At 42.6% G+C, this 144179-nt stretch overlaps 4 protein-coding genes and 1 long non-coding RNA gene across 13 annotated transcripts; 2 read left to right on the top strand and 3 right to left on the bottom strand.

Moving 5' to 3' along the window:
• Positions 1–37239: 37239 nt before the first annotated feature.
• On the bottom strand, positions 37240–62208 carry NOMO2 (NODAL modulator 2). The gene is made up of 31 exons (XM_041401723.1): positions 62039–62208; positions 61702–61791; positions 60436–60481; positions 59904–60004; positions 59674–59780; positions 59409–59481; positions 58738–58890; positions 57916–58053; positions 57304–57393; positions 56589–56694; positions 56037–56187; positions 54528–54705; positions 54165–54306; positions 53187–53318; positions 52252–52388; positions 51931–52018; positions 51445–51508; positions 50567–50662; positions 48284–48493; positions 47923–48005; positions 46773–46932; positions 46522–46648; positions 45793–45906; positions 45019–45146; positions 44274–44415; positions 43378–43461; positions 42368–42478; positions 40924–41025; positions 40588–40707; positions 39933–40025; positions 37240–39167 (listed from the first exon to the last, which is right to left on the bottom strand). The coding sequence occupies exons 1-31, from the start codon at positions 62168–62170 to the stop codon at positions 39036–39038; spliced, it is 3630 nt and encodes a 1209-aa protein (XP_041257657.1). The 5' UTR covers positions 62171–62208; the 3' UTR covers positions 37240–39035.
• Positions 62209–62706: 498 nt separating this feature from the next.
• On the top strand, positions 62707–84554 carry LOC121334643 (ATP-binding cassette sub-family C member 6-like). The gene is made up of 31 exons (XM_041401962.1): positions 62707–62838; positions 63344–63520; positions 63862–63987; positions 64607–64744; positions 64993–65118; positions 65694–65755; positions 66549–66680; positions 66999–67205; positions 68058–68235; positions 68663–68824; positions 70316–70408; positions 70801–71004; positions 71352–71498; positions 72200–72287; positions 72586–72655; positions 73292–73418; positions 73886–74062; positions 74518–74685; positions 75699–75885; positions 76281–76344; positions 76812–76929; positions 77520–77727; positions 78432–78742; positions 79422–79621; positions 79728–79854; positions 80411–80512; positions 81247–81393; positions 81843–82001; positions 82234–82400; positions 82866–83060; positions 83595–84554. The coding sequence occupies exons 1-31, from the start codon at positions 62785–62787 to the stop codon at positions 83701–83703; spliced, it is 4530 nt and encodes a 1509-aa protein (XP_041257896.1). The 5' UTR covers positions 62707–62784; the 3' UTR covers positions 83704–84554.
• LOC121334645 lies at positions 69981–84603 on the bottom strand. Its single transcript, XR_005952467.1, has 3 exons — positions 84548–84603; positions 72668–72790; positions 69981–70170 (listed from the first exon to the last, which is right to left on the bottom strand). It is a non-coding gene; the product is annotated as an uncharacterized LOC121334645 (long non-coding RNA).
• A 2232-nt stretch (positions 84604–86835) lies between these two features.
• Positions 86836–133757, bottom strand: ABCC1 (ATP binding cassette subfamily C member 1). 3 transcript variants are annotated; one of them, XM_041401328.1, is made up of 32 exons: positions 133620–133757; positions 122706–122882; positions 121843–121968; positions 120487–120624; positions 119223–119348; positions 116323–116384; positions 115367–115498; positions 114027–114254; positions 113198–113375; positions 112321–112482; positions 111561–111653; positions 110534–110737; positions 108027–108173; positions 107576–107663; positions 107066–107135; positions 106100–106226; positions 104818–104994; positions 103666–103833; positions 103136–103313; positions 101478–101522; positions 99577–99661; positions 98539–98677; positions 97415–97622; positions 96236–96546; positions 95178–95377; positions 94564–94690; positions 94093–94194; positions 92959–93105; positions 91807–91965; positions 90259–90425; positions 89489–89683; positions 86836–88344 (listed from the first exon to the last, which is right to left on the bottom strand). In XM_041401328.1, exons 1-32 carry the CDS (start codon positions 133665–133667, stop codon positions 88236–88238), a joined length of 4623 nt encoding a protein of 1540 aa, XP_041257262.1. In that variant the 5' UTR covers positions 133668–133757; the 3' UTR covers positions 86836–88235. The 3 variants fall into 3 exon arrangements, with proteins under 3 accessions (XP_041257262.1, XP_041257263.1, XP_041257265.1); XM_041401329.1 differs by having other exon boundaries at positions 98539–98650; XM_041401331.1 differs by lacking the exon at positions 101478–101522 and having other exon boundaries at positions 98539–98650.
• A 2760-nt stretch (positions 133758–136517) lies between these two features.
• Positions 136518–141259, top strand: CEP20 (centrosomal protein 20). Of its 7 annotated transcripts, none has more exons than XM_041401875.1 (5): positions 136518–136841; positions 137305–137502; positions 138104–138188; positions 139044–139183; positions 140831–141259. In XM_041401875.1, the coding sequence occupies exons 1-5, from the start codon at positions 136814–136816 to the stop codon at positions 140905–140907; spliced, it is 528 nt and encodes a 175-aa protein (XP_041257809.1). In that variant the 5' UTR covers positions 136518–136813; the 3' UTR covers positions 140908–141259. The 7 variants fall into 7 exon arrangements, 4 of the variants coding, with proteins under 4 accessions (XP_041257809.1, XP_041257808.1, XP_041257810.1 ...); XM_041401874.1 differs by having other exon boundaries at positions 139041–139183; XM_041401876.1 differs by lacking the exon at positions 140831–141259 and adding an exon at positions 139349–140822 and having other exon boundaries at positions 139041–139233.
• The last annotated feature ends 2920 nt before the right edge of the window (positions 141260–144179 follow it).

Below are 144179 nucleotides of genomic sequence, written 5' to 3'. Positions count from 1 at the left end.
CATCACTTATTTTTGGTTTAAGTTTATTTTAGGTTTATTTTTGGTGTGTGGAGCCACATCAGTTTGGAGTCTGAAGTGTTGGGTAACGTTTGACAGTCCCTCCTCATCATTTCAGCCAAATCTTAGTCCCTTAGTTATGTGCAGCTTCTCACCTGCAGCCCTGAATCCCCAGCAGCAGGTGGGAGTGCTGGCATCCGTGAGCTGCCCAGAGACACAAAACCTCTGCAGATCCCTGGAGGAAATGCCTTGTGGGATGAGCTCCTCAAGGCAACCCAGTCCTGCAGAGGAACCATAACCCCTCTCACAGCTCTAGCACCATTAATGCATCTCCAGTCCTCTCTATTATCTGGAGCCTACATCCTACTTTAATTTTTTTATTTTAACCTCAAAATGTTTCTCCTTTCCTCCTTCCTTCAAATATGTCAAAAAAGGTGGAAGCCTTTTGGGGTATATATAAAGACTGAGAAAGTCCTTTTTTTCACAGCTGGAAAAGTGTTATAAATGCTTTTGGTTCCTGACCACTTCAAATATCAGATTAGTCCTATCTACTGAAATTATCATTGCAGTGCTACAAAGTTTAAAAAATCCCAGTTCTGTGTTTATTCATCTTCAACATATGCCAGAAGCTCAGGTCCAAGCTACCTTGCGCAAAGTTAACACTTTTCAGCTGGAGATTCCACACATACTTGGTCCAAAATCCCTGCTCTATTTCACACACCACACCACACAAATGTTCATCTGCATGACAAGCACCAATCCATAAAATCTTTATTGCCTGTCACACAGTGTCCTTTGATGTTCAGGCAAAGCCATTTACCTTTTCTTCTCACAACAGCAGGCTGTGCTTGCCAGCATGAGCATCTACATCACACCTGACAATAAATGGGAGCCACTCCTGGGAAATCCAATGATCTAATTGAAACAAGCAGGCTGTCTTGAACAGCATTTATTATTCATTGTGGCTCCATTAATACTGCATGACACAGAAGTGATCACATTGAAAAGGTTACTGCCAGAGGAGTAAGGAATCTCTTTGTCAGTACAGGAAGGTCAACATCTCAGACTAGGACTGAGCAGGCATTTATACACAGCATGGTGAAAAATGACAGAGCTGGAGACAGACCCACCACCAGAGATTCACTCTGAATTATTCAGCAATCCCTTTGTTCTTCTCCACGGAACCTGACAATAGTTTGCATATTTTTAAATTGCCCTGATAAGGCCATGAGAAATGTTCTACTGACAAAAGTGCAGAATACAAATTTGTGCTGGATTTACTTAACTGCCCACAATAGATCATCTTGGCATACTTTTCCCCTTAAGCAACCAAATGGAGGGAAAAAAAGCAAGCAGTGTTTCACTTCCAAGTGTGTGTCAGACAAATGTTTTGTTTCAAGATAAAACATGAGGCATAAGAGAAAAGGACAGCCCTAGCAGGAAACCTTTTTCATATGTGCAAATGCATGTATTAAAAAAAAATTAAAATCAAAGGAATTTCATTTCTTACATTAATTCTTACAATTATTAAGAGATGACAACACACCCTAACAAAGAGTGGATGAAACTGTTTAAGAGGGGGAGATGAGAGTCTGGAAGAAGGGTAACTATACTTTCCTTCCCCAAACTCCAACTTAATTTTGAGGTCGCTACACAACCTCCAAATTAATTTTGAGGTCGCTACACAAAATGCTTCCTTCCAGACAGGGCGTGACACAGGATGTGAAGGATCTTTGCTGGGAGCATGGCAGCTCACACTCCTTTCCAGCAGCCAGGATCACCGCAGGAGGAAGCCCACATGGCTTGAAGGGGTGGGTTTCAGCAGGCTGATGTTCCCTCTGGCCTCTCCCCACATTCCAGTTTCCCAAAGCTGTCCTCAGGTGAGCAGGCACCTCCTGCACGGACTGCACAAGGCAGATCCAAGCTGGAACTCTCTGCTTTCACCCTTACCAAATTTGTGGAAATGTTGTCACTGGTGCATTCACTGTAATTCCCAGGAAAGATCAAGTTCCCTAGATTAACCTGTGAAAGCAGGGAGTAGATGAGGGGAACCTAACATCCTTGAAAGGGATAACACCTAATCGACTAAATTTCTGATAATTAATTAAAATGTTACCAGTTCTCTAATTGAAAAATGTTGAAGATATTCCCTAGAACCTTCCATTATTTTTTTCCCATTATATTAATCATTAAAGGATACTTGCTCCAGATTACCCCTTTCCAACACAATCTTCCTGTTAGAGAAAGCCAGGAATGCTGGCAAGGTCAAATGCCCAGCTAAACCCCAGTGAGGGCAGGCAACCAGTGATTAGAGTGCTTGGTAAGGTTTAGAAAATGTCAAACTGATAAATGATGGCTTTCCAGGTTTAAGGCAGAGCACAGGCAGTGCAGCACACAAGTCAATAGCTCCCCATGAATAATGTATTTGCCTTGTGAGGTGGTCCACGTGCAGCCTTAGTTCTCTCCCACCTCACAGGAATTAACTTAAGCAAACAAGATTTAGGTAGGCTCAATTTATACAAAATATAGAAGGAAGATGGTTTATCTTCTTCAGGTGATAGATGTTCCATAATACCTCAATCCTCTCCTTTTTTTTTTTTCTTTTGTGAATTACAAAGATTTTATTGCTTGTTATTAATAGTGGCTTTAAATATACACTTAATATCAGTGTATTCAACTCCTTCTCAGATGCATAGAATCCATCACAACACGAATTCATAATCACCAGAACAGTGAGAAAATATTTCTCACAATATATGTGAAAGTTATATATGCATAAGTTATTTCTGTAGATGGTGTGGTGCAGGAGCTGCCTGTGATTTGTCTCTTAATTGATGCCTTTGGAGATCAGGGAGAGGGGAAGAGCTCTGAAGTGTGTTCCATCACACCCAGGAGACAGCTGGCATCACTGATATCTCTTTCCTGCTTCATCATTTTGTCTGATCAATACGAATGCTCCCACACTGGCAGCACTACAGGCACGAGGTATTTCACTGACACAGGAGTCACAGCAGGCAGAACAGGTCTACAGCACAGTTTAGGGCACGCTGCACATGCCCTAAACTGTTTGCTTGTGATGGAGCATCCACCTGCAGAGATGCAGCCAGTATGGCATGGAAAGTGAGATCCAAGGGAGGAGCGCTGGGGGACAGGAGCCCTGGAGGAGCCAGAGGCTGATGCCACTCTCACCTCCTTGGAAAGGAAATTAGGCAGCCTGGCAATGAGAAGGTGCCTGCTGCAAAATAACATTTAACACTGATATTTTCCTGAGGCAGAGATTGCAAATAATTAATATCAGCCTATGCACAAAGGCAAGGAAGAGCACAGGGCCTGATGGCAAACAGAGGCTGCCCAGGGCAGAGCTGGGCTGGGAGCTCACCTGGGAGCTCTTGTGTGGCCAAGCTAATCATGAACTTCAGCATCTTGCTACAGTAGAGCCTTTTTATTCTTTATCTGGCATTCCCTGCTTGGATGAACATAACTAGGCTCTGTCTTCCAAGCACGTTATTGCCCATCTTCATTGTTTTAAAATAATCCTTACCCACAGAGAGATTATTTCAATGAGTCAGATATTAATAAACAGAAAGAAGTGACAAGCAGTGTTTGCTAATGGCACATCTCCAGTCACAATAGGGGTTCAACCCTTGCTGGCACCTGCAGCTGTTAAACCATATCCATTAAAGAAAAACACAACTAAAGATCAGGAAACCAGATGAAGATTCATACTGACTAAACAAGTTGCACTACCTATAAATTTTCTCAAAAATTGGTAATACTTCTGCTACAAGGTGCACAGGAATGGGAAATATTTCCTCAACCAACATGCCATTTTGAATTTACAAAAAGCAGAATGTAGATACACACTTTTACATCACCAGGGTCACCCACTGACAGCCTGCCTGTCTGGGTGTTGGGCATCTGCTCTGGTTTAGCAGTTTGGCCATCTCTAAAGCCAAGGCCTGCAGCATGAACATTTCCCCCTGAACTGGAGACTGGAAACAGCAGCTCATGGACCAGCCTGTGTGGTGCTGAAGGAAGGATAAGCACCAGCAACTTGATTGCCATGGGCAGCTCCAAAGGAGTTCAGGCCTTCGGTTCACTGCCATTCCAAATTAAAACATCAGACTGCTATTTCAAGGAACTGTGGATGCAGCTTTACAGAACCAATATTAATACAATGAACTAAAAAGAAAAAAAAAAAAAAAACCCAGAGTTATTTGTTTCCTTTTCCAAACTTTAGGGAAATAGGTCTTCCAGCTGTGCTCTGTGTACTGAATGTGCTTGTTCAGCAATGGTTTAATGGGCAAACCTGTACAAACTTTTGAACTGTGATTATGGTGGTACATTAAGGTTTTCAGACACTGGTGGAGTTTATGGTCCCTGCACATGTCACATAATATATGGCTTGTCTTACACACACAAAGCACACACCATAACTGCAGACACTTGCCCGTGGGACAGACTGCTTTATGCCTTAATATGCTTATGGTTGTAATAAAATTTATTTTAGGAGAAAGCAGTAAAACAAAATTTAGAGTAGAATAATGGGATAATTATGCTCTAAAACCAAATGGGCTTTCTTTATGTCACCATTTCATAAAGTCAAAACAATTTATTATAGCAGTACCTCAATAACCTCACTACCTATTGGTCAGGTGCCACTTCCATTATAAATTCTGCTTTTCAAGACCTTCATAGAGCACAGCAATTCCAGCTTGTATTAAACTAAACTTGCCATATCGACAAGTTATCAGCACAAATGCAGTTCTCCACACCTCAAATGGCTAAAATCCATTTTTAGGATCAGGATATATTTGGGGAGAGGGAGTCTGGGGAAGAAGGTTTGCTTCCAGGAACACAAGTGAACAATAAGATAATATTAGCTGCAGAAATAGCACAGCCTTCTCCAGGTTCTCAGTGTTCCTGGCATTGCAGGGATAAGGAATGGAACAGATCCTTAGGCTGGTTAAAATAAAGCCATGGAGCCAAAAGTAGGGGCAGTGGGGCAGAAAGAGGAAGCCCAGTTATTTATGTACTAGGAATAATGCTGTGCCATCTATTTTACAGCTTAGACAGGAAGCCCTGAATTTCCCATATGTGCAAAATTTTAATTCACTAGAAGTTGAGGAATTGAGAGCAGTTTCTTAAGCAAAAGAGGAGACAAATGAAGCAGAAAAAAAGAATACTTAAAAGCACCAATAGGCTCTCAGCTCTATATCAGAATCCTCATATAAACAGTAATCTCATAAAAATTAATAACAGACATTTTTTCAAGAGAAAGTTAGGAGCATTCTGTAACACTTAGCATGCAAATGAGACAGTAGTAACACATGCATTCAGGCTGAACACTTGATAAGTTCCAAGTTTTTGAAATGAGTCCTACAGAAACAGATGCTGTCATTTCTCATTCCTCCAATTGTTCCTTGCTCCTTATTCCTTTAGGAGCAGCTGGAGGTTCAGAGTTAGCTCTGGGATGCCTCCCTCAGCACAATCTTTCCCTCTGCTCCTCTCCTTTGGGTAGAACCCAGAGTGCCCCACTGTGGGAGCCCCACACTGGCCCTGCCCAGGGGAAGGTGCTCTGGTGGCTGCAGAAGGGCCAGCCAGGCTCCAGCCACAGCTGAGCTGCACATCTGAGAGCCAGAAACAATCCTACAGCTGATGCCTGGAGAAGGCTGACTTAGAACAGAGAGTACAAAGAGCTAAAGAACGAAGCTGGGATTTATTAAGATGCCTCAAATAGATCCACCTTGGGCAGCACACCCCAAAATAGCCACAAAATGGACAAGAGGTCTCTCACTTTTATAAGTTCTGGTCCATTTGCATATTGGAGTTAATTGTCCAATTACAACTTTAGCCCATGAAGTCTCATCCTTGTTTTCTCTCTTCAGTCCATTTTGCTTGTGCTCTTGGGCCTGAGATTTGGATCACTTGTCCTTGGTCCCCAGCTAGAGAAGGAGTTTTTTTTGTCTCCCTACTCTGTGAAGAGAGCTTACTATCACCTAATATGAAGCCTAGGCTTGCATGCTAAAGCAGAATAGAATGTGAAAAATATAAAAGCTAAACCTGAGGCATCACAGTCAGGGGAAGAACCCCTTCCCAGGGTCCAGCAACAAAGCAAATCTTTCAGGCAAGAGTCTTCATGATTCCATTTCAGCAAAACAATTTGCAAGTCTGTTCCACATATTATCTGTAACCTTGCACATGCTTCCTTTGTGTCTGGCTATTAAAACTGAGTTGGCACTCAGCACCTCCAGTATTAATCAGAAATCAGCAGCACTGTCCTGCTGGAGACGTTCTACAGAGAATGGCACTACAGGGTCATCTAGAAAATCACTACTCCCTTCCCCATACTGTGACAAGGCTGCAGGGCAGTCCACACAGTCTAAACTTCCACATTAATTCTGAAGCTTTCCAATTTACCACTTCTTCACATCAAATATAGATTAGTTTCTTTAATTGCCCTGTATAAATTCATAGCTGAAATGTTTGACTTGCCCAGAACAAATTGTCTGTCAGGAAGATGTTTTGCAGCCAAGCAGATAGCTTAATTGGGTATTTAACTTAACTGCAGGCTTTGTTTCTTCATATTTCAAGTCTTATTCCTTGGTGTTTGCTGAATTATGCATTCTGAATGCATATCTCGATTGTCTGGCTTTGAGTGTTCTGTTATTCTTTGAAAATAAACATGTTTCACTATTAGCTTCTAGCTCCCTGCCATTCCTACATGATTTTCCCATATTCCAAAAATCCCATGACAGGCAGGTCCCTCCAGGACATGAAACACCAAGCAACTCTGCTGTCCCAGTTAGCATTTCGAGAATTACAATCTGGAAGTATTTGTTTGCAGATGAGAAACCTCCCTGGCAATGAAGCAGGGCACATCTGGATGGAGCACAGATTTGCAGAGGTCTATCAAGTGCAGGCTGACGCAGCTGACAGAAGAGGATACTACCCAAAATTCTGTGGTTCCAGACTTCCTACGTCAAGAACGTTTATTTATGGCCACAAACTTCCCTCCAGAGCTCAGTGGGTGCATCAGCTCTGCTCACCCAACCCCACAGAGCCAGAACCACTGCATGCCTCCAAACACAGCCAAGCCCAGGGAACAGCAGAGGCAGCCAATATTTCACCCTGGTTCTCTGACTTCCCCATGGAGCTTTCTCCAGGAAAAGCAAATTGCCATTTCAGATCCCAGCCTCCTTTTGCCTCTGCTGCTCTCAGGGTCACGAGAGTGCAGTTTGCTGGCAAATTACTGACCACTCCCAGTCCACACACGACCCACCCAAGCTGCCCAGCTCACACTCAGTGGCCCCAGCTAGGAGGAACCTCTGGAAGGTCTTTGCTCCCACCAGATCCTTACCATTCTCCTGGTGAAGTTTTTCATATTTTTTGTGTAATGATAAGCACATAAGAGAAAACAGAACATATACTCAAAATTTATATCCCGTAGCATATGGCAAATTGGATCAAGAGCTTAGCAAAGTGAATAAATTATATAGATTGGGATGCTTCTGATTTTATCATCAACTTTGTCTTTGGGAATCTGTTCTCTTTGAAAGCTGCACAACTTTTGCTGATAGTGGCCTCCCCTGCTCCTGCTTATCACAGTGCATGATTCCATTGTCTAATTGACTGGATTTTTGATAATTTTTCAACATCACTTATTCAGATATTATTGATTTTCAATTGAATCTAACTGCATGACACTCAGAACCCACAGGTAAGAAGCTTTATATTCTGTAAGAGGTCAAAACAATAATGTTGGAAATCCAGCAGGAGTCAGAAAACCCACTTCCATAAGTCCTGTATGCACTTGTAAATACATAATACTTTTAGTGCCCCAAGTAAAACCAACCAGCTGACAAAGGTTCTCAGAATGCCACCCCAGCATTAGATCTCACACCTGGATTTACAGTCAAAGCTACTCTGGTTCTGCCTAGGACAGTCTCCTGAAATCCATTCAGGAGTTGAAAGCCATTTGCTGTGCTGATTTTTTCATTTTTATACCTTATTATTAGTAATGACAGGATAACCTTCATGACTCTTTCATAATTTGCTTTTAAACAAGTTCTACTTCATATTTTTCTTTTACTTCAGTACATGACAGAACTTGGCCTTTTTGAAGAAGTTCATTGCAATGCAATTTCTAATCTCTTCAGGGTGGAATACAGATTTCTGAGAATGTAAATCAATGTGGAATGAAACAAATCTTCTCTACAGAACAGGGTGCACAAGAGGAGCTGAATGTTCAGTTTAAGTATGAAGGCAACTTAAATTTAGCTGTAAAGCTGTGTTGCATCCTGCTTTGATAAAAGGCTTGCACTGCACACAATACCTCACTCAAAATGCCCATGTAGTTGGAAGAAGAGCAGCAATGGTCTTATCAGTTCAAAAGCATCTGATGAAGGGAACCAGTCTTTTGACTATGTTATGATAAAAATTAATAATGAACACCTACTGAAACCAAGACAGAGAACATTATAGAGAGTAGATGGTGAATGACACTATATATATATACACAAACAGAGCTGAGATGTTGTTTTTCAAATAGTTAATGAATAATTAATGGTTCACTTGATGAAATGAATTTGCTTATTTTCATAATTTCCATACTGTCAAACCCTTTGCACCCACATCAAAAAAAGGGACAGGAGAAGGAGAAGAAAATGGCAATTTGTTTGAAAGCCTGCTTCATTAATATTCAAGATCATCCATTTTATAGCAGCCATTTACAAATCAAACATTCAGTGTGTGCCATTTTGCATACCAACGATATTATAATATGAACAACATCAAATTTCAATTACAAGCACATGAAGCCAGAATCAGCTCTCAAGCAAGAGTAGGATAGATGAACAAGAATGCTCTAAATTCTTAGTGTAGAACTTGATAGAACTTTAGAGCTTTCTCTCTGCTCAAAGAAAATGATTCCTTTGTCCCACAGGCCAACCTGAAGAATGTATTTGGTTTCCATAAATGGATCTGATGCTTTTCCACTGTACACCACTTTTATATCAAATTAAAGGAAGCAAACTAACAGAAAATGAGCTCAGCCGCCTGGCAAAGGTTTTTGCTCATGTTCTCCCACATACCCTTCACAGATACAGCCCTACCTACTTCAGCAATAAAATAAGACTACATGAAAACATTTATAAGACCTATTTCTATAAAATCCTAACATTCAATATTGGACACAAATGCCAACCCGTAGAAAAGCTGATAAATGGTATTATTACATAATTTCAGCAGACAGGCTCCCGAGCATATCCTGTCTCTCAATCTGGCCACAGAGATACCCATCACAAGTGTTTTGTAGAAATGTTGGCAATTAGTAAACAAAGAATCATCAGAATAAGATAAGCCTAAGTACTGGTAGCTCTTCATTTAGTTTAACCTATCTTCCAGCATTGACAGTATTTGTTAGTGAACCAGTAGAGACACAGAAACATTCTTAGATAGGAGAGTAAGACCAAAGACCTCTCTAAATTCATGTAAGAAAACACAGAGCTTTGCACATTGTAAATAGAAGTGAGCTTTCCCTCCCAGCAAGGTTCTGCCAGAGTTTGGTAGGAGTTTCAAGTCAGTTATATTCTTCAAAGTCATCCAATCTACCTGGTCACATAGGGAGCCTTCTTTCCATGTGGGTTTTGCCCAAAATGCACATGGCAGCAGCAACATTACAATTACAAATAATTAATGTGCTGCAGTGATCAGTAAACTTGCTAAGTATCCATTGATTTTCCATCCAGTCTCTGCCATTAATGAAGTAAACTGAAACCAGAATGAGCAAAGGAAGTTATTAATTCTGGTAGCAAACCAGTCACAGCTGGGAAGAAGCTTGGTGCCTCTGTTTGCAGCTTTGCCCACGTGTCCCTCCTCAGGACTGCTTTAATACATGCATACAAAACTACACAGAGCAATCCATCACTACAGAGTAAAACACATCAGTTTCTGACCTGGGCCTTCAGGAACTGACTCTGTTCATGCACTTGAGGATCCACATTCACACCCACAACCAGGCAGGACAAGGCTGCAGCCAAATGAACCTGAAGAATCAGGAGCTCTGGATACAGCAGTAAGTTTAGTGCCTACAATGTTTACAGAAGAGGATGGATTAAAACTTGCACTCTGTTGGTAAAAGGCAAAAGGAATCTCAGTGGCCTTTGTGGCACAAAGGTGTAGCTGGGATCTGTGTTTATGTAGGTACCAGCAGCTTCTGAAAGGTTTGGTGTGGGCAAGAGGCTTTGTAATACCAGTGATGCACAAAAGAATTGACTCACACAGCATTTACAGACCAGGAGCAGCAGGACAGAAATGCTAGCAGGTAAATCAGAGGGTTATTAGGAGAAAAAAAACCCTAAAACATTATTATAAATACCTTCTAACCCAAACACTTGATTGCTGGCAGGAGGGAGATGCCTGGCTATCACAACAAAGGATTTTGCTGTAGATGCTCAGCAGAGCCACCCACAGAGGCCACTGAACAGGAGCAAACTGATGAGCTGGAAGAGCAAAAGGGCAAACCAGATCTGAGCCACAGAGAGCAGGCACCCAGCTGGGAAGGCTGAGGGATCAAAGGTGCAATTAAAAGTCTGCAGACAGGAATAGAAATATTGACCAGCAAAGTTACACAGCTCCAAATGTAGAACAGCAGGAAACTCCACAGAGGGTGGGAGATGCATTAAGGTCAACCCAGGCAGGATTTCAATCAAGAGGAACAAGGTAACACCTGGTCAGAGGCTGAGAGGGGATGGAAATGAATCTCTGAATGCTGCAGAAAGAGGAAAATTCTGGTCCAAACTGGACAAATATAACAGAGCAGATAGGTACTGCAGACATTCTGCATCAGTAGACTTGGCTAACCCTGGGTAAACATTTTTATTAGATCAACACCTGATTGCTATTTACTACTTCAGGTAAAGATCAGAACATTATGAGAAAGGTAAAGACAGGTTTATTCACTCAACAAGCCCTGCTGACCTGGAGAGCACGTGGCCATTATTTGTGTACCTGAGCCTGGTGTGGGTTAGCTCCCATTCCACTAAAAAAAGAGCTGCCAACTGATTTTTGTTACCATTAGCAGAACTCATGTTTTATTAAAATCCCTCCCAGAAAAGTTATTTAGTCCTGTTTCAGCAATACAAGTGAAAAAAATATAGTAATGCCCTGGTTTTTTAGCTCCTCTGATGCCTCTTTTATGGATACAGATGTATTTTCCTTTCCATCTAATGTGGATTTACTTGACTCTGGTTTCAGCTCCCTTTCCACACTCAGTTACAAACGTGTATCTCTCCACTAATTTCCAGAGCTTTTTGAACACCCAGTATTTTACCCCCATGAATGCCTTGTAATCAAGCAACTTTCCAACCTTGTTTTTATACACTAAGAGGATTGAATTCGTATGTTTTTCACTTGAAGACACATTCTGAAACCTCTGAAGCATTTTACGATTTTTTCCCAAACCCTAGAATTTTGCATGTTCCATTTAAAAAGTTTCCAGGACTATCTGTAACAGATGTTTGCCTCTTGTTCCCCAAATTTCTGCTCTGGCCCAGAGTGCCACACGTTCCTGTTGCTCTGGAACACACTTGGGATTGTCCAGGACATTCCCCTTCCAAGAGTCCCTACTGGACTTTTTTCCCCCAATATTTCAACACTTCATTCAACATCTCTCACAGCTCATGTCTTAGACTGCACTGCATGTGACAAAAATCAGGCTTTATTTACACAACTCAAGCAATCACCCAAACAATATTAAAACTTTAAGTTACTTTGTAATCACTGAATAAACGTCAATCCTGGAACACCTCCCACACAACTCTGGACCAAGCAAATGATGTCCTGTTGGCATCTGCCTTGGAGAATTCTCAGTTTGCCCATTCTTACCCATGTGCTTCAGAATCTTGAATTCACTGTGGCTTCCCACATCAGGTATCTTTAAACAGTTTAGGGAAGTTAAATTAATGCAATCATATCCAAATTTACAATCTCAGGAGAAAACTCTAGGCTTGCCTAGGTTTTTTTCCAACAAAGCCATGTAGATGGACTTTCATTAAATCCCTCTACTTATAGAACTGATATTTCTCAAGAGCTTTTAGGTTTTATGGATCCTTATTAAAAGTGACACACATTTCAAAAATTTTGCTTACAACTGCTTCTTTCCTAGAAACAAAAATTGTTGCTTGTACCACCCACCACTGAAGGACTCTCCCCCTTTGCTTCTATTTTCCCTTCCACATTGTCCCTTAAATATTTTTAACAGTTTTTTCAACCTTTAATTTACATTTATCAGCTTGAATCTGCTGTACCTAAGAACATTCAGATCTTATCTGTAGTTCCAATAACAAAATCTGAGAGTGAACCTATAAGGGCAAATGTTTCTGGAAGAATAGAAATTTCCTTCTTCAACAAAGTTCACTTACAATAGTTTCTTCTTCGGCCATGCAAGCCCTTTCTAGGCTTCTCCACAGGCTGAAACATGAGGAGCTTTTCTTGCTGCATGAGTCACTTCCCTACACCAGCATAAAAACCTCTGATGTTACTCAGGATGTTCCTTATAATTATCTGGAGATGCAGGTCTGCATGAATAATGTATGTATTGGGCTGGTAACAGAACCAAAATGTATTAGAAATTCATTTGACTCATGCAAAAAGTAAAATGTTAAGGTTTATTAAAGGAATACAAATGTAAATTCCCTTTTCAGATCAACCTCTGAAGGATTTTTGAGGACCAGAAGTTTAAGAACAGCCTGATTGCAAATACCCATTTGAAAAGTTTAACAATCAACATTCCTGAAAAGTTTTCTGCCACTTATGGAATACTGGATTATGCCTGAAAAAGATGCAACCCAAGTTTAAGAGATGTGTCTCCTCAAAAATTTCAGCTAATTCCTTCTCCAGAAAAAAAAAATCTCCCAGTCCTAATTGCACACAGATCTGCTTGAGTCCCTGTTTTTAAATGTCAGGGCAGAGCTAAAAGGTGAAATAGCTTTATAAATAAAAAAGATGTGGCTCCCAGGGTGGCAGGAGCTGTGGGCTCTGGCCTGGGCAGGTGTCCTGGGGGATGGATGGGCAGAAGAGATCCCACCCTTCTCCAGCCTGGAACAGCCCTGCAAGTTCTCAGTCCTCATGCACTTTCACAAAACAAGATGAAGCTGAATCATGTGCCGGACCAGAATGTTTACACAGAGCATTAAAATCATTTCCAGCTACAGAGACACCCAGTAAAACTCTGCCTGTGCACCCACAATAAAAATCCCCCCACTATTGACAGCTTCACCTAATCCCACACAAATCTGGTTATCAGCAGAGCCTTCGCTGGTACCCTGCTTCAGTCCATGCAATTTTCATTTTGGATATCTGGATTTTCTAAGGTGTCTGTTAAGAAAAATGCTTAGGACAACAGTTAGCTTTCAAAGCATATTTAACCAGACAGGGCAGCTGCATTTCCATCCTGTAAAGAATTAAGTCCCCAGTGGTAAAACCCAGTTCAAATTTCATGAGCAGAAATTATTTAATTTTTTACAAATGGGAGGGAACTATGAAAATGCACTACTTTAGGTCACCAGGTGTACTTCAGGGATGAGACCTGAAACTCTGCCTCCTTCTGCAGCTTCAGTATTAATGCACCAAAACTGCCCATGAAACAGTCTTGATATTCTCTTTAGATCTTAAGTGCACTTTTATTTATAAATAAAATAAATTATAACACATAAAATTTAAGAGATGTGGTTCATTACACAGGAGAATAGTTAAATCTGACTAGGCTCCTATGAGCTTCATAGAAGCCAGGATAAAATCTTCTTGGAATAAAAATAAATAACAGAGCAAATTAGATTTCCTGGTGTTTTATCTAATTAACCCACCTCTCAACTCAAATTTGATAGCTTTTTAATTACCAGTAAATCTCATCCATGCAATTAGGGGCTTTTCTGCTCATATTTTTTCTTTAAAGTTTACTATTATTTCAGTGGGGTCTTTGGGTGTGTGGGGTTATTGTTTGGCTGCTTTTTAAAAGAGGGTCTGGCTTATTTACCTTCATGGGCAAAATATTGAAAACAATAACAATATCCCTGCTTAAAGGTATTACTGTCTGAGAACAGCTAGATCAGACTAATTTCTAATGCTCTGTCCTGGTATAAAAGAACAGCATAGAAATCTTCCAGGTTAGCTATTGACCAACCTTGCTGTAATGCAGAGGATTTTTAATAAAGCTTTCATTGGGATGAATTACAGAACATCACTGTTGGATATTTTGTAAGGAATTGTAAAAGCAAACACAACATTTTTCACTTACTTCCAATATTTATGCCAGAGATTTGAAATAGTACATTTAAAGTGACCAAAATTTAATTTTAAAAAGAAAAAAAAAAAAGTCACAAAGCTGTTTGAATATGATCTATACCATCTACCTCTAAACACTCAGATTCCAAAACACTGGTCTGTTGAACTGATGTCTTGCCAACACAAATCACAATACTATTTTTGGTTATTTATGAACAAAGGGGGATTACAAAGCTAGTACTTTTAGCAGCCTTCATTCATTTTTAAGCATCTCACTCTCGCAAGGAAATTGTATTTTGCCAACAGAAACATAACTCACAATGCTGTCCTCCAAATCAACTGCCACTCTGCTTGGTTTACAATGCTTCAACCAAAAGCTAAAAAATAGAACTTCAAAATTGAAATTTAAATAGTATAGGGGGTTTTCTTGGTCAGCCAAGAATGTTTCCCAACATGAATTCCCCAGTATTTACACATCCATATTTCTGCAAATACAGTTTATACCTCACTTACAATATACAGCCATATCTGTCAAAGTCAATCCAACACAGAATCATACATCTTGAGCTTTCCTAACAACACAGCCATAAATCACAAATTCTGCAGACAAATTAAATTTATTAAGCAGTTTATGCTGCTCTCAAGGAGCTCCCTGTACAACCACCTCTGTCCTACATGGCAAAGCACATTAACTGCTATGGGTAGAGCACATTTATTGGGTAACCCAAACATCACACAAAGATCTCACGTGGTTTTTTTTCATTTAGAGAAAAGAGTATTAAACTGCTTTTCCACAAAAGAAAAAAGAATCATAAATAAGTGTGAAAACAAGTAATTGCTTGAGGCATTTAAGTGCCACTGAATAATGCCATTTGATGGCTGAATACCCTCTGAGGTGCCACTGCACAGACAGCACAGCTGTCCCCTGGCCACACTGCACATCCTGCTCCTCCGAGCCAGCTGCAAGGTGCCCCAGGAATGCTGAGCATCTGACATTTCTTACTGCTTGTCTCAGTCCAGACTGCACCCAGAGCAAGGCTGGGATTTTACCCTCAGGGAGGGACTGCAGGGGATGGTGCAAGGGGAGTGTTCAGACTTCCAGTTCCTCAATCTCCATCCAGGACAATCATGAGGCAGTGCTAGAAGGCTAAGCATTATTTATTCTAAATATCTCCTGGAAAGAGACACAGCCTTTGAAGTGTAATTAAAAAAAAAAGTTTCTTAAAACAGGCACAATTTAATATAACCTCAAGATTTCTTCTAATGTCAAAAATTTAGAAGGAGGCATCATTTATCAGTCTGGAGGCTGGGAAACTTCACTGCAGGTGCATTTATCCTGGCAGTATCTCTGATATCTTACAATTCACCTCTTGAAGGGCTAGAGTTATTCTATACACATAAGCACTTGCCAGTAAGATCTGACATCAAAATTAAAATGCAGTTGTGTAAGTGTAAACAACATCTCAGAGTCAAAAAACAGATGGGGTAGATGTTAGTTCAAGAGCTATACAAAAAGGCAAGGAGAGCTTAAACAGGGAGAGACTGACATCAAAAAAATCACTTTAACTACATTCCTACTTTACCTTAGGAGGCATTTTGACATGATTATGTAAAATAATCAGGTTTTCCTGGGAAACCATCCCAGCAGATTACAGCAATATGCTCCATCTGATCTCCCCATCTTTTCCAGGCATTTATATGTCAGCCTCCAGAGAGCCATGAGGTGGCAGCAAGATAGAAATGCAGACATTTCATATATTTTCATAAACTGATTGTAGGCAAAGATTAATCCAATCATTTACAGTCACCAAAGTCTGACACTGCAGAGTCTGCATCAGTGGCTGCAATTTGGATGCACAGTTTTTCCATTTGAGCAAAACCTTCACAAAACCTTAGGTGCCCCTGCCCATGGCAGGGCTTTGGAGCAAGATGTTCTCTGAGCATCACCTTCCAACCCAGATCTTTCCAGAACTCTTCAGCTGTCTCCCACTTCAAGCCAAATCATTCAGATGGGTCTTACATATTCCCTCCCAACTCCCTTCCTCCTGCTCAAACCTCTGAGCCTCTGACATCTGCCACATCTCAGAGTCACTGCCAGCCCCAGACACAGCTGAAAGGCAGGAGATTAGAGAAGCTGAGTTTCTCTGAGAGGAAGGGTTTAAATTCTTTAAGAGAACAAGAACAGGCAGGTTCTGCTGGATTACAATTCCCTGTAACAGTGACTGGTTTGAGCCAGGCAGTTTCAGTTGCTGATACAGCAACACTAATAACTCCAATCAGACCTCATATCCTCAGGGACTCCACAAAATTTGTGAGGAAGAGGGACAAAAGCCCAAGTAGGATGGTGTGTGCAGGGTCAGGGTATATGCACAGTGTGCATCATGTAGCAGTACAGGTTACAAAACCTGATCCTCTCAGATCACACCCATGATAACCTACTTCCAGAAGGGCTTCATGAAATTATACAGAGCAGAGTTCTTAATCAATGCTAAGGGCACAAATGCCACAAAACTGATGCTTGAATTGTGCACACTGAAATCACTGAATGTCATCTGAGCCTCAGTCAAAAATCTGAGAAAAGGAGAAGAATTAGTTGGTGTGCATTCTGTACGATTCACCCAGGCTTAGATTGCTCAATATCTTCACTCTGAAACTCTCATATATGAGATTTACCATCAGGCTCCTCCACATTTAAAAGACTCCACCAGTGCCTTTGTAGCAGTTGTCTCACTAGAATTATACAGAATTTTGCAATATCTCTGCTGAACAGGAATAACATTTGTGTTCATACTCTGCAATAATTCATTTGTCATAAAAATCAATAGAAATTTTCAGAAAGGGCATTTTGTGCTCTGTATGTGCTAATATGACATTCACCAGGCCAAATTAATTCTCCAAGCAACAGCTGGCATCCTGGAGTTCTGATTCAAAACAAGAGCCCAGTCTAGTTCTCTCCTCCCCCACCATCTGCATTAAGGGAGATCCCACCCTTGGTGAGGTGCAGGAGACAGCAAAGAAGTTGTGACAGCTCCACTGTGGATTTGCCATCTCTGTCTCAGTGATCACTCTCAGTGATCACTCTCATTCCTGAGTAAGAGACACAAAGTTTGTCTCCTGTGGTTCACTCCCCACCCTCCTTTCCTTGCACTGCCCCTCCCAGTTCCCAGTTTCAACACTTGGGCTGTTATGTCCACAATCCCATTCCATTTCCATGCTGAAATCTCCATCCTGGATAAAACCTCAGCCACCCATCAGGGGTTCCAGGAGTCCCATCCACTGATGGGGTCTAAGAGCAGAAAAAAGGCTTTGATTTGGTGAATGCAACAGTTAAGAGAACGGGTTTATCAGACCAAATGGCCTCAGGTCTTCAGGAGAAACATCTTGGCTTCAGAGCCTGGCCTTCTGCCAGTGGGCTTTGGCAAGGGAAAAACCTGAACTCAGAAGATCTGTAGGTTTCTGCTCTGTCAGAGCTGAAAACAAATACCTTCCAAAAGGCCCAAAGGATGCATTGCCAAGTTAGTGATCACTTGCAGGGCTCTGCTAAGGATTTTTCAATAAAAGCACAATAAAGAGCACAAGTGAGCCCTGAACCAATACCTTTTACATCTCCTTTCCAAACCATCCTGCCCCTTCCATGGGCCATGTCCTGTCCCATTGTCAGCCCTCAGAGGGTGCCCACCCCAGCGGGGTCTCTGGCTGGTGCCCAGGCTGTGCCCAGGCTCCAGGCAGGACCAGCTGGCAGCTCCTGCTGCCCAGGACAGGTCAGCAGCTGGGTTTTCTCCAAAAGCACAAGGAGAGTGGCAGCTCCCCCCAGCCAGCCCTGGGCTGCTCTGTCTGCAGCCACCATCAGGTTTGGAGCTGCCAGGGACCCCAGCAATCCCTTTCACCTCCAGTGCCCTACAGAGCAGCTCCAGGAAAAATAAACCCTCAAAAGCAGCAAACAGCCCCTAGCAGCAGCATTTGTTGCAGATCATCCCTGCTCTGCTTCCCATCTCCAAATGGACCTGGCCTTCTCTGGGAATTCTCCTTCCTACACTCCAAAATCACGAGCACTGCCTTAGAGGATCTGAGGTACAGACAGACCTGAAGTGAGGCTCAGAGATCCCCTCTGCCAGGGGAGTGTGCCAAAGCCTCAGCCAGGTGCCCCCAGAGCAGGTTCCTTGGGTGGCCAGAGAGAATAACCTCCTCCAGGCAGTCTGTCCTCAGCCACCAGAGCAGTGCAGGGACACCAGGGACAGCCAGAGCAGTGCAGGGACACCAGGGACACCAGTGTCCCCAGCCAGAGCAGTGCAGGGACACCAGGGACAGTAGGGACAGCCAGAGCAGTGCTGGGACACCAGGGACACCAGTGTCCCCAGCCAGAGCAGTGCAGGGACACCAGGGACAGTAGGGACAGCCAGAGCAGTGCTGGGACACCAGGGCCTGCCCAGCCAGGCAGCAAGGGACAGGGAAGAGCCCTGAAAGCAGAGCTCAAGGAACAAGAACATCATTCCATCCCTCCAAAAGGCAGAAACCCCTTTGTAATCCTGGTGCTTCCAGCTGACCATGGCTTACTGAAAAAGCACAAGGATTTTGATCCCAAGCTACATCATTGTTAGAAAAAGAGAAGGGCTTTGGTTTAGTGTTGAAAAGCTTTTAGAGACTGAACATACATTTCATCTGAACAGTATCTGCTCCATCAGGCACAGTTCTGGACAGGTTAATGCCAGCCTGTCACACTTTTCAATGAGCAGCGTCCTTATCTTGTCCATATAATTCAACTATTGTACATAAAAAGCAGTGAGGAAAAACCCTGGAAGACAGAAGAATGTTAAAATAAAAGAATTAAAATGCATTCCAGTCAAGAATGCAAGTGCTCAAAAAATGACACACTACTGCACAGCAAAGCTGTATGAGCAAATTGAGAATTTTGGTTCACTGACAGGACAAAAAACCCCAGCTTTTGCTAACAGCAGAGGGTTACTTTGCCCTTCTCTAAATAAAGGCAGACCCAAGCCCACTGCCCAGTCACAGGTGCCTGTTGCTCTGTCTCACAGCTCATGTAGGAGCACAAGCATCTCACAATTTACTGCAGCTGTGGATACACACTGAGGACAAAGTACATCCATACTTTGCAGGCCTTCTGAAGAGACCTAAGGCTTTGAAATACATTTTTCTTTAAAATGTCTTTATTTAGTGTAAAGAAAATGTTATTGTCAGATTGGGGGGTGGAAGGCAAATTTAATAAATAAAACTCAGATGTCAAAGCTAATCTGTTATTCTAAATTTTAAATGTGACATTTTGGAAATTACTAACTTCAAACATATATTATTTAATTTCAGGATTAGTTTAGAGGTTTTCTCTTCCATAACTTTGGAAGTGTATGGCAGAGCAGGTATTTCACACAGAACCCACCCTGCATCTTTCCTAAGATACTATAAATAAAAGACTCCAAAACATCTCTACTCCAGTGATTTTGTCTTTTCCATCACAAATTGCCTGCAGTGTTATTAAAAAAAATAATCTATCACACAAGAAAACCTAAGTGGAGCTCATGTGTTCTATCAGCACTCCCACCTCCCAGGAACAAATTCTATTTTCAATAACATTAATTACTTTTCTTAACAGTCCTCCTCTTCTGCATTCACAGCTCCCATTTTAAGCCATTGTATAAACTTCTGCCAGGGTAACCCGTTTGAGACAGATTAACACAATAAAAGTATTGTAAATTGATTGGTTTATGATTGATGAAGGATCAGAGCATTGCTGGCAGTCAATAAGTGGAAGAAATCTAATTATTTGATATGCTTCCAGTTAAAACTGTGAATTGTCTGTGTTCATACAGTGGTCTGGGACTCTTCTTCCTCAGTAAAATGCTCAGATTTTTTGGTGGGGGTGTAATTGCCCTGCATCTGACCCCTCACAGCAGCAGCATCTCCCACCCTGGCACTGGGATGGCAGCTGGCTCCTGCCCCACCTCTGCTCAGAGCTCTGCTGCACCTGGGGTCTGTGTGTCCTCTGGTATAAGGGGAAATTCCATGCACTGGGATGGCAGCTGGCTCCTGCCCCACCTCTGCTCAGAGCTCTGCTGCTGATTCCAAGGCACCTGGGGTCTGTGTGTCCTCTGGGACTAGGGGAAATTCCATTAATTTCTGGAATACAGCTGTTTTCCGAGCTCCAGCCCTGCTCTTCAGCACAGAGGCTCAGTAGTGAACCCCCCTCCCAAAATGAGGTTGCTGTGACAGGGAGCCAGGATTTGGGGGAGCAGCCATGTTTCAGCTCAGGTCTGTCCCTGACTGACACAGTGCTGCCACACAGAGGAAAAACTACATGAGTAGACAAAAAATAATAATAATAATATGAAAAGCCATGATCTAAGAATCTTAGCTATTTTTCCCCACTGAAATATCCAAATTGTTCTTTTCCTTCACTCCAGTTTCACACAAATCCAGAGCAGTCAGGAATTTCAGGATACAGAACAACAGAACCTTCCCCCACAATGGTGAGTGGGTGGCCAGAATGGGGTAAGATGACCCTGCCTACATTGCCCAGTAAAGACCAGGAGCCTTTGAGGAGCCAGGAGGGTTTTTTATTCTCAACTCCACCAATGAGTACCCTAAAAAGAAATCATGCCCCTTTTTCACTTGATAATCCCATGTGTTGAGAGTGACACTGCAACAATCAATTAATTAGGAAGATCTTATCTCTCCCTGGCTTTACACACTGAATAGTTACTAATGACTTCTTTTAAATCTCATAAGAGATTTAACTGGGAACAGTGAATAGTTAATCCATACCTTTTAAAGGCCCCCATAAAAACTACAATGCAATCCATAGGGACTATTTATATGCTAAGAGAATAGTTTGACATCTAAATGCACTAAAGATGAGAAAAGAGAATATTAATGCTTATTTTACAAGTGTCAAGCTATCTTTCTAGCTTTTTGAACAAAGAAGAAATTGGTAGATCTGAAGACTGAGCCAACCTGGTCTATTTATTTAATAGGAAGAATATCCATTCTTTATCAAACTTCTGCACAGAAACAACTTTGTCATCACCACATACCAATGGATTTTTTTTTTTTTTTTTTTTGCAGAATTAGCCTACTAGCTCCAGAAAACTACCCAGCTTCCCCATCATGGCAAGCAACTAAAAGGGTAACTAAGCACATTACAAGCCATCAGCAAAGCTCTCCTTCCACACAATCCCATGTCCAGAGACACTGAACACATTTTGTTGAGTCCCCTTTTGCACCATCCCATAGGCAGCAGCAGGCAATGGATTTAAGGCTGCACAGCAAGGAGAGGCTGTACTATACTCATCATTATATCTCATTATATCATGTTTCTTGCTCTTATTGACAGACTTGGGTGCCTTACTCCATTTTGTGGGCAATATAATTTCCAACTGAAGACAGCAAAAGCCTTCAGATTTAATAAAAAACCTCCAGATATGAGGTATTGATGTATACTTCCAGCTCTAATTCAGTAGATTAGCAAGGGTGTTATTCTCATTTCCATATGCATTCTTTGTAATGTGCTCCAAGTACAGTTATACAAACTGCTTCATATTTCTAAATTAAGTACAACGAGCCCCTTGTGGCTAGAGACATTTGTTATTCTAAGTATTTTAGGTTGTTAGCTAATTTCATTTAGATTACTATGCACTGCTTCTCACCCTTAATATTCTTCATTGAGAAGCCAGCACTTGGGGTATCAGCCAAGGAGCTCCTCCCATCAGTGTTTTGCCAGGAGCCCCCTGCACTACAGAAATCAACTCCTTCAACTCTTCTGCTCTACAGAACTTGTGGTAATAAACATTTGTCACTAAAAAGGTGACTGGGGAAATCACACCTTATTAGCAAAGCAAGCTTCTTGCTCTGCACTGAAAAAAGCATCATGTCTAATTATGAATTTTACAGGAACTGTGTGATACAGTAATTGGGATGAATTTGAAGTGCCTTCAGCAAGCTCTGTTTAAAGAAAATTAAGACGGTCAAAAGTAATATTCATTATATTTAGCCATTAGTAAATATTTTCAACTAATATAGCTATGGGAAAAAAACCAATTCCTAGAAGAAACATTTCTGTGTTTTCTGTAATTATTGAAAATCAAAATATATTTGGTAGGAAGCAAAGTAATTATTTGCTTGCACTGGCAATCTTTGCAGCTATGCAGGGTTAGGTTTTCCCCCAGTTAATGAAATATTGCTTCAGGAACCAAACTCATTGCTCATTTCTTTTCTCCACTCCTATTCACTCCACAGATTAACAAGCCATTATTCTAGAACCAAAACATTATTCTATCAGTGTGCAGCTCTTACACTTACTGAAATGATAAACAGGCATTTGTAGAGCTGCACACTTTCAAAGCATTTATTGCTAATAACGGCTTGAAATTCGCTGCTCCTGCATCAACAACCAAGAAGGACAAAAGCGCCACCAGGAAGGCTCCAGCTGCCAACAGGCTCCAGTGTTCACTACTCTGACTTAGCCCCTACTGTTTTCATTCAAGAAAAGAAGAAAGCCCACAGCAAAATTAATTCCCACAAGCTAAATTGATTTGGATTTTTTTAAAATTGGCCCATCTAGTCTGTATATTAGATGCAATATAAAGTAGCTACAGCATCTTGTGATAACACCACATACAACAAACAGCATCATCATAAACCTAAGCCTTTCTTTATCTCTGATGTGATTTGTACATTTTGTCCTTGCAATTGTAAATTGCCTTCTTTGCCCCTTGGTTTTTTTCTTTGCAACTCTTATCACTGGGAGGTCATCACATTGTTATCATCCAGCACTCAGAGCATGCCAGGTTGCTGATAACGCCCTCAGTGAAGCTTCCATCTCTCCATCTCAGGACTGGGGGGCAGAGGGGGGCTAGCAAAGGAATTGTGCCATTTGAACACAGAATTCCGTGGCAGCCTGGCTTGTATGCCACAGCATCTCAGCCTTGAGCTCAGGTATTTACTGCACCAGGACTGCAGCCCCAGAGAATCACAGCTTTCAGCAGGTGCTAAGAATCCTTTCTTTCCATCACACAAATTTTAATCAGGCATGTTACTGGAACACCAAATCTGGCTAAAAACAACCTGAGGCAAATCTCCCGGATGGGATTTCCAGGGGCTCCACAGAGTCAGCACTCACCTTCACACAGGATTTGGTTTTATTAGAAAACACTGGCCTCCCACCCCAGCTCCAAATCCATACTGAAATAAATGGGCAGGAGATCTTTCTCCTTTTTAATGTCTTTATTAAAGAGATTCAGCTCAGGTGGGGAGAAATCGACGGGTCGCGCCCACGCTGCCGCTGCTCCCAGGAGTGACATGGAGGAGGAGGATGAGGATGAAGCAGCTCTGTCCGCTGGTCTGCAGGCAGAGCTGGGGACTGCGTCCTCATGGGAGATTAGCAGATTCCTGCTTTTCGGTCCAACTCTTCGGGTCCCCTCCCTAGTGAACATCCTTTGAGGTCAGGGTGAGAAGCAAAAAGGATCCAAGCAGGCACTGGACTACGCGCCCATCCTTAGACATCACCTAGGTCCCCTAGTTCTATGTTGGCTGGTTGTTTTTAGGGGTTTTCCTGGAAAACTGGAAGATTTGGAGCAATGCATTTCTCATCTGCATACGAGCTCTGAGGCCACTCCCATTCTCCTGGTGCTGCCGTGTCCAGGTGTCGCTCCCTGGCAAGCACCAGGGGGACAATGGCTAATCACCAACCATTAACGGGCAATTGAAGAAGAACTCTTAACAATGAAGCTAATAACTCTGCAACCTTAAACAAAAATAGATAACTTTTATTCATAACACACACCTGCACTCAAAAGCTCCCCAGGGATGGTTTCTGTGCTGCCATCCCTTCACAGCAGCTCCTTCTGAGTGGAGTGCTTGCAGGCTGAGCTGCAGGCTGGAAAACTGGAGCTCAGCTTTATTCCTGAGGCTTAGCTTATCTCTGTTGTGAAGGAAATGATGGAGCCTGAGAGTGCTAAATATGCTAGGAAAACATGTACCCAAATAATTATAATAAGTCATTAATAAGGATTAAACATTAATAAAATTACTTGCAGAGGGTTCAGTCAATTGCTGGTATCTTTCATGTTAATTAATACTTGGCACTGTATAAATACTCAGAACATGCTTTATTACATTTGCACAAGACAGCTTCCAGAGCAATTTTAGGTACCTGCTAATGAGCAATAATTGTCTGAGCAAAGCATTGGACTGAGCTGAAATCCAAAGCTTTGTTCCAGAATTAAAGAGCTGCCCATGATTCCCAATAGAGTCTTTCAGTGCAACCCATACCTGGTACAGATTGTCAGGGTTCTCAAGATACAAGAGCTCTGCCATACACGTGCCTTTTTTTTTTTTTTTTTTTTTTTTTAGCTTTTTGTTGTTGTTTTTTGGGGGGTTTTTAGGACAATATCCTGTTGATATATCCATACACAGAAACACATCTGTGCTCTGTGTATGGATATATCAATCTCTCTGGTCCACCTTTTCCACTCACCAGAAAGAGACAGGCTTCATTCATTTTTCAAGATCTAAATAAAAATTTGTGCCTTCTCTCCAGACTAAATGCTGAAATGAGTTTGTCTAGTTTGTCTGGCATCCTCATCTCTCCATGACCACCACAGCAGTCCCCATTTCAGCACAAATCCTTTCCAGAAGGGACAACTGGGGCCTATTTAGCTTCAGTCTGGCTGTGTGGAATAATTCATTTGGACAGTTGGTAATGCTACTCTCTAGAATGCCAGCCAAACACTCTCAGAGACAGGAGGAAAGGCCTTCAGCCCAGACTAAAACACAGATTTCTTCCCTGCTGTGCACTTCAGGTTCTCCTTCAAACAGCAATTGGGCACCTGCAGTGGGCTCATGGGGAAATGTTGTCCCTGCTGTGTCTCCAGATCTCCCTATCACTGGGGAACACTGCCTGCTTCTGTACATAAAAATCATTGAGTATTTAGTATTTCATCTGTTTTTCTCTCAGTTACACCGCAGATCACCTACCACTTTACCAGGCTGAAACAAATTGCTGAAGTCACTCAATAAATGGGAGAGGGGCAACACCCACTCCACCCCCTTAAAGGGAAAAGGTGTTGGCTGCAGCAATAAGATTTCTGAAAGAAACTTGATACACAGACTCATTTTTCTTTTCCCACTACAAATGTAATGGTAAAACTTCGGTCAGGTGGGCCTTAGAGGCCAGTCAGGATGCTCCTGCAGCTTTATTTCTGCAAACACTAAAACATCCTTCATGCTGTAAGAAAACAACCATTCCTTGATAAGTAGGAAAAAACCTCACAGCTTTTCCATATCCCCCCTAGATCATCAGCATTTTTTCTGGTCCTGCTGAGCTCAAATGATGACAGCACTAGACAGGTTATCATCACACTGTCAGAGATTCTTCAAGCTGCCAGCTGCTGCCACTTCAGCCTGGTTTTCAATAACCACAGCTCACCCTGCTGCCTGCCAAAGCCTCCCATTGCTGGAACAGCCCCTGCCAGCTGGCAGGATTCCCTCAGGGAGGAGAAAGGCTTTGCTAATGTCTGCTTCTCCCCTCCCCAAGAGGAAGTGTCGCTCAGTGAAAGGTCCCTGTCAGCCTGCAGTGGCTGGCAGGTTACTTGCATTCCTCTTGAGAGCACATTTTGTTAATATGTGCTTCTAACTTCTAAAAGCCCACAGTCAAAAAAGCTTAACAGCAGCTCTCTCCAAGCAGAAGGACAACTTAAGGTTAACTGCTTCCTTAATGTGCAATAATAAAATAGATTTACATAGACAAAGTCCTTGGATTTTAAGCAGCATTTCCTTCTAGGATAGCTCCACCTGGAAGGAGACATGACCTTGTTCAAGCACCCTGTGAACTAACAGCACAGGAAACCTTTCAGGGACAAAGTTCCCCAGGTTCAGCTCACTGAAGGAGCTTGCTCCCTGCAGCAAGGAGGAAGAGCAAACATTTTGTTCCAGGGTTTTGCTCAGTAATTAATAGGTTTGCTGGGCAAGCACAGAAAACCTGGCTGGGACCAGATTACACTGGTGCAGCCCACAAGGGAATAATGGAAGGAAAAACACCACAAACTTGCAGCAAGCAGGACAGCCCAGCTTATAGAAACAAGGATGTGGGTTACCCAGGAACACAAATACTCACCAGGCAAAGCAATGCCTGAGGTAAATGTTTGCAGATGGGAAGGATGCACTGGATGCTGCAGAATAAATGTCAGCATAAAACAGGAATTCCCCAACCAATTTAAATATTCTTAGCAATAAAAGCATAGTGTTAAGAATAGGTTAAGGAAAATATCACACAAATATATAAATAGCTCTATTTGCCAAGCTATTTATGCCTTAACAGGTATGTACAATGTACAGGGGGTTGGCAGCACTTCTCCCCTAGGACAACAGGAGACACATCCCAGGCATCTCGTGGGAAGCAGCAGCCCCCACACCATGGGGAAGTGTAAACCTGAGGAAAACGTGCTTGGGGATGTCCTGTGGAGGGCTAAGAGCTGGACTCTGTGTTCCCTGTGGGTCCCCTCCAGCTCAGAATGTTCTGTGTTTTCATGAGAGAGAAAAGCTCACACACCCTGGAGCTTGCTGCCTCTCCCAGCTGTTGGTCCAGTGAGAGATGTCCCCTCTCCCTCCACCCCTCACATGAAGCAGACCAGGCTGCCATCCTGCTCTGTGGGTCCCACTCTGACCCCACCCTGCTGCCCCCCTCCAGCACCCCCTGAGCTGGTGCCCACACCCTGTGTGTGACACTGGGACATTCACAAAGCACCCTCCAAGGGCTTTAGATTAAACAATTAATTATTACAGTCATTAAGATCCCACTTCAAGATTTATCTTCTTCCCATGTCACCGTTAAACAAATTGGATGTTAGTTTCCAGTTATTCATTCTGCAGAGGCAAATCCATCAGTGAACTAATACAGTAATTTTGCACATTAGCTCTGCTCCTGCAAGACAGATTTATAATTTTTTCCCCAGTTTTCACAGAGAGGGGCTGCTCAGCCATGCAGAGGCACTGCTGCCCAGGCCCTGCCAGGGAAAGCAGACCCACACCAGCAGCACAGTGGTTTGTGAGAGCACATCCTCACCAGCCAGCTGAAAATAAAATTGACCTAGAGCCACAAGGTCAAAACCAGGCAGCTCTGAAGGAGTTCTCACACTCTGAGCCAGAGGAGAATAGGTCTTAGTAAAACCTGATCTATACAGCAGGTGGAAGTTCCACCCCATCCTCAAAATGGTTCAAACATTATTTGCCTGGAAGGGAAAACAGCACAGGAAGGGAACACAGCAGACAGAAGTGAAGGTGCCAATTCAGGTTATGTGGGAGAGCAAAAAGATAAGCAAAGATCTTTTTTAAAACCCATGTCCCTATTCTAAACTCTTGATGAACCTGCCTCCCTGTTTTCAAGCCAAGTCTTTACTTCCAGAAGAGGAGGAAATCACCACCAGCTGGCAGTTCTGAACCCTTTTACTGTTTGTTTCCATTATTTAAAAGGATGCATTCCAGTAATTCTGCTTTATTTCTGGTTGCACTATTTGCCTCTGTTAAAAAGTGCAAGAGTAAGAGAAATTCTAACAGCTCTGAAAAAAAATTAAAAGCCACATTTGTCATCCTGTAAAGGTTCAGAGCTTCCAGTCAACATCCAGAGTAATGACGTCTTGGTATCTCACTCCTTTAAAAGTTCTCCAGCAGAATCAGGGAGGGGAGAGCCAGGGGCCTCCCAGGTCAATGCTCCCCCTGAGCTGATGTTGTACCCAAGGGACTCCACTCTTCAACAGAAAGAGAATTCTATCTCCATTAGGATGAATTTTCAGACTAAAGGATGTGCCTAATTTTAATTTGCTATGCATAGATAATTGAGTTTATACTGAAATTGCTGTCATTTTATGTTTATCATATTCAGATCTGATGAGCCACTTGAGGAGTAGGAATTACTCCTCTCAGGTTTGATTTATTTATGATATCTTTTCTCCTTACTACAAAGGAAAGTGAAAAATCTTTGGCCCATGCCCAGGACACACACTGAGTCTGTTTTATGTGTGACATACCAGGAAATCACATTTGTACATCTCACTTCCAGTGCTGTCTGCAGAGGTGTTACACTGCTGCTGCATTGGATGCCTTAAACACGAATTCAGTGATGCACCTTTGGTTTTGCCTCCAAATTAACCCATTCTCTGGCTCTTCACTTTAGCTCATTACCTGATCTACTGCTTTTCATCCTTCTGCTCTGCACACATCAACACCCTCAGAAGTCTGCACAGCAGCAATGTGTGCTCCAGCACAGTCACACTCCAACATCCCACAGCTCTTCTGCTGCTTCAGGAAGGATCAGATATGTTTTAATACTTCAGTTCCCATTGTATCAGCAAGGCTTTACTCTCCTTCCTTGCAAGCATCCAACCCCAAATATCCTGCTTGGCTCACACCTTCTCAGACTGCAGTCCTGAGAGGGAACATGGGCGCAATAAGGATTATCCAAAGGAAAAGCAGAGACAAAAGTTGCTCTACATCACACATGACACACAGGAGATGATCTTCCTTTTAGATCACAGCAGGTCAAGATGAAATATTAACTTTCATTTCAAAGTTACATTTTAATTCTTGTGTGCTGCCTGGGATCCATCTATGATTATATCCTACTAAGAGCCCTCTAAACTACCAAGTAAACCTAGTTTTGTTTTCTGCTCTGGGGCATGTATTTTTGGGGTGCCTATTAAAACACCTCTTATGTTTTGAGACCAAAAGAGGAAGGAGGTAGAAGGCAGAACACCTGAGAGATGTCACTAAAAATCCTCAAGTTATTGCATATCAATTTTGAATAGCAATATTTACAAAGGTCTAGGGAGTACCAGGTTATACATACTGCAGAAAACATACTGAGTTTTGGGAATGGCAGTACGGCTCAATGCAAATTAAGAGCCACTTGTTAGTACTTCCTGCTGGAGGGCATATGTCATCACCACATGGCAACTCATGGAAGTGTGAAATAGGATCATTATCCACTCCTGCCCCCCATTCTGAAATAATGATAATGAAAACAATCTATTCCTCAGTCCTCCCAGGAGTAGAAAGACTTGGAGAAGAACAAGAATATTAAAATAAAATAAAATATCAGGGGAGAAAAGCGATTTTTCAAACTCCAAAGCAGTCTAGAAGCTCAAACACCTCCTTTGCAAGTGCATTTTCAGTTTAGCAATAATGAGATCCCCAGCCAGAAGCAGCAGTGGTCAGAGCAGCTCTCATTTACAGCACCTGAGAGCCCAGGCTGAGCAGAGGAGCCCTCAGAAGACATTTGCACTGAGCCAGTTTCCCAGGATCACAAAGCCCAGGGCTTTGCTGCAGGCTCTTCCTTGCTTTCCAGCAGACCCCCAGGCAGACACAGCACACTCCTGGAACAGGACATGCAAGTCTGTAACTCACTGTCCACAGCAGGCAGAACCAACACCAGCGAGCACCATCCCAGAGCCTGCAGCAGCTGGAACCCACACAGGAGCACTGAGGCTCAGGGCTATCCCAAAAAAAGTGAGCAAGCTCCTCGTGGGAGTACTTACCTGGCTGTGCAGGAGAAAGGTTTGTAGGTTGTCTCCTCACTGCAAACTCAGTTTGCACTGCAGCCTTCCAGGGTGAAACCTTCCTTCAGGAGACACAAGTGGAAAACATCTCATCTCACAAAATTTAGCATCTTGTCTGCAAGGGGGATTTTTGTTCACAGCTTCATGTTCCTGGGCGTTTAAGCATAGTCTCCTGCCATAATGGGGGAACTTGTCAGCACCACTTTCTGCAGGGATTTTGGTCATAGCTGGGTCACTCCACAGCTGTAAACCTTAAACACTTCTCATCAACCCTTCTCCTGCAGGCTCCTCTCACCAGGTAACCCTTGTATCCCAGCCCCAGGACTTCATCCCACAAACCAGCCAGGCTGGGACCCTCCTGCTCAAAGCTCAACAGTCCAGCAAAGCTGCTACTGCCAGCATAAATTTAAGCTGCAAAGCCATGAAAATCAGGTTATTTTAAGAGTGAGGGAGAGGAGGGTACAGGTGATGGCTCTCTGGGATGTTAATCAATAATCAGGGACACTTTCCTGCAGCAGGGAGGGTGTACTGTCCTTGCAGTGCCTCCCCAGGAGCCACGAGCACCCACACTCAGGAACAGCCTGGCAGGTGCTTACAAGTTCTGAGCTGCAATAAATCTGTCTGGCCACTGATTTCTTTCCCTGGTTAAGACATCCTCGTGGCCCCAGCTAGTTGGCCCGTTCAGAGATTTGGGTTTTGCTGGTCCCACGCCCAGGTGCAAGCAGTGCCTGGGATTATTGTCACCTGCAGAAGGTGTTACTGCTGTCAGCTGAGGGGAGGCTCACAGGCACCTGACTGCAGAGTGCCTGAGCTCCCCAGAACTGCTCCCTTCAGTGCTGGCAGCTTTTAGCAGGGTGCTTTGAGTTTGCCATCCTCAGTTTATTTATTTACGTTTTTCTGTGCTGAGTTAAATGCTGCAGCAGCTGATTCACAGCCCAGATCTCCTATCTTTATGTTTAAAACACCTTCTTGAGATGCTGAGATCCCTTCACCCAGTCTAGCAGGGAGGAGTGACTGGAATCTGAATTATGTCCTACCCTCCAAGTGAGGGCTTCAAGTGACAAAGGTGACACTGAATGTAAAGGAGTGGAAAAGATTTCAAGGAAAAACTGAGAAAGGTCTCGTTTATGTCCTAAGCTAAAATGTGGAGAAAAAAAAAGTGCTAAGCTTCCAACCACTATAGAGATGTGGAAAATTCCAGGGGTGGGGCAGCCACAGCTTCTCTGAGCAGCCTGTGCCAGGGCCTCACCAATATCACAGGGAAAAGGGTTTTTTTCCTAATATTCTATCTAAATCTCCCCTTTGTCTGTTTAAAGTCATTCCTTGGCCTGTTACTACATGCCCCTGCCAAAAGTCTCTTTCCAGGATCCTTTTAGCCCCCTTAGGCACTAGAAAATGCTACAAGGTCAGCCCAGAGCCTTCTCTTCTCCAGGCTGAGCCCCTCCAGCCCTCTCATCCTGTCCCCAAAAGAGAGGTGCTCCAGCCCTGGCATCAGCCCAGTGGCTTCCTCTGACTCATTTCAACAGATCCCTGTCTTTCTTGTTTATTTTAGATTTTTTTAATGTTACCAAAGGAAATGAAATAGCCATAAAAATCAATTTAAATAATTTAGATCAGCAATTTACAGATTTTTCTTATTAAATTGAAACTTCTTGTTCCTTTTTTAACATTGTAGTATTAAATTTACTGTAGAAGATATAATCAAAATAAAAATTATATATAAGAAAAATAACTCAATATGTCTATTTCTAATATTTTAAAATGCGTTTTGATTGAAATCAACACTTCTTTATTAATTTAATTCATCACCATTTTTTGGGTTATTATTCCCAGTGCTAACCAGAGTACTCAGCTTCTGTAGGAAAAAATGCGATTACGTGCAATAAAGTCACCAAGTATTTTCATCTGGAATATAAATGGAAGTAACCTTTCCAAACAGAATATATTAACATATGCCAGAGAATCCATTGGTTATTCTGAGACTTCTTTCTCTCAGTCTTTAATCACTAATGCTATCATTTTAAAGTCAGTTTTACAAATGACAAAAGGGCCAATAACTCTCCTGAGAATGTGGGATTTTTCTCAATCCCGACAAGGTCTCACAACTGAGTTATGTCCTTGTAATTAATTTTTAAGCAGAAATGTTGTCCCATTCCCTAAAATGATAAACAAAGCTGACTCTTCAGAATTCTATTAAGCTCCTTGCAAATGAAATAATCCTCATCTGAGAAGTACAAATATGCAGATGGCCTATTATGTCTTGTTCTTTCAAGCAGAAGGAACCAGAAACTAACAAATATCCCCAGGCAAGGTTTGCAAGACCCTGAAGAAAATGGAGAAGCACATCTGTTGCTCTTGTGGTGCGAACAAAACTGATCCAACACACCTAAAAAGGGGTCATGGGGGGGAAGAGGAAACTGAGAAAGTTGTCAGGTGCTCAGGAGCTGTATTGCCACAGTGTCTTAAGGACCAAATCTCTCTGTTCTATCTTCAGTCAACAAAGCTCATGCTCCTGGCTTTAGGAGAAGATGCAAAAGTAAGGATTTCAGTGCTAGGAATGCTTTCTGTCAGTGCTTTTTTCCAAGGAGCACCACGCTGTCTCCTTGAAGGCGCCTGGCTTTAGGAGAAGATGCAAAAGTAAGGATTTCAGTGCTAGGAATGCTTTCTGTCAGTGCTCTTTTCCAAGGAGCGCTGTCTCCTTGAAAGCACCTGCAGAGCCTTGGTCCAGCAGGAGCCTGGAGCTGTGGAGGAGAGCATCCTCTGGCAGGGCTGGGCACTGCAGCATCCAGGGAGCTGCTCTGGGACTTCTCTGCCTCTTGGCTGCACCACACAGGTGGGCACACCTCAATTCTCCATCACCTTCCTGTGTCCGATCCCTTTAGAAAGTGGGGCCTTTGGACTTTAAGCAGGGATATTTCATTACAGAAATAAACCAGGCTTCTACAAGGGGGCATTTGATCCTCAGCATGGCTTTCAGAAAGCCTCCACATTCAGCTGGTAAATAAAAATCACAATTTGGAATGATGTCCATGCCATTAGCACTTTAAAAAAATCCCAAATTTCTAGTATGTCCTTGAAAAGCAGATTAAATTTTTCCTTGCTCTTTTGAAGACCTTTTCCTAAAAACTGGTGATGCAAGTTTGGAAGCTGAGATTTTTTCATACCTTAAAGCTGTGGAATAAGTGGATGTGAGGGATTTTTGAGGCCAGAAGCATGTGTGAAACCACATTGTGGATGCCAGCCATGCACTGACATTTATTCTAACAACTGGAGAAAATATTACAGCAAATAAGATCAATAAGACCAATAAGACACAAGGAATTAGATTTTCCTTGGTTTTGTTAGGCAAAGAATTACTCTAAAAGCAGGTCTGGGTTATAACTACCAGAAATAGAGCCAGAATTTGGATACCTAAGAGACAGCAACTGAAACTATTTTTTTTTAAAGTACATGAACCAAGAGAGATCAGAAAGGTTCTGCAGGACTGTAATATTTAATTGCATAATATAATAAGCACTGCTGTTGGTTATTTCTATGGAATTGAATTCTTTGATTTGACACTGTAGCAGCTCTGTGCTTCCCTCCCATCCACAGTACAGATGAAATTTGATTTGGAACAGAAATCTGTATGTTGCTATAGGCAACATATATAGGCAGAGGTATTATTTCCTTTATAAAAATTAATGAATGCAAAAATCACAGACAGCATCCCGTACCAGAAAGAACACAGGCTCATTGACCTAGCATTAAGCTCAAGGCAGGGCTTTATGGATGGAGTTTTTTGCTAATTATTTTCATGGAGAAAGGAAACCTTGCACAGCAAAATGAGGAATAAAAGCTAAATAGCCAAATATGGCTGTGCCCCACGTTTTATCAAATTTAAACAGCTTCCTTTCAGCCTTTATTTAAATGACTGAAAACTGTAACAAAGAAGCCTTGTAGCTGTGTAGGCCATCTTTTCTTTACTGAAAAGCTGCTTTTTTCAGTATTTTGCACTTTTTGCAGTACAAGATCAGTCTGCATCTCTAAAGTGCGACAGAAACATACCTAAAGACTGAAAATAGATTTGTACACAAAGTCCAAATCTGAGCCTGGACCTGCACAACAAACATTTTGTGAAGCATAGTTTGTCTTCAGGGAGATGCTGCTTTGCAGCCTGGTAATGGGTATTGGAGTACCCACTGCCCCAGTGGTGATGGAGGCAGAAAAAGCAACAGCTCATTTGTGAAATAGTCATTTATTCCATATATTTAAGACACAGCAAGGAGAGCTGGTGCCAGATTTCAAGGAACAGAAGCAACAGAGCAACCCCACTGAGCCTTCCCAAGAATTACAGCACGTAGAGCTGGAGTGTGGAACAGAAGGGAAGCTCCATTTCTGATTTTAAATGCTTAACAAAATTTGCATCCACTTTCCATGTTTATTATAACACAGTAATCTTTTCTCTCTGCAAATAAGGAGCTTCACTCCTGCAGTGACAGAGAGGGCTGGTTTGGATGGGCTGGGAAGGGCAGGTGCTGGTTAAATGTTGTCAGGACTGTGTGTGGAGCAGGAGCCAACACACTCAGGCCCCTTTTGGACTTAATGAACTCTGGAGTTTGTCTGCACCGAGGAATTGTCCATGTCTGTCACACATCACACTGAGAAATGGGGAGAGGAGGGTCTGGGAGCAGAGCCTCTGGTAGGCAGTGGAGCACATGAACAAGCAGAAGGCTTGGAGTGGTAATTTTTTGTTTTAACACAACCCTACACGCAAAAATAGTTGGACTCATTGTGTTGAGAGCTGTGAATAAACTGATCTTACTCATGGGGATTTAATTATTCTGGTATTGACAAAAATGAGAATTAAAGGAGAAATCAACCTGCCGACTTCCACAGGCAGTAAAAAACAAGTTTATCTTTCACTGTGTATTGAGCTGGTAGCTATGATAAATTCAATAATGGTCTGTGGGTGTTTAGTGCTTTATGATAACACATCATTTGGCTTCAAGCAACCACTGTCTTAGGCTATGAAGCTAACAAATAAGACTTCAGACAGCATTACATTGCTAAGCTCAAATATTCCCAGAAAGATGGTGGAAGAGGAGGGGGGAGAACAAGGAAGAAGTGATATTTAAAGCAAACAGAGTAAATAATGCAATCAGGTTGATCCCAGCAACAGCAAAGCTGAAAGTGATAATGGAAGTTACTGGAGTAAAGCAACAACATATCAAATATAGACAGAAAGCAATTACAAAAGGTATAATAGAAAATTGAAAGGACAAGCTAACTGATGTAAAAAGCTCACAAAAGCTCTGTAAACATTCAAGGGGGAAAAGTTGCTAATAATAATCCATGAAGGCTCAGGGAATACTAATCAGCCTTGAGCTGTTCTTCATTTGTACAAGGACATATGGGCCCATTCCAGGTTTAAATAAATGACTGAATGACAGAGATTAAACTCATTGAGGTTCTTTTCAAAGTGAAAAGAAAAAAAAAAAAAAGAGTGAGAATTCTGGCATCAGTCAATAATGTACCAGAAATAGATTTACTGGAGTTTTAGAGATTTTCTAAAGCCACTAATCTATTGCAAGAAAACCTGACTTACCACACATAAAGTGAACCCACCACTGGCTGTGATGTGGGCCAATGCTGTTGTGCTCAGCTCAGGAAATTTGCTGCCTTTCAGGCCTTTTCTACATCACTCATTGTACTGCAATACCTTTGCAAGAAGCCCAATTTAAATTATTTTCAAATTGGACAAAAACAGAACTACAGATGCTGTACAAAGCAAGGAATACTGAATAGTAGGAAAATTAGACACCAGTCATCTCAGGGTTCAATTCCACACTCAGCTTCAGCTTTCCTGGACCAGCCAGTTACTCAGATTTCTGGCAGGATTTCTAAAGCCATCTCACCTTCAAAGCCTCACTGCTTAGTCCACATTTCCTCAGCACAGGGGCTACTCATTATTTAATAGAATTGCTAATTCTACAATTGCACTTCCAGTGTCTGAGGAACAGAAGTCACATGAAGATGAACAGCAGCAGGAAGCAAATTGCTGTCTCAGATGGACAATGCTGAAGGCCCACTGGTTTGCCTATTTATTTTCCCAGTATGGACATTTTCTGATACAAAGGAAAATACAAAAGGGTAAAACCACAGCACTGAAGTGCCATGTCTGAGAATGGCCTGTTTGCTAAAATTTCATCTCTTTCTCTCCTTGGTGGTTAGAGAAGCTGGCAATGTTCATATTCTGCTGAGTAAAAAGTAACTTGGTAGGAGGTGGGAACCTCAGACACTTTATCAGCACATAAAGAAGCAACACAGATTTGAGAGATTTCCTCCTGAAATTCTGCCCTCAGTGGGAAGGGAAGCACTGAGCTCTCTATGGTAAGTATTTGTTTTCTTGCTTTTAAAGCACGTTTGGTTTTTTTAATTGCTGTATCTTTAACACTGGTGGTGCTCATGCTAATCAAAAGCACTTGTTCTTGGAGTGTGATAGACATCTAATAAAGAAATATAGAAATTAAGCTGAACCATCTATAAAGAAATGTAAAACTCAATATTAATGATCCATTTCAATCTTAAACAATAGAGTTTTGTGCATCACTGATGAATCAGCCAAATATATGTAATATTCATTGTTACTTTTGACAGAAAAAATAAGTAACATGCAATCTCTGTCCACAGGGCCTTTCTCTCATTTCCCACAGAATTCAGCCATTTGCCCATATTTAGCTCAACAAGCAAATTAATTAATCTTTTTTCACTACTGTGCCTGCAAAAAAGAATAACACTGAGTCTTGAAAGATTCTCAGTAAATCAACATACTGTGTTAGTCCCAGCCTGCATTTATTCTTTGCATTCACATAAATTAATGAAAGATGCAACAAGCATCTTTAATGGTGTTTTCAATAATTTGGACAGGGCCAGTCCTGAAGCCTTAAGAGCACAAACTGGACCCTTGATATGCAGAGAGTGAAGGGCATTGCAGCCAGCAGAGAGCAGGAGGCAGTGCTGACCCCAATCCCCCCTTTCTGCAGCGAGTGCTGCTGCCCAAAGCAGATCCTCTGTGCTCCGGAGCTCTGCTCAGCTGTGCAGGGGCTGTGCTGAGGGGGCACTGCAGAGGTGCCAGGTACAGCCCCTGCACCCCCCAGCGTCCGTACAAACCCCCTGGCACAGACCTGTCTGTCTGTCCTGCTTCATGCTCCTGGCTCTGGGCATTGCAGAGAACACACTCATTTTCTGCTTGGGCCTGTGTATCTGATTATTGGTTTCTATAAAGAATTGAAGATACTGATTCCTTGGCATTTAGCTCTGCTTTAGAAAATTATCTCATGCTTCAGTTTTCTCTGTTTTCTCAGAGTACAACTTCTCTGCCAACTGAGGAACTTCAAGAGACAGTTTTTGTAGGAATTCACACTTCAACAGCAGAAAAAACCTCAAAACATGGGACTCATAGTCACAAGTGTGATGCAGAAGGCAAAGAAAAGACAATTTTAAGAAGAGACACTGGGCAAATTCTACATTTAGAAGGAAACATTAAATTAGTAAGAATTTTCACTTTTTTTTTTTTTATTAACAGCAGTTCCAATGTTTAAGTTCAATCATCAGTCAGTCTCACAGTTCAGAGATCAGAATACCTGGAACTCCTTTGAGGCACATGGATATGTGCATTTCTTCCTCATACATTCCCCAAAGTAGCAATAACTTTCTTAACATTCACCAGCTCAAAATAAAAATGTACTGAAAATGTACAATTTATTATAAGTCTTAGAACACCTTGTCTTTTCCCCATATATTTCATCACAGCAATATGAAATTCAAAGTCTTTAAGTAGAACATGGTAATTTATTAGAGCTTCATGTCAAGCTCTATACATAATGCTTTTTCAACATTATACATTCTTGTTATGGTCCTGATAAATTTCCCTCTGACAGACAGAATCATCACCGAATAGTTTTAATTATTTAGGCCCAAACTTTTACAAAGTGCAAAAAAACCAGCATAAAACCTTCAGCATCCAAATTTCTAAGAATGGTGGGGCTTGTAAGCTTAAACATTTAAATGTAAGGGGACTTCTATTTCAAGTACTGTAGAAGAGAAACATTGCCACTTACTGGCAGTACCAATGTCTTTGCAATATTTGTAGGCATTTATGTGCATCTTCAAATGCTCTGTTAACCTTTATAGTATTTGTCAATAAAAAGCCCCATTAACATTTAAACTGTGTATGTCCAACTACCTACTTCAAGCAGGAATCAAAAGAGAACCTGTAAGAAACAGGTTCTACATTATTGGGACTGTACACATTGGAGATTTCAAAAAAACTCACATTCCTCACAGTTAAAATACCTAAAAGGTAAAAAAAGATTAAAAAAAAAATCAATCATTAATTGGGAAAAAGGCTGAGCATGGCCTGAGCAGGAGACGTGACCACCATGGGTGAATGGTAACATGGAGAACACAGTACAGCTCTGGAAAGAGTAGTGCAGCCATCTGGAGCCACCTCAGGAACACTGGAGGTCTAAAGTGATCACACTGGAGAGGAAACTGAAACACTGTTTTTGCAGTAGGAACATCAGAACTTACCTGATATTAACAACTAACCTTACCTGACATGGAGAATTTGTCTTCATTGGGCAAAAACTTAAAGATAACATAATCACTGGACAAGAACTGAAATCAGACAGACTCTTCAATCAACCTGCTGAACTGGAAGTGACAATGACATAAGTCACCAGTCCACTATGTTCTCTAAAATTCTGTTTCAAGCAACACTGATTTAGTAGAATCCCTGTGTGCTGCTTCTGTAGAGTGGGTATTTCAAAAGGTAAGGAAAAATCATTCCAAAATCTAGAGACTGAAACTGAAATCAAATATTATCGATTACCACTGCTTTTATAAATCATTAATAAGGACAGCATGACCTGTTCCAATGAAAAGAAAAAAAAAAACATTAATTGTCTTCAAGTATGAGAGATGCACTGACAGTGACAGCAGAGGCATTCATTTAATCACTTTACAACAGGGAAATCTATAGACTCCATAGAAAATTTACAACCAAAATGGAGCTAATGTGACAAATGGTGCTCATGTAGCAAAACCAGAAAATGTCAAGTCTGCAAATTCAACAAAGATGTGTTTTATTGGCTTTGCCTCCTCAGGCTCCAGTTTGGCAGAGCACCACTTCAGCCAGTCCTTCCTTTCAGCTCACGTCCGTCTCGTCTTCTGTTTCTTCGTTTGTCTCTTTGCATCCTCTGGGCCCCCCGTGTCAGAGCCTGCCTGCCCAAGAGCACGGACCCCTTGCAGCCGAGTTGTCAGCTGCAGCAGTAAAGGAATAAGCTGGGGAAACAAAAAAAAGGAAGCAAGTTGTGGTTACAATGGCATGTAAGGGCTGAATGGTATGGCTCTCTAGACACGTAGCCCTTACCAGATTCTATTTGCACATCTACAAAGACATCAAAATATGGCAGCAAATCTTGGGGAGGAATCAAACCAAACTCCTGGGAATTTCTGATACTCAGAACCTAATTGATTCCTTGAGAGGAAATCAAACTGCACAAACAAATTTAATTTCTCTTTTTGGTAAAACAGAAATCCAGTCATATCAGAAAAATCTAGAAGAGCACAGCTTGATAACAAAGACAGAGGGGGTTGTATAGCAGGTGTTTGTATTCCTATTGAGAGCTTTTGAACTAGGGAGGGTATAAAGCTAAAGAGACCAGACCTGAAGACTTGCAAGACTTTTTCCAGTCTGATTGTGCCTGAAGCCAACAAAACAACTATTTTCATTCCTGTTATCACTGAGTCTGTTATCTGAATTTAAATGATGCTGTATTGTTTTTTTCTCAGAGCAATCAAATGAGGAACGAAAATTCAGCCACAGCACAGGCACTCACCTTCACATTAAGCTTGTTTAAAGAAAGGTAACTGTCCAAAAACATGGCTACATTTGTCCACAATGGCTACATTGTGGCTTTTCTAATATCACATAAGGGGACTGTGAGTGCACCTCTGTGTGGATAACAAACCCCCCTGAGCGCAGTGCAATGCACCCACTGACAGGACAGTAATATTTGGGCAGGAGCAGAAGCAGCCCTGACCCACCTTATCGTGGTTGTAACCAGCCAGCAGCAGGAGCAGCGTCAGCGGTAACGCGATGTAAGACCCCTGGGCAATGTCTTGTTCAGGCAGCTTTCTCTGGAAACAGTGCAGATCATGGATTTTATTTTTTTTAAGTTGACTGTGAAATCCCTCAGCTCTAAGAAATATCAGCAATAGGATCATGAGGCACATCCAAGCCTTCTTATTTCACTCCTTTCCAAGTGCTGCTCTAGGATTTACTTTACTTCCCACTTCAAAGCCACCCTCTGGATCAGTCACTCATGTATTACCCCTTCCTGAGGTGTGCTGCTTTGTAAAGCCAATTCATTGATGGTCAGTCTCCACTGACAGTCAGCCTGGTGTGCTTTGGTTTACTTGTCCCATGCTGCCCACACCTCTGTGACCCCACTACAGCAGCCATGCCAGCAGAGAACCTTTCAGGCACATCTGCACCCTTAATTTCCTACTGCTGCTTCATGTCCTTCTCCCATTCCACTGGCAACTGAACACACAGCAAACCTAAATTAATGCTACTCATAAATGTCTTTATATTTACACTAACAGAAAGCTTGGCCAAGAGCACAAAATACATGCAGGTTATAAGACCAAATACTGCTCCCAGGGTGAGCACTGGAACATGAAAACCTTTAGTACTCACAGTGGGACTGAAGACCAGTGTAATGTGTTTATGATATCCAATGGCAGTGAAAGAAACTTGAGGCAGAGTGTAGTCATACTGTGATTTAGACAATGTAGAATCCAGGAGCACCACGTAATTCTGTGGGTAAAAAATACACTCAGGCTACAGCATCAGGAGCAGTCCAAAACAAAATCACATTTAGAGGCACAGGTCAGTTAAACAGGCTTCAAATCTTCCAAGACACTGGTTAGTGCAGCATGAATACAGCTCTGCAGGCACCCCACAAATTACACTTCAGTGTCCTTAGGGAAAAAAATAAAGTGAGCTAAGCTAATTTTCCAGCAATATTCTTACCTCTCCATCTCGGAGTAGTGGTGGGAAATGAAAAAACAGGGATAGGCCTAAGTTGACTGTATGAATTGGGTTGTCAAGATTTTCACTTTTGTAGAGCTTCACCTGTAAGAGAAGGAAGAAGCACAAACAAGACATTTCCAAGCCTGCACCACAATAGATATTTCAGACATCCCACATTTTCAGGGATAAAAGCACTTCAAATTTCATCATGTGTTTTTATAAAGAGAAAGTTTTCAAGTAAGAACACCTGGAAATATTCTAATCTGGGATGTGAAAAGTCACAAAAGAGTCTTTTTAAAGAACTTGAAATAATTTAGGAATGGCTGCTGACATTTTCACATACCTGATGTATGAAAAGCAGTCTGTGCTGTGGAGCACAAAACTGCTCTCACTTGTGTCTGGACCCAGTCTTAGCTCAACTTTCAGAGACAAGAAGTCTGCACTGGAGGCCAGGGTGACAACATGCACCCATCAACAGCTCATATGCAGTACATGCAACACAAGACCCCACCTAATATGAGGAAGGCACAGGCTTGGATAACTTCCATATAATCAAATTTTAACATCAATTCCAATTGGCTTTGGCTGAACTGCAAGGGTTTACATTTCCCCAGTAAGATGGGACACAAGCTCAGGGCCTCTTCAGTAAGGTGACACATTTTCCCTTCACACCTGCTCTGAGTGTTGGATCCTTTGGATGTCTCCCAAAAAACCCAACAGCTTAGCAAAGAGATCTTGGCAGGTAAGATGCATAACAAACTAGTGTGAAAGAAATCCAAGCACTGCTTTTATATTGGTAGGTAACATTTTATGAAGCTTTTAAACCTGGGAAATGATACTGTAACTCCTACCCCACTAACACCTCTTGCAGACACTTCCAGCATTTTTTCCCTAAGCCAAAAAGATCAGCGGTGTTAGCAAGCTTTTTCAGACTGCAGTACAGTGTTCTGAATTTTGAAAATTTCAGTTTTCCTATTTGTCTCATACTGTCTATTATAATGTACTTTAAAATTCACATGTCCTGTGGTATCACTGCATTCACATGGTATCTTCAGGTTTTGACATACAGGTCAAAAATTTCAGGTGTTTCAGGAATTAATGCAGCTCTCTGATACAAAGGACTCATTTCACCCTTGCTGTTTTGATGCCCCTACAGACAGAGCAGCCCGAATCAGGGAAGGATATTCCAAAATGTACAGGCCAACCAGAGAAGGTATTTCTTAAAAATATTCCCATGAAAAATGGAAACATTAAAGCAAAACATCAGGAACATTGCAATCTTCATTCTATCTGGAATTCAAATTCACCTTCATTAAACTATTAGTTCTAATTTGAATTAAATGTGTGCTCTGGCTACTGAACATTCCCAGTGACCCTGCAGAAAAAAAATCATTGTGAAAGTAGTAACAAATACACTTGACAAAGATGAAAGGCTTGAACTTACACATAATGTGGAGAGATATTCAGAGGCTGTAATTACATTTCCACTTAAATCAAATTGATTAATTTGCCGGAATGCTATAATATTAACGTCATCAATGTCACTGTTCCCAACCTGCAATGGAAAACACACTCAGGTTTTTACCAACAAAGAAACAGTTAACAAAGGACAGCAACACAACTGTTAACAACACAAACACTGCTGATCATTTTAAATAAAAAGTGGATTTTGTTCTATACTAACAACATGGAAGCTCGAAAGCTTTCCCACTGCAAGTCCCTGCTCTCAGAGTGCACAGCTTGCAATTGCAGACTGGGGCATTATCAGCATGAGGCTCATGACATTAAGCTAAACTAAGAATGGAAGTCTCAGAAGCACACACTATTCTGGAAAAGGCTGAGGTACATCCACAGGACTGCCTGATCTCAGAACACAGGTCTCAGTGTTTTGCATCTGTGCTGAGAAATGCACAGAGATGTTTATACAGTTGATTAATGTGGAATATTCAACAAGATTCCACCAGTTTTCAGTGAGAAGTTATTACTACACTTTATAAAGATAAAAGTGCTATTCTAAATTATAATTTCACCTACATCAAGACTGCATGATTTGGACTCAATAAAACATAACAATATCTCTCTGTCCATACCTAAATATAACTGTAGGACAATATGACAATTTATGACAACCTCAAGGTACCACTGCTTTGCTCCACATCACAAAGAAATGTTGAAAGGTATTCCATACATTTATTCTCTTGTTTCTGGATGCACAGTTTTCATGACTGTCAAAGAATCCTTTTCACTTGTTTACTGTTTGGGCTTTATCTCACTTCAGTTTTGAGCTATGGTGCTGACACACAATATGGGGCCTGCTTTTAGGGAGCTAACTTGCTGAAAAGCATTTGTCTAAACAGAATGCCTTCACTACATTGCTGCTGACAGAACAGACAGAACGCCTAGAGAGACCCATTTCATATTTAAGTGATGCTACAAAAAAAGAAAAAAAATTACCTCAATTGCTCGATGCTGTGGCAAAGCTCTTTCAATATGATCATTGCCTTCAGCTTTGAGTTGGACATGATACACACAGCCAGGCTGAAAGCAACACTCAGATGATAAATCCCAACACTGAATAATACATACTTTAATTTTAGAGAGCAGTAAAGAGAATTTTCTAACACTCCATTTAAGATACACCATCCAAACAGATTTAACTCTATGCAGTTAAAGTTTTCCTTATCTCAAATAGAAAATTCAGCTCAATAACACTATTAGGAGTGTTTACTGTCAGAAAATAAGAAAAGGCTATATAGAACTTTCATTAGTTTGTTGCATTGCAGTGTAAAATCATCTGCTGTGATGAAGGAAATCACAGGATTAAAACCTGACCAAACATTGCCTTTTACTTCAGGAAATTGTTGATTCCTTCCATAATGGTGCCATAAATTCAGCTTCCCCATTCCCTGAAGAACAGCTTACTTCACATACATGCTGTGCAACCAACATCACACACGCCCCCAAGGTCCTGCTAAAAACAGGCTGTTGGTATCTTCACAGGGGAAACTAAACACTTCCCCAAATTATTCTGCCTATGAAATTTCCCTGCTGGTCATTCAGGCAGTGACATGGGGATTCTGTCGTGTCACACCAACTGCTCAGTGTTTGTGGAGGCCAGCACAGCATGCTGCCAGCAAGTTCACAGGCTTACACCACAAGCTTCTCTTCCCCTTTTATCAGGCTCAATGTTCCCTACTTGACAGTGTTTCTTCACACAGAGAGACTCAGGAGAGTCTGAGTCAGCAAACACAATGGGAAAACAGAAACCAGTGGCTACTGAACAGAACCCATTTCACTGCTCCACTGTCACACTGACAGACAAGGAAATGACAGAGCCTCCTACTCCTTACCCGAAGGCCACGGAGCCTGAATTTGCCCTCGTCATCAGTTATTGTGTCCTCTCCATAGATGCTGCAATCCTTCTGTCCCACAGCTTCCACTGAGACTCCCTGCTCAGGCTCTCCATTTAAAGAGGAAACTGTGCCGTAACAGCTGGAGGTATAAAGAGAACAGTTGCTACAGATATGCAGATGCTGTTTTAATGCATTTTTAAAAGACATTTTATTGTTATAATTGACAGGAAAAGTACTTAATGTATTTACCATAGCATGAAGAAGAAAAGGGGTATTTATAATGTGTGTGCAAAACAGTTTAAATCATCCAAATTTGCTGCAGTTCACAACACAACTTTTAAGAATCCAAGTTTCCTAGACTTCATCAACAGCAGTTCTTTCTTACCCCTGAGGGTAAGGAAAGCAAGGATCCTGAAGTCAGATATCTGAATTGGCCTACCATACCAAGAACAGTCCTCTCCTCTCTCACTGGAGGCAGCACAAACAACTTCAGTGCCACTGAGACAGTGCTTTCACAGCCATTGCTCTTCCTCTAGCTCTGCCATCTGGGCTTAGCTATATATCCACAACCACGAAAAAAGGCCAAAAAAAGTGTTTATATACAGCATAATTAAGTTAAATTGAGACTTGGAAAGCGTCCTCCAAACCTGCAAGAACAGAGGTGTGCTGGGAGGAAACACATTTGGCACAACACATCCTGATACAGTCCATAGCATTTTCCATGGATTCCAGCTCCACTGACCTGTAAGCTGTTCTGTAACCAGTTATCTGGATTTTGAGATTTTGTCCTTCCTGCACTTCAATCATTTGTGATGATGGTTCAAACCGAAATTCTTTCATCATGGGTTTAAAGTAATATTGCCCTGGGCTCTACAAAGAGGCACAAAACAAGCTGTTTACTCACAGTGATGCAATAACTCACCAACTCCAAACAAATATGCTTTGCAAGAGCTCTCTGGAGAGCTGAAGTCCTCTGTTCCAACCACAGGTTAAACCTGACACAAAATGTGAGCAGTGAAAAACAAGGAGCACATTGGACAATAAACTGATGGAATTTCACCTGGTGACAAAGTGTTAAGAGAGAAACTACAGCCCTAAAACCTTACCACAAGACCTCAAGGACAGGAGAGTGACCACAAAAGAAGGATGTCTGCAAAGAAACTATTCAAGCATTTCTACACACATATAGATCAATAACGTAATTAGATTTCCTTCCCCCTAAAGACTCTCCAATGATTATCAACAAATTGGCTTGTTTCATGTTTACAGACTGCAAATTAGTAACTGAGATCAATCAACATCATCTCTGACCTGCTGGGGAGAAACCTCTTGCCATGTTAGATTTCACATCTTTCACTTGCTAAGATTTTAAGTGTTGTTTATTCTCAGGGATCTGCATCTCTCATGGCAGGTTAGGATTTCAAAGGACACCTGCCACTCAGGAGAGACCTTTTGGGGAGGGGAAAGTAACACAGCCCCACACACAGCCACGCTCCGAAGAATCATTTCAACTTACCAGATTGGAAAATGTCAGCATGCCATCGTCCTGTGTGAGGAGGTTGGACCGAAACACCCCTCCACTGAGAGACAAGAGAACTCCAGCAAGAGCCTGGTCATCCTCTGATTTGATCTGTTTTTGAAAAACCAGGAATTTTAAGTGTAAGTGAGGGTTTCTTTATGGAGAATGGTTCAGTTGAAAAGCCCCTTGCAGAGTGCACAGATGGGCTGGCTCTGAGCACTCAGCTGTGAGCAGAACTAACCACATCTGTACTGCCTCACCTGCCAGACCACAGGGCTGCAAGCCCCTGCTCCCAAGCCCTGGGCAGTCACAGCCCATGGCACATACCATGTGCCACCAAGCAGCCATTCTCTACCACTCCACAGAACACACAGGGAGGCCAGAACAAAGCACCCCAAAAACTGGAACCAAGCACTAGCTGGACCAGACTAGACCTACACCTTGAGGGATAACTCATTAAAACAGGGTGGTCTGACTCTACAAAAGCAAATAAAGTCAGTCTTTTGGACTCTATAAACCTTGCAAAGTATCTTATGCATGGCAAGTCATGGTCTACAACTGAGCTCATCCACTGAGATTTGTTTCCTCATGACAAAAATTATTATCCAAATAATAATAAATTATCCCAAAATCCTACATCCATTTATCTTGGGAAGACAAAAAATTAACTTGTTGCCTGTCCAGCTCCAACTATTCATTTAGAACCCAAAATGTTCAGAACATTACCTCAAATGTCACCCCAGCAAGGGCAAAAGCTTTGAAGTCTCCAACTGTTCCCTCTACTGCAGTCAAAACAAAACCTTCCTTCTGAGCAGTGATTGTGTATTCCAAGTCACTGTGGAGTGGCCCAACACTTCAAATAAAAGGAGAACAGAACTTGTTTCAGAAAGAACACTTGCATATCACATACACATTGTCAAGTAACCACTGTATTTTAACTAAAGAATCCAAAGGTTCAAAACCAATTTGTTCATTACCTGTAAGTGCCTTTGTCATCAGTGAAAACTGTGATAAGTGCAGAAGTTGCTCCCTTCTCACTAATGACAATCTCAACACCTTCCAATTCAGGATGAATTCGCCCTTCCAGAAATAAGCCTGCTTTTCCATGAATCTCTATCAGCTTCCCAGGACAACTCTCTTGGTCATTGTGAAGGGGATTTTAAATAAAAGACAAAAAAAAAGGTCAAAAATACACTTGACACTCTGGCTTATAACAGAAGTTTATGTACTTCCAAAGTGGCCTTCTAGCTTAGAACAAGAGATCAATCCACATACTTTCATGGCCTCTCAACACATCTTACAACATCTGAACAGTACCAAAATGAGTAACTACATTTCAAAGCCATAAGCACATCCCCAAAAAAACTTTATAGATTTCTGAAATGGTTGGAGGTCTCAGTGAGTTACACACACTGCAGCCACATGGAGACAATGGCAATGAAACATCCTTCTAGGCAGATTACACAGCTTTGACCACATTTTTTGAGTTCAAATTCAGGTCAGCATTTGTCATGTTCAATGACATTAAGCAAAATTTTATTTCTCTCCCTCAAATGCATTTAGAACGTGCAAACAGAGTCACATGAAAAGAGGCACTTGAGATTTCCTTGTGATTTCAAACAAAATATGTTCACTTAAGAACCTGAGGACATGATGGACACTGATCTGACAAGCAGCATCAATAAGTGATGATAACCCTGACAATTCTGAAATTTATCTTTTTTGTGAATATTTTTATTACTGTAATCTAGTGGTGGGGGGGGAAACTTTAAGAGAAACTTGAATTTGGTAAGAAATTCAAAATAGAAACCTTGTTTTTGCACAACTCTTTTTCTACGGGACAGTACTATGAACAATTCTGAGAATCTGGTGTAATACCCAGAACCCTGGCCTTCCTCTTCTGCTAGATGGTTTTTCAGCACTTGGAAGAATATTCTGCTGATAAAAACTGTACTTGCATATTCTATCAAATAACTTCCAAATTCCAGAATTAAACTGGCCCAAAGAAATAGCTGCAACTGAAACTTCCCTAACATTACTTTTTGAGTTATTCATATGTTTATGTACATAGATACATTTCAATCACAAAAATCCAATCCTTTCAAACAATAAATTATTAATACTTACCTCCACTAACAACTGCTTCCACATAAGGTGGGTAGAAGAGCAGCTCTTTTGATGATGGTGTTACAGTAATTCTCTCTCCAGACCTGTAAAACACAACATATAATCAGAAGAAAATTGAATTAGCAGCTCTCACGTAGAGCAGAGTGTAAGAATGCATCCAAATACTCTAAGAGAAAAGTATTAACAACAGTATAAGGAAAATTCTTACTATGTGCTACTAAGTTTTCTTGTATCTCAGAGTCACCAAAGGCACCCAGCCAGCAGCTCAGTCCTACCTGGAATTGTATCATTATCCTGTGACAGAAACACCACATAACAGTACAAAGAACACACCTTGTCCATTACTGGACCTTAGTATTACCTTGCCCAGTATGAAAATTCATACAAGAATGGTCCTTGGAGCTCCTCCACCATTTCTTGCACTGGTGGCTTTGTTCCTTCCTCCTCCTGCCCCTTCTTTTCTCTCTCCTGCCGGCGGCTCTCGATTTCTGCCAGCTGCTGCTCCCGACGGAGCTCCTGAACAGACTGCAGGGGCCCCAGAACTAAGGCAGGTTCACTGTCAATGGATGACCTGAAAATATGGAGAAAAACAGAATCATCTCCTTTCCTATAAAGAGAAAAGTGCTTGTTGTATCTGTTAATTACTGCCTTTACACCACCACAGACAAATCCTAGGGTATTTTTTAAACCCATCCCTCTTTAACTGTCCTGTTTATTCTGGTAAGAGAACAGGAGCAATAAAATTTTAGGCAAAAGGATCAGTCTAACAAAGACCTAAACTAAAAGAGAAAGGCTGGAATGTCAAACCTGAAAACAAGCTTAATACAGAAAGTACAAAATAAATAAAAAGACTGCTAAGCTTGCTTTTTTTTTCAGAACTAGGAACTTTTGTCTCAGAACCTACCTCTCAGGAGCAGAGAATACAAGGAGAAAATACTTTCTATCACACATAAATACTTCCAAGAGCCAGAAATTCCCAGGAAAAGCTCTGAGTTCTCACCTATCTGCCCTATTCATTTGAACTACCCAGCTATCTTGTCACTGTCCACTGAACAGATTACCAAATACATTCAACTAAATTCTTAGAATCAGCACAGAAGAATCAGCACAGAACAACGCATTTTATTTCACTCTCTCTGATCTTGCATCCTCTCTTCTCTAGCATTTTCTTCTAGACACCAATCATCCTTTGTATCTTATCATCTGTCTTCTCTAACAGTCTGAATTCTCAGTGAGGACTGAACTGAAATGATCACAATCACTTTTCCAACAGCCACTTTAGATACCAGGATAGTTCTGTCTCCTGCTTCAGCCTTCGCCTATGTTCCAGTTTGTCTTTTTTTAGGAGACATAGTTACTATTGCTCTAGCACACTAAGTTTCATCAAGGCTTTATATTCTTTCTCTGTAGTCCAGACACAATACAGAAACATGTAATTTTTTTTTTGTCTGAAAGCCTATTAAAAATTTGTACAGGCACACACAGTCTCAAGGTACTCATAATACATTACTACAGTCTTATTTTTAAAACATACCAAGCCATTATCAAGAACTTACGAGAATCAGCTTTACTTTTGATTAAGGGTGTTTGGGGTTTTTTGTTAACTCAAAGTTAATGGGTCACAGCCATGGATCTGGTACACAGACTTGTAAAAACAAATGGCTTGCTTTTAAACCCAGAGCTGTTCCCTTTATGTTGATGGCACTTCACAAACTGGACTTCAGCTGAAAAGCTTGAGGCAGGATTGATCAGAGATACCTGTGGCAACTAAACTGCCTTCAAAGCACTGGCCAATAGTCTCCAAAAAGCCAACAAGCTGAAAAGGTCAATACAATATTCACCTCCTCACTGAGCTGTTTTTAAAATCCTAATGTCTCTCTGCTGTCTCAGTGTCTCCTTTCCAGCTGCTGGAGATGCCCAGCAGTTGCTGTGATAGGGTCATTAATCTTGGAGAACTCGAGGCAATGCTCTGCAGGTAATGTTCTCTGAAAAGATGTTTTCTGCACTCAAAAAAGTTAGAGAACCCACAGCCTAGAACAAGTAGACACCAGCAGAGTATCAATAAAACACTCATCATTATCAGACACTTTCAGGCAGATTTGGTACCTCATACAATTAAAGCTGTTCACAAATCAGTGCTCCCTAGCGAGCTGTCTGTTCAGCTAAACATAAATTGGTGCATTAGTGTGCAATCACTCTGCATGTTTTTCCTTTTATAACCCTCCTCACACCAGTTACAATGCTCTAAAGCAGCAGATTCTCATTATGAGGAAAGAAAAAAGGGAAAAAAATATATGCCAGTGCCTTAAAGAGCTCAGACCTAAGCTAAAAGAACACCCTCTGAATTCTGAAACATCAGTTCATTAAAGTATATAAAAACTCAGAAAATCATTCCTTTTTACCAAGACACAAAAGCAGGGAGGGGCAATGTTCAAATGATGAGAAAATGCTCAAAATGAGGCTGGATTTATCTCTCTCCAAAAAAGTCAAAGCACATCTTAGCATTAAAAACCTCTTGCAGCCTAGGCTAGGATGCCATTCCCTTAGAAAGCAGCCACTGCAGCACTAAAACTGGAATAAAGCTTTATGACAGAAATGTCTTTTTCTTCCACTTTTTATAGCCTCACAATTTCTTTGTCCTTACTTAATGGTAACAGTCACATCCATCAGTTTATCAGTCACAATCGTGCCAAGGACATGGTGGCGAACTGCAGTGAGCGTCAGGATACTGGGAGAGGACCTGCAAATCAAAGGAACAAAGACATGAATTCAAGGTCCCCTTCCCAAATAAACAAATCTTATTTAGCAGAGTCTGTGCTCTCACCCCTGAGATTGAAATGCTTTATAAAAGATGATACAGAAATCACACAGCAAAGCTGTAGTGCTGGGATGGTCATCTCTTGGCAAGGGACCATTTCCTAACTCAAGCCCCAAAGCAATTCCTTCCTTTGAGCCTTCTGCTTCCTCTCAAGCTAAAGCTGATTTGATTGATTTCATATGTCAAAGTGTCATTAAACACATCACCAGACCATAATCTATAAATAACTAATAAACTTGCCTGACCAAGGAAGATCAGGACTGCTTACTTGTGGTAAGGGTGAACATTTATTCAGCTTGCAAAAAATGGGGTGAGCAGAATCCCACCACCAGAGGGTCATGGCACCAGTGACATGCAAAAGTGCAAGGGCCTCTTAGCAATCTTACTGTTCTATCTTTTGCCTTTCAGCTCTCAGAAGTGACCAACAGTTTTCACTGAAATAACTCTTCTCTGTTACAAAGCAAACCCAACACTAAACAGACAGAAAGGTGACAAAAACACCCATCTAAAACAACTAAAGCATCTTTAAACCCTCTCATTAGATGATTTATTACTTTTAAGATAGGAAGGGCAAGAGAACACATGTGATACACCTTGCCTGAGCTTCCCTCTACGCATCCTGTCCTGCTGAAAGCAAGCAGGAGAAGGAAGCTTTATGGAGAATCATGCTGTAGGTGTAAGGTGAGGAACAGTCACGCTCTTACGTGTCATAGGTGTAATACTCGTGCTCAAACTGGTGGCAGGAGCGTGGGGTCACCTCATACACACCTACAAACAGCAAGGCAAAGAACCACCACTGAAAAAGGCAATTTTTAGAGCAGAGGTATAAAAACAACTACAAAATTTGACTGTATATCTGCTGCCTTTAACACAGAAACCTTCTAATGTGTCTGACAAACAAAACCTATATGAATGACATTACTTTAACATGACCTTCATTCATCAAAGATTAAATACTTTCATCACCAAGAAAAAAAAAAAGGTAACATTTTATTTCTGGAATCTAGATTTGGTGAAGGACTAAATAGGAGAAGAAATGGAGAAATCTAAAAACTTGGAACAGATAATTTATATACAGATGTAATTAAAACAATGCCTTTCAGAAACAACAACAAAATTTTTTTTAGTTCCCAGCAGTATTAGCTAAATGGTTATTTTTCATTTTTAAACTAGTATTTTTAAGCTTTTACCTGGCTTTGAAAGACAGAATCTATTAACTCCTTTGGACAGGTTATAAACACCAACATTCTCTGGTCCATTTCCATCCTGATAAAATTCCTGTGAAGCCACAGCACAATTCACTATTAACAACTACCAAACAACAAAATGAAAACAGTATTTTCCTGAAGATACATCAATGTTATCTCTTTTGTATCACATAACATCACAAGACCATTTTATCAAACTTAAAATACCCTCCAGAGACAGGAGAAAGCCTTGATTCCAAGCATAACCCAGCCTGCCTTCAGAAGGTCATTAAAAACATACAAGAACATTTGTTTCCTACGTACCAGTGTGATTGCATGAGAAAGAGAACACCTCAGCATATATCCAGTCTGCCTGAATTCTACTCCTGACACATCTTCCTCCAAGACTTCCAATTCCAAAGACTTATTCTTCCAGCACCAGTCTTCATGTACAATGCTTACTAGAATATACACCACACAAAGCATTTTAGTAATACAAAACTGAGTAAATAAGGGCAGGTTTTTTAATATGAGAAGTTTGTGTCTCTCCAGCTCCCCTGGCAATAATCTGCAAAGGTAAATACACGACAATGCCTGTAGTAACAGACCTGGCTCTCAGCACTGCAGCATCACCAGGAACCCAACACATCTATCAGGAAAGCTGTGCTATGAAAACAAATAATGCAGTCTGGCCACCCTGGAAGGCTCCTCAATGGGCACTACCATTGTGACAGGCAAAGCAGCCTAGAGGACATCACAACCTAACCTGGTGGAAAAATGTTCCCACTCCTGCACAAAGAGTGCAATCTATATACTCCTTCTACACCTTTCCCTGGAAAACAATTTATTTCCACAGGCCAAGGCAGGCTGACCAAAATACATGTTGTTCTTAGGAGCAGCACTCTGGAAGCAGAACTAGAGTGTGTCCCTGTCCTTAGGCTTGGGACAAGCTAGTTCATGTTAAAGCCCACTTTCCCCTAAAACTCAGGGGAGCAGTAACCTTTGGGCTGACACAGGGTTAAACATCCAACATTACACATGTTAAAGCCCACTTTCCCCTAAAACTCAGGGGAGCAGTAACCTTTGGGGTTAAACATCCAACATTATGAAAACCTGTTGTAAGATATTTTTCCAGATTCTCTCAAGTTTCACAACTATGTTGGGCATGCTGCAAAAGGTATCCATGATAACAGAAGCGCTCAGATTAGGTCACGAATTGAGCTACCAAGGTGCCCCCCAAGCAGTTGCCCTGCTCCTACCTTTGTACTTGCCCGGGAGCACCCCCTCGAAGGTGAAGGGCACCGAGTCCCGGCTGCCGGCCAGCTGCAGGCTGCGCTTCTCCCCCTGGCGGCTCACGGCCTGCAGTGTCACCGTCAGGTCACCACACGCGTCTGGGAGGGAACACAGCACGTCAGGCTGCACCCCAAAACAGCCACACCTCGGGGTACTAACGCTGAAATGCTAACCCCCGCCCAGCACAGGATGTTTCCAGTTAACACTTGTTTCTTAGGCACATCTCACGGGTTTTTGCATTCTGCGGGACTTTGAGACTGTAAATCGTATTCTTTTATCTAATGGCAAGAAAAAACCTGAGATCAACATTAAATCCCTGGGTTCACCTCACTCTGCAGAGACTTAAGAGCTGAGTAAACACCTGAGAGGCAGAACACAAAGTGCAGGGAGGATTCAGAGAGGAAAAAGGAAGGGTAAAAATGACAAAAATCAGGCTCCAATCATCACCTGCTAAAATCAGTGGGTAATCAAGGAAAATAGCACGAGAGAGGAACCTTAGACTAAAATAAAGACAAAAAGCTTATGAAAAAGAACAGAGCTTAAAAGCTTCTGCCAACAGCTTGAGCATCTATCCTACAGTTTTTACATGCACTGCTTTTTTCCCTTTTTTTTTTTGGTTAACTTCTTTTTCACCTCCAGTACTTCTCTGCCTGATGTACAGTATCCTAAGCAGCAGTCAGAACCACTTCCTTCCAGAATCCACTCATCTTCTGAAGAAGGAAGGCTTGCTTATCCCTAGCAAGTATTAAAAGGAGCTACATAACTTTACTCCAAACTTAGTAGGCCACAACATCTCCCAAGAAGAGCTGCTTTTTCCATGTGCTGCAAGTTACATTTACTTATCTGCTGATGGGACTAACCAGTATCTTGATGTCAACAACACTCACACATGCAGTGCTGAAGTTCTCCATTCCATTGCCATTTCATTTTCACAATGGACTTACCTAAACAAGAGATCTTCCCTGAGACAGATGCCAAAAACTGAGAGAAGGTCACATCCATCACTGGTCTATCAGTAACAGTGACAGGGAACATTTTGGGTTTCAAAGCCAACCCTGCTCTGGTCTCAGACTCTGGAATAATTACCTGTAGAGTAAATGACATCAAGGCATCACCACCTTTCAGACACCAGTCCAAAAACGCACACTCTGCTGTCTTCAATGCATTTATCAGAAATTTAAAAATTGAAATCTACTGTAAATCCCAGGCAAAGCAAAACCAGCCTCTCCAACATGCTTTCCAAAATTTCAAAATCTTCTAAAACACCATGACAGTCCTACAATAAATAAATGAAAGCTCATTCTTACCTGAACATTGTATGTACCCGATTTTGCCTTGAAACAAAATGCTCCATGAGAGTCAGTTTCTGTGGTAACCAGTGATGCTTTGTCTTTGTCTTCAGGTATCATGGTTACCTTGTATTTACTGATCTGTTTGACTGTGTCAGGGAATCGAGTAACTGAGATGCGGCCACACACACTGAACCTGTTAAACAAAGCCAGTCATCAGAACAAGTATCTTAATTTGACAAAGATCATAAAAAAAACCCCTTGTTTTAGAACTTCCTTAAAAGTAAACCTCACCATATTGAGGTAATAACACCTGAACTGGAAAGGATTTCTCCTGAAAGACAGATTTGCAAGCAACTTGCTTCACTCCTCCCTGCCACCAAGCCAATTATTTCAACCTTTTTCCTTTTTTTTTTTTTTTTTTTTTTTTTTTTTTTTTTTTTTTTTTTTTTTTTTTTTTTTTTTTTTTTTTTTTTTTGCTAAACAGGCAAGGGATTTAGGATTTTATGCTAGGGAGGCAATGGATTTCTCCCCTCAGGCATCAAAAATTTTAAATATGATAGGTAATCCACTGGAACACAACCTTGGTACACCTACACTTGTAAAAGCACAAGCCCTCAGGTTTTAAATAGTTTCAAACGTTTTGCGTCAAAAATTTTAAATATGATAGGTAATCCACTGGAACACACCTACACTTGTGAAAGCACAAGATGACAAATTAGAAGCTGGTAAGTTTTGTTTATTGCCTCCAACAGCACAACATATTTAGTTACTGAATAAATTGTACCCCATCATTTAGCAGCACACAGGGTTTTTCTAATTGGCTGGCTAAGTGTGTACAAGCTGACAGGTGTTTGACTCAATAAATTCCAAGTTTTCACTTCTCCAGAACACTGCCACTATTTCCTCCTCTGAAGTCCTGGACACAGAACCATGGCCTTTCCATCTTCCTCAGCTCACGCTGTATCTCTCACCACTGCACAGCCTCAGACTCACAGTCAAGGCATCAAACAAGAAAAAAGACAATTCAGGTAAGGCCACAATGACCTTGAGCATGAGCAGTAAAATGCAGAGGTTTGGTACAACACTGCACCAGACAGCTGTGTGACTCCAGGTACCCACCTCTTGCACCTTCTGTGCAAGAGTGAAGTGGTAGAAAGCTTCTCTGTTGCTTTCTTGGTTCACATACCATTCTAAAATTCTTAATTTACCCATGCCTTAGTGTCTTCATTTGCAAGAGAGAGCTTATTAAGAGGATGCTCTAAACTTGAATTATTACTGAGCAAAATACTGTGCACAAAACATGCACTCATGCTGCTCTATTTACCTTTAATTTCTTCAGCAACATTTAGCTCCTGACAACACAAGTCTGGGCATAGCATGGGAAAGGATCACCCATTTTCACTGCTCTATTTACCTTTAATTTCTTCAGCAACATTTAGCTCCTGACAACACAAGTCTGGGCATAGCAGGGGAAAGCCTCATTCACACATCAAATTGCACTTTCATCCTGACACCAGTCCTTACCCTGTTGCAATGATGTTTGCCAGCTGAGGTGTATTTGGTGCAATCTTCACAGTAATAGTATCAAAAAACAGGTGCTCTTTCTTGGCATGAATTGTGTATGTACCTGTTGTTATGTTCTCAAGGCGGAAAGAGCCATCAGCTTTTGTCTTCACTGTAACAAGTAACAAGAGTTAAAAACCAGAGCATATGTTAACCTTATGTGTCAACAGATCCAGAGGACATGCACTGCTTTAGGCTATTGTGAATTCATATTACACAACAAATAGTTTTATGCTTTTTTACTACACGAACCTTCATTTCTGTATTTCCAAGTACAATCTGGCATATGGTTGACAGCAATTAAGAAATTTTCAACTGCCAAACAAATGAATATTTAATGCTGTCATCTAAACCAGAAAATGCAAAATTTATCAACTGCATGAAATCCACTTTAATATTTCAAATAAATTGCAACAAAAGCAGTGTATTGTCTTGAAGGATTAATTCCACATCATAGTACTTGAATTTCATAAAGGTTTCCCAGTAGCAACAAACATCAAGAGCACTGCATACCTTTAATCTGATTGTTCAGAGTCACAGTGGCATCAGCAACTCCTTCTCCTTCAGGACCATTCAACACCCTGCCTGTGACAGAGAAACCCATCACATGGAAAACAGGCTGAAATGGGAAAAAATTAACATCAGTCTTTACTCAGGAAATGCAAACACACACCTACAGCAATCAATACCGTTTTCTCCCCCCACACGTATAAAGGAAACTTATTTACAGTTCTGGGAAAAAAAGTGTACCAGGACAATCACTGTGAAAGTACAAACTGATCTCCAGGCAAACTGTTTCCCTAAGTACAAAACACACATTCTCAATTTATCTGCACTGGTACAGCTCAGAGGACCACAGTCACAGATCACAATGCCATTACACAAGGCACTCTGCAAACCAGAAAAACCTACAGGGCCTTCTCCAGAGATGTGACAATCTCAACAAGGAAATATAGGCAACCTGGAAGAATACTGCCTGTTTGCAACACAGACATGAAAGTGAACATAGCAGACAGCTCTGCCCTATTTTGTTTCTTCCTAGTAAAAGGGACTGAAGTACAGAAACACAGCACAGTACTAGAAACTGTCTTCTACCTGCTGTACATAAAAAATGCCTTCAACTTCTTACAAAGAAGATTTTCCACAATTCAGCTGCTTTCTGCTAAAATCAGTTAGGTTTTTACACGAATGAGTGGCACAAAAGAATTATTCCCTCTGCAGGCCTTACCTCAATCTGTAAACTGTCATGCTCTACAAGGAAGTCCAATCTGGATGGAGCAACATCAAATGTGATTCTCTCTCCCCTGTAGAAAGGTATCTGAAAGAAGACACAGGGCTTTGACTCCTAAGCTGTGATGACAGAATGGTTTTCCTCTACCATTTTTTCATGTTCTTACTGACATCAGACACCTCTACCAAGGGTCAAATGAGCTGCAAACCTCCTGGAAAAAATTACTCAGAGGCATGGAGACACAAATATGGGCAATATTTCAAGACTGATGGAAACCATGAAATTATCAGAAAATATGGAAAAGTAACCCCCTAGTCAGAATACAGCATACTTGGATGTGCAAGAGCTTACAGGCAGGAGACTCTATGATTGCTAGAAGGATTAAAGGAAGAAGAAGCCAGAATCCCATTTGTAGAGCACAGACTGAGAATGCAGGACCATCACTCCAGGCAGTGCACAGAGAACATGCTCCCATGACATCCAGATAAAGAGAATGGGAAAAAAAGGAAACAGCTTAAAGGAGAGGAGGTGGCAATAGCATACTCTGGTTTAGAAAATGAAAGTTAACAACCCACTCAATAGAAAAGCAACGAATTTCTAGTCACTTACCACAGTGTATTTCCCACTTGGCAGAGAAAGAAAGCTGAAAGATCCATCTTCTTTTGATACAACATTGCACAAATAGGATAAAGACTCATCTCTTGATTGGAACCCATCCACAGGAGAAATACTGCAGCCCACAACATCCTGTAGTAATAAATGCAATAAAACTTTTTGTCTCAAAGAAGAACACAGAAAGTAATTGTTGGGGAAGAGGGATACAGGAGGGTTCAAAATACACAACTGTGAATGACTGATGGGAAGTATAAAACCATTTTAGAGGCAAAATTTGATGACATGGCTTAAAATTCATGTACAGGTAAAACAGGGAAAAACAGCAAATAATCAACTTTATGGTAACAAGAACAGAACACTGGGAAATTAACATCCCCAAAACTGTACCACGTGTCTTAAGTGACTTCAGTTCTGTGGACAGGGTTAACATTGCAGAACAGAGCTCAGCTCTACATGACCAAATGTTTCACACTCATTTCTTAATGCATTTGTAAGGTGGCAATAGAAGCTGTGGAACTTTGTCTTCCCATCAAAAGGGCAAAGAGTAATAAAGATGTCATGCTGAAGACAAATTACAGCCACTGTACAATGAATTATGAAATAATTCCATGGAGGTCATGTTGGATTACAAGGGCCTTGTCAGAGAAAAAAAAAAAAAGAAATCACTCAAAAGAATCAAACACAAAAATATAGTTTAAGGGATTGTACAAGCCAGTAAAGGACAGATGAGTATCAGGGCAATATGAATCTAGAAACTATGTGGTTCTTCTTATTTATAGCCATACTCATATTGAAAAGGTACTGATCAACCATTACCTCTTTAGAGACTGAAGAAGAGAAAAGGAGAAACATGACCCCTTTCATGGGTTCTCCATCACTCCTCACAGACCCAGAGACGTTGTAGCCTGCAACAATCAGGGGGCTGGCAGCATAAGCATTGGAACTTGTCACCCGCACCACTGTCTTCGACTGAAACACAGAAACAAACATTTTCATCAAAAGCAGGTCTCATTTACAGCACCTAAAAACAATCAGAGACTGCACATGCAACAACAGGAACAGAAGTCAGAACAGCAGAAGAACTCAAAGAGGTTCTCCTGGCTACTCAAGACACTAAGACACTAAAGCAAAGATACTTTCTAGAACATTATCTTTCCTGCTTCACTGATATAGGAAATGGTCAGGATATCAGAGCTCCTCAAAAAACAAGCAGTCTGGGAGGGAAGGATTTGAGCTGCAATATTCTGGCAAAACGTATGAGATAGAAGAAGGAAAGCAAAAGCTCATTTTGTCCTTCCCTGGCTGGCTTCACTATCTCCAAACTGGGTCTACACAAGGCAGTTTCTTGACTACCTGAATTAGATGTAGAAAAACTCCAGTAACCCTGTCCACCCACAAAGCCCCTTCTTCACACTAACTGATCCAGACAATGTCTAGCAGATCCATCCTCTCTAACCAGGCAAACCAGAACTTCTGTAGTTTCTAACCTCTTTCAACATCCAGGTAGGATGTGTTGCAAAGATTTCATATTCGCCAGGAAGCACTTTAAAGAAAGCAAACCTGCAAGACAAGAATGGGATTATGTCTCTTCAGAAACAGCCACAAACATCTGTTCACAGAAAAACAATTCAGACTCTATTCACATATTAGAAAAAATACTTCAGAACTCTTACAGTCCCAGTCAGTATGGCAGAATTGAAAGGATCTTGTGCAAATGAACAGATGAATTAAGTATGCACCACCCACACTCACTTTCCTCCAGGTTGTGTAATAGTTGCTTGTATGTTTATGTCACTGCCAGCATTTCTCAGTACAACCTGAACTCCAGCAGGACCTAATGTCTGACCTTTGCTGAGAACCTGTCAAAATAAAACGAAACAGAAGTACAAATGAATGAAAATAACATGTAGAGCTGAATTTGAATGTTTTTATGAAGGTTGAATTAGCATAAGGTGGAATAAATAAAGATAAAGGAGTCTAACCTTTCCGTTCACAGAAAATCCTGTGAACACAAAGTTAATATCACCTCCCTTTGTGCAAATGTCATTAATGCCATCCACATGGATGTCTACACTGGTTGGTTCTGGAAGAGAAGAACGACGAAACAGCATGATAGTGAGAAAGCAACCACAAAGAAACTCTGCTTCAGCTTTCACAACTGCCACAGAAATGTATTCATTCAAGCATGGCAAGCATTGCTCTGGAAGCCTTTCTTCAGCAAAGGTAAAGAATCCCCAAATCCTGATTCTGAAAATCCTCTTTCCCTCCTCCCACTGCAGCCATTTTTGTCAAAAGGCCACATTCCTTCAAATCAGTTCAAGGGTTACTTTGTCAGTTGTCTACCACCCAGCTTTACTTTCCCCTGGTACAGTAAGTACATGTCAGTTATTAAACCTTACAGTATGGTTTATAGGTTTGGAGAAGTGCTCCATTTTCCCTGCCAGCTGCAAGTTAGAGATAAGTCCCACACTGCAGATACAGTGTCCTATTGTAAGAAGACATACAACCACTTACCAAAACTCCACCCTAGGGGAGGCTCAATTTTAAGAATGAAATCCCCCTAAAAAATAAAAAGCAATAACTGTCTTCATTGATCTAAATTTAATTTAGCTAACAAATGAGAAAGAAAGTCAGAACACAAGCACCATGCAGAGAGGAACACAAGACTCAAGTGCATCAATATCCACCATTCTCCTTTCCTCCTGCTTATGACTCTCTGTTCAAAGCAGCAGCCGTATCTACCTAGACAGGCTGGCATGCTGGGCTCACATCCAGCCAAGAGCAGAAATTAAGTATCACCGTGTTTATCCTGCTTCCAGCACAAACCTGGCTCACACTCAAGCAGCTCAGTGCTAGAAAGTGTTCAAATCTACCTCCACCTGCCCCAACAGATGGGCTCTAAATCAGCACTTGTTATTTCCACTGGGTCATACGCGACCATTCTGCCCAAACATGGGATAACAGAGTTCCCATCCCTTTAAAAGCTCTGATCCAAAAGGGTATTAACCAATACAGGGATCCTCTTTGTATCAGAGAGCATCACATGTGTTCTGCCACACACATGCTGAAGTTCATCCCTGGAAAGGCTCAAAGGCCTAAGAATGAAATCACCAGGATCAGAAAGCACGTTACATTCTTACACTGGGAAGGGAAGGAATTTTTTGGTGGCTAGACTAGATGACTTTTAAAGGTGCCTTCCAAACCAAACCATTTTGTGTTTCTACTTCTGAACCCTAAGTTAACTAGCTCCATAAAAGAGCAAAACACCTTGACCATCTAAGAGTAGCTTGATTGAATTTAATTTGAATGTAAACACCTTTCCAGTCTAAGCAGACATCAAATTACTGATACATTCTGAGTTTCCTGGATCATTATTTCCATAAAACATTTTTAATATCTGCAATTAACCATTCAGGTTATTTTCAACTCAGTCATACCAAAACACCTCCTCATATATATTTATTTCCATTTCTATAGGTAAAAAATTTGAAAGCTTTATCTGTACTCTGTAGGAGCCTGCACTTTTTTTGCAGTATTTGTACAGCTACAACACAGCTGCTGGCAGGAATTCGGGCTCCCAATGCTGCAGTCATTCCAATAAACAACACTGCAGCCACAGTTGGCTGGCTTTTCTCTTCATAATTAGCACTGGGAAACGAAGTCGTTGTTTTACAAAAAGAAACAGTTGAAACTTTGATTCTAAGTGATGTCCTGATTCAAATGTTTCATGGGTGGGTGTTGCAGGGACAACAGGGGACAGCGCAGGTATTTGTGCCTTACCTTGTCATAGAGGGGAATCATGAAATACCCATTGTTCGGAGCACAGTCTGTCTGGTATTTCAGAGTACCATGTTTTGTATATAACTTAATCTAAAAGAAACAAACACAACAGACACAAAGATATTTTTTAAAAATACGAGGAGCGCTGAAAGCAGACACTTTCTAGCCCAGTGCTGTAACACAGCAGCAGCAGTCGTGCCAGGAGCCGGCAGGACACGGTTCATGGCAAGCAGGCTGCAGAGTGCCAGGCTGAAGGAGAGCCGCAGCTCCACCGCCACCTGTGACCGCGGCCCGGGCTCGGCACGCCCCGCAGGCAGCCGGGGCCGGCGGCGCCCACCTCGATCAGGGAGTAGTTGATCTCCACGTCGGACTTGACGAAGCCACCGCAGCCCACGACGATGTCCTCGGAGCCCCGCGCTAGGGCGCAGCACAGCGCGCAGAGCAGCGCGGCCGCCGCCCGGGGCCGCATCCCCTCACCGCCGCCACCGCCCGCAGCCTGCGCTGCCGGAAGGGCCGGGCCGGGCCGCCACAGCGTCTCCTGCCGGCCCGGAGCCCCGGCCCCGGCACCGCCCCGGCCCCATCCCGGTGATGCCTCCAACCGGGATTATCCGTCCCCAGCTGCTCCTTCGCACCTTTTGTAGGCGTAGCTGGTGCCAGGTCAATTCGACAAAATAAATTATTTTCAATAAAGAACTTTGTGTTTCAAGCACTGCGTAAAGATATATGTGATTTGTATAAATATGCATCAGGTAGGTGGAGAATATGTCTTAGGTGGGCGTGTTCATGTAAATTTTACTGTGTTAAAAAATATCGGTGTTACCCCCTTGGCGTGCTGAATTTGTGGAAAGAATGAACATAATCCTTTCTAAAATACACTCTGTGTCTGTGCTTAGAGAGCTCCTATAAGCGGCAATCCCGGGGGCTCCGGGAGCGCGCTGCTGCTGCTGCCGTGGCCGGACTTTGGCCGCAGCGGGACGGGGCCCAGCGCGGCCGGACGGGGCTCTGGGCAGCCGGCGGGACCGGAGCTCTGCCCAGCCAGGAAACGCCGCCGGGCACCGGCCGAGGGTCCCGGGCGGAGCGCCCATGGGTGCGGGCACTGCGCTGTGCTGGCCCCGGGACGGCCCCGCCGCGCCCCGGGTGAGTGAGCGGTGAGGGGATGAGGGGACGAGGGGATGAAGGGAAGAGGGGATGAGGGGATGAAGGGACGAGGGGATGAGGGGATGAAGGAATGAGGCCGCGGCACCGGGCGGCCCTCGAGCCCCGCGGGGCCGGAGCGGGTGCGGCACTGAGGAGAGGGCCGACACTCCGCCATGAAGGCAGCCGTGTTTCCCTCAGGGGCGGCTGCGGAGCGGACTTTGCCTCCCCGGAACGGTGTTCGCCCCGCCGCCGAACAGACCGCTCAGCTACAGTAAATGTGCTCAGCTGTGAGTGAGGACCCAGCCCGGACCCACTACAGAGATACCTTTGAAAGGGCTCTAGTGAGTCCATCAGTCCGCACTCGGCGTGGGTTTCCGTCCCCAAGGCTGATAAACTCCCCTAACAGTTTGCGAGTCATTATCTCCTTCCTCTTTCTGTCATGGGATTCCTGTCCCCAGCCTTGTTCTGCATCATGTCCTTCACTTCTGCATTGTTTCTGTTTCAGGACTGGAACCAGACATGGCATACAAACATCCCAGGAGTGACCTGGTGCTTCGATAGCTCCATCATTGCCTGGATCCCTTGCGCCTATCTTTGGATCTGTTTTCCTTTCTATTACTGGTACCTTCGACACAGAAACAAAGGCTACATCAGGATGTCCCACATCTTCAAAGCCAAAATGGTAAGGGTAAAGCACAGGGTTTGGTCCTAAATTATCTCAACTTTGATGCAGAGCTTAACTTTCCTGAATTATTAATTCTTTCCTGATGATCCATCTCTGCGGGTTTTTTTTAATATTTACTGGTTCAGGTCAGTATAAATCAAGTAAAGTAAAGGAAGATATGTCGTAAGATCTTCTCTGCATTTCCATTTGATTCCCTGACACTTCCCATAACATTCTCTGTCCCAGACTTCATCTTCCACCCCTCCAGTCTTACTGCCCAGGCAGCTTGGATCATTCAATTTGGTAAATTTTCCCAGCATTTCAGTTCATTCCAGTGTGTGTTTTCTGTCTCTACCCAGGTCCTTGGATTCATCCTGGTAATATTGTGTTTTTCTAATGTCTTCTTCATGGTGTGGGAGAAAAGCCAAGGAATCCCACGGCCTCCAGCACTCTTCATTAGCCCTGCTCTGGTGGGAATCACAATGGTAATTCCTCCCTTGATTGTCTGCAGATGGCCAGGCTTAGCCCTCCTGGGACAGAGCTTGTATTTCCCATGGTTCTTGCTGTCTCTGAGCACAAATTTGGCTGATGGGGAGTAGAAGGCTGGGGATGCATGTGCATTTGTACACATCAGGGGGTTGGAGCTGGGGCAGACCCTGTGGGCAGAGCACACCTGGCAGGAGCTGAGGTTTCAGTAAGGTTTAGAAAGAGGTCTCACAACAATGAGACAAGATTTCATTTCTCAGAACCACAGTATGGGATTTAATATGGTTTAGAATGAAATGTGAGTTCTGTTCAATAAATCAGTGCCCATTCTCCCCTTCTGTCATTGCACCTTTGTAGCCTCAGTCCTTCCTGAGGTTGAGCCTGTTGGCCCAATTGTAATTTTATGACTTGCCTTCTCTGTAGACATTCTTGAGTGCAAAATTGCACACAAAGCTTTTCAGTGTTAGCCTCTTAGGAGCAATACTGCAACTCTGAACATCTTGAAATGTTTGGGCAAGAAGCTAACTGATTTTTCTCTATTGTAGTCATTAATTTGATAGCAATGTTTGGCATTCCATTACCAGGTATTCATTTGGACAAATTTATACGTCCTCACAGGTTCTTGCCTTGTTCCTTACCCAAGCAGAAAGAATGAAGGGTATCCAGTCTTCAGGGGTCCTACTGATTTACTGGCTGCTCTCATTTGTGGCTGCACTTGTGATCTTTAGTTCCAAAATTCAGCATGCCCTGGAAAGAGTAAGTGAGATCACATACCTTTAATGTGCAGACTACAAAGTCTCTAAACAACAGGGCTGGTTTTGCCTTACTGACTGCAAGGGGGAGAATCAAATTCCTCTTTTAAAATATGTGATGAGAAAAATGGTTCATGACACTTTATGTTTGTGGTGGATGTTTATTTGCAGAGGTAGAGCACGAGAAGCTCTTTCTCTGCTGGTTAAACATGAAGGTTCTCACCTTATTTTCACCAGTATTCTGTTCCTTAGGGCTTCCTGCAAGACCATTTCCACCATGTTACAACTTACCTTTACACTGGCCTGGTGCTAGGAGAACTTGTGTTATTCTGCTTAGTTGATCACCCTCCCTTCTTCTCTAAAGCTGACAACAGTCCTGTAAGTATAAGGTAGCTTTTTCTAATGCTTTGCTTCGTTGCTGAAACAGGATTTTAAATGTATGGGGATGCACAGACACATGATTATCTGGGTGATGTAAGATGCATCATTCTGTAAAAAAGCTGACAGTTTTAAAAGGTAACTGGCAGAATTTGGGATAACAGTGCTCTGTCCCTCTGTGTAAGCTTTTCAAAACTAAAAGCCTATCCATACTCATGTGTCTTGTCACTGAAACCAGTGGTTAGAGCTTCTATTGCTTCCCCTAGTGCTGCTCTCCTGTGCTGCACTACTCTGTTGGTGAGATGAATATGGAAAAGCTCTGTGCTTAAGAAAATAAATGTTTTTGGGTATGAACAATTATATTTTTTGTTCTTCCATCTGAGACATTATGCGAAGTCAAATTCCTAAAAATCTTCCATTTGAGGCTCAATGCACTTACTCTGGTTCAATGAATGGGGAGGGGGATAACTCTGATTGCTTTTCCTAGGGAAGCACAGAAGGGAACTATATTCATCTGACACATGCCCCTTCTTCCTTTACTATGTAAATATCACACGTGTTTTCTCTCCCATCAGAATCAGTGCCCAGAAGCCAGCAGCTCTTTTCTTTCCAAAATCACATACTGGTGGTTCTCTGGGTAAGAAAACAGAAGATGTGTTTTTGCTACAATAGCAGAAAAAAACAGCAGCATCAGAGATCAGAGAGGGTGTAGGTGGCAGCCAGTGGGAAATAGCCCTGAGTTAGCTTATGGAATTAAGATTTAAATTATTTCTTTAAATTATTTCTCTTGTGAGGTATTCCCACAAGATCAAATTATAAAAATTTAATTTACTTTTCTCAAAATACATTAAAATGCAAATTTGTGATTCTAGATAATTCTCTTCTGCCTCCCAACTACCCCTCCAGTGCCCTCCCAATCTTGAAATAGATCTCATCAATCTCAAAAGATGATTGTACACCAAGCACAGCTCTCTCTGCCTGCCAGACCTTGCTGTCACAACTGCAGGGAAAGGGGAAAAGAGTGAACAGGGCATAGGCCCAGTGTGCTGCTGAGCATTCAGAAGTAAAACAATTACATTCCTTAATATCCACTGTGATCAGGTCTCATCTGCCTTTCAGGAGGCCCAGAGAAATTTAAACTGAACTGTCTACTCCACTACCCAAGACTCTCAGTATGGACTAGAAGTTAGGGCTGACTTCCAGATCCCCATTTTGCTGACAGAAGATAGCCTAGGGATTCAAAGCAAAGCTGCTGTTCCTGACATTCGTGTTTGTTGTGGGACAGGACAGTCCTGAGTGGTGTTGGGATGTCAGTGCTGTGTGCTCTCTGTGCTGCACTGCCTTGATGCTCCTGTGTTCTGAAAGAGTCACACACAGTCTGTCAGCACAGATCCTGCTGTGCTCCCCTGACTGCAGTCTGTGTCCTGCAGGCTTCTCTGGAAGGGCTCTCAGCAGGCCTTGAGGGTGGATGACTTGTGGCCAGTGAGGAAGCAGGACTCCTCTGAAGAAATTGTTGCCTGGGCAGAAAGAGAGTGGAAGAAGTGTCGCAACAGAACCCAGAAGTGAGTATTTGATCTGGAGAGCACATCATGGGCTCAGCTGGGCAGTTCTAGATGATCTAAGCAAATACACTCACAGGTACTGCTGTGTGAGTCCCTTTGTGCAAAATCTGATTTGAAGTGTTAAAATCTGCTGGAGAACATCCTTCCACTCCTGGAAGCACAGACCTAACTTACTGTGAGAGCGGTCAGTTTTTGATGAGCTTTTAATACTGGACATGGTATGAGACCCAGTGTGAGATATTTAGTGATTTTTCGAAGATACAAAATTCCCAAGATTTCTCCAGTTGTAGGTAACTTTCTCATTGTTTCTTCCTTCAGGAAAATGGAGTCTGCTACATTTAAAAAGGGTCAGAAAACTGAAACAGCAGAAGCTGAAGAGACAGAGGCTCTACTACAATCAAAGCACAGTCAGATCGGGCCCTTACTGAGAATGTTTTGGAGCATGTTTGGAACTTACTTCCTTCTCAGCACTGTCTGCTTAGTTATCTGTGATGTCTTCTTGTTCTCCACCCCGAAGGTACTGAGGTATGTGCACATTTAAGATGTATTTCTGTCCCATGTACATGATTGCTGTGTGCATGAGCTCAGAGATGTGTATGTCAGCACCTGCAGACATACAAACAATGACCTTTTGAAATTTTTTCTTGATGATGAAAGGAGCTCAGGTGTCATTTATGCTAAACCCACTGTCAAGTCAGGAGGAGAAGACCCAAAGCCACCGTGTGAAGCTGTGCACACGGTCTGCGCTGCTGTGCTCCAGCAGTGGGAAGGACAGGATGCACCAAGCCATCTGACAACATCACTGGAACAGGAGTAATTTGATGGTTCTGTATATCACATCACTTGCTACTTCCTGTAGTCTTAAGGCTCTATGTTCCCTGGCTAATAAAGAGCACAGCTGTGCATCCTACATACCTTAAATAGCTTTGTTAGTTGATTAAATGCTTTTTGAGTTCTGTTGGTACAACACCAACCTGCATTACATTATATTTTCATGGGCAAAAATTCTTTCTTAGTCATTAAGATTAGAAGAAGTTCTGGAAGAACTTCTAAAGAAGAAGAATGTCAGTGACTCCCTAAGGTTACATCTAGCACTTTGCATATTTCTGACAAATTCACGCAAATCAGGAGCCATCCTTAACACTGGAAATGAGTTCTACCCAGAAAGGATGCTGGGATGAGAGATTGCTTCAAAACTATGAGTGGCTAAATTTCAAAAATAAGGATCTTGTATGTTCCAATTGTTCTGCTATTCACTGATAACCCTCAGCCAGAGAGAATACAGAAAAATCACCGGTATTTCTGCCAGTTTATTTTTGTGTGTGATATTTCATCAGTACTGTGTGGATTCAGCAACATTTGGCTTCTGTCTTGCAGCCTTTTCCTGAAGTTCATTGAAGATCAGGCAGCCCCAAGCTGGCTTGGCTACTTCTATGCCTTCAGCATGTTCCTGCTGGGCTGTCTCCAGACTCTCTTTGAGCAGCGCTACATGTACATGTGCCTTGTGCTGGGGCTGAGGCTGAGAACTGCACTAACAGGCCTTGTGTACAGGAAGGTGAGGCTGCAGCTCCTTTTTTAGCTTTGCTTTTATTCTAGCCCTGCCTTAGCAGTAATGATGTACATTGTCCATAGCAATATCAGGGGAGATGTCATTAGAAACTAGTTTTAGGATGTAGATTCATCTCTGAGCAGTACATGGCAGGTACATTTTTTAGAGCTTCCCTATGAAGGAAAAGCCAAGAAAAGGAAAGAGCAAAAATCAACATGAATTTTCTTATGCTGTAGATGATGGCTGGGGAAAAGGAGTAAATGCTTCATCTTGAAGTGAAGTCACATGGCCTAGGTAGCAGCATGCTTTCAATACCTGGGATTTGACATTTTTCTCACTCTCTTTGTTCTCTGTGAGGAGAAGAATGGTGTTTGACTTTTGGACCAAAACTATTGTTTGATAATGTCTTTTCTTTCTTCTCTGCCCTGTCTAGATCCTGGTTATGTCAAGTGCCTCAAGGAAAGCAGCAACCACAGGTGAAATTGTTAATCTGGTATCTGTTGATGTGCAAAAACTAATGGATCTGATTATCTATTTTAATGGGACCTGGCTGGCTCCTATTCGGATTATCATCTGCTTTGTCTTCTTGTGGCAGGTAATATATGACAGTATTTATCAATCCCTTTCTATTCTAAATATCAAAGGAAAAATGAGGTTTCAAAATTATACTTACTAGTTTGAATTACATGAAATTGCCATATTTTTCTTAGCTCTGTAGCACGGTGGATTCACTTTTCTTTCTGAAAGATATTTTTATTGATACAGAATCCTTGTCTGATCCTTCAGTTCATCTACTCACCTGTGTATTCAGCATTCAGTCCCTTTTAGGAGTCTGTGAGTATGGTTATTGTGAGATGACTGATGAACTTCTGCTTCAGATTTTCCTGTCACCTCTTTACAACCAAAAGGTGGTGGCCCGGTGTAGGCTGAAAGTCCAGTTCCAGCTCCTTGGCACAGTCCCAGAACATAATGGAGAATGGTCTGAAATAGCAACTTGACATACTTCATCCTGAAGCCTGATTACCACCAGATCAGTGAAAGAGCTTGAAGCAAAGTTACATGCCATTCAGAAAGAGTATTGGATACTTTGAATTTCACAAATATCTCAGCAAGGAGAGAGCAAAACCTGAATTATAAATAATGGATGGTAATCTAAAAGATCAATTTTTAATCACTGTATGATATTTTTTCAGCAGTACAGAGCCCTGTTGTTTAGTCCCTGTTCTTGGCCAATGGAAGCATGAGCAGTATAGAGACAGGTGATTCACAGGAGCTTTCCAGAGGCCTTTGAGGCCTTCCTTTACTACCCAGGATGGATTGTTCCTCATGTCTGGCAGGATGCTGTGACTGTGAAAATCAGTAGCCCTGGTACAGACTGTTGTGAAGTCATCATCCCTTTTCTAATGACATTAACAAGTTGAATGTGGTTGGAGCATAATTACACTTCCTTTGCTGTTGCTCACAGACCATTTGTGCAGACAATACCTCTAACTCTATGTGTTACTCCCCTCTCCAGCCATCCCTAGGGAGATGTAACTAACCCATAAAGAACAAGTGTTGATACATAATTGTTATGAACCCTGGAATCCAAGAGCTCACCCAAGATAATGGCACAGGGTAATGCCACCATTTCACCTCATGCAGACAAGTTGGGCTATTTATGCTGCAAGAATACTTGGTTGAGGGTTTGGGTTTGTTTTGAAGGAAAATCTGGTGTTGTCTGGGGTCACTTACTCAGGGCAGCCACAAGATGTCCTTCTGAACGCATCCAGGGAAGGAGGAGAAGAGCCGGGAATGGCTTGAATTGCCAGCGTGCCTCTGGATCGCCTTCAGCACCGATCTAGTTCCTAACAAGGGAGCGAATAAATTCAGCACAGCCTGATGACAGGAGTTATCCGGCCTGGAGAGTTAACAATCCACAGTGCTTAGGAGCACAACTCCCTGGAAAGGCAAAAGCAAGACTACAGTAAAGGCTTAGCCAGAGGGTTGTTATGCACAAGTTCAAATAAGAGGGAAGGTAAGCAAGGGACTGAAAACAATCTTGCCTAGTCATCACCAGAAGTTTCTTTTCTTTTCTCTCTGGCAGCTTCTAGGGCCATCTGCCTTGACTGCAATTGCTGTATTTCTTTTTCTTTTGCCTCTGAATTTTGTGATCACCAAGAAGAGGAGTCAGTTTCAGGTACATTTTGCTTCATAAAAATGAAGTGGTTTACTGAGTTATGTGATTACTTATATTTATTCATGCTTACCATGACTGTCTGAAGTAACATAGGATTTGAAGCCCGCAAAATTTCTTGAAATTTAGAGTAAGCTTTTCCATGTTCAACCTTTTTACTATGTTTGCCCTACATTTCTGTTGTTTTTATGTATTGCCAGTAAAAATAGAGCTCTGAAGATGAAAATTAAAATATTTCCCAGCCTAGAAGAGTCATAAGCAAAACAGTATACACAGATCAACTGCAGGGAAATTTATTCAGGACTTGGAGGCAGGAATAAGGTATTTTTCTTCAGAATAATTGCACAATTAAACATTCAACCTATTAAATGATAAAACTCAAACATTTATTACAGGAAGTCCAGATGAAACATAAGGATGAGAGGGCCAAACTCACCAATGAAATTCTCAGTAACATTAAAGTAATCAAACTGTATGGCTGGGAGAAAACCTTCATGGAGAAAGTATTTGGAATCCGAAAGCAAGAACTTCAGGCCTTAAAAAAATCTCAGATTCTCTTCTCAGCATCCCTAGTTTCCTTCCATTCATCAACTTTCCTGGTGAGTGGATCACCTTCCTACGTAAAACATATGCTGTTACTTCCCTTTTCCTTTGTACTCCTGCCTGGACAGATTTTTCCTGTGGACAGCTAAATATTATATCTGCCTGGAGGTCACAGGAGTTGCTGTGGCTGCTGCACCAAAACCTCCTTAAAGCAGAGCAAACGTCCAGTGATCAAAACTAGTTCTGTCACCAACATGCCAGACCTTTGCCTGTGGTACCTGCAGGACAGGCACCTAGAGAGGATAGCCTGGATTTAACCCAATGGGTCCCAGAATCTTGAAGGACCTGTCACCCTTGAACCATTCTGAAGCAAGTGGTTTGCTTGTCCTTTGCTTCCTTTCAGATCACATTTGTCATGTTTGCTGTCTACACCCTGGTGGACAACACACACGTGCTGGATGCTGAGAAGGCCTTTGTGTCCTTGACACTGATCAACATCCTCAACACTGCCCACTCCTTCCTGCCCTTCTCCATCAACGCTGCTGTCCAGGTTAACTGCAGGCCCTGTCCCTCTTCCTTTGGCCATAAGGGGTTTTTTACATATCCCCATTAACAGGTAAAGGCAGGGGTTTCTTAGGGCTCTGCACATCAGCTATTTAATTGCCACTGTGAAATGGTGACGTGCAAGGGCTTGCAGCTAAAGGTACTGTGTGGCATTGCTTTTCAGAAAGACTCCTTTATATTGACAAAACAGTCAACAAGAATTTCTCCTAAGTCTTTTGTAGCTCAGCACAAGCACTATTAGATCTTAGAGGGGCTTCCAGTTCTGTTTTTAATCACAGAAATCAGAACAGGTGGAACAAAATCTCCATAGGGGAGACCCTGCTGGTCCAGGCCAGAGAAAAAAGCAATTCACAGTTCAGTAAGAAATTAGGAAATTCATTTCCCTCTTACCCTCTAAGACTGTCACAGATTTTCATGTACAGAAGCAATCACTGGGAAGATTGCAAGAAGAATTGGATGAAAAAGTGCCAATTTCACTGAACCAGAAGCACAGGGAAGGATATGGAGGTTTTACTAAGCTAAGTAGAAATAAAGGCAGGTAACATAAGGAAGAGCTGCCTTTGGCCATCTAAGCTGCATAGCACTATTCAGTATTCTAAGTGGGTCTTCAAACTGAGTCTTCACTTTGGGTTTTTGCTCCCTTTCTACTCTAAATCTTATTTTCTTCTGTGTGCTGCTTCATTTCAGGCCAAAGTTTCCTTAAACCGTTTAGCAGCTTTTCTGAATCTGGAAGAACTGAATCCTGAGAGCTCAAGCAGAAACAGTTCTGGCTGTGGTAAGCTTTTATGTTAGCACTTGTGTCAAATAAGAGGAGTAATTTCCATTGTTCAGCTTCTACTCAGGGTATCTACCATAGCCAAGAGAAAAATATTTGCCCCTTACTGTCACTTTATCTCTCTGGCCTCATTATTTCTAACAATGAAATCTAATGTGGTGATATACCCCTTCTTTTCATAATAAAGGTTGATTTTTTTGTAACATTAATACACATTGAAACATAAAATCACATAAATTGGGACATTTCTGTAGCTATCTCTGCATTTACAAGTGGTCTGTCTCTCTTCATGTTTTAGTACAGGCAAGTATCACCATAAGAAATGGGACTTTTTGTTGGAGCAAAGAAACTTCTCCTTGTCTTAGAAGGTACAGACTTACCCTTAGTCATCCCTCAATACTGTAGGTCAGGGTGGATGCTGGATGAACTAAGGCCTGAAGGCCTAAGTGAAACCAGGGAATATCCAGAGAGTTTTGAGTTTGCTTCATATTCAGTGTTGAATTCTGAAAATTATAAAATCAGATAAAACATAATTTTGCTTTTATGTTGAGGTGTACATAAATGGGAAGGTGCTGGTATCTGGATGTTGCCTTATTATATGGGGGCTGTTTTCTTTATACAGTTTTCTTGCCAAATATGAAATTACAGTGATTTAAGGCAAAAAAGTAGAACAGATGGAATGCAGATATCATATATGACATCACTACATGCTTACTGCAAAAGGAATTGACATTTTAGAAAAGAAGAGCTTTGAAAAGTTCTGATGTTCAAGAGTGTTCTACATCCAGTGCTTTGGGCTAGCCTATCTCCAGAGTGAGGATCTGGGTATGAAACTCAGATGGGGATGTGGGTGAAGACTTCCTGTTTGGAGGTGTCTGAAGGGATGAAATTAGGGGATTTACTCAATACATACCAAACAATAGCAAGAATTTTGATAATAATTACAATTATTTGCTTTCAGAAAGAGTATCTAAATGTGCTAAGAGACTGATCTTTTCCCCCAGCATAGAGCTCAGCGTGCCCCAGGGCTCTCTGCTGGCTGTGGTTGGCCAGGTGGGTGCTGGCAAGTCCTCCCTGCTGGCAGCGGTGCTGGGCGAGCTGGAGGCCACTGAGGGCTGCGTGACCATGAAGGTGAATTTTCCCTTCAGCATTTGCTTCTAATTAGGCTGTTTTCAGGAACTGTAAGGTATGAACCACTGCATTAGTTACCTGAGGAAAACCCATTTAATGCTGAATTTTAACACAGGATGTATCTATCAGTCCACATTTAGTTATCTGAAAGCACTGCAGACTTCTCAGATGAGCCTGAACTTTGTGAATAGGAACTGGAACAATACTGCAATGATCCAGTTCTATTTCTCCCTCTGACAGTGAGCTGAAGTGTCATCCTGGTAATTGCATCCTGTACTTGCACCTCTATTCACTCCCCTGTAAGGTAATAACAGTGCACTCAGATGTTGTAAAGCCTTCTGAGAATTGTCAGTGCTGATGATCATTCCAGTTTTCCACAACTGGGAGAGCTTTTCTTCAAAGATGGGTTCTCACAGTGTCAAGTTGAGCTTATGGAAAAGTTTGCTAACATTCTTTCACTTCTATAGGACACTGCAGCTTATGTCCCCCAGCAAGCTTGGGTTCTAAATGCTTCAGTGGAAGATAATATTCTGTTTGGGAAAGAGATGGATGAAACCTGGTTCAATAGAGTGACAGAGGCTTGTGCACTGCACCCTGATTTGGAGACCTTCCCTGCAGGGCAGAAGAGTGAAATAGGAGAAAAGGTACTGCCTTGGGTTTATGTTTTGGCCAACTTTTCCCTTAGTAGCTACAACTTCAAGTGTCCTGCTGAAAACATCTACCCCTGAGTAACTACAACTTTGGGAGCTGTGATGAAAACACAAAAAAACCTAAACTCACAAGAGGCAGGTGCTCAGGAATTTCTGGAAAGTTAGGCCATGATTTAATTTAATTTAAGCCCATTTCTGACAGCCTAACCAGAGAAATAAGAGATGTTTAAGAGAAAAATCAACACATCCAGGTTATTCTTGGGTGCTCTTTTGCAGGAAAGAGTTGTTCAAGAGACTCTGCCTCTGCAAGAGCCCTCTTTCGAGGGAGGGAGCAAGGGAGGTACACTGATTTAAAAATAAGAAAGTCATAAAACATCAGTGTAAAAGGAAGTCAGCAGTTGGGAAATATGCTGTAGCTTTGAAATGAACAAAGTCAATATATTTTCTAGGGAATCAATCTGTCTGGAGGGCAGAAGCAGAGAGTGAACCTTGCTCGGGCCGTGTACCAGAAGGCTTCGATTTACCTGCTCGACGATCCCCTGTCAGCTGTTGATGCCCACGTTGGGCAGCACATTTTTGAACATGTTCTTGGACCCAATGGTTTACTGAAGGACAAGGTGTGTATGAACCTGAACTATAAACAATTGCACAATGTCTCTGATTAGCAGAGCCCCCAAAATGTTTCCAGTAAGGTGGGTTGCTCTGTTTATCAAACTCACAAACGCTTTTTTGTAGTGGCAGCAGGGGAACTGGGGAACCTCTGCAGGCCACACAGCACCTGCAAATCCTGCAGGGCATCTCATTCCGAAGGAGGAAGGCTGTCTTTATCCTCATGCAAACCATATGCCTAGTGTCAGCCTTGCTTTCACAGCAAGTTTGCAGTTCTTTGGTCTTCTGTGGACATCCTTCCCTCCTTTTGAGATTTACTTCTAGCACGGTTCAGAGGAGATGCCTGATCTCCTCCAAATTCTATCATCATCATGTCTAATCCCATTACTTTTGAATAGTTCAGGGGCATGTTTACACTTCTCATCACCCAAATGTTCATCACTTAAACACTTCTCCATTATTTTTGCATTGGTTGTGTTTTGTTTTTCCTGGGTATTCCTCTGCTGTCAAGCTATCTGGATAATAAACATGGTTACATGAGAAGGAATGCTAGGGCAGCTCTTTTGGATTCATACTACAAATTGCCTAGAAATACTTGATTCAGTTTCACATTATAGAAGGGAAACAGGAAGAAGGCAATTGCTTGCATTACAAAGTCCAATTAAAACAAACATATATATAAATACCTTTCTCTCCATGAGATTGGTTGCAAGTATCAGAATATAATTATTGTATTGAAACAGAATGACTTCCTAAGAACGATGTAGCAGACATAAGGTGTACTCAAAGGGCTTGACTGTATATTAGAAATGCAGAATATGCCAATTTATCTAGGGAAGAATTACTTTTCTTATATCCTTTCCTCCAATTATCTGTGCAAAAATGCTCAGAAATGTAAATAAAAGGAAATACCCTTTAATTCCATTCAGGCTGGTGACTTTTTGAGGCCTAAATTTGATCCTGAAATACTGATACCAGTACTGACAGCAGAACAATTGTAAGTGCTCCTTCTTTATTCAAGCAGACTCGTGTGCTGGTGACTCACACAATTAACATTTTGCCTCAAGTGGACAACATTGTTTTTCTGGTGGATGGAATGATCTCAGAAACTGGTTCCTACCAAGAACTTCTACAGAGAAATGGAGCCTTTGCAGATTTTCTCCATTCACACATTACTGCAGAAGAGAAGCCACCTGCTGGTTTTGCAGGTAACCCAGATGGGTTGGAATCATTCTTGCTAGGTCTATCAGTCAATTGTTCCCTACATATCACATCTGTTTTATTACGGACATTTAAAGCTGAGATCCAATCACAGTAAGGTGTTGCTTTGTGTAAAAATGGAAATTTTGTGTGGAAAAATATGGCTATCAAATCAGCTGACTCATCACCTCAAAACTGGTTCTTGAATCCATATTAGTAGACAATAATCAAGCAGTAAACTATTAATCACTGTATGTGCTATTCTTCAAGCTTCACCTTGATATTTCTTTAGAATCAATTTTTAAAAATTAATCTTTCCTCCATATATTACCAGTCTTTCAAAGGCTGTATAGGACAAAACAGGATTCTAAAGCATTTAGAAAAAAATACATTTATTTCACAGCTATGGGAGACACTAAAGGCACTATCACCATTGGAAGTGGTCCATCTCAGGAGAAACCCCTCAGGTAAGCTTAAAGCAGTCTCAGATACTGAAGAATTTACTCCAAAAGCCCATATAAGCCTACATAGAGGCTCTTGCTGAGTATGATACAGGTTTGGGATTGATCTGTAAAAAAATAACAAGAGCAAACAAGCAAAACTCAAGAATAGGTAAAAACCTGCTCTTGAATGTGGAAGTTGACTCCTGTATTTCACAAGGAGGCAAGACAGAGCTCAAGTACAGGCTCCTTGATACATTTGGTTGCTGGTCACTTCCCTGTGGGGCTGTAAGGTCAGGCTGATCCCAAACCATCCTCAGAGTGAATGCATTTTTCTGCTCAGTAGCTTGACAGAGCTCAGTCCTTGTGACAAACATGGACAGTGGCTGGGGACACTCTGGAGGAGCCTGAAAACTGCAGCCTTCAAAATAGGCATGGATTTAAGCGTGGATGGGTGGCTGAAAATTGAAAGGATTTTTGTTTTCTTCGTGAAGTGGTGATTCAGTAAAATCTGCTGTGGGAAGAGAGACCATTCCTGGGAGCCCAGACTGCACCAGTCCTGCAGCCACCAGTGGAGGATTAACCAAGGCAGAGAGAACTCAGCACGGCAGGGTAAGCACAGCACCTTCCTGTAGAGGCAAGGACACATTCCATGGGGATAACACACCCATGGCAGGCAGGCCAGCTCTCTGCCTCAGCTAAACCAGAGCCAGGGCAGTCAGCTGAGCTGTACAAGTGTGCCCTGTAACTGAGACAAGGACATATTGTACTAAGAAATGAGAGCAAGAAGTCAGAAACTCCAAAAGAGGCAGCTTTTTCTTTATGGAACCCCAGCTCTATCCAGACTGGGATCTCCTCACCTCTCCAGATCAGCAGGCCACACGAGCACCCAGTGTGAACATGACAGTTCTGTCTCACACCAGCACACATGAAAACCACTGCCTGACATAAAGAAAGCCTTATATGTATTCCAGAAGTACCATGAGCCTATTGCTTAACATTCATCCATTGATAATAATCATTCATTAGTCATTTCTTTAACTGCCTTCGTTATCCATCCATGAGGAAAACAAAACAAGAATCAACACGGTTACTGTGACATATCACTGAGAAATCCCATTATAAATCACTCCTTGCTTCTGAGCTGCTTTTTTTAGCTAACAACCTCCTCTCCTCCTCTTTCTGCCCACGTGTCTCTGCAGGTCAGAGCTGGGGTGTACAGAGCCTACCTGCAGGCGGCAGGCTGGGCACTGGCTGCCTACGTGCTCCTGTCCTTCGCCTGCCAGCAGGCCGTGGCCTTCTCCCGGGGCTACTGGCTCAGCCTCTGGGCAGATGACCCCGTGCACAACGGGACACAGCAGCACACAGAGCTCAGACTTGGAGTCTTTGGTGCTTTAGGAGTTGTTCAAGGTGTGTTGAAGTTGCTCATCTAATTCTCAGTATTCCCACCTCCCTGTCCCATATCCAAGATGTGTTCTCAGAACACAAACCAGTGCATACCCTTGGGCTTTCAGCTTCCTGGGCTTTTGGCCCCAGCCCTAAAGCTCTTTTCATCTTTTATCTCTTTTCATCCTTCCAGCATAAATTAATCATATCAAAGTTCAAGTGGGGGCTCTTCTCGATGCTGAATTGTTGCCTCCCCACACTGCTACACTGAAATCTTGGCTTATGTCACATCAAAGAGAGAGAAAAGAAGAGAAACTTGTGGACTTTTACATTTCTTTATCTTTTTAAATTGCCACCATTCTTCTGGTCACTCTATTTAAAAAGAAAAAATATCACTGAGCAATTTAAAGTAATCCCAGTCAAGCTTATTTTTGTGATGAATGAATAATTTGTCCTGCATGTTTGAGTTCCTGAATCCATGCCCCCCATCAAGCTGGCTTAGAAGGTCTTTGGCCACTCAGTAACTACCCTACAGAAGGGGCAGCTTACCCTGCAACTCTGGGGCTTGATTTAATTCCTGCTAAAGAGAGATTTAATTCCTGTTGCACCTTCCTGAATGCACACTGGTGCAGCATTCACAGGAGTAACTGGAAACCACCATCTTGCTAAGGAGAACTCCAAGGTGGGTTTGTTCAGACCTAGAAATAATATTTTCTTTTCTCTTACAGCCCTTGGCAGGTTTGCCTGCACAGCAGCAGTGCTGCTGGGGGGCGTGTTAGCCTCACACCAGCTCTTCCTGCAGCTGCTGAGCAATGTCATGAGATCCCCAATGCTCTTCTTTGAGCAAACACCCATTGGACACCTGCTGAACCGCTTCTCCAGAGACATGGATGCTGTTGATTCTGTCATCCCTGACAAGCTCAAGTCCGTGCTGGGATTCTTGTTCAACTTACTGGAGATCTACCTGGTGATTGTGGTGGCTACACCATGGGCAGCAATGGCCATAGTGCCCTTGACTGTTCTTTATGCAGCATTCCAGGTAGGAGCTCAGAGGTACACACACAGGAGAGGCTGAGCAGCACAGCCATGGCCCTGCAGAAAGCCTCCTTCCATTTCTTGGGAGTGAAGGCATGCAGAAATCAGTTGCATCATCTCAAGTTGCTTCTGAGCAAGAGTGATGTCAGTCCCTTTCCCACATCACCTCAGCCTTCCAAAGCACCCCAGAGCCCTCACAAACAGGCTTGTGTTTTTCTCATGTCTAAAACAAATCCTACCTAGGCTATGTCCCTCATCTCCATTAGTGTGAATCACATCAAGACCAAGAGCATTTTTCCTTTCCAGCAGAATTCCTACACTACTTTTTAATATATCCATATTTTCCAGGCAAGACTGAGCATTAGGGAGGGGCAAGTACATCTCTGTTCTCCATCAAGCAAAGGGCTCAGCTGCAGGAGAAGCTGTGTAGAGGTTTTGTGGGTTCAGAGCACCCTGGCTCCTTTGCCCCAACCACAGGGTTATTCCTAATAAAGACAAGACATAACAGAGGTAGGGACACTGGTTCATCTTTTAGGGGCATCTCCTACATGCACCTAAGGTTTTGTAACATGAGGACAGTACATACTATTGCACTTGTTGAGGCCTTCCCAAATTTCCTCTGGAGTACCTCTGTAGAGGCATGAGCCTTCTAATGACTCTCCCTTCCTTTCCCCTCGTACCAGCACTTCTACGTCAGCACCTCCTGCCAGCTGAGGCGCATGGAGGCTGCCAGCAGGTCACCCATCTACTCCCACATCTCAGAAACCTTCCAAGGCAGCAGTGTGATCCGTGCTCACAAAGACCAGCAGAGGTTTATTTCAAAGAGCAATTCCCTAGTGGATGAGAGCCAGCGAATTTGCTTCCCAGGAGCTGTTGCTGACAGGTACAAATCTGCCCAGCAGCTCCATGAGTGTTTTGTAAAGTAATCATGTTTTGGGAGAAAGGGAGAGGGCACCCAGCAACAGCTGTGTGCTCCCCTCCTCCTGCAGGTGGCTTGCTACAAACCTGGAGTTCCTGGGCAATGGCATCGTGCTGTTTGCAGCCCTGTTTGCAGCCGTGGGCAGGACACAGCTCAGCCCAGGAACTGCTGGCTTCTCCCTTTCCTGTGCCCTCCAGGTAACCCAGTGGGGAAATAATACCATGCTTGCCTTTATCAAAAGCAACTGCATTTTAATTTCTGTTATGAACTATTTCTGTGCCTTTTTAGATGCCTTTTCCTACCAAATCCTGCTGTCATTGCTGAAATCCAGAGCATCTGGAGCACATGGCCCCTTAGGGAAAGAACCTCAAACACATGTATGGGCCATCTTCTTCTTCCCGCACCTGAACTCAAGATATAAGTCAAAGCAAGCCCTGGGCAGCTGAAGCAAGGTCTTCAGAACCTGTCTTACCTGCTTGTAGACTAGTTGCACAAGAGCCTAAGAAATAGCTACACCATCTTTTAGCATCCAAGTCAGTAGAATTTAATTCTCTAAAAACATGCTGAAAGGGCTGTGGCAGGACCTGGCTTTCACTTTAGCATCTTAAGGATTTCTGATGCAATCTAATTTCTGATATAATTAGCTGATGAGGAGATCCTTAGAAATAAACACTAAGACAAAGTACCAGGTATCTCCTGAGCACAGGCCAGGGCTCATTTTATCTGCCCTAATGCTTCTTTTCCACTGTGCAGATAACTGGTGTTCTGAACTGGATGGTTCGCTCCTGGACAGAAGTAGAGAACAACATTGTTTCTGTGGAGAGACTGAGAGAATACCTGAGGACTCCTAAGGAGGTAGCTAATCCACTACTGACCTTACCAGAAGGGGCTGAACATCTTTGCAAACTCAATGAATAACTTTTCAGTTCCAGCTGAAAAAATCTCTAGTTTTCCCCTTCTAAAAGGCCAGTCATGTTTCCTTTAAAGAACTGCAGCATTTGGAGTTTATCCAACTGACTAGAGTTGTTTTATAACCTCTGATCATTATTTCCTTAAGACAGTTATGGACTGGATTGCCATTAAAATAGCTTCACTTGTTAACACTCATGGAATGAGACATTTCCTGCCCATATTTGGAGTATTTATTATGTGACTTCAGATGCAACTCACTGATAAGTAATGGCTCCTAGATAGCCTTTTAACTCCTAGAAGTCTCCAGTGCAGTAATTTTTGTTCTGTAATCATTAAAATTATATCTCCATGTGCTGCCCTGAGAGAGGAGGCTTTCACAGTCCTGTTTATAGGGGCATATAAATTTTTATTATTGAACCACTCAATGTCAGAACGCTGACATGCAAGCAAACGTTCATCTCCATTTTCAGTAAAGAAAATTCGACCAGTATCTTTGGATAAAGTAAAAACAACATCTGCAGTATGAAACTCAGAGGCCTTTTTCTGGTTTGGAAACTGCGAAAAGATTGGGGGGCAGTTGGCACAGGTGTCTTCAGGAGCTCCCCATTCCAGTATTGCCACTTGACTGGGTAATTTAAATCAGCCTTCAACACTGCTGTTTGCTTCCATCTCTTCAGGCACCCTGGACTCTGAATGGCAAACTTCAAGGGCAAGTTTGGCCCACTGAGGGAAGGATTGAATTTAGAAACTACAGCCTGTGCTACAGGCCAGGTTTGGAGTTAGCACTGAGGCGTGTCAGTGTGACCATCAACGGGCACGAGAAGGTAAAAAACCCCTCCAGCCGTGTGAGCCGTGCTGGGCACTGACCAGATCCAGGGCACCCAGCCCCTGCCTGCACCCAGCTACAGCAACCTGGCAGCTGCAGGAAAGCAGGAGCCCATCTTCCACACTGCACACCTTGTCCAGCTTATTACAGCAAAGGAATTCCACTTTTTCAGTCCAGTTCTACATCACAGCCCTGTTCGAACTGCTAAGTCTTGTAATTATTCTTCCCTTCAAAGGCTTTTGTGATTCCTTTTCATACAAAACAATTGTGAGCTATAAGTGCTTCCATTTGAAGAAAGTATTGCCAGACCATATGAATCACAAACAGCCCTAAAGATCTGATCTGTGCAAAGCTGTCTCCCATCAAAAGGCCAAGAGAAACTACATGACATGTTTGTGTGAGAAAGAATCAACATGAAAACCAAAGTCCTGCCATTGCACTTTTCAGATTGGCATAACTGGCAGAACAGGAGCTGGGAAATCCAGCCTTGCTGTGGGCTTGCTGCGACTGGTGGAAGCTGCAGAAGGAGCCATCCTCATCGATGGACAGGACATTGCCCAACTAGGTCTCCATGACCTCAGAAGCAAGATCACTGTCATTCCCCAGGTATGAAACTCATTTCCAAAATCCTTGAGCAGTGTCTTGAACACCTGGGAAGGGTTTATAAAGATTTTGTGAGAGGAGGGACATTCAGCAATTTCCAAGTTGGAAATAACCTCCATGCTGTGTTCCTCTGCCATTCAATACATCAGCCATAGATTCCCACCCAGCAGGCAGGACCCAAGAGCTCATTTTTATAATTCATTTCAGGAGTTGTTTGTACTGTCTCTGTGCTCAGGATCCAGTTTTGTTTTCTGGCTCCCTAAGAATGAATCTCGATCCATTAAACCAATACACCGATGCAGACATCTGGACAGCTTTGGAACTGACTCAGCTCAAGAACTTTGCTGCAGATTTGCCAGAGCAGCTGGAATATAAGTGCACTGACCAAGGGGAAAACCTAAGGTACCTTTATCTGCAGAAAGACAGTGGCAGGGCAGTGCCAGCCCCTGGGCTAGAAGAACAGAGCTGGTTGGAAAAGGAGGCTAATTCCTTTAAAAAAAAATCAGTAATGATGGCCAGACTGAAAATTGCTGCGCTACTGTCCTGTTTAGCAGCACAAAATCAACCCTAAGACACTAAGTAAGACCTTTCAGACTTAATCATTGTGGTGGTTTGTATTTGTGCAGTGTGTACCTAAATCCCTGCAGTCTGTTCCAAGTGCAGCTCTTCTGGGTGCCATAGCAATACCTTCCCCTCCCTTCCTCAGGCTGTTTCATGCTGTTACCTAGCTGCAATGCCACCAAACTCAATCACCCTTTCAGAGAAAGGGAACAATCACCTCTTCATTATTGATTTCAAATGAATCATCTGTTCTGACCCCAAGGAAAAGTGACTACTGGCTTCAGTTTACCATCCCTCTTCTTACAGCACTGGTCAGAAACAGCTGGTTTGCCTGGCCAGAGCACTCCTGCAGAAAGCCAAAATCCTTGTTCTGGATGAGGCCACAGCAGCAGTGGATTTAGAGACTGATGTCCAGATTCAGTCCATGCTGAGGACTCAGTTCAGAGACAGCACCGTGCTGACGATCGCTCACCGGGTGAGCACCGTGCTGGACTGTGACAGGTAAGGACATCAGAGCAGGGGAGCACTCAGGCAGCTGCTGGGACTGACACCCCACTGCGGTGCTGAACAGCAACTCCATTTCTGTCCTCTTTGTGTTTAAACCTCCAAGCTTTGCTTTAGAGTTTGGAGGATCTCTCTTAAAGCAGCAGGGCACCAGCAGGTCAATCAGAGATCCTTTACTCCCACCAAGTGCCTTTCCTGCTGTGTCACAGCCCTCTCCCCCCCATTGACAGCAAAACCATGACTGCAGCTCCTTGGTCACTTGAGAGTTGTGACACTAAAACACCTAATATCTCTTCACAAATCTCACTCCAGTCTCAGCTGCAAAAACCCCTCCTCCCAAACTCAGCACTTGAACAGTCACTCATCAGAAACCCTTTCTATCCCAGCACTGTTTCCCAGCTGAAAGCTGTTGGAAAGCTTGGCTGAATAACCAGCAAGTACTGAAACTCACTTTAAAACTAAGTAGAAATTAGTAAGTTTATTATAGGTGCTGGTATAATCCCAAACTTACACTTCTTTTAATGTTCACAGGATTTTAGTGTTGGAAAGTGGCCGGATAGCAGAATTTGATACTCCAGAACACTTAATAGCTCAGAAGGGACTGTTCTACAGACTGATGGAAGAATCAGGCCTTGCATGACTCACCCATAGCACCACCACCATCAGGAGTAATTGACCTTATAATTGAATTGTTTTGGTTTCTCTCTAAAATGCCTGACACTCAATCAAAGCTTGTTTGAGCCAGAACTGCAGTGAGTAGATGGAAAGGGGTAACTTGGGATACATGTTATTTCCATAGGAAACTCAGCAATTCCACTTTCATAATGTTTCCAGATACCAAAACCTCACTTGATTGCTGAAAACAAGCCAGTTAAATACTTTTCTGGTATAAAAGCAAACAAGTCAAAAGAGAAATACCACAGCATTCCTAATTTATACTGTAAATGGAACCCAAATATCCATCATACTTCAAGATTACACAGATTATTTTTAAAAGCCAAAAAGATTTTATGGACAGCAAGGAAGAATTCAACTGGTAGCAAGGAAACTTAACTGTTTGGAGTTGATGCTAAGCTCCAGGCAGAACAAATGTTGTATTTTGTCAATGTCTTAAGGACTGCTCACCCAGGCACTGCACAAACACTGGGGCAGGAGGGAAGGAGGCAGGATGCCACCTAGCAGGAGCACAGGCTGTCTGTTGTCACAGCTGGGGATCAGATCCACCCCCTCCCTCTGCAGGAGCAGGGCCAGCTCCAGCAGGGGCTCAGCAGTGTGGGACAGGACCATGGCTGGGAGCGGCAGCAGAGCAGCCATCACTCCTGCCCAGGGCTTGGAGCATTCCCACACCAAATGCTCACAGCAGGGCATGTCCAAACATTGACTCCAACATTTCCAAACTGAATTTGGCCACAAGGAATTTGCATGGTTGGAAGTGCCCTCCTCTCTGATCCCTGCAGCACACGAGGAAAGCAGCAGGATCTCACCTGTTGACCTGATGGTTCATTCCTGGTTCTCCTCCTGAGTGCAAGTTGACTCTTGCATGTTCCACCCTGGTGCTGCAGAGCCTCTGGCATGGTCACCTGTCAGGTGTTGCTTTAACAAACCAAAACGGAAGCAAAAGCTTCCTGGGCTTCCCACAGTGTCTGCAGCCAGAGCTGTCCCCAGGTCTCCTCAGGAATCACAGGATGACAATGTGACAGTCAATACACACTGAGAGATACTGCTCTTTACTGTGACACTTGTTAAAGCATCCCATTTTCTAGAGAGCTGAAATAAAAATAGAATCAAGTACTTAAATGGGTCTTTTCAATAACCTAGAGCAAATATAACACAGAAAGGGGCAGTGTGGAGGGGATAGGAGAGTTCCAGCTGCAAGAATGAACCCAGACTGGCAAAACCCAGCAGTTCCTTCTCCAACAGCTTCTGCACCCAAGTCAAGAACAATTTAGAGTTTCTGCTGGACAAGTGCCCAAGATAGCGAGGTCCAGTGCCTGCTAGTGCTCAGGTACCAGGAGAGAATTATCTTCCCTCTACTTTCTCCAGCCTCATACTTGAGGGCACAGACAAAACAATTCCAAACGCAGATACAAGTTAAGAGCACTCCAAAGGTTTATCAATGGATCTCAAAACCAGGAGCATTTAGAAATACTGAGATAAAAATGATATTTTTTTCCTTTTTAACTAAGGCAAAGAGGAACAGAATTGCCCATGTTGCTGGGTAATTCTCAAACAGATGCCTTTTAGCATTCCATAATCTCCAATATAAACAACTTCAAGTGCTCATTTTCTGTTCCGAAGTCAGTAACGAAGAGGAAAGGCGACAGGAGACAATAATCAAAACATACTTTCACACTGGTAACCTTTGAAAGGGCACAGTTTTGCTGTCAGCCAACCCAAAGTAAGAGCAAGCAAAAATATCATCAGCTTTCACACATCAAGTTGTGCTGCAAAGGCAAAAGAAAAGCAATTCCCCAAATTACATATGAAAACTCCATCATGTTTCAGATGTGCTGGAGTCCCCAGGGCTATGTCCAAGTACTGTGATGAATCTGGAGCTCAGGTCTCACAGAAGTTATCTGGAAGTTGGTTAAAGCAAAATGTATAAAAGAGTTAACATTTGGAGATACCATGCAGGAGAGAGAAATGCTACCTTAGAAAATCCTTGTGCCATGATTCCAAGTTTAAGGCAATACTGAAACTGCTAAAGCCAGAAAATAAATCAAAGGTGTCATGCACTGATTTGCACCAAGTTCAGGCCATACATGTACTGTGCAAGTCACATTTCCAGTGCCCCAGATGGTCACAAGACACAAGGGAATGCCAAAATGTTAAAGGTGTCAGTGACCCAAAGCACACTTGTTGCTGTGCCACATCACTGTCACACTGCAAAAGGATCCTCGTGTGGGTCAGGACTGGGAACACTTACAGAAGGAGCTCTGATCACATACATGAATTAGAGTGGGTTTTGCAGGTCTTCTAAAAATTCCAAGCTGGTTTTTTGGCAGAATCAGCTTTTCTTCCATGTTGCAGTAAATAATGTCGGCCAAGAGACATCAATGTGCACTGAAATCAGATACAGTAAATTCAACTGTACAGCAGCTCCTCTCCCTCTTCCTTGCCAGGGCTCTCCAAGGATGGGGTGGAAGAGGAGGATCACAAAGTGTTCCTGGAGGATGACTGTTCCCAAGCAGCAAAGGGTCTCAGTGGCATTGACAGGTGCTCCCCTGGGTCTCTGCAGGGAGCTCCATCTCCACCTTAGTGTCCAACACCAGCCCTCAGCACAGAGCCCCTGCCCTGTGCTCTGCCCCTATAAACCATGTGCTCCAAGCATCCCACCCTTCTGTCCACCACAGTGCTGCACCAGTGTTTGGGGATTTGAAAAATGTAACTCACAGCTCATCCCCAAACTCCCCAGGCAGCCCCTGCTCGTTCCATTTCCACAGAGAAGATCCACAGCAAGCTCAGGAGATGTGGCAGACACCGGCCATGGGCACCACTGGGGGTGACAAAGGTCCACAGCACCGTGGCTCCTGCTCTGCTGAGCCTCCACTGTCACCTGGTCTGCTCAGCAAACCACAAAACAATGCAGCCCAAGTGCAGCACAGTTATCTACACTCATGGCTTCTTACCCACCACCCTAACAACCCCAGACACCAGGACAAGCAGAATGATCACTCAAAGCAGGACCAATAATTTCTACTGCCACAGCAAAAAGCTGAACTGACAAAGCAAACCCTTTGTCAAACAAAAGGCAAGAAATAACACATTTTCTTTCAAACAATTTTTTACTGCAAGTTCTTTGCAAATATTTGCATTGTCATTACAAAAAATACCAAAGAAATTTTCAGTCTATTCAATTTCAGAGAGTCATAATTTACAAAAAAATAAATAGCTTTACTCTAAGGACAACAATTGTCTAGTATTAAGGTCAGCAATATCAATCACAGAAGTCCACATTCTCAGTGCTGAGTATCTGGATCCATCTGACTTAGTTTGCTTTCTTCCAGCATTTTCCTTTAAAATAAGACTAATCACAACATTAGAAAAGTAACTTTTTTCTTACCACAAAAAGATGAAAATTCAACATAGATCTTGAAAACCAGACTCCATTGCCATTTTAATTGTAGACCCTTCCAACACAAAACTTTAAAAGCACTATTTTTTTTAACCAACTGCAACAGAACATTTTCCCACAAAAATTAAGAGTCAACAGCAGCAGCATGAAGGGCATGTTTCTTTGATATAAGGCTAATGGTCCTTGATGTGGCAGAGCTGCTGTGAAAGCACACAACTACCAAAGCCAAGGGTGTTACAATCAAGGTCACCCTGAGCCTGCAGCCTCTCTCAGGCAAATCCTCGCTGCTCAGCCTTGTCCCCACAGGTGTCACCAGCATGGGCACCCCAGTCGGAATTCCTGAGTGAGCTGGGGGTAAGATCAGCACACAGCAGTGCACCATCTGCTGCACAGTTTGGTTCTGGAGTGACTGTCATCCCAGACATGCTGAAACACTGCTCTGAAGCTGACTGTGCTTTTTCACATCAGCACTACTGACATGACAGTGAACTTGCTGCTCTACGCTGTAAACACATGAAACCTTTAGGACAATGCATAAAGCATTAACCATGTACAGTAAATGCCATAAGGAGAAAGTCTGGCACACATTTTATTTCACAAGAAGAAAAATCTTTGGACTATAGTACTTTATGCCACAAAATGTTCCAAGTGCATCCCACAATAGATGGCTCATGAAATGAGGAATCTGCAAACAAGCAAATAACTAGCATTTGCAAAAGTGTTTTAAACAAAAAAAAAAAAAGGGAGGGAACTTCAGAACATAAAAGAGATGAGAAGAAAAAGCTTTTCTGAATTTCTCTGATGAATCACTCCACTGTACATTTGAGTGTATAATGACAGATTTCAAGCAAAAAATGGGAGTCTCTGAAGTGTCTTCCACAGTGTATGAGCTTCTCCTAAAGGTGGCTAAAATCAATACTAAGGAGAAATAAAAAATAAGAAAAAATTGCATCTTTATGTTGCTTCCACTGCCATGCTCTGGCTAACTTCACTGTGTCTGAAACTCAGCTGTGTGGTTCAGTCCAGCTCAGGAGAAGTTACAGTTCTCCAAATGTATCACCTCCCTCTTCCCCACAGTAAATAGCCAAGTTCAAATGCTACACCAAGCCTGAATCTTTGGCCATGCTATAGAAAATGCCTTTTTCCTGAAGTAGTTGGTCTGGGGTACCACACTCCACCACTTCTCCTCTCTCCAGGACTAAAACTCTGTAAAACAAGGAGAGGGAAAAAAAAAGGAAAAAAGGTCACAAGAAGATCCAGAAAGCCAGTGAGCATGGATATATGTGTACAGACAGAGACTGCAGCATAGCCATTATCTGCAAGTGAAGACAGTGCTGACTGTGTGAACAGGCTGCGGCTCTCACTGTCCCTTCCCAGCTCCCTGCAGAGGGTCTGTGTGGTGCACTGTCACCCATCCATCTGCAGACACAGCACATGTTACCCATCTCCCCCTGCACAGGAGGCTCTGCACTGCACCCTGAGCCAGCCACAAGCGAGCTGGCAGCACTTCTTGTCAAGGTGTGTGAGGGCCTGTGAGACCCTGCAAGACCCGGGATAACCTTCCCTTAACACCTCCCCACAGCAACTGCTGTTACACAGCTTCTGTGACAAACAAAAACATCCAGCTGGCCAAGGAAATCCAGCAAGGCAGTGGTCAGCTCCCTGCTGAAGCCCCGTTCCAGCTCGCCCATGGATGGAAGGCCCTGCAGAGACTGTCACCAAGGCCCTGGCAGGGGCTGCTGCCTGGTGTCACTGCTGCCATGGCCCAGCTGGATGTTCCCCTGCTGGCAGCACTCCTCTCTCTGATCTGGCACTACTGACAGCACAGAGGGCTACAAAAGCACACTGAAATCCTAGAAGTGCTCACTTTGCCATTGTGTGGTAAAAGGGACAAGAGCCTAAAACTGAAATATGAGACAACAGCTTGGCCCCCAAGCACACCTTAGCAAGGCAGCCAGCACAAGGGAGGCTGTATGAACTATAACCAGAAGTGATGGAAAGTGGAACAGAAAATGAACTTCAGAGGGCAGGATCTGCCCCTTGGGACTCCCTATGCTGCCTGTGCCTGAATTAGGACAAGACCCAGGAAAAGGCTCCTGTCCTTGCCTCTCTCCCCTTCCCAGTTTGCCCAAGCAGGAACAGCACATTAGCAGTGTGACAGAGGGACACCAAGCACAGCCACAAGCCAGAACACAAACACACCCTACCCCTCAAAACAGGGATTCCAGCAGCTCTGTGCAGAGGCAGCTAAAAAGGAACCAGTAAACACCCAACTAACACAAAGATTGCCATTTCAGTGGAGCACAGTGCAGGGCACACAGTCTGCAAGGTACGAGCAGCACCACTTTACCTCGTGTAGTCCATGATTGTGTTCAGACGATGTGCTATAGTTAACACAGTACATTCTTCAAACTGAGACTTTATAGTTGACTGTATGAGCTTATCTGTTTCAAGATCGACAGCAGCTGTGGCTTCATCCAGAACCAGGATTTTGGACTTCCTGAGCAGAGCTCGTGCCAGGCACACCAGCTGGCGCTGTCCCACACTGCACAGATGGGATGGGAGCACAGGGAGAAAAGTCAGAACAAGTTTAGAGCATTCGTTGGTATTCATTTTGAAACCTGGCAATTCCTTGTTCTAAAGATGAGTCTTACTATTTCCCTGCAGAATATCTAACAGCATCTGAAACTACATCCCCCTCAAATGAGGTCCTGGCAATGTAGTAGGAGCATACAAGTGGTTTTAGCATAACTGCATCAGGCTGATTCACTGCATCAGTGCAGTGTTGAGGACTGGACTTCAAATGGTTTCTAAAAACTGAACATATAAAACCCTGATAAGGTGCAAACAGTAAGTGAACAGCTTCCTTAGAATAATGCTGCTGCTTAAATGCTTTCCAAGGCTGCCCAAGCTGCCTTGCACTTCAAGTGTTTCTTCAAATTATTTGAAATTCCCAAACTCAAAAGCTGAAAACAGGTTGAATAAAACCTTGTTGTCTGATTGTCTGGTCACATTAAGAATTCTCCAGCTGCCTCTCCAGATTCTGACCCAGGGCTGGGGCTTCACAACTTGCACAAGCACACCCATGATCCAGTTCAGCACACACTTGCTTTGACCTACCTGAGGTTCTCACCACCCTCAGCACACTCATGATTCAGTTTATCAGGAAGGGATGATACAAAGTTCTTCAGGTGAGCCAGTTCCAAAGACCTCCAAATTTCTTCATCAGAATGTCGGTCAAAAGGATCAAGGTTCATACGCAGAGAGCCAGAAAACAATACTGGATCCTGGTCATGGAAAGAGATAACTGACAATGGACACAGAGGCAGGTGCTCCACAAATATTTCTTAGATAACAAAAGGAAATAACATGTACAGATGCAGTTGCAAGCAAGCTAATATACTGCATTTAGGAACGAGGGCTTGTTTTTTCCAATAAAAAGTTATTCTCGCTCACTCTTATTCCTTACTCTTCTTGGGGGCCTGACCTCTTCCCTTTGCACATTCTTGCAGTCCAGACCTTTCCATTAGTCAGTAACTCATGAATTCAGGAAAAAAACCCAACAACACAAAGAAACCAAAACACCCAAACCCCAGCCAAATTTCTTTTTACTGGACACCTAGGCTAAAATAGAGGCCCTCCCTGTTCAACCTTCTGTCAGCAGGGACTACCAGGTCCACTTTTCACCTCTTAGGGAATTAACCATCTGTAAATCTTCAACACTTCAGCTGCAGTATGAATGAAATTACTCTCTTTTTTTTTTTTTTTTTTTTCCCCCTCAGACAGGAAGAAATACTACTTTGGAAATATTGATGCAAAACAATCAAAAGGAGAGAGCAAAGTCCACCCCCAGATTTCCAAAAGAGGTGGTACAGAAAACGTTTTACAGTGAGCTCACTTGTTTTTGCCAGTGTGCTGCAATGGTAATTGAAAACATCACATTTTATAGTCTTACTCTGAATCAGAACAGGCAATAAAGGCTACACAGGAAGAACAAAAACACTTGAGACTAAATCCAATGCTCGTAAAGCTGTACTTCCAAATGTTTAGGATATCAAACCCCCAGCTGGCTGGGCTAGACTGGGATGGTTTCTGTGCAAGGACAGCACTGATAGCCCAGCACCTGCCCAGCTCACAGGGGGATCCCAAGCAGGTGTTCAGCTGGGATCAGCCCTTCCCACTCAGGCTGAGCTCTCTGTAGTCTGTAAGTGATCAGCTCCTGAGTCCAGAGGCCAAGGTTTTGCTTCCACAACATGGCTCAGGCACAGCCAAGTTCCTACTTGTTACCTGGCACAGGCAAATTGAAACCAGCCTAGGGAAAAAAAGCTTGGTTTCAAGTCCATGAAAGGGCAAGCTGAAGTGACTGAATTTCATAGCACAGATCAGAGGAGGAATAACAATTGTCTTCTCAGTACCTTACAGAAAGAGCACTGCAAAGAGCCAAGATGGCTCAGGCACAGCCAAGTTCCTACTTGTTACCTGGCACAGGCAAATTGAAACCAGCCTAGGGAAAAAAGCTTGGTTTCAAGTCCATGAAAGGGCAAGCTGAAGTGACTGAATTTCATAGCACAGACGAGAGGAGGAATAATAATTTTCTTCTCAGTACTTTATGGAAAGAGCACTGCAAAGAGCCAAGTAGTTTAGGCAGTGGCAGGATTTTGCACCTACCTGAGGGATGATGGTGATCTTGAACCGCAAGTCATGGAGCCCAATCTTTGCAATATTAATCCCATCAATAATAATTTCACCTTCAGCTGCTTCATTAATCCGAAACAAACCCAAAGTAAGTGAGGATTTTCCAGCTCCTGTTCTTCCAACTATTCCAATCTGTTGGGAAGAAATACAAGAACAACTTACCCTGAGGAAGAGTTAAAGCATTTCCGAGCATTTCCACCTGAAACCAACACATCATCATACTTTTGGGGTTATCCACACACCAGAAGCATCCAGTTTCACACTGTATGTTTTACTTCCCAGTTAGACTGAAATCTTGATCAATTCTTTTCAAATATAAAAGATGGCTACTTTGGTTGGCTGATACACCTCTTGCCATCTGTCCATTCTTGCTACTTGAGGTAGCATTCTGCCCATATTTGTAGGTAGAAAGTGTGCACTCAGGAGAAAACAAATGCCCAGTTGGCTACCACAAATAAGGAAGCTGGATAGTAGATCTCTCATAGCTACCTTTTATGCTGCTGTGCAAGACCACACTATTAATAGACATCAGAGACTCCACACAGGACTGGGCAAGGAAGCAGGAGGAGAAACACACAGATCAGCCTGGCCAGATCCAGAGAATCTGCTCTGAAGTCCCATTTTTTCCTTCAGTCTCACCTTGCAACTTCTGCCTTACTAGATCAAGCTTCCCTCTTCTACTGTAGGCTATTTTCCTGAGATTATAATTAACTTAATCTCTCTGCAACCTACTCCTCTTTGCTTATGGCAAACAAATTAGCAAAATTCCCTGGGAAGGGAAGACAAGACAGGATAAACCTCACCTCCCAATGAAACCAGGCCAAATGATACTTGGCAGCCCCACATAACAGTGTTTCTTTATCCCTGATGCAGAACACACCTTGCAAAGGCTGAGAGCCCACAACATCTGCAGTTACAACAGGGCTGATTCCACAGAAGCTTTTCTAGTTCTTAAGAACCCCAGACACATAACAGCGTTAAACCTCTCTTCTGCTTCTGCAGAAGAGAGCTGTGAACTCAGCACTCTGCCACAAATTCAGCCATTACCTTTTCACCCCCATTGATGGTAACATTGACAGCCATTACCTTTTCACCCCCATTGATGGTAACATTGACAGCCATTACCTTTTCACCCCCATTGATGGTAACATTGATGTTTTTCAGGACCAGGTCCAAGTCCTCCCGGTAGCGCAAGCCGTAGCCTCGGAACTCCACCTTCCCCTCCTCGGGCCAGCTGCTGGCTGGGGCTGTTTGCTCAATGCTCCACTCAGCCTGCAAGAGCCACACAAACACCTCTGATCAGCTGCTGCTTCAGCCAACACAGGTTCAGGATTGCAATTAAGAAAAATCCTTCTTAGGGGATAATTTGCAAAAGGAACTGTGATGAGGAGAGCAGTGTCAAGACAGATGAAACGGTGTGAGAAGCCAAGGGCTTGGCTATCTCAAGTCCCACTTGCTGGATAAACTTCCCTCTTGGCAATGGCAGAATCATGCAGGCAGCACACATTCAGACAACCTGTCTGTACACCCCACCATGGCAAGGAAACCTCTGGGGCAGCCACACGTGCAACCAGAAGCAGTTAGGCTGGGACTGTGCACTGAAACATCCATAAGCTGGTAAAAAGCTGCTGCCTCAGCCTCCCACAGGGGTGAGAAAGAACACACCCCACTACATTCACTGCCACTGCCAAATAAAAAGGCTTTTGCATGTATAAACACTGGTGTGCTACCAGAACTTTAGAAAAAAATAAATCTAGGAAGGGTCTTCATAATGTTTGGTTGCAAAAATAGTGACTCAAGTCAGGTTCAAGTGCAGGCAAGGCAAAGAGAAGACCCAGGGAACTCCATAACCATAAAGGGAACAACTGCACATTCAATTAATAATGTGATTTGAATTAAAACAAACAAAAAAAAGTAAAACCTTTTTATTCCCCATACTGAGTGCAAAAAGAGAAACACATAAAAACATGATGTTTAAGTCTTAGAAACCAAAACATTTGTGCTCCCCTACTGCTTAGCCTTGAACATAAGAGCACATTTCCTAAATAGCACTGTGTAAATACCAGTGGGTACACCACAAAAGCACCAACAGGAACTTCCCACTGGGACCCAGCCCGTCCCTGGCAGGAACCCACAGCCCTGAGCTCTGTCCCACCCTCAGCTCAGAGCACAGGCCCACCCTCCAACCCTCTCCGTGGGCAGCTGAGCCCTCAGAACAGGGCACTGGCTTCCACAAGCGTGGTGGGCAGCTCTCTGTACCTCCTTCTCCATTTCAGAGTATTCTTTGACTCTTTCAACAGCAACAATGTTGGTTTCCAGCTCGGATGACATGCGAACCAGCCAGTTCAAGTACGCTGTGATCTGCAAGGAGGAAAGCAGTCAGAGAGCAGTTTACACTGAACAGGTAACCTGCAATACATGAAAAACATGGAATAACCAAAGCACTGCAATTTCATGGAACACAAAACACAGGCAAGATCTTGGCTAATCAGCACTGGACAGGAGGAAAGCCTAAATGCCTTTAAGATGCACAGGACGAGACACCTTGGCCACATCCCCTCACACAGGGAAAGCAAAGAAGAAACTTCCCAGTATCTCCTCAGAATTTGTAATTATTGTTTTCTACGTTCTTTATATTAGTTTTCCATCCAAAGCCATATCAAGGCTCTGACTTTTTGATGCAGTCTAACAATTCAGAGGTTTTGCTCTTTTTAAAAAAGGCAAAATTACCTGCAGTGAGTAGGACACTGAGAGCCCAACCAGCCCTGCACTGAGTTTGTTGCGTGCAATCACTGCGAACAATGCTGCAAACAGGACAATGCAGTTCCCCACGTACTCCAGACGGACTGCCAGCCACCTGCAAGGCACAAAAACATCTTTCCAGAATTCACCCACAGAGATCACAGATGTGGACAACAAATGGTCTGTTACACATCTTTTTTTTGTAAGATTAATAATATGGCATGTGTGTCCTGCTAGCGACACAGGCACTGCTAGATGTTTTAGGCTCTGCTTCAAGAGTGTGTGAATATAGAGGCATCCAAAATTAATGAGTCTTTCAGGTGCATAATCTCCTGTCTTAATTACAACTGCTTTCTGAACATGGGGATTAATAAAATAAAACTTTTAAAATAATATAACCCAGAAGCAAGGCAGGAACTCTCAGAAAGGTGAGAGATGCAGAACTTTAATTCCATCACAGAACTTTGAACAAAACAGCTCTGAAATGGATTTATCCACACAGACTTGTGGATAAAGCACGCCAAGAGCTGTGCCAGATAAGGAGCACAGCCAGCACATCCACGTCCTCCCCGGGTAACTGCTGCTCCATAGCCCCACGGTACCTGTTTGCCACAATGCTTGGGTAATAAGCCTTCTGATTCTCATCCACCTTCATGTCGTTCTGCCTGATGAAGCGTTTCTGCTCCTCGAAGGCTCGGATGACGCTGACTCCCAGCAGGGTCTCGTTGAAGTGCGAGTACACCGGAGAGCGGCTCACCGACTCCAGGCGCTTCAGCTGCCGCGACGTGGCCACATAGAACCTCTGCCAATCAGAGTGTGAGAGCTATGGTTACACCCAGATTGTGTCTGGAAAGACAAGGGGAATCATAAACTGCTCCCTGCCACCTGCGCTGGTAGTGACAGAGATTCCGCTTACACGTGGGAATACACACCTTCTCCAGCACTTTCAGGCCTGAAGGACCGTGACATCCTCTCTGCTGCCTCTAAACAACTGCCCATCAACCCATCTCATGCCAGAGCCACCTTCTCCTCTTTTTTATCAGCAAGTTTAGTTCAACAGGATAAAACACACACATCACCACTTTAAGGTTTACTAATGGAGCCATAAGGATTGACAAATTCAAGAGCCAAAGTCAAACCCCAGCTGCTTCTCTTCGATCTGTGCTGGCTCTGCCAGTTTCCAGGAGTGAAGCCAGAGTGAAGCAAGCACACCCTGCCCACACAGGACAAGAGTGAAAGGCTGCCACCCACTCTATTGCTCCGTAGACAATATTCTGATGAAACAGGCCCATGAGCAATACACACACATACCCCTAACTAAAGGGTGCTCTCAGGTTTGGAAAGCAGTCTTGGAAAAGCCTATGTTTTCCATATTTGGGCTCTGAGCAACAAGCTGTGCAAAATTTGCCACAAAATCTAATGGCACTTTTATCAAGTAGGTATTAAAGGATTAATTTCTGCACAGAAGTCATTTTACACATGACAAAGGAAGGAAATGCTGAGCTAACATCAGATTATCAGTAAAACCATTTAAAGCACAGTCAGTCAAGCATGACTCAAACCCAACACATTAAAATCCTTCCTCGTGCAGGGTAAGAACAGTCTCAAAAAACAGAGGATGTGACTGCTGGTCCTGGTTCCCTCAGGTAACACCCTTTACCTGCACAAACAAGTAGACAAGTCCCAGGGGTGGAATGATGACAGCAGCTATAGGTGTGGCCAGCAGAATGATGATACAAGCCCCGATCACGTTAAATGTGGAGCCCATGAACATCTTGATGATGGGTGGAATGGTGGAGTCAATGGTGTCTATCTCCTTGGAGAAACGGTTCACCAGGTTCCCACTGGGAGTGCGCTCAAAGAAGCTCATGGGAGACCTGAGGACGTTGTGCAGCAGGTTCAGGTGCAGGTGCCGTGATGCAAAGATTCCTCCTATTGACACAACCATTGAGTAGCCAAACACAGCAATACCTAGAAAAGGAAACTCATTATTAACTGCTGCCACCTCTCACACAAAACTTTTTGTCAGTGTTCCTCGTTTGTTCCTCGTTTTGTCATCATTTAGCATAAGGATGTCTCTAGTGCAATAATCCTGAGAACTTGGGCTCACTTCAGGTAGACTCAGCAAATATGTCAAGTAGTTAAAAAAATAAAACCAGTGAAAACCTCACATTCCTTTCATTGCTTCTCCAAAAATTTGTGTAATATTTGAACACTTTCCCTGAGCAAAAATCACTGAATTTGCTCTTGGCATTTGTTTTTTATTGTGGGATTTTCAGGGCACTTCTGAAAATGGGTATGTGGGGTGTTGGTTTTCACGGCAAACAAACTCTAAACCACAAAGAGGACACAAAACAAAACATCTCTGAAGCAGCCTCCCCACAGTGCCCTAGGTGGAGCCCAGGCAGCCAGAGCAAACCCCAGCCAGGGCAGCTGAGCCAGCTGGGGCTGCAGGGAGGCAGCACAGCCACAGCCACAGCTCCCTGTGACCACTGCCCTGCAGACCAGGCCAGCAGTGTCTGCTGACAGGCCAAGGAGACTCTTCTCAGATCAGACATTCTGTCACAGTTCTGACTCATCAGCCAGCAAAACACTTCTCACTTTGAGAAATTTCATTTACAAATGAAATGAGAAATTTCATTTACAAATGAAAGGAAAAACACATTTTTGCAACCAAATAATTCTACAAGTTGGTTTGATGGTTTGGTTTTTTTTAATTCAAGTTTTTCATCTTCCTATGAAAGCACACACTCAAATCCTTAGCAAAACGCTGCTGCAGGCACCAAGAGCATTAGAAACACTGAACCAGCAAGTCTTTAAATATACAAGACAAGCAAACCTTGAGAAATTCCCAGGGCTCCATATACTCCCAGTCTGAGAGATGTGTTCTGCTGTGTCCCATTGATAACAGGATCATCTGTCCATAAACTCAGCCAGTAGTTGGAAGCCAAGGAGGCTATATGATTACACATAAAGAGGAAAATGGCCAGGAAAGACATACAGAGTCCAATTGCTTTCATGTAGTCCCAGTACACTGATGCCTTTACCTGAAGAAAGAAGACAAAAAGAAATACTCATTTTGCAGCTAGGTTTCAAAAGCAGCAACTCCCCCTTTAGGTCCAACACCTATTTAAAGTCAGTATCCCTCCGTGAGGCCATGAAAACACAGCAGCTGCACTCCAGAGCCACTGCTTGGGAACACAGGCTGCAAAGCATTCTGTGGAGATGTGCCAAATCCAACAGTGCCTCAGGGCAGGCACACATCATCCCTCCCCTGTCATCCCAGGAAGGGAGGAGTAGGGAGGGACCTGCCTGAAGTACCACAGAGCATCAGTAGCAGAGCCAAAAACTTCACTGAGGAGTTCCAGTTTCTGGCTCTCCGTACCACAAGATTATAAAGCCTTTAAACCAAGCCTTGCTCCACATGGCTTGTATCCTGTGCTCTATCTTTAACCAACAGCAAGCAATCCAAGCTTGGATTCAAGCAACACTGCTAGGAGCTGTAACTGCCACTTTCCCAGGAACCCCAGTCTCAGGTTTCTCAAAAAGCCCTGGGTATCCTGGGATTAGATACTTATGTCTACAGTGGAAACTTGGCTTAAATTCATCTGAGTCAACTGCAGCTCCCTACTGAAGGGCAGTTTTCATTAAGTCACCTAATTTGTCACAACCTCTTTCCAAGAAATAGCTGCAAGGTTTTCATTCCTCCTTCTACACTTTGATGTGGTCAGGCCCATCACCTCACACAAGTTTTGTGTTGGCATTCTTCCTGCAGGCAAACATGGGGCTCAGCTTTGGGAGCAGAGGGCACAGCAACACTCCCATCAAGTATTACACAACAAACTCAAGAACTCACTCAGCCTGTTCTCACAACAGTTACATGGTCTTCAGAAGTTACTTTCTTCTGAAATCGATTTTCCCAAAATTGAAGAAGGGCACAGGAAGTGGGAACTGGAGCCTTACCCTCCCAGTCTTTGCTGTGTCAGCCTCTGTCAGTTTCCAGGAATTCTTCTCAGCAAGTGGCTTCTGCAGCTCTGCGGTGCTGCTCTGCTGCTGTGCCTTCCCAGTGTCCCTGCTGTATGTTGAAGAGTTACTGAGCTGCCTGTTTGAAGACATTTAATTTTTAATCTCAGCTTGACACAGGACAGGTGTTACCTCACATCTAGGCTTTGACAGTCCACAGTTACGCTCCTATGGAGATGTCCTAACCTGCCAGCACGGGGCCAGAGGTTCCTTGAGCCCCTCTTGTCCCCTCAGAGCACTCTCCCACCCCTCCCTGGCAGCACTCAGTTCCCAAGTACCCATGTCCAGGTGCAAGTAACAGCCACCAGATAAACAAGTCTTGGTTGCACAATCGCTCCAGCAAGAAAAATGCTTTGTGACCATCAAGACCAGCATTTCCAAACCCCATCATCAGCACAGCAGCTGCTGGAGTGTGAAAAGGGTACCTGCCCTCCCCTCAAAACAGGCCATTTAACTCACAGGCACTCATCAGCTTCCAGAAACAGTGTCTCTAGAGCACCAGAAGAACAGAGGCACTGTTAGAGCACCGTAAGAATGAGGAACAGACCAGGAGATGGTTTTGGGAAGGTGTAATCAGAGTGACTGCAAGCAGAATAGCAGCTGCATTAGGTCAGACTCAAGGTGCACTTGGCACTTCATCCCATCTGACAGCAGGAAAATGCAGAAGCCTTAGGAACACACACAAAAGCTGCACCAGCCTATCAAACACTCTCCCACAGTATCTTGCAAAGCCAGAGAGGGCTGAGGAGGCCCCGTGGTGCTGGGTGTGCGGGGCTGCTGCTGCTGCTGGAGCACTTCCCACTGCTGGACCTGGACCACAGAGCAGCAGCAGCTCTGCCTTTCTCAGGCTGCTGGATCCAGCAGGATGTACTTTCCCTCTAACAAATACCATTGCCATCAAATTATTGTTTATCCACATCTGAGTGACTGGATTGAACGGATGGAGGGCAAGAGGAAAAAGAAAATAAAACCACACACCTATGCATCAGCTTTCCAGGGGCTTCATTCACAAGGCCTCCATTTTCTATAGGCTTGCCTTCCTTTGCAGATGGACTGTTTGTATCTGAGAGGGTGAAAAAGTAAACATGAAAATGGTTAGGCAAAGAGACAGAAGCATTTAATTTCAATACTTATTGCCAGTTGCAGTCTTAACATGCAAACAAAGCAGGGAGCACAAGTATTTACAGATAATAACAGAAAACTGACCAGGTGAACAAATCAGTTTAGTTCAACTCCCAACAGGGTTAAGACAGGGAACATTTGTTTTTCTAGCAAATGTAGGTCAGTAATAATGTAATATAATTATGAGGACATATTTTATGTTCAAACATGCAATACCAAGTCACATGTGACCCACTCCATGGAAACAAACCCAACACTCCAGCCACTCCTTTTCAAACCACAGCTTCTACATAGTTAGTTATAAATTATTTTTATTTTAAAATGCAATTAGAAGACATTCTATAAATGATGGAGTGAAGCTGTAAGAACAGCAGCCATGTGCTAGTAACTTTGTGTCTTCCTGCAAAGCTGAGCAAGAAGAAATGTGTAAAATCCTGCTGTTTCAGGCAACTGCAGGAGTCAGATGACTTTATGCAAGAAATCTTTCCATGAGTTGTTATCCCACAACATTCCAGTCGTACCAAGATGAAGCACACAGGAGGCAAATGCCTAAAACACTACAGAAAAACCTGTCAGCGTGAAACAGTAACCTTTTCTGAGCAATTTAATGCAGTGTAGTAGAGCGCCATGAATAAAACTAGGTTCAGGTTATGTCAATTTTCCTTATAAAAACCAAATGTCCTAAAAAGTTAGCTGTCAGTAAATGGAACTCTACTTTCATGTATGGAAGTTAATTCAGAATTTGCAACAAAGAGTTCTGTATTTTTGAAGGATCTGTGCACAGTTTATGGAAAGGTATCGACCTGAATATACTCAAAAGATACTCAGGAAAATTTGCGTAGATCCAGTGTCTGACATTTTCATGTTTTTATACAAAAGCAAAATATATGCCTAAAACAGATCATCCACACATTAAGTATGGACTGCTTTCCCTTCTGTGTCTGGAAACTGAGTACTGGTTGATTACTCTAAAAACCCAAAAATAAATTGTTCAGCGTGGTCTTAAAAAGACAAAAAGCAGACAGTGTGAAAAAGTTTGATTATTTAGTTCTTACTTATGTGAGTAAGATCAAACCTAGATGGGACTGCTGGCTATTTTAAGCACTTGACAGCATTTGTTTTGAAAAGTTCCCATATGAAAAACAGTAAGCATTCCAGCAACATACTGCCTTAGAACATTGCTGAAGAAAACAAACCCACAAATAAACCATCCTCCCCTTAAAACCTCAAATCTGATTTCATGTTGTAGGCTGTGAAGATTTCTTGCTCATACTGCATTTAACTGACAAAAAAAAAAAAGCTCAAGACTGCCACAGTAAATCTGACATATGCACTTAGGGTACAAGCCCACCAACGAGGGTTCTGCTGAAAAAAAGTACCCAGAAATGACAAAAGGGAACAGCTGTGAGCAGTGAATACACATTTGAGAACAAAAGGGACCTCGGGGCTCAATCCTGAATGATGCTTCTCTTGGTACACTCTCTACATTTCTAGATCCAGGCTGTATCTATAAAACTAATTTAAAGTTTCCTCACGGAAGCCTCTGAGATACAGAATTGCTGCTGCTGAGTTACCTACAAGCTGCCACACAGCACTGCTGCAGCTCACACAACCAAGGACATGCAAACCATGCAGATACCTCCTACTGTGCAGATAAAATTCTTCTAATAATGACTCAGTCTCTTGTAAATAAACTGCAGCTACTCATGTTACTCCAAGGCAAGCACTAATATAAAGCCCACATGGCAAACAGTTACCTGTTTCCAGAGGTTGAATCGTTCCTTCTAATGAAGGATCTGACTCTAAAAGCATATATAATTAACTTTTTTCCAGAACACACTCTACCATTTTCAATCTTTACAACCTCACATCCAGGCAGAATAACCTAAACCACAAAACTCAAGGCAGAATCAAATTTTCTGAAGTGGACCTATTTTTAATCCCAAGCCACAAGCAGAGTTTTCCCACACAGAGAAGAAACCCCTGAAGCTGAGGAAGGAAAGGCAGCAGTGCAGCACACAGGGAGGAAGGCTGGCAGGGACCAGAGCTGCAGCCGAGCCTCGGGGGCTGCCTAGGAGAGGCTTTCCCACCCAGATGTGCTCCTGCCAGAAAGCACCACCCCACTGTGCTCCCGGGCTGAGCTGCAGACCCCAGGGAGCCTCCCTGCAGCACAGGGTGTGCAGACAGCCTCCAGCCAACCTGCCCGACTCCAGCACGCTCCGCTCCCCCAGGAGCCTGGGACTCCCAGCAACAGCGACCTTTCACACATTCATAAACAGGAATGCCATCCCGATGAATCAAACAGTGCCTCTGCTTTTCACTTCTCACCACTGGCAGAAGATCACTTGACTAGAACTGATGAACAAATTCAGTGCAAATAGGCCAAGCCTGTGACACAGCAATCCCTGCAGGTCACCAGGCTGGTACTGAAGTTAGATGTGCCTCTTGTTAGAAAACTGCAGAGAATCATGGCAAAAGATAAAGCACTGGCTCACTTTCCAAAAGAAGGTTCAGTAATTAAATGGAAAAATAAAGTAATTTAGTTTAATGAAAATGATTTCAAAACCTACTTTTCCACATTTGAAAATGGGAGGAGACAAAGACTAAAAGAACAAGGCTATTAAATCAGGCAAATCTTCACATTCAAGTTAATTTGTTAACTGCCTAGGGAAGCACAGAGAAAGTTAATTTGCCTATGAATTTCACATAGGCCGAAGACTGCAACAAGTCTGACTGTGCCCCAAGTAGCTACAGAAACACCTACAGAAAACACACAGAAGTTCTCCCAAATACACAGAACCTGCCCCAAGCTTGTGTCACCAATTCACCCCAGCCAGCAGAGCGCAGGCACCCCTGGCACCTCCCAGCAGGAGTGTCAGGAAATCACCGCAGGCAAGCCATGAAGAAAACAGGCTGGAGGCAAAGACTAAGCTCCCCTATTAAAATCCAATACTATAACTGTCTGTAGATAAAAGAAAAATAAATCTGAAGTGAATTCCTGTACCAGTGCAGTCCTGCAGCTGTTTGTAAAGCAGGAGTCAAGGACAGCAGCTAGAACACTGAGCTGCTTCCTCCTCCTCCCCATCCCCAAAGGAATTAGTTGCATAAAGAACATCTTAACAGAGACAGGAAGGGTGTATGAACCCCAGCTGGCCTTTATGCAGTCTCACTACCATCTGAACTTTGCACTGAGAGGAAATTTTACTACAGATCTGTTACACATTTTCCTGATTTTAAGAAAGAATGTATCTTTAACCTCACAACCTTCAACACCCTCCAGAAATAAGCACCTCCACCTATATAGCAGATCACAAGAAACAGTAATTTAACTTTCCTATCAGTACTACTGTTTTACCTGTAACAAGACTCCCTTATTAACACGAGAGACAGCAAGAGAGTTTATTTGTGAGCTTACCACTGTTCTCCATGGCTTGTTCAGCATTAGCATATGTACGAAGGAACTCAGCAAAAGCCCCATCTTGCTCCAGCAGCTCCTGGTAAGAGCCCATCTCAGAGATTTCTCCATCAGTCATTACCAGAATTGTATCCATCTGAGGCAGATAGTTGATTGCATGGGTTACCAAAACCCGGGTCTAAAAGGTAAAGGAAAAACAAAGGGTTTCTGTAATCCCAAATGAGTGAACACCATGGTTGGACTACTGCTCTTTACTGCTTGAATTCTGTGTATAATAGAACAGTAATGAGGGACAGGCATGCAGAATTTTAGGTAACATTGTCTTGATTTTTCCATCAAATATTTTTGAATTACAGAAACCAAAGTACCTTTCACTACGAAAATGCTTTATAAAAGTCCTCTAAAAATTGCAGAAGGATCCTTTCATTTTTCAGCTGTTAGAAATAAAAGTCTAAATATGCAACTTGACAAACTTGGAATCATTTGAACTCAGCCAAGAAAAAGCATTCTCTAGAGACATTATAACATACTTTATTTTTCAGGATGCCTTTTGGTCCAATAACTTTTTCAAAAATATGTTTCCCAACATGAGCATCAACAGCTGATAAAGGATCATCAAGTAAATAGACATCTGCATTGCAGTAAACTGCCCGAGCAAGACTGACTCGCTGCTTCTGTCCTCCAGACAAATTCACCCCCTGAGGAAACAAGAAAACATGATTCTTTATTCACAGCTGAAAGAAGATGTCTTGCTGCAGTTTATGAAAGACACAAGTCACAGGTGGTTTATTTAAATCAGAGGAAATTCAACATTGCATGAAACAGATCTCCACAAATAATTTCACTACCACAACAGCATCAGCAATCAGTCACAATCCTCATGCAGAGGACACATCTCCTCTGTTCTCACTGTCAGTGAAGGGCTAGCCAAAACAAAAAATAATGTTTGCTAGTCCTGAAAAGCAATTAACCCTGACTGGCCTACCCAGCTCTGTACATTCAGAGAATACTTCTTTTCTCAGCCGCATTTCTGCAGTGCTGCCTCTGATTTAAGAAACAAACTCTGCTCACACTGCACAGCGGGGCTGCCTGCTGTCCAGAGAGATAAAGCTCCACCTTGAGTGCTCGTGGGGCTGTGAGCTCTGTGCCCAGCTGGGAGAACAGCCCTGCACCCAGCCAGAGCCCCCAGCAGCCACAGCCCCTGCTAGCCCCTGGGACAGGGACAGCAGCTCCTGCTCCACAGCACTGCACCATCCATGCACATTTCCAAAGCCCACACCAGGCCTGCTTGGGTAACCAGGGGCCAGATTTGGGGTGATGGATGTTTTTGTGGATTGTGATTTGGATTTTTTGGAGGGGTGTTTGTTTGTTTTGAACAAAACTGAAATGTTCAGAAGATTTTTCTCTTCTTGTTTCTATATATTTTTCTGCTTTATAACCGTGGCAACTTAGAAACAATTACAAACTGCCACTACAAGATGGTTTTATATTTATAACTGAGGACAGGTTTTCCCCCCTTTGAGGCTTAAAGAGAAGGAAAACACACTGTTCAAACCTGTCTCTTATTCTAGAGGATTCCTGCTCTGAAAGTTAAATTCCATACAACTTTGAGATAAAGTAAGAGTCACACAGTCTTAACTACAAGCAATAGCACTGTTATGGTGGAGAGGGCATTGAAATACCTTTTCTCCAATTTCAGTTTTGTCTCCTGAAGGAAGAATCTCTATATCAGGGAGCAGGGCACAAGCCTCAATCACACGCTTGTACCGGTTCTCACTCATCTCCCTTCCAAAGATAATGTTATCTTCCAGAGTTGCATTTTGGACCCAGGCTTGCTGAGGAACGTAGGCTACAGAGCCCTGCAAGAAAAATAAAGTTCAGCACTTTAGACTAAGAGTCTGCACAGAGAGTCAAGGCACAGCAGGGCTGTGTGAGGCAGGCAGTGCTAATCACCTCACAAATTACCTACGGTCATTTCCAAACAAAGCAGTTCTTGGGCTCCCGCCTCCTCCAAAATGTTATTTTTATAATCCTCTCTACAAGTGAATGTAACAAACTGCACTGGTGGAAAAGAAAGGGCTTCAAACAAAATACGATTAACATAAACCTGGAGGAAACATTTGTTTAGAGGACGTTTGCACAATTACTGCATGTCAAAAGTCATTACTTCTTTCATATAAATTATGTTCTGCATAAAAGAGTTTAATCTGGAATGCAAGTGTTTAACAAATGCACCCCTGCCAAAAGTTTTTGCACAAAGCAGAGGAAGTAGTTTTCATATAAAAGTCACTTCAAAGGAGGAGGCTGAGATAATGCAGAGTATTTTGCTTTGAGTATCAGCTCTGTCTTCTCTTTCTGCACTAATAATTAGTGACTCAGATCTCAACTAGTTTATTTTTCCACAACAATTCTGAAGGTGGCCAAACCTACAGACTTTTCAACGCAACAGATTTGTTTTGCTCTTAAAGTGATTTTGTTTCCAGGTCATTCTTTCTCTGTTAGCTCTGTGCAGCTCTGATGTCTAAGAAAGAACAAACTGCAACAGCAGCTCTTCCCTTGTTCGGGGGTCTGCATGCATCCTCTTCTTGTCATTCTCTGATGTCTGAGAAGGCAGAACCCAACACTGCTCTTCCTCAGAGAGTATGTAACAGGGTCCTCCCATCTCATACTCAGCTGCTAACAAGACTCACCAGAACACTCATCTTGGAGTGCTCCACTGTTTTATTTGGCTAAATCTGACACCAACAGATTTGGATGCTGTTGGGTGAAGGCTTAACAGGCACTTACACAGAGTGCAGACTAAGGCATATACATGGTTTGCCAGGAAAGCAGACTAAAAAGTGCATTCATGTGAAAGTGCTTTCATTTGAAAGGCTGTCTCTTCCCTCTTCACACCACTTGGAAATCCAGAATCCCTCTGGCAATACCCACAAACAGCTGAACAACTCTCCAGACATGTCACACCTTTACAAGCACGTAGCCTTCCTTTTTGTCCATCTCCCCCAGCAATGCAGACAGCAGTGAAGACTTTCCACAGCCAACTTGACCAACAACAGCCACCAAGGAGCCTTCAGGAACAGTGAAATTAATGCTGAAATAAAGTGCACACAGTTCAGCCTTGCTTGCTGGCACACCCCAACAGTTAAACAGTCAATTGAACTGCCCATCTAAAACCAGGAGCAATATGAACACCCTCTGCAAACACTGACTCAGCACTCAAACTGTAACTGCCTCAAAACCCAAACCTCTCACTCAGAAAGCACCTAGCTCTCCCCACATTTAGAACACAGAACATAACCTTAATATGTAATCTTAATTAGTCAAAAGGGGAAGAAAAGAGGAAAAAAAAAAAAGCACTGTGACCCAATCTCGCCAAGATTTATTCCAAGTGTTTTATGAACACAAATGTAAATACAGCAAATTTTTGTCCCAAAGAATTTGCCATTTAAGGCCCAAGTAAAAGCAGCCAAAGTTAAGGAAGGGAGCAGAGCAGAGAGAAGACACAGCCTGCAGCTGCACCACTGCTTGCTTTCTGCAGGCCGGGACCAAGGACAGCAGAGTGCAGGGAGAAGCAGGCTGTGCAAGGAGCCTGGGGCACGCAGGAGGGAGCAGAGCTGGCTGCGAGGGGCTCAGCTGGCTGCACCCTCTAGATGGAGCTCAGCCCATCTGCAGCACACAGCCAGAGCTGAAATCCCCTGCAGCTCTCTCTCCCTTGATCCCTACCTCTCCTGCTACCTTCCTTCATGCATTCCATAAATGCATTAAACTGTAAATCCCTCCAGTTCATAAAGCCCCAATTAAAAAATATACAGAACTGATGTTCTCTTTCTTTGTGGCAACAAACTCTTCTCCATATGTATTTTATAATTCAAATATAGATCATTTATGGTGCAACAAGACTATGGAATGGAATAAAGAGCACCTCTTTACCTGTTCAGCAAAGGAGGATCAGTTTTGGCCCAGCTAAACGTTGCATTTTTCACAACAATGCATCCTTCAGCTGCAAAGAGAAAACTCATACTTACAAAAGTACCAATGCAAGCAGCTAAACTGTGTGCTCACAATCCAAAGTCAATCCAAACACACGTGGCCAGAGGTATAAAGTTACTTTTTCAGAAGAACAACAACCCACTGCTTGCAAAGGTTCCAAGGTTACCCTCACTCAGGAACCAGGAGGTACACGAACATCAGCTGCACAGAGATACCAACTAATTCAGCTGCATCTCCAGCACTGCCAAATCAGTTGTGGAGAGGAAAGAAACTAAGAAGGAAGAAGAACCTGTACATAATTTTCATTTTAGAAACTCTCTTCTCTTTTTTTCTGTCTCAAATTTATCAGCACAACAAAAACACACCAAAATGCAGTAAATTTGTTTTAGAAAGCAAAAGAAACCACCCAAAACCTGCAGACACTGATTTTCAACAGGCAAAGAAACTCACCCTCTTTGATGGGACCCCTGACTATGCTGTCTGGATCTAACTCCTCGTGGGACAGGAACACCCTGAGGCGCTTCAAGGAGACACTGGCCTGCATGGAAAAAAGATGCAAAACTACTTACACTCTGCTCATTACCTTCATGTGCTCACTGTTTTGTGCCACATACTCATTATATCATCATTAGTATGCACTCCCAATCCCTCCTTAAATCCACTGCACAGTTGGTTGGATAGCCAGACTTTCACTTCCCAACCCACAGGAAATGTGGGTGCTGTTTGGAACACCCATCCACCATAACTGGGATTATTTCAGCAGCACAGCTCTTAACACACAGGAGCTGCAAGGTCCCTTCCAGAGGTGGCCCTGTGGTCATTCTCTAAGCAGGGGGATGTAATCTTTCCACCCAGGGCCTCCTGCTGCACACAGAACACCTGTCAGTGACTGAAATCTTACTTCTACTATGTTGCTGATGACCATAGGGAGCATGTTCAGTGGGAACCTGAGGATGTTGAATAATGCCAGAGAAACAAAGGCTTTCTGAGCATCCAAGACGTTGTTCTTGCCTACTGTGACATACACAGCAAACGTGGACAGGGCAACCTGAAACCAAGGGTAAAGGACACAGTGAGGGTCACGTCTGAAAGCCACCAAGTCAGCAGTACACAGTGTGACAACTGCAATCAGACTATAAATCAAAGAAAGAGCAATGTTCTCACAACTTTTTGTTCCTGATAACATTTTTTTGCAAAAGAAACGTGACTAAAATCTGCTGTTGTAAAAAGAAGTTGATGGCTCCTCTTTAAAAAGAGCTAAGTGCTCACTTTCCTCACACAGCAGAAGTGAAACCACAAACGTCCCAGGCTGTTTGAGGTCACACAGCAGCACAAGGGAAGTAGAGAAATGATCACTGGTCTTTTTTTCTGTTCCCTTTCAGTTTTAAGACACTCCTCAAAGTATCAGATATGGGATCAGTAACAAATATTGACAGAAAAGTTAAAAGCACCCCAATATTAACCTGTTTTATAGTTTGTAGACAACCTAGATTTCCAAATACAGCCCACTTTATCACAGACAAGAAACTTGAAATGTTATTGCACTACGAAGATGAAGCCTTTTCTGTTGTGAACTGTTTCAGTTTCATACTGAACAAGAAAATGACACCGAACCATTGTTATCATGAATCACAAGCTATAAAAATAATTCCAAAAATCCATACATTCATTTTTAAAATGTATTGAGTATATTACAGCAAAATAAAGCAAGCTAAGTAAAACCAGATGTTTGCTTTCACAACTATTCCCTTCATAGTGTTATCTTCCATGACAATACCCTCACACCTCAGTATATCACAAGATCCAGCAGCTTTTTTCCCACAGACTGCCAATTAAAACGAGAAATCAAGGTAGATAAACTTCTGGCATCCTCCCTCCTAAAGGACTTGAAATAATGAGCTCCCCATCTAAGTCTCATCTAAGCACAGCATCCACTGAAGACATCAGTTCTTCTGTTAACAAATCTGACTGCTGTGAAGACATGTATTGCTCTGGGTGCAGCAGCTGACTCAGCTGTGCCTCGTACAGTAGCTTGTTTGTACAGCCTTTAGTTTGGACAACCCTATCCCAGGGAGAAAGCCCTCCCATGGAGATCAAAAACAAGACAGGGTCCAAAGAATAACCTCCCAAGCAGCATGTCTGCACTCTTGTGTTAGCAGCACACGAGGCGGCAGGGGAGGCACTGCAGAGCCAGCGGGTCCTGACTCTGTTACTAAACAACAGCTTTAAAACCCTGGCCTTGGAAACGGGAAGGAGTAGGGGAAATAAAAGTTTCCAAGGTCAAAAGTGCTTTCAAGTAGGCACTTGCAATAAATTTTTTTATCAAAACATACAAAGAAACCCCTAAAAGGCCAAGCAGTGAGAAGCTGAAGAGCAGCCTTGCCCCCGGGCTGTGCCCCCACGGAGGCAGCGCCACACACCCCGTGTGTGCTGGGACACGGCTGCACAGCACACCCCTCTGCCCTCCCAGGCTCCACACAACACCATCAGGGAGTCCACCTGCAGGGTTCTATTTAGAAATTTCATTTAATAATGTATTTATATTAAGATAATCCCAGCCTTCTTTTAGAAAAGCATTCACTTAAGAATGCAGCTGATGCTTCTCTGCCTTTCATCATGCCCCCAGCATAATGTAAACACTAAAAATGTTTGCAGGGAAGGAATCTGAGACTGGAAAGTACACTTAAACACCTTCAACTGGGACAGCACATATTTTATCCTAATGTAGTCATGGCTTTTAATTGTTTCTGCAGACAAGAGCAATGGCCCCTCATTCTAATAGAGTCTGAAGCAATTTTGATGTGATCTCACTCTTGTCTCCCTTGTATTAGTTGAAATGTAAGCTAACCACAAACACAGGAGGGATGTTCAGCATATCATGGATTTTTATTTTTTTTAAGTAAGAATTTGAAGCCATCTCAGGCCACACAATGGTTTTACCTTTTGCACATTGTTCTTACACAGATGCTGAGAGAATCCCAGCCAGAGGCACTCCTGGAGCCCAACATCCCATTCCGTCAGGAGTTCTTATGTAAGGACCTGCTGCTGCTCAGAAACACTTTGAAATAAGGGATTTTTTTTTTATTCTCCTAAATCTGACCATACATTTCATCTTAGATTCCTCAAGTACTCTACTAAAAATAGGAGGGGATGCAGAGGAGGTTTTTTATTTTCCAATACTTGGACATTAACTTCCAGAATACATCCAGCCTGGCTGTCACTGAGTTTCAAAGAAAAGAGCAGTGCCTTTCTACAGAGAAGTGGACCCCTAAGGGTTCAAGGACCCACCATTCTGGAGAGCATTTTGGCTCAACTCATTAAAACACAAAACAAAAGAAGTCCTCACGTGCTGCCTTGGAAAGCACAACCCCAAAAAGGAGAGAAGACTTCTAGATTTGTTTCACTTACCAAAAACGGAGCACAAACCCAAGTGAAGGTTGCCATTGCAGCAAGGTAAGCAGATTTTTTTAGGACTTTGAGCTCTTTCTGTCTGATCTCTAATACCTTCTCTCTAAAGGCTAATTCCCAAGCATAAAGTTTCAGAACTTTAATCCCATTGAGAATTTCATTCATCAGCTTAATTCTGTTGTCTTTGCTCTTCATTTGAACCACCTAAAAACAACATTGCAAAAAATAATTAACAGAGCACAATACTTGGCAGAACCTCAAAGTTCTGAGCCTTGTATTTTGCAATGGCAAATTTACCTCATTATCATCAAAAGCTTACTAGCTTCCCAAGCAGGAAATCTGAGATACTATCTGAACAAACAAATATGCAGAATTAACAAGATGTTTTAAACCAATTAAAAGAATGCTTCATGTAACTACAAATCCAAAGCAAGATCAAAACAAGTGTGGCACTGGTTTTAGTGTGATTAACCCTGCAACAGGGAGCCCTGGGACTCAGGTACAATATGCAGTTAAAAAATAAACCAGGGTAAGATGGGCAGTTTGCTTCTAACCTTAGAACAAATTTAATTTTGCTTTATTTTCAGCACTATCAATGGCTTTTTTTCTTCTTCATCTCTCCAGGAAACAAACAAACAGAACAAGCCACACATCCTGGAAACATGAACATTTCATTCATGGCCATTAGGTTCATTAGGCAGGCACTAGTTACCTTTGCACTTTAGTTCTTAGGCAAGTTAAAAACTGAACTCATTCCTAATAATTCAGTCACTGGACATCTCATGAAGCTGTCTGAAGTGCTACCTTGGTCCTCACTACTGCAGGTTTTTAGACCATTACATACAGATAAGCTGGAAGGCTGAAAAATACATGAGTTTGTCTATTCTGAATACATAACACCTCTGACTTTTCTTTCCCTTCCCTTTTTATTAGGGATAGTTAGAGGGACGGAAAAAAATAAGGAAAAACCTCCAGGAACAAGTCAAAGAATAGATGTTTCTTACAAGCACTATATAGAGATGCTAACCTGATAGGTTTTTGTCTTCATTGCCATCACAGCATTTATTGGAACCAGAAGGATCATGACAGCCACACCTGCCAGCACTGAAGGACCTAAATTCTGAAAAGTACATAATTGTAAGTATTTATTCAAACTAATTTTTTTTAATTTTGTCTCAAATCACTGCATACATTACAGAAAATCATTCTGAAATAGGCTTTCAGCTTGGGAGAAGAAGAGAAGGATCAAGTAGAAGCTTAGGTTAATATCTGTATACTTTGACTCTTTAAACAAACATATATATATATATATCCCTCATATAGAAGTACATCTAGATCAATTTATCTTCAAATGTATCTCTATACACACACACAAATGTTTTAACATTTTGCACTTTTTGCTGATTTGTCTGCTCTTCTGAAGAAGAGTCAGCCCAGTGCTGTGTGAACTAGACACAGAAACATCTTACATGTCACTCTGAGCACAGAGCCAAGACCATTTTTATTGAAATCAAGGGACAAGTGAGATCCTCTAGATCATCCCCCAAAAGATGATAGTTCCTCTCTGCATCCTCCCCTTATGAACTCAGATGTGCAAATTCAGAACCTCCAGCCTTCCCTCCTGACAGCAGTGACAGAAACAGCTCTGAATGGTTTCTTAACAAACAGCACTTTCTCCTCACTGCTGCAAACCCTCCAGTGGCCTGAACAACAGGTGTGTGTAGGCACAGAATCAGGGAAGCAGCACACTGCCAGAGCCAGAGGAAGAAACAGCACTCAGTGCTCACCCGCCACAGGAAGTACAGCGCCATCAGCACCTGCAGAGGGGCAGACCAAACCATGTTTATGTAGGTAGCCAAGTCCATGAACCTCTGAGCATCCACAGACATCAGATTCACAATCTCACCCACAGTAGAAGTCTTCCTAGCAGAATTTGTGATAACAAGTGCCTACAAAAAACAATTAAAACAACATGAGGACAGACAGTCATTTGTATTTTCTCCACAGAAGTCAAGTGCTTCACACAACTGCATCTTTTAAATTACAAGCAATCATTTTCCTCCTTCATATTCTGGTTACCCTGTACATCCTGCAAAATGCAAGTTGTACAGTTTGATTCAATCAGCTGTGTTTAAGCTAATATAGAATTAAAGTCAATAAGCAAACTTTGGGGTACGGGCTGGTGTTTTTATTGCTTGGGGGCATCGTTTACTTGGTGTGTTACTTGTTTTTGTTTTATTGTAACAAGTGGAATCTTCACTTCTTGTGACACATTTTTCTCACACAGGGCTATCAGTCCACAGCTTTCTAAATGTTCCAGCTTATTCTAAGATGGCACTGCTGGTAAATCCCAAAGGAAGCTGTAAATGTAGATGCATCTTAAATTTCTGCAGCAACTGAAGCACTGCACAGCCCAAGTCTAAATGAGGAAAGTTTTCTTACTTGGCAGTGAGAAGAAGCATGTTAAGTAGCAAATTAGAAAACTGCCCCGGCTTAAAGGCTTTTATTTATAAATTAGACATGCTCTTATTTCTATTAAGAGTTAGGAATCAGCATACCAGAGTCTCCTACCTTATTACTCAGACTTAAGTGATGCATTCTCACAGTCATAGACATTGCATATTTGTAGTCACAGTATTGTTACATATTTAAAGAAACACCTACCTTTCTATAAATTACACCAACAATGGCTGTTTTGAGCCTCATTCCAGTTACAAAGCAAATATGAAAATACTGGTGAAGGATCAGTGTCTGAAGACAGGCACAAACAAACAGCAGTGCTGTATAAAAGTAGCCCTGCCAGTTTGGGGCAGCTTTGTTATTTACAAAGTTGAGCAGCAATCTGTGGAGAGAGAAATGAGTTCTCTTGATAGATGGAAAACAAAACCAAATGCCATGGTTGCAGCCTTAGGTTATTCCAAACATTGTACAGGTCCTGCAAGCACCTGAAGTACCAAACTTAGATAAAACACCTCAGCAAACTTCTTAGAAACTGGAGATCGCTTGGTATGAGCATACATCACTCCCTCCTCAAGGTACCAGAAGTAACACATAGCTCACATGTACAGCATTCTCTTGGAGCTACACTGAGAAGCCTCATATCCCCTCCAGCTGAAATACACCCACTTGCAGTTCCTTTACTTCTTAGCTCAAAGCAATACAACCCTCCCAGCTCCTCAGCTCTCCGTGGCATCACATACTCTGATGTGTAGGCACAGAACAATGCCAGGTTGGAACTGGATAAACTCTCCTGCTACTCCTGATTATGTTCCTGCCCCGACTTCCCAGTGCTGAAAAGGAAAAGAAGTTAAACATTTATTGCATGATGTTGTAATTTGAAAACCAATGGACTGAAATCATGTTTGCTCCCTTTTATGAGATCTCTTCCTCATTTTATCAGCTGAAGGCAAAGCAGCTTGGGGAGTGAAATACCAGCATGTTTTAAATCCTGTTCACATACTTTTAATACAAGAGTAAAGTATATAGGTCTTACTTCAGAATTTCTGGGCCTGCAAACATCAAGAGATCATGTGCAGCTTTAAAAAGGAAGCTCATGAGAAAATATGGTCCAAAGGTTTTGTATAACACCTTGAATAAAGATGCTTCAGAGCTCTTCTGAGATGGTTTTATAATCAAAGCTTCAACCTCTTCTGTCACATCACCATTTGAGTCGCCTGATTTTTGCTGCTTTTTGGGCGCATATAACATGTTTACTGGTTGCCTGAAAAAAGATCAGGTAGAGAATGTAGTCTTTATTCAAGCATAAAGCCAACTGGAAAAATGTTCACTGTACAAATGAGATGTAAATGAGCAGCTTATTGCGATTCTTAACAGTTTAACTGAGTTTTACTGTCAAATACATTTAATCATACAACATAACTACAAGAACTGGCTGTTCAGAAATTGCTTTCTTTGCTTGGATAGGTAACATTCCTGTAAATCTCTCCCTTAAGTTTGCCCTGGGGAATGAGGAATAGAACTGTAACTGATAAGCTTAAAGAGCAAAGGACATTATTATTCTAGAACCGAGTGTGCTGAACTTTTGTCAAAATCAATGTTTCACTGTACGGAATAGAACTGTAACTGATAAGCTTAAAGAGCAAAGGACATTATTATTATTCTAGAACCAAGTGTGCTGAACTTTTGTCAAAATCAAATCACCAGAGTTAAAAGACTGAAGTCAAGTTCATCAAGTTAATGCCAAGACATCCCCAATAGACTGAACACATTCTTTTCCTACATCTGGCTTATGCTAAACTCCATGCTCTGAACTTCTGAGGACAAGCTGGATGTAAAACACACTGTGTAAGCAAGCACACAATTCCCCTTCAATGAAAAGGTGCTCCTGTTTGCTGCAGCCAAGGATGATGAAAGTAGGATGGAGACTGCAGGCATGCAGCCTTTCTAATTTTAGTCATCTGGCTTAGATGCTCAGACTCCCTATATAGTCAAAAGAAAGGAATAAGCTGCTCACTTTGACACCCTGAACTACCCACCCGAGGCTTCGCCAACTACAGAGGGAGCCCAAGCTCCTAAATTACACAGCAGAAGTTTGTGTCCAAACACTCCCTCCCCAGGGGAAAACCACACATCAAAAGTCACAGAAGTAAGTTTTGGATCATGAAAGACAAAGGAAAAGTTGATGCAGATCTTCATAATGAAGAAATGCCCTGCTGGGTTCCAGCTCTCTGAGCACTCAAGGACAAACAGGGGCAGCCCTACAAAAGCAGGTTTGGTAACAAACAACAAACACCTCTAAGCAGAGGCTGAGTCACTTGAGCTCTTAAACCTCTGTGTCTTGGCAGAACTGAAAGCCAGGATAACTGAACTTACCTCTTGGTCTTTGACCACTCTTTTGCCCAATTTCTAGCCAAACCTGGCACTATTTCCTCTGATTTGTCCTCTTTATTTAATGACCACAAATCCTTGGCTTCCAAAGGGCTCCGATAACCCCGAATCATCAACCTGTATTAGAAGAAATCAGCAATATAAATTGAAGAGCACCAGAAATGTTTGTATATAGAGAGATAGATATATAGATACAGCTGCATCCAGCCCCAGAACAGAGCCAGCTCTCCACAAAGATGCAAGCAAGCATTAGTGCCTGCAGCAACACAGGTCCAGATGCTAAACATACATCCTCCTGTCTTTTCTGGGAGAACTAGACACCAAAACAGCTAAGGACCCAGGATATGCCACTGAATTAAAATTCCAGGGAAAATAAAAGAAAGGATGAAGTGATCTCATTTGAAAATCAGCCAGGCAATTAATATTCCCATGCCTAGCAAGTTTCAAAATCTTTATTAGCCTTTAATTTCACAAAGCAACTCCTTTCATCTAGCTTTCTGTTGGAACTCTGGCCAAGTACCAGCCACAACTACACACCAATATTATTTTACATGCTCCTATGATTTAACTCACAAATCATACAGCATAAGTAAAATTAAGTTAAAGGGGGAAAAAAAGAGCCTATTGGACAAAAAGTGGTAATAGTTTCCAATGCCTTAGGAGAAATTGTCTGCTGTATTTAGAAACTTTCTTATATTTCCCAAGGAATTTTTTTTTATTATCTTCCTTCATACTAAATACAGACTGGCAAAATTTAAAATTACAAAGACCCTAAAAAGAAAGTAAAAAAATATTAATCAAGCTTTTTAAAAAACGAAGCTATCTACAAAACAACCAACCAAAATTATTGCTGCATTATTATTGCCAATTTAGCTCTGAAAGCAGGATCCCAAAGTGCCATCTGACTTGAACTGGTGATTTATGCAACAGCTTGATCTTACCCAGTGATCCACCAGAACGTGATTCTGGAGAGGAAAGAAGCACTGAACTCTGGACATGGATTCTAAAGGAGAGAAAAAGAAATCAATCCACACACAAAATGACTGCAGGGCCAAAAGAAACAAGCAAAGCAGAAAAGATGTTTTTTGAAATTCCTTTTGTTGACAGTATTTTTTTCACATTACTAACACTTGCCATTCATGCTGCTGAGAGCAAACACAAGCACAGCTCCAGGGCTGTCAGCAGGGACACAGGAATAGCAGTGCTCCTATCAACAACACAACCAGCAGCTGAAGGAATTTCAGAGGCCACAGAGGCCAGACAGAGTCTCCAGGTGAGCTGCTCAGTGCCTGTGTCAATGCAAGGTATGCTGCCTATCAAGAGAGGGTACAAATATGCTAACTGGGTAATCATGAATGAGAAATGCACTTCTGTTCTAGCAGAGAAGTGTTGAGACTCCAATGACACACATGCACAAAGGAAAAAAAAAAGTGTAACTCCATAAAAACATCCCAAAATACCCCTTAGGAGCTCTGCATCTCATTCATCAAATATGTATGGGAAACTGAAGTATCAATGCACTCCTAATCTGGCTGGGTTCAAAGAGCACAAAGAAAGGCTGGGAGAATTTCAAAGGTATGAAAAGTTCATTTACTGGCAGAATTTCTGTGCACATTTCTCTCTTCCCTCTTTCAGAGCTCTGAACAGCATCTAAATGCTAAAACCTCTCCTTAGGCACAACCAACCACTGCTGTTACCATCAACCATAACTGAAGCAACTCAGTCTATCTACAAAAGTCACCAAGTATCATTAAAGTATTGCAATTGAACCAGGCAGAGCCAAGTGTTTCCAACATTTGCCATTTTTAATTCATGTTTGTGCAGTCTGTACTGTGCTGTCCTGCACTGTGCTCCAACCCAGCTGCACAAAACAGAGTCCTGCATTTTCTCCTTCTTACATAACTTTTTTCTGCAACCTTTACTCTTACAATAAGAGTGTGCATCAGAGAGATGCTGTTGTTTTTTGAAAGATAGTAAGAGATGCTTTTGTTTTTTGAAAGATACATTTGCAAAGTATCCAAACATTTGTAGTAAGATGATGGCAAACAAATCCAACACCCTCAATTAGTGAATAAATAGAAGTTTTTAAAGTCAGAGAAGGGGAAGGGTGTAAAACTTTCCATGTTCAGCCACTCCTTTCCTGATACACAGATTTCTACTTCAGCAAATACAGGGAATACCTTCAACTGTATCAAAATGTAAAAATATTCTGAATTTTACATGAAGTGCTGTGCTGCCTTTTTCCTTTACATTTTTTAATCTACTTGCTGGTGGAAACTCTAAATTTAAGAGCCCACTAGATCCCGTCCTACCAAAAACTGGACTTGGTTTGCATAAAGCCCAAGTTTAAAATATTAAAACACGTTAGATTACTTTTAAAATACTACTACTTTTGATAAAATTAAATCGTTATCACACAAATAATTAATAATCCCACTGACTTTAATGCCAGGTAGAATAAAGACAAGTTTCAACAAGTCTAGATTTATGTAATATAAACAAGATATAAAACACATTGCCTGACTTCTACATACACCAGCATCTACACTCAGAAATTTCACTGTAGTTTGCTGGCTTAAGTAAACATACTCTAAAATTTCACTGAAGGCTTACAGACATTTCTGGTTTGGAAATATTTGGCAAAATGGCACAAGGCAGAATTTAACGCTGACTAAAACGACTTCTTTGCTCTTTTCCCCAACAAAATGAAAGGTTCAAATTTGAGGTCTGCCCTGTTTCCTGAAGACATTCTAAATTCCTAGAAATACTCAGAACAGAAAAACAAACCATTGTGGTCTCAAAGCACCTTGTAATTATTCCAACCATGATCAAAGAAGAAAAGGTTTCCTTACACCCACAGTATCCTGTCAAATATATTTAACCCCTGAGTGAGATGAAAAGAGCCATAAGCTGAAGAGGATCCAAAGCCTCAGCAGTCTGTTCCTCCCCCCAGGCACACACACACTGCCATGGCCAGGCACAGCACCCTGGCACCAGGACACTGCTGGAGAAGGTAACTGGCATTCAGGAAGTGCTCATGGACCCTTTCCTGTTACAAAGGCAGTATTTATTTCCCCCCCTCACACATTTCACACCTTCCTTCATCAGTCAGTGTCACTGAACTGCCACCAAGCCAGAATCAGACTTGTATCAAGCTGAAATTCCTAAACTTGGCACATCCAAACTCCAGGCAGTGCCCAGCGTCACCCCCTGTGACCCAGAACACCTAACCCACAGGGGGTGCAAGGGTGATCCAGCATCTCTTGGGTCACTTCAGATCCATGCCATAAAGCTCATACATATAATTAAGAATACAAGCCAAACAGATCACGTGTAGTTAAAATTAATTACCTACATCCAAACCACCCTCTAGCATTAGCTGCTCTTGCATCTGAGCTGGTTAAATCTTTACTTGACACAAGAGTGATAAAAACAGAAATCAAACACATCTGCCCAAGCTGAAAATCTTTCCAGGTCTAAATTCTTCCCCATGTTCAAATGAAAGTGAATCCACATGCTAGTGCCTGAACATATCAGATGACCAGGAGCACAGCATTTCAAATCACTGTTTCCCACTGGCTGCCAGCAGCACCACTGAATATGAACACATATAACTTACCCTTCAGGAATGCTATTCAGCAACGAGGGCAACTGTATTTTTGTGCTTTTTCTTACATATAGCCCCTCCCTTCCCCCAGTTTTGCATGTTATGGGCTTCTTTTGCATCACCAAATAAAAAGCAGAATTTTAATTATTTCTCATCTTGGAGACTATGGCCCTGTAGCTCATTACATAGAATATTGCACATATGATACTTGGCACTCTGTACAGACTCACTCACAGGATCATTTACTGTTTCAGAAAACAAAGGTGGTTGCTCTGGAAAACAACACAGGATCAGCTCTACTAATACCAGGACAAAGTAGATACAGAAGGTGGCATAACGAAATGCATCCTCATCAGCACCCTGCAAAGGAAGGTCATATTCCAATTAGAAGGCTTGAAGAATTTGTTTTAAATAACAAGTTATGATTAAACAGAAAACAGCTCCTTACTGTAAATTCTGCAAATTAAGTGTTACACTACTCACCCCCATGCAAATGAAAGTCAATATCTATTTTGGTAAAGGGAAGGTAATGAGAGGGGAGAGGATGTGAAAGACATTTATTTTTATTCAGTCATTATCATTAAAATACAAGCATGAATTTCTTACATAAAAAGTTCTCCTTAACGCATGGTTTGTGCCAACACAGCCCCAGTTTGAAGTCAGTGTATTCCTTACAGGGGCAAGACACTTATGCACGGGGTAGCAAGGAGTATTAAAAGCAAATTTTTTAATTCACAGAATTAAAGAATTACAGAGAGTAGAACTGACACTACACTTTAAAAAATAGCAGAGAGCAGAATTTACATTATACTTTGCTCCATTGTGTGCAAAATTCAGAGGTTCTTTGCGTTTCTAAGACTGGGACTGATGCATAACACATAAACCACAGAAATCAAAGCACAGGTATAGATGAACACACACCCCCCGTAAAATCCCATTCCCAACAGCTGAAAACAAAAGCTGGGTGAAAGTTCTCAAAATTGCCAATGCAGCTTAAAGGTTTCAAGAAATAGAAGTGCCATTTTCAGGCAGTTCCACAATTAGTCTGATATTTAAGGTGATCTTACTACAGGGCAAATTGGCATAAAAATATTTCACTTTGATTTTGTCCAAGCAGGTGAGACCACACCAGCACTGAACAAAGTGTTTCAGGAAATCCACTGCACAGTCAACAGGAAGATGACAAACCCCCAGCCAGAGCAGCTTGACAGCAAAGATTACAGAGAATTTGAGTGCACTCGAGCAGACACATCCGCTCTCCCCAACAGCCAGCCCAGTTCTCTTGGCAACTGTTGCTACAGTTAAAATCACTACGAATTTCATGAGCATTTCAAAACAGAAGACATCAATTGCTGCTTCCCTTGCTGTTACAACCCAAGGAATGCAGGTACACTAAATGAATCATTAACTGATTTGACTGGTGTAATTGCCAAGCAACAATTCTATCACTGCAGCATTTGGGATCATGTGCAGCTGAATGAGGCTAAAAGTCACTTACCATATTTAAGGCATGTTTTATTTTGGATATAAAAATCATTGTGGCACATAACAACGAGATGAACCAGAAAATTGTCATGACACCAGAAGACTGGACTCCTTTTAATCTTTCATATTGTATTAAAAATGTGGCCAGCAACTGTAGATAAATAAAATGAAAATATGTTCACAAATTAAGTTTTACAATATGTTATGCACATGTAAAAGGTACTGTGCTAAAGTCTGCTTATTTAACATTTCTAACCCAGCATCTCCCAGACCTTCTAAACCCCTGAAATTTTAAGTGTAATTCAAAAATACATTTAAATAGGAAGTTCTCTGTATCAGTAAAGATAAGGAGTAGACAAAAAAGGAAAAAGGAATACGCATTAAATAGAAATAAACACTCGCATACACAAAAGTACTGCCAACCTTTACGTCTTTACTTTTTTGGTTAAATGGAATTATGGCATTTCCTGACTAGCTCTTTTTAAAATAAATAGATTTTTTTCCATACAAGCCGTAACACCACACAACACCAACCAAGTATTAGTCTATTTCTGTACTTTGTGTGTTTTCAGAGTCCTTTAGGAAGCTCTACATCTCACTTATCTATTGCAACATGCATTTTCAACCAATCTGACAAAAGCTTGAGAGTTGCATTATTAAATGACCACAAACTATTTAACAGCTCTTGCATTTGTCAGCATGTTTTAGGGCTGTTTGGGGCTTTTTTTGGTTGTTGTTGGGGTTGTGGTGTCTCCTTGAGCATCATGTCTAATCATTCCAACTCTGAAATAAACCTAAGGCAACTGACAGCAAATGAATAGCAAGGCAATTTCCTTGAAAGGCAGAGATATTGGTGTGGGAGCAGAAAACCCCAGCACACCTAGGTCAAAGGAGGCAGCTGGGGACACCTGCGTGACTTGTGGCTTTCAAGGCTTTGTGCCACCAAGAGTAACAAGGATAACACACACTCAAGAACGTTATACAAGAGTTTGTAATGAGATCCTTCAGCAATCTCCCCGCAGATTCAGGATTTTGTATTATCCAGGCTGAATCAGCTCTCAAGTTCATTCCTCTGCCCAATGCCTGAGCCAAACCATTAAATGGATGCTAGCTCAGGCCTACCAAAATAAGACAACTGAAACTGCCTTGTCTGCTGGTGTGCAGCACACTGAGCACAGAGAGGTGAGTCTGATTTTTCTCATTTTTCATTCAAAGAAAGCAGGTATTTCAGAGTCAATATTTCACAGCTCAACTACAGAATAAGTCTGTATATAAAGGCTGCAGCTTAAAGGGTTACAGCACTGTGAATAACACAGAGATGGTGTTATTGCTTACAGCTTTGCATGGACAATAGCTGTGCAGAACTTACCATTGTTATACCCAATACTGTAGGGCTAACGAGAAAAAATGGAGCTCGAAAAATATTTTGATTTCTTTCCCAGAAAGAGTAGAAAAGGTCTGCCCAGCAGACTATCCACAGTATTAAGCCCAAAGCCTGCAATTAAAAAAGTGTCTTTAATACATCAATTCACAAAGATAATGCAGCACAATATATAGGTGAACACTAGATGTTGTGTTAAGAGGAGTCAATCAGATCATATCATTTGGGCAATTCTTCCACATGCACAAAAGAAAAGCAATTTGGCTTTAATTATTGAATTCCTACTAGAAGAAAAAAGTTTACTGATTTTTAATTCCATGTAATTCAGTCTATTATGAAGCAGAGAGCTGGTCTCCTGAATAACAGATTGCATAGGAAAAAAACTCTCCAATACACCATGTGATTACAGCCCTTCTTAAAACTTTGCACTTGTTCTACAGGGGAGAAAACAACCAACAATATTAAGTACCTATTTCACAATAGAAATGGAATAGAACACCTGCAGCAGCTCTAGAAATGTATACTGTGTAACTTACGAAGCTGACAGGATAATAAGTTCTTTTTATGATATAAATAAGGGCCTTGAGATTGAGTTGCCTTAAAATAGTCTTCTCCAGCTGGTCTTTAAAAGGATTTGCATGTTTGTTGCTATGCCAGGGTAAATTTCAAACAGTCTTATAAAAGGACAAAGGAAACAGGAAAGGCTGGGAAATCAAACACAAGCAGAACAAATAAGGTACCCCTGAACTGTGCACAGAGGTCAAGACTGATGCTCAACACTGTGCTAAAGCCCAGCTGAAAAGAGCTCCCAGTTTCCAGAGCAGGCTGGTAGGGACTGCAGAGGCACGCACCGTTTTGGCTTTGTTAAGGGTGGACACCTGGATGTAGCCCCTGTCGTGACGGCGGAGGTACACGGAGTACACCGGGAAGCAGAGCCACAGGTAAATGCAAGGAATCCAGACCAGCACTGTGTTCTGAAAGCACAGGGTGAAGTCTGGATCTTCTGTGTGCCATGTCAGATTCCAATCCTAGGGCAAGAAAACAGTATAAGATACAGAAAAAGCCAACACTGAACTTCAGTATTTGACAATCAGAGACAGGAACTCAGAATAAAAAATCCACAACAACAAGGCATAGAATCAAGTCAAAGGTTCACCCTTGCAGTTTGTTTCCTACTCAAGGAGAGGATGTAAATTGACATAATTCAATGTTTTCTTACTTCTCTCAACATGATTTCCAAACCCAAGGTAAATCACCACACAATCAAACCAAAACTGATGCTCACAGTAATAGAAACATGACATTTTAATTACTGGCACAAGGACTATTCACAATGACAAACTATTTAGTAGTAACATGAGCTTTCATACCATATTTGTGATTGTTCTGAGTTAGGAAAATCTCTTGCAGCAAATTTTATCTTTAAGTCATTGACCTTGCTGAAAACTTATCACATGCAACACTTCCTCTCAAGTGCTGTAGATTTTTGACTCTCCAACAGAATAATGCAATGCACAATATTGCAGCTGTAGATGGACTGCAATATTCAACAGCCAAAGCATTGCCCCCAGGCTTCTGATTAGAAGTCACTGAGCCAAGGGCAGCAGTCCCATGCCCAAAGGCTTGTTGACTATAGTGTTAACTTTTCAGTGGCAAAGCATTTTTTCAGGCAGTTGCACAGCTTGCACTACACAAAACACCAGTAACCACTACTGGGACACAATGACAGTAATCCTACTCCTTTATAAAAGCCTGAGCTGGTCACTGAAACAGGTGCCATTATCCACATTTTATAGATGAGGAAACAGAACCAAAAGGAGCTGTAGTGCCTGTTCCCTCTATTCCAACATCAAAGCCAAAAGCAGATCCCACTGCCCAGAATCACCACACTTTGATCCTTGTTTGCCCCATGTTCCACTGAATAAACAGCTTCAAACACAATTACAAAGGGAACTAAAGAATAGATCTAAAGAGGAATGGAAGATAATTTTCCTTACCCATTTCCCTCAATTTTCTATCAGAATCTAGGACCTGATACAACAGGCAGCACAGGGAATTACACCCTGTAATTCCACAGCATTCTAAAAATTCTTCTCACTTAGTATCATTTTCAATTTTTCATTTTTAGAAAGTCTCTGAGCCAATTGCAGGGCACTAACACTGGTGGAACCTAAGAATGCCCAGTGGTGTCTGACTGTGCTGTGGAGGGGTCACAAGCTGTTCGTGACAAGGCAGTGAGACGCCGGGGGCCAGGCACACGCTTCTTGAGCTTCCTGACTGCAGAACTCCCCAGCAATTTCAGCTGACTCATCCTGACATCCAGCCACCACACAAATGGTTTTGGCTTTCTAAGTCCCAGCTGCACTACCCCAGCACAACAGCCAAGAAAAAGTCTCATGACTCTGCAGAACAGTTTACAATTCACAAATTAAGACAGTTATAAGACTATACGAGTAAATCAACCGGATGCAATCAGCTTTACAAGAAACAAACAAAAGCATCTCTTTATTGAATAAACTTTAGGAGATCTACACCCTGTTTAGAAAGCTGTTAACGTCTTTTTCCCTGTTTGCAAATGCTTGCTATAAAATGAATCTGGCAAATACCAGCAAGGTCAGGGCAGGTAACACATGTCATTGCCACGTGGCAAAATAAAAGCAAGAAGTGCTGTATGCGTGACTGCTGTGAGTACTGGCTGAAGGATATTCTAAAAACGTGCAACCTTCCATTTGACTTTCATATGTGTTTGTTTCTGCATAAAAGGCAAGAGTGTAGATTGCAATGGTACTTCAGGGTTCAAAACAGAAAGATGGAACAAGTGGGCAATTTTGGGCAAGACTACTGCTAGAATTTAACAGCAACATCAGTTCTTTCTTTCATGTTTCCAGGACTTCATCCACAGGCTGCTGCTATCAAGTAGGAACATGCTTAGCTTTAAAAACACTTCTCTGTACAAAAGAAATGGCAACACACAGGTGAGAAGCAGAAGCCACTTCCATTTTACATTCATTCCAGGTGGCAAAAGGCGAGGAACACATGAAGAGAGAGGCAGCAGCATTTTCCTGCTGATTCCCTCAGGCTGTGTCCACACAAGGCAGCAGCACAGACAGGAGCAGAGGTGCAGAGCCACCCTCGCTCTGAGCACCCCGTGTCCTCACAGAGCCCCTGCACCCAGGGCCACGCGTGCTGGCTCACGGCTGCCCCACGGCCTCGGGAGGATCCCAGCTCACACCAGCCCAGAAGTGACTGCAGGGACACAGAGCAGGCAGATGTCTGCAGGACACAGCAGCAGCAGGCTCTCGGGCTGAACCCAGCTGGGATCACCACCAGTGGACAGAGCCCAGAGGAACTCCATCCACTACAAAATGCAGGCGCGCCCTAAGCCCTGCATGGAGGACACCACAGCTTTGGGAGACTCCACTGCAGCTGGAAAGTGTGTCACTCTCATCATGAAACCAGCATGCATTCACATTTAAATTACAGGTTCAGTTACACAAGCCTAGACTAGTTGTGCCAGCGGAAAGTACATGCTTCTCCTTAGCTTCACATAAACCCAGTTTCAGTTTTGGGGGTTTTTTTCGATCACAAACAAAATGCAGAAACACTCACTGAAACAGACCTTTGTATTTAACAGGAATTAATTAGCAAATTAATGACATTTTTTCTGACTCAAGTTTTAGAAACACTGTTTTAGCAAGTTGTACTAAGACATGAAATCATTCCATTTTTCTCAGCTCAAAGACTAACCATTCTCCTTCTGACACCTCAGTCAACTCTTCTGCTTTGCAAAGTCACATCAAATGACACAGATACAACCACTGAAAGCCTACACAATCTAGCAGCCTCCTTCCATAAAGGAAAAGGAGGAAAAAACATGGTAAAGTCTATAGCTATTAGACTCTATAATCTGGAAGCAGCCTTTATTTTAAACTGTGACTGCAGGAACCCACTGGAGAGGAATCAGTCTGATCCTTGTTCCTTTCTTGTCAGATGTTGGGAAAGATACCCTGTTGGCTTAGTGTAAGTGCAGTCCAGAAGAACCATAACTCAGATGTCAAATAGTTTCAGGTTGTTTTTTCTTTTCTTGTCAAAAATTCCTTAACAATTTCAAAGTTTCCCAGAATAGCAGATGGGTATTTTTAATTTTACCTGACCTATTTCTCAGTTTTCATTTCTATCATCAGCACTATGGTTCAAAAATACCAGTCCACAGTTCTAATGCCCTGTAGCATGTTTTCTTTCATGGCACAAAAAAGCTTCCTATCACATCTGAAATGAAACCCTCTGTCTACAAGAAGGGCACAAAAATGCTTGGCATTCCTCAGAATCAAGTGGATCCATTCACAGGTAAACCACTTACTCAACAGTGCATAAAACCTAGGAAGATTAACAACTATACTAACTCCTGTCTAAAATTTCAGGAACAGGCAAGATAAAAGGCATTGGCAGTAGAACTGTAAGACAAAGTTGCAACACAAAAGGCCAGTTATTCTGCCTCTGCTGGGGGAAGACAGACCAAGGACAGTTGCATGGCTCCCGCAGGGCTAATCTGAGGAATAACAGTATTTGATGCTGGCTGCCTCTCCTGGCAGCCAGGAAAGGCTGTCAAGTGAGCAGCCACGGGTTGCTTGTTCTCACATCAATAATCCCACTTGACTCACAGCACATTTTAGAATTCTCACTGGCAGAAATGGAGAGCCCCAAATTGCTTGGTTTCATGCCTGCTGTGTGCAAGTGTGCTAGAGATGCAGGCTGCCAGCCACAGTGTTAAATCCACCTGCATGAACCAAATTGTGACTGAAAAGTGACTTCAAACATTACCACACAGCTACGTAAAAAATTAAATTACAAAACCACACTGGAATCTTAACATCATGGTCAACACTTATTCCTTCAAACGCAGCTTGACACTGACATTGTGTACCCACTACTTCAATATCACCCACAGAAGAACCACTTCCCTTGTAATACCAAGATAAAGTTTCTCAATCTTATCTCCCCAACAATAAAAAAGACTTTCTGTTTAATGCAATGTTTACATTCAGCTGACTGAAAGTAATTAGCTCTCTCCGGTACTACACTGTAATTGCAGCTGACAACTTTCATTATAACAGTATCATCACTTTCCCACTGAAATAGGAAGTCTTACAATCTGCCAGCTCTAGATACAGGATTGAAAGATTTCCCAGCGTAGCACCTATAAAACCATGAGCTGAGTGAACCACTCTCTCTCTCAGTGTAGACTAAAAGCCAATGGCCTCATGGCATCTATCTAGGACAGCGAATTTCCTGCCTCTCCCCAGACAGGAGATTGGGCAGATCTGGCTCAGTCTATATTTTCAGAGGAGCTGCACAAGAGGGAGGGGATAAGGGAAGTGCAGAACAGGACCTCTCTCTTTAAGGCTGCTTTAAAGGAGCTCTGACCTTGCTTTAAAAAAGTCCCTGACACCTGATATGCCATCTTTTCTGCCATTCACATTTTGGAGTCAGATCATGAAACCTGTGCTGAGGCTCACCCTTTGTCTGAGAGCATGTTTAGAATGGAGCCTAAACAAGCATGATCATGGCACAATCTTCACCAGCATCAGATCTGCTCTGCTGGGCTCACTGTGCAGCCCACGCCACAGGGAGTGACAAGTTGGTAAGACAAGCAACAGGTATTTGTCCAAGAAAAGTACTCCAGAATCCCTGCAAGTTTTCTAGCCCAGCTTCCCAAAATACCATGTGGAGACTGAGCCTTCAGAAAAGGCCATGCCTGTCCTTCACTTCAAATTCTGAAGTGAAGGACATGCCTGTCCTTCACTTCAAATTCTGAAACCTAAGCTTTATTCTTGAAGTATCTTAATGTTGTCAAAGACAAGATTGTTAGAGCAAGAGGTGGAGAAGTTACAAAACATAATAATCACATAATAAACAAGGGTCCTACATTTTTTTATCATGTATATAAAGAATATTTGGGGAGGGAAACACCAGTGTTTCTAGTGCTGAGAAAATGCCCTTAATTTCTCATAATGTTTTCTACTAGAAATGGTTTTAGCAAGTTATAAATGGTTTAAGTTCTCAACAGTAATTACTTACATAATGCAGATTTGACTTGTTAACACAGACAAGGAAAAGCCTCTACCTTCCAATAACTGGTCTTGAACTTAAATCAGGTGTCTGTACCTCCTTGTCCCAAACCCACATACTTCCTAATATTTACAAAAAGTTGAGATCCTTTATTATAGAAAGCACTGCATCAGCTGGAACTGTGTGTTAAATTCCAAGGGAAAAGCAGCATATTTTGCTCTTTTTATTCCCTTTAGCCTAAAATAAGAAGCAGGCGCACACAAATTGCCAGAGAAAGGAGCACCTGCAGTTGTGGCACTTACAAGAGCTGCGATTTGTAACCTATGAAGTTAAAAGCCACCAAACTACGGCTATTTTTTGTGTCTGAGAAACATATAACAGATTATACTAGAACTTGCAAAATTAAACTTTAGCCTCTCTCTACAGACGCTGCATTTCCATACCCTGCCATATCTGCAAGTCCCACGACAAAACATTTGGCCACTTGACAGAAAAATATTTACCACTTCTAGATTCAGAACCAAAGGATGGTTTTTACCTTTCTGCAACGTTTTTCACTGAAATCACTGTTCCCTAAAAGGATACAAGAAAAAGATTCTTGCTCTCTTCTCCTTCTTGCACCAAACACAGGGCTTCTGCTTAATAATGCAACAGCCTGCACCTTGAGTTCAGATCACTGAGAAGTTTGAACACACCTGGGTAACAATCTCACCAAGGGACTAAGGTAACAGCTTAAGTTGGGATAAACTGTACCTGAAGGTAGCACAGGTGCAAAGAGTGAGAAAACAGTAATGCAAGGAATTCTGACTCTATTAAAAGTAAGCTAAAGGTCAGTAGCCGGCAGTAGGCTTTTTCGAGATGTGACCCAGAGTGACTTCAGCCAACCCTGGCTGACCTTCACTCGGTCCCAGTATAGCACAGTGTTTCAGTGTAAACTGCACTGTAACTGCATGAAATGGCACGAGTTACTCAGGCATTTTGCCACCTTTTTTCCCTCATTTAACTTTTCTGAGCAATTCTGAATTGCCAGCTGTAGAATGGCAGATCTGTTCAGAAAATCCCCATCAACAACAGATTATCAGGCTTAATTTCCCTGTTTTCCCCTTAAATAGATCTATTCTGGATCAAAGGATATCAGTTTCATTTCCAATCTAAGTTTAATTTTTCTACACACATTTAGACCACCCTTTTTCTTAAATGGAAGAAAGCTGACAAATAAGCCGCTGGCTTTCATTGCTTAAAAAACACAACAGCCAAGGCATGAGAATCATGCAATCTGCTGTTAATCACAATAAAGCACCATTTTGTGTCCAGGTTTCCTCAATTATCACTCTGCTACTCCTCTGTTCCAAATGCTGTGCACATATGACCTTCCTGTGTCAGTGAATATAAGCAGTTTGTGACCTGCACACTCTTCAGCAGAGACTAAACTCATAGCTTTTATCAAGCTCACCCAGTACCCTCCCACAGCACCTCCAAGTCCCTCCCCAGCTTTGCCACAAACACACTGAAAAGCACTAAACACATATCTTCCAGTGCAAAGAGCTGCGGGGCTCCAAGAGACGTGCCAATTTACTGCCTATCTGATGTGCAACAGCATAAGGCACAGATCTGCAGAACATTAAATTGCTCCTTACATAAGAAGAATGGTTTTTCTTCAGAAGTCTATTTCAGTAAAACTACCAGTGTCTTCATAAATAACATAAGCACAGCAGCTGTTTGTGTCACACGGTATCACTTCACAAATGTCTGTTAATAATTGCAATGCATTAAAGAATATTAATAATTTTTTTTTTCTTAATAAAATTCTGTCCAGTTACATTATGGATCTCTCCCACTACAACAACGTCAACCAAATACAAAACATAAAACCTTTGACAAAAACTAAGAAAATACATTTATTTAGGCAGACAAACGCACCCAAAAGCCTCAGACAGAACTCTACACAATGGCAAAGGAAGCAAAGCCCAGTCCCTCCAAGCTGGTCCCTAGATTTTGTGTATGAGGCTCTGCCTCACCTTCACCCACCCAGTCTCCCAGTCTGTTCTTCTGTAGTTTCTTTTCACACAAAAAGAGCTAAACCTGGCACAGTGTGTGGATACCACTTCGTTACTAACAGCAAAGAGGCTTCACAAAAGCTTTCTGAACAAACAGGGAAGAAACAGGCCAGGGTTTACAGCTCGAATCATTACAGGACTTGAGTGTTCAAAACAAAATAGGGAAGCTGAAAACTTGCTTTTCTCCTAGAAGTGGAACACAATTACTCACTTTCAATCATTTCTCAACAACAAAAAAGCCCAACTAGAAAACTGTGGGAAAAAATTCTGCTAAATTTCCCCTGAAATAAAGAACTTCTATCGAAATTAACTTTAAAAAACAAAGTGTCTGCCTGTGAACAACACGATAGGAACTTATATAAATATAAACCATTTATGTCACATTCCCTTAAGTATCAGCAAGAAACTCAAAAGTTTCAGATGCATATTTCACACTTCTGTTTCATAAAACCCCATTGTGAGCTTAGAAATCCCAAAGTGTCACAAAAACTGTTAACCTCCTCCTTTAGCAATTTCAAACATGAAAAGACTTCTCTAAACACAATACCGCGGAGTTTACAAGCTCTGAAAAAAAACCGAGATTTTATTCAGAGAAAAAACAGCAGATTATTTCAAAATGCACACACACTGAGACCACCAAGTGTGCATGTGCTGCTGTCTCCAGACAGGCAGGTCAGGAGGCCAAAGTGTACAGTGAGTTCTACATCTGCTGTGACATTTATCCTGCTTACCTGGAATCACGGCGCTCCTCACCCTGCTTCACCTCTGCCTTTCTGCGTGCTGCTATTGAACAAGGTAGGCTGTGCTCAGACAGCAGGGATATTCTAGCCAAAGCTATCTCAGTGTGTCAGGTCACTAAGTTTTACAGCTGGAACAGGCCCTTAAATTCACTGAACTGGAATGCAAGCAGTGCACTACAGTTTTTCAAGCTTTTATTGTCATCGACAACTATCAGTAAATAGTAACTTCATCTTGCACAGATGTACCTTTCTTTATATTATAGACGGAATATGCATTCCAAGACACTCAGTGATGGTAGAGCAAGCAAGGATTAACTGTACTTGTCCAAAAAGGGGGTCTAAAGGAAGCAAGATGCACTAAAGTTCTATAAAAGAACTACATATAGTAAAATCTGATAGCACAGTTAACAAAACAAGTAGTGTGGGAATCCTTAAATTCAGAGGGTTTTGGGAAAGTTATAAAAGGTAGGTCTTAGAAACAGCAGAACTGCAATTAGATTTAAGAGGTAGCTGTAAGATTTGTTAGCACCCACCCTTCCCAACAGGACTCCCAGGACTACTTGCTGCTGTGTTGCAATAAGCAGGGCCACAGAGATAGGTTAGACAGTGAGAAAGAAAAAAAACCAAAAAACAAAACCATGAAGATGGCAGTCTTCCTTGGGTTCCTGACCTTTCAGAGTAAGTATTAAATAAAACCAAACTGTTTAATTCTCAGACAAGAACTTTCAACAATAACATTCCTTGGGTGTGCAAACAAGAAAAACCCTGGCCAGCAAAGCCTAAGAAGATTAGCATGCAGTTTTAAGGGTCCATTAGGTCCTTTCAGCCAGTCTCCCCCACAATTTAAAACTGACCTGCCCACAACTCAGGAGCACCTCTGACAGAAAACACATCATCTCCTTGAAGCCGAGTTTGCCAGAAATCCCTCTGCTCCACTAGCAAGGCTTCGGGACCAACCAAAACAGCTGATGCAGCCACCACAAGAATGCAGCAACGTGTGCCACTGTGTATCCAGCCACCACCCAGCTCTCAGAAGCGCAGGAGCGCAGTCCAGGAGCCAGGACCCAACCACAGGACATACCCAGAAGCCCAGTGAACTCTGCATATACAGAGACAATTTCTGAAAATCCACTACAACTTCAGCTTTAAAGAGCAGCAATAATGGAAATATCAAAAAAGCAGCAGCCAGAGTACCCATAAACACCCAAACTGGCATTTCTACTCTCCCCTACTGGGAATGATGCAACAAAGAGGAAACAAAAGCGTTACTTATGAAGAAAAGTTCAGCATGAAGGAAGATTTTTCCAAGCACATCTAGCCCCCACTCAAATGCACAATTATTCTTCTGCAGGATCAGAAGAACCCAGAAATCAAACAACCACACCCACGGGATCTTTAGCTGGAGGAAATGAAAGGCAGACTCCATGTGACTTAGAGAAGGATGACACATCCCAAAACACTGGGAATCAATGCAACTAGTGGAAAAAATGTATGGAGTAGTTTTTACAAAAATACTAGAAATGGCTGTAATACACATGAGAACAGTTTTCCTAATAAAAGAATCTGCTGCCAGAAATCTTATATAAACTCATTGCTTCCAACTTCCTATGTGTAGTTCTTGTGCCTACCTGATGCTACAATTCCATAGCTCAAAGAATGAGCTGGAAGCTCTTTTTCACAATCCTACTACTCTCTCAAGTCAGTTTTTCCATAAACTCGTTCTGAAACATGTATTCTCTTAAGCCCTTCAAATGAAAAGTCTCATTCTAGGCAAGAGAAAAAAATATGTATAAGGACAACTCATAATTTAGACAGTTCTGAAAAACCTGAGAAATAGCAGAAAGGAGATATTAGTATAAGCAATATAAAAACAAGTTAGCAGAGTCACTTTTGATCAGCTAGAAAAAACTGCCTTAGTCTTGATGACTTTAAAAATATCTACGCAGTAATATCCTAATGGTTCTTGAGATAAATAGTACAATGCTATTTATTGAGATATCTGATTCTGTTTTATTTTTTCACTAGTAAGGCAGCTCATTAGTTCAAAACTATTTGGCAAACATCTGATGAACGTACAAGTAGTTCTCTTCCTATGTTGACTTCAGTAGCTCTCACTCCAGATTTATTTTCCTAACTTTCCAGCTCTACCCTCCCTCCACACAACCTCCTTCCACATACAACCAGGCTGCTCCTGCGATGAATTTTCACTGCGGTGCTCTCCCAGGTGCCAGGACCCGCGTGTCCCCGCAGAGGAACCCGGTCCCCCCATCGCTCACCTGTGCACAGCCGCCCTTCAGCTCCCGCACAGCACCTGCGCTCACCGCTCTTCGCTAAGGAAGAGCGAAAATACTGCTGTGCGATAAAGCTGCGGCTCCGTGGCCTCCTTCAGCCGCTCTCGTGTGCCGGCAGCCGCCAGACACCGTTATTGTTGTTACCCGCACGGCCCCGAGTAACGCAGCCGAGCGGCCAAACGCGTGGGCACAGACCTGCCCCGGCCGCTCGGGAGCTCCTTCCCAGCGCCGGGCAGGCACCCTCGCCAGTTCCCCCTCCAGGCATCGCGCCGCCGGAAGACCCGCACGCGAGGCGCGCCGGCAGCAGCCCCAGCCCCGCGACCCGGCCGTGGGAACACCGCGCCCGGCGGAGACCGCGCGCCGCCGGCACGGCCCGGCCCCGCCGGCCAGCGGCCGCTCCGCGCCGGTGCTCACGGCCGGGGCGCACCGCAGCCCCCGCGCTCTGCCCGGGGAGCGCTGCACCGCAGGCTCCCGCTGCCCCGCTGCCGGGCGCAGCCCCTTCGGGCTCCGTCACCGCCCAAGCCCCACCCGGCTCCCCGCCATCCCTCCGTGCCGACACCGGCAGCCGCCGCCGAGCCGAGCCGCCGCGGCCCCATCCCGCCGCTCACCCAGAAGGGCTCGGAAGCGTCCACGCTGCAGAAGCTCTCGATCCCCATGGAGCGCGGTGAGGCAACCGCGGACTACCGCGGCACCGCTTCCCCGTCCACAGCTCTCCGGCCTGAGCAGCGGCGGGCGGGGCCGGGCCGGCAGCGGCAGCTCGGAGCCCTGATTGGCTCCGCGTCACGGGGATGCCGAGCCCGGGGCCGCCGCCGCCCGCGGGGGCGGCCGGGCAGCGCCGCGTGCGGGCTCCGCGGGTGCGCCCGCAACGCCGGCGTGGGTGCGTCCCGCGGGGCCAGCAGCTGCTCCGCATCAGGGCGGACGGGCCCAGGAGCCTCGGCCAGAACCCGACGCCTGCCTTTGTTCAACGCAGAAATGCCCCGCGCCCCCGGCAGCGTAGCCGGGGCGGAATCGCTGCCCCCGGAGCTCCGCGGGCGCGCCCGCCTGCCCGGGTCAGTTGCACCAGCAGCCTCCAGGGTCCTGCGCCTCGCACCCGCACCGCACCTGCCCGCCGGGCTGGCCGCAGCCAGCGGTGGGCATGACAGTATCTCCCTCTCCGAGACACTGCTCCTGGGAACAGGGTCCCAACGTGTCCCGCGAGGAGGGGTACCGCAGTGCCCCGCTGGCACCCGGCCCCGCGGGACTCAGCCAAGGCAAGGTCCATGGGGAAGGCCCCAGGGAAAGCCTGAGTTCGCCTTCAAACAGCTCACTTCTCAGCGTGAATCAGTTGTACTGGTTTCAATGCCCTCAACCAGTTCAAGCTGATTAGCACAAACAGAACCAAGACATCTTCATCCACAGCCAGGTTTGTATGAAAATACGTAGTAGTTGAGCTGACTGCACAGCCCTGTGGTTGCATTGGGCTGTGTCTCACGGTGTCTTCACATCCTATTTAAAATGCACCAGTTAAATCCAGTCAGCTCGCCTGACTACCAGAATAGACCAGCTGGAGTATGGCGGTACATATGTAGGAATGGCATCGCATGCTGCAGGAAATAGCAGGGTGGTTACATAGTACTCTACAGTAACATCTGAAATCTTTAATCACACAAACCTCAATTTAAAATGCTCTTGTCCATCCAGCGCAATCATGGTAACAGACAAAATTGTTAAAAAAAAAGAGACAGGTCTTATTTGTTTAATGTGTAACTTAAAAGCAGCCATCGCACACACAAAAAATATATCACAGACTGCTTCTTTATTCACCTGCCCTTTCAGAGCTGCAGTTTCAGAGCTGTGCTAGTGGTGGCCAGATTGTCCACCCGACTGCAGTATTTCTGTCTGTCCCCCTGCATCCTGCACTCTCAGAGGAGCAGCAGCGGCGGAGTCCAGCCCACCCAGCTCCCGTCTGCACTGATGAACGGAGCACAATCACCACAGAAAGATCAAACCACACGGTGGGTGTCAGAAGTCCTATGAGTTTGTCAGTTTAACCCATACCTTAATTCATATCCTGTTGAAATCTTTACAGTATTGCAAGACAACAGCTAAATGTTCAAATATGATTCCCTTCATTTTTATATGCAAAAGAGAGTAAATAAGCATGAAGTGAGGAGTGTCTAGAAAGATATTTTTTACCCACACATGTTTATTGTAAGCTAAAAGACTAACAAAATTTAAGTTTCACATTCCAAATACTTTTCTTTCAGCCCCAGACTGTCCCAATGTCACCAGTTGTCATGTTCCATGTCAATAATGTTTCTCCTCAAAAAATTATTCTTGGATTTCCACCTCAAACTAGTTCTATTCCAATTAATTATATTTCCTTGTAGACCAAAATACAGAGTAAATAATTAATTAATGTGAGAAAAAGCAAAAGAGTTCAGAAGAAAAATATAACAGATTCAAAATATTTTTTGTGGAGGAGAAAAACTAGAGCTGACACAAGGTCAAACTTGCAGAAATACAGAACCAAATCTCAGAGTACCAGAAAGTCACTGAACGTGCATTTCACAAACCATTGTTAAAACACAGATTCATACAAGAAATAGAAACTGAAATCTTGTCGAAAAAGGAGATTCCCTTGCAAGCAGAAAAAAGAACTACACACAATTCTATATGATTTTTTTTTTTTTTTTTTTTTTTGTAGAATACAAATTTAAGTAGGTCGGGAAACTGACGCAGTGTGGAAAACTTCAACTTATCAACGGGAAATCAGGTGTGATGGAAGAGTGACTCACAAGGTCATGGAGAAGTTTGGAAGGATGCAGAGAAACATGTTTAGACTGTGAAAATGCCATAAAGTTAAACACAAGCAGCTGTTCGTCCCCAGGCTGCCCCTGGGGATGCGGGCAGCGGGCTCAGGGTGGCCGGGGGCAAGCACTGCTCTGACTCACTGTCAGCGACTGCTGGGCTGAGGAAACACATTGACTTCACCACCACTTCTGATTTTCCTAAATTTTATTTATTGACCTCTGCCAGAGAGGCTTTGGAAGACTGTCATATAAATATTTGCTTTGAGAGAAAATATAACAAACAAACAAAACAAAACAATCCTAACAAACTCCCCAACCCCTACCCTTAAGTCTTGTCTTAGGTTTTACTGCCTAAGACAACTCACATTTTCCTTCAAGCCTCAGCAGACAATAGCAAATCCAGTTTGTTCACCCACACCAGCCGCATTTCCTTTGGGAAATACTTAATGCATTGACAGAATAAACACTCTTGACTCATCCCAGCAACAAGGAGCACACACACAAGCCTCCAGACACGCCAGGGATCCGCAGGCTTGCAAAACACCCCGTATACAGTTACATTTTGGCAAGTCCTTTTTATTAGAAACTCAGCTTTGGCGAGTCCTTTTAATCAACAGTACATCTGTCAGGGACTCGGTGCAAAACTCCTCCGCTGCACACACGGAAGAAATTCTCGCTCATTTTCCATGTTTCCTTCCCCGATTTTTGCCAACCTCTGAAATTACAGAAGGAGAAAGCGTGGCAACCCTGACACTCCGCCCAGCTGACGGGGCTGGACAGCAGGACACCGAGCGCTAGCTGCACGGCCAGCACGGAGGCGCTGCTGACGCTGGTTATTCTATCCCGGCACGACCTGGCCCCGGGCCGCTGGCAGCAGAGGGATCCCCCGGGGCTCCGCTCCCTCAGGGAGCTCCCGCCGCCCGGCCCCGCGCTGTCCCCTCACGGAGCTCCCGCCGCCCGGCCCCGCGCCTGCGCAGTGCGCGCGGCGCCATCCGGGTCCCGGCGCGGCCATGGCGACGGTGGCGGAGCTCAAAGCAGGTCGGGGCCGGAGCCGGGGCTGGGTTCGGGGATGTCTCGGGCCGCCGGGAGGGCAGGAGCGCGGATCGGCTTTCCGCGGCCACACGGATGGGTCTCAGAGCTGCCGCGGGCGCTAATGGGGGCCCCCGTCCCTTGGCGCTGCCCCCGCCACGTACCGTGGGCTGTATTTCAGTCTACTTCTGTATTAAACGCATCTTGGTGCAGTAACATCCTATTTCTTAGATTGCCAGAATGTATGCTTGCGACTAAAAAAAAAAAAATAAAAGTTGTGTTTGCGACTTTCCTGCAGGTTTAATTTTATCTGGGCCGTGCCCGGCCTGGTGGGTGCTGGCACGCGCGCGGACACCTTATCGCTGCCGCGCGCCTTATCGCGTACGCCAAAACTCTGTTTGTGCCGGGGCTGGTTAATGCTGCTGCTCGAACGCGCTTGGCTTTAAACTGACCCGCCTTTTTATGGTGGCAGTTTTAAAGGACACCCTGGAAAAAAGAGGAGCTCTTGCCCAAATCAAGGCGAGGATCAGAGCTGAAGTGTTCAATGCCCTGGAGGACCAGAGCGAGCCGCGGCCCACGCTGTCCCGGGAGAACCTCCTGATCAATGAGCTCATTCGGGAGTACCTGGAGTACAACAAGTATAAATACACAGCATCCGTTCTGACGGCAGGTATTGGCCATGGATTTGTGTCATCGCGGTAATAGTACCAGTGATTGTTTGGTTTAATCATTCCATTGATATTATGGAATTAGTAATGTGATAAGCTGCATAATCTTGTCTTCCCTTGGGAATTAACAGGGTACAAACAACCTCTCCACAGCTCTACTTGCAGCATTAAGCTAAATCATTCCATTAGTTTTCAAGAAAACTTACTCTTTTCTCCTTTACCCGAGGTAAATTATTTGACACAGTAGTTGATGCAAGGGCAAGAAAACTTGATAACAGCTTCCAAACTCAAATTTCTTGACATGCCTGAGAGTAGTAGTTTAGAGAAAGAGTTGTTTGCCTGATGAATTTATCTTTATACAGTAAAACTTCTTTAATATTTTTCTTAGATTCTTTAAGAGTGAAGATAAAAACTGTAATGTGCTATTGTAAATTATGCCTGTATGAATCACTAATGCTTAAGTGAGTTCCCTGGATTTACAATACACTGTTAGTTATTAATAGTCTAAAAGAGAGCTGTGTGCTCTCATGATGTTTTGAAGTCTTCTGTTAATTGGTGACATTTTTCTTACTGGTCTTAAGATCCAGGGATTTTGTTTTCCAGAATCTGGCCAGCCTGAAGTGCCCCTGGATAGACAATTTCTTGCCAAAGAGCTGAATATAGTTGAAGATGCAAGTGGAAAATCAGTGTAAGGAAGAATTTTGGAATGCAATGTATATTCTGTACATTCTATATGCCAGTATATTTTTCTCTTTAGTGTAATTATAAATCACATACAGATGTTCTCACCAATTAAAATGTGGCTGATGGTCCCACGCATGTTTAATGCTGGATTCAGCTTCAGGATGCCAAACATGAGGCTGTTTTCAGACATACTCCAAACTAACACTGCATTCTGCCAACACTGTGGCATTCTCCAGGCAGTGCCCTTGTGCACCAAAACACAACTCTCTTACCAGTACAGTCTACAGAAGGTAGATCTGCTCTTTGCATCTCTGTGAGTTGCTGTGTGGAGCAATAGAAAGATTACTGTGAGATTAGATATAAAATCAGAGTGCAGCAATAAAACTGCATTAATGACCTGAGGCTGAAGCAGGCTCAGACACGTTCAGCATTCTCTGCAGCTTGTGCTGTCTGAACCTGTCAGGTGCCTAGGAAGAGCCAAGTTTGAGATGTGCCATGGTGGACTGGCCCACCAAAGTCTGATCTCTTGTGAGTGCATGGATCCTTCTGATCCATGGGTGAGAATGTGGATCTGTGCTCCCGTGCTGAACACACTCCAGTTCTTCACCTGCCAGGGGAGCTGAAGTTCAGTGGAGATGTCTCTTAGTCTGAGCTTTTTAGGGCAGTGTTGGTGTTCAGGGGGAGCTTAGGTCGGTGCTTATTTATGTAATGATACTTGGATGGGTTTTAAGTCATCAAAGACATATGTACATATTGTAGAAGTAAATATTAAGATGTAAGAAGTCCTGGGAGAAGTGTATTTTAATGTTCAGTATTTCACAGACTTTACAGACTACTTTTGAATTTCTCCCTTAAGCAGACCTCTCCTGTATGGAATTCTCTCACATTTCTTGCATGGTGGTAAAGAAGAAAGTACCCAGAATATCCTTCCAAAAGTGTCCTTGCTGAATTATCCAAAGCAGAACCTTGGCAAACCAGCTGCTGAGAGAAACCAAAAAGGTGTGTGCAGTATTATTTTTGCAAACGTTTATCTGTGACCAGATTTCCTAGTGTCCTTGCTGAATTATCCAAAGCAGAACCTTGGCAAACCAGCTGCTGAGAGAAATCAAAAAGGTGTGTGCAGAACTTTTTTTTGCAAACTTTTATCTTTGACCAGATTTCCTGTGCCATGGATATGCTTATATTAGCACAGCCATGCAGCTGGACACGTGTAGCTCCTTCTCTGTGCACGGAGTGCTTTCATCTGACACCAGATGGCTTTACCCTAAATGTTCAACTGGCCAAATTGTACTCCCTTACATTATTACAAACCTGAAAAGGGTCAGCTAGAGACAGTCTCACTATACTGGGAATTCGATACAATATTTTAACCTAAATTCTCAATAAAATAAATAGTGAGCATATCTCTGTTTCTCATCTGGTCTAACCTAATTTCTATAGAAAGTTCTTAACTCTTTAGCTGTCAGTTCTTTACATGGGCATAAACTTCTTCTGAGAACAAAACTCATATCCTATTTGCCACAAAAGCTTAAACCCAAAGTTCATTGCTCTACAGTAAACACTGCTAAACCTTACTTGCCTTTTCTGGTCTGCTTTTGGAGTGGTTACAATTAATACCACCTAAGCTAGAGAACAAAAAGGTTCATTGGCCCAGCTTTTTCCTTCAAAGAGTCTGCTTGGCATATTGCTTCATTTTTTACTGTGAAAATTTATTACTCTCCTGTTAATTTCATGGTTTGGTTTGTATCCAAACATTTCAAAAGTATGAAGCCTGAGATTTTACTGATATCCGAAAAGGGTGAGAAGTACTAACAGGTTTTTAACAGTTAATTTACTGAGACAATTACGTTTTTCTTCTGCCAGAAGAGGGGGCTGAAGAAACAAAATTTCCATACCAAAACTACTATAAATTACTTGTTTGTTAGAAAACAGTTATTCCTATCAGAAATTTCTCCATTTTTAAAACAAACTGAATGTCTAGGAGAATTGTTTTTAAAGTAACTTTTGTTTCTGCTGACTCTGCAGGGTCACCTTGCCCTGTTGACTTCAATATAACTTCACATGGAGATTTAATTGGTTACAGTTAGTTACAGAACTCAGGATCAATCATGAGACACAACAGCACATTGCTTTTTTAGAACTAAACAAAAAACTAAATTTTTAAGGCTTTGAACCTTTAAGTAAATATATTCTGAAATTACTGTCTGCATGTGTCTGTGGAGCATGTTAGTTGAGACCTAAAGGCAGTGGGTTTAAAATACTAATTATCCAACTGTGTTCATTAGGCTGCATATTCATAAACTCAACCTGCCAAGTCTCTTATTTAACATCTGACTTGCTTTTCACTTTAGAAATTATCTGGTTTATTTAGATGTATGAGTATCCCAGCAGACTGGGGATCCTGATAAAAGGTGTGAAATCTGGTGTTTCTTTACCTCATTCTCTACAGCTGAGTTGGAAGTTGTCTGAAATCCACTCTCAGTAATATAAAGCTTTTATCTCCTACAACTGCATGGAAACATTTATCTGTAAAATTTCCTAAGTTCCCCATGATGATATTGTACATCCAAGTTGGTAATAGTAGAAGGTAACTCACCTTGGACCTCCAGATGCATGAGAATATTTTTGTCTGTGTTTCATTTCCAGACAGAATTCCAGAACCAGGAAGGATGGCTGGCACGAGCTTCGAAGAGCCTCTTATTTTACAAAGTATAAAGAGATGATATCTTTCATTTTGTAATTTCTCATTTCCAAGGTCTGTCAGATTTAATTTAGGACATTCTTCATTGCACAGATTTCTCCAATAAATCCAGTGGGACCATTTTAGCTTGTAATATCTACTCATGAGACAGGATGACAAGGTCATGCTTACTGTCAATTTAAAAAATGTTAGCAAAGCTCTCTTTCCACACTGCTGATAGAAGGAAGACTGTATAGGGACTCACCTTAGTGAATCCTGTATCTAGAATTGCACCTGAATATATAAAAATTAATTTTTATATAATAACTTATAATTTTTACTTTTATATCCTTGTATGTTTTTTCTGTGTTTCTGAATAAAATTTTTCAATTTTATTCTGTGTGGTATTTTGAGAGTGTTCAAAGTAAACATTTCAATCATTCTTTTTAAAAAGAAGCTGCAACTTTCAGATAAGTAAGGGAAAAGAAATTGTAATAGAAAAATTGAAGTGATTTAGAGGGATAGTTGTTTTTAATTCTCCAGAAATGGGGACTATATTTATCCTCATTCCAGCAAACAAACAAGAGTAAGTTTTTTCCATCTGGAGTTGCTATAAATTGTTTGGTGTAACACTGGGTATATGGGAGGCAAAGGAACTTCTGGGTTTTTTTCCCAAATGGCATGAAACTCTAAGGCAAAGCTAAAAATAAAGTTGATAGTAGATTACTGATTCTCAGAACTCATTTTTAGCTGAGGTATTTACATGTTTTGAAATGGTAATTTATTTTAAAAGCCAAACTTGCAGGAGTACGTAAAAAATAACATCTATTTTTTTCTCTTCTCATTTTAACAAAATGCATAAAAGTTAAATATATCCAGTGGTACTGAGAGGAGTTTTGTATAACTAAATCTCTAGAGGCAGGTCCTTAAAAGTCTTTATTGTTAGATAAATGGTAGAGTGGAAGGGGGAAGAGAGGAGGAGAACTTGCAGTTTCTGCAGTTGCAAGGACCCCAAGTTGTGAATTTCACACTGTGAAGTTTTGCCTTTATCTTGATTTGACCCAGTTAGCATTGTAGGGATACTTTTTATTTCTCCCAGCAGCCTGCACTGTAATGTGGAATTGCAGAGAGGCTGCATTATCCATTTGAAGCCTCAGCAGTGAGCTCATCTCCTCTGTGACTGGCAGTGCTGGCAGCTCCTCGCTGGCTGATTTGTGTCTCAGGACTGCTGCCAGGAGGGGAGGACCTGTGTTTGCAAATAAACCTCAATCAAATCCATCTTTAAGTCCTCTGCAGCAGTGGCAGCTGACCACTGGATGAGGCAAGGGAATCTCTCTGCTGTGTGCTCACACCTCTGTCACCTTCAGCTGCTGGGCTGAAGAGCCATCCCTGAATTTTTAATTTGACTTTCTGGAAGTTCAGTGCTAGACCCGTGTTTTTCCATGAAGCAGTGGATCAAATTGTTATGTATATTGGGATTATGAATTGTCTTTTCAAGAGCAAAGAAAAAGGCTCTGAAAACACAAAAGCTCAAACCTTCTGTGCTATGCAAATGTTTCAGTGTAACCAAAGGCACTGCTTCTGCTTTCTGTCTTCCCACCATAGATCATTCAGATGCTACCCAGGTGCCATGGAGCTCCCTGGGAAATGAATTTTTATTGGTAGAAATTTAAAAAAAATATCCCCCAGGCTGAAGAAGGCAAAGGGATGTTTGGTACCTGCCCTTTCCCAAGCACACAGCTCAGCAGGCTCCTCTCTCCACAGTCAGGAAAGCAGAGACTGCTACAAGGGCATCCTTCACAGAGCTTTGAGGTAAAGATGTATGTCTGAAATCAGAGACAAAATACATTTGAAACACAGGGAATCTTTGGACTCTTTTCTCTGGGGATTCACCCACTGGACAGTGGGTGGAATTTGGTCTGTTTGCTCTGGGTGTAACTTGAATTTCATCTAATTCTCCAAAACCCTCACAGCCACATCAGGGGGTTAGAAAAAAATCTCTTGTTTCAAAGTATAATCATTGTACAAGCAAACTAAAGGCAAATTAAAGTGTATTTCTAGTGATGTTTATTTACAACAAAGCTTTGAAATATGTCTGTGAAAATATACTGGTCCAATAATATTATTAATTGTCTAGCATTTATCTTGTCAGTACATGAAATATGAGAGTATCTTTTAAGATGCTAAAACACAGCAAGTCCTCTGAATGTCAGACTGCCTGCCTTGTTACTGGGTGAAGAGGAATTGCAAATCTTTCCCACATGGATGCACTTAGCATTCCTTAAAATTTTAAGGTGAGATCAATATTTAGATCAAAATATTTCACAGTCTTAGGGTCACAGGTTCGGGTTTTAGAAGAAATTGCCACCTAGCTGAGCATACACAAAAATTACTTTCTTAAATTCAGAAGTTGCATAATTACAGCCTGGCATGTCTTGTATTAACTGCCCTTATTCTTTCTACTGACAACAGAAAATGAAAAAAAAAAAAAAAAGATACAAGCTTATAGAAGTTTAGGGTCTTTAAACAGCAAAATGCATTTGTGAGTTTTGTTGGAGAAAGAACATTAACCAAGAGCATTATGGAGGGAATGCCATTAAAAGAGGCTGTTTGTTGTCCAAGCACATTATCACAAGTGAAGGTGACAAGGAGCCAGTGAAGTCTGGTGTGGATATCAGATCTGGAAAGCACTTTGGAAGAACTTAACCCACAAGTTTTAAAAATAAAAAATTCTTCAAGACCAAATTTTTGCTCTCCCCTTGAAGGAGAGCAAACTGTGTCTCTCGACTGCAGCTGTGCTGTTTCAGAGGTTTCAGTTTCTGTCCTGCACAGAGGAGATTTTTTGAAGCTTTATCAGCTCCCCCTGAGGAGTCAGTTACGTTTTCCTTCCTGAGCACCCTCATGTCAGGCACTCAATCTCAGTGCCACTGGATCATTTTTCCGGAGGACTGATTAGCCTTGGGTAATCACCTTTAGGAAAAGAAACCCCGAAATGTTTGTTCACACTTGCAAATACACCCTTTCAGCAGCAGCTGATTCAGACCTGCTCTGTGCACTTCTCACACTTCACCTGACCACCTGCAGCAGGTGAAGCACAAACATCAAGCAGCTGGTGAGTGTTTTCCCTCATCAGACTGTTCTCAAGATGGATTGTCCTGGCTTGGACACAGACTGTCCCTCCTGCTGCAAGGGCACAGCTTGACACAGGTGGTAATCCACCACTACAATTACCTGTTCTAATTACACCTGTCATCTTCGAGAAACATGGTTGGTAAAACTAGAGTAAAAACATTTCTAAACAAAACAAAAATTGCT

The sequence above is a fragment of the Onychostruthus taczanowskii genome, unplaced genomic scaffold (assembly GCF_017590055.1).
Source record: "Onychostruthus taczanowskii isolate IOZ18803 unplaced genomic scaffold, ASM1759005v1 scaffold19, whole genome shotgun sequence".
Lineage (NCBI taxonomy): Eukaryota > Metazoa > Chordata > Aves > Passeriformes > Passeridae > Onychostruthus > Onychostruthus taczanowskii.
This window is presented reverse-complemented; position numbering and strand designations above follow the sequence as displayed.

Coding starts and splice junctions, on each gene's coding strand:
- NOMO2 (XM_041401723.1), bottom strand. CDS start 62,170: ATGCGGCCCCGGGCGGCGGCCGCGCTGCTCTGCGCGCTGTGCTGCGCC. Junction 58,891..59,408: donor CTACCTGGATGTTGAAAGAG/GTTAGAAACTAC, acceptor TCTGTGTTTCAG/TCGAAGACAGTGGTGCGGGT. Junction 46,649..46,772: donor GATGACAAAGGCACTTACAG/GTAATGAACAAA, acceptor TTTTATTTGAAG/TGTTGGGCCACTCCACAGTG.
- LOC121334643 (XM_041401962.1), top strand. CDS start 62,785: ATGGGTGCGGGCACTGCGCTGTGCTGGCCCCGGGACGGCCCCGCCGCG. Junction 71,499..72,199: donor CCATCAACGCTGCTGTCCAG/GTTAACTGCAGG, acceptor GCTTCATTTCAG/GCCAAAGTTTCCTTAAACCG. Junction 74,063..74,517: donor AGAGTGAAATAGGAGAAAAG/GTACTGCCTTGG, acceptor TATATTTTCTAG/GGAATCAATCTGTCTGGAGG.
- ABCC1 (XM_041401328.1), bottom strand. CDS start 133,667: ATGGGGATCGAGAGCTTCTGCAGCGTGGACGCTTCCGAGCCCTTCTGG. Junction 116,385..119,222: donor CTGAAACAGTAAATGATCCT/GTGAGTGAGTCT, acceptor TCTCTCCTTTAG/AATCCATGTCCAGAGTTCAG. Junction 95,378..96,235: donor TTGTCTACTTGTTTGTGCAG/GTAAAGGGTGTT, acceptor TCTGATTGGCAG/AGGTTCTATGTGGCCACGTC.
- CEP20 (XM_041401874.1), top strand. CDS start 136,814: ATGGCGACGGTGGCGGAGCTCAAAGCAG. Junction 137,503..138,103: donor AGCATCCGTTCTGACGGCAG/GTATTGGCCATG, acceptor TTTGTTTTCCAG/AATCTGGCCAGCCTGAAGTG. Junction 138,189..139,040: donor GATGCAAGTGGAAAATCAGT/GTAAGGAAGAAT, acceptor TTCTCCCTTAAG/CAGACCTCTCCTGTATGGAA.